The following is a 144,179-nucleotide window of genomic DNA, read 5'->3' as shown; positions in this document are numbered from 1 at the left end:
ATGCATACGATATATATGCATGTAAACAATAGTAATAAATGCGCGCATGCATGCATATGCACACCTATCCACCCCTCCCTAAAACTGGAGAATAAAGGTACTAGTGGCAAATGGCTATCTGCCTTAGCCTTGGAGTCAGGGTAGGGCTTGGTTTCCTGAGCCCTAGCTAAGCAGGTTGACCTACAGAGCAGCCCTCTGGTTACAGGCAGAGGGTCCCTCTCTAATGAGCAGACCACAGAAGTCAGGGGCTACTATGCTACAAAGTGCAATGCAAGCAGCAGCACAATTAGGTCTAGGAGTGTTTGTTTCTAGGTCCTTTCAGTATTTGCAGGTGAAATTCCACTGGGTGAGGGTCTAACTACTGTAGTTGGGTCCAGCTCTAAAGAGCATTGCTGTCCACTGAGTTCCACAGAGTTTGGACCTTCATTCCACACAGTTATGTCTGACTCTCTCCTCCAACAGTCACATTGGCTCTTGGCCACCCCAGATGATTAAGTTGCACGTTTCATCAGCCCAGGCAGGCGTGCAAAGCTGTTATTTGAGAAACTTTGCTAAGCTGCAGAAGAATATGAAGGCTATGTTGTCTGGCGCTCAAACAACTGGTCTATTCGTTCGAATAAAATGGGTCAATTCCTTTAAAGGAAACAAAGCCATTGAGAACGGTTGTTTGGCATGATAAAGACAAAACCCACTGGCTGAGAGAAGTCCTCATCTTTCACCAAGAGGCCCTACAATGTGCCATCTCAGCCTCCCTATAACTACATTTGGTCAATTTTTTCATTTCCCTTTTTATTTTTAATAATATAAACTTCTGGATTGGACAGCTCAGATTGCAGTTGGCTGGAAAGGATTTCCTTTTTTCTCTTGGCTCCTGCCACCTTCTTCTGTCATTGATATTGTGAATGATCCAGTGACCAGCTGCTGGGATGAGGCAGGGGTTGCTGATTGGGATGGAGAGGGGTTGCAGCCTGTCCTTGTTTCCAAGTCTAGGTCTGAGCCCCAGGCCAGCTGCAATGATGCCTCCAAGCCAAGAGGCTGTCCCTTTTTATTTCCCCATAGACCCAGGGAAAGGATTGCCTCAAGCACTAAACAACATGGAGTTGTTGGAAATGGGGCAGGTATTGGTACATGTCCTCCGTGTGAGATATGGAATCTCCTGAGGGTCTGGACAGTCCCCTCGTAGAGATCAACTTGGTGTAACCCAATTCCCGCAGCCCTCGGAGACTAAACCCAAATACTAAGTGACGGCTTCTTAATCATTTGGCTCCCTAAGTGATCCTCTTTTGGCAGACAGAAGATATCTCATTCTAGTATGGTGGCAGAGTGAGGGCCAGAAACTGGCTTTCCTGCCTCCCCATTAGGCTCCCTTTCAGTCCAGAGACAGAATACACAACTCCTAAGGGAGGTCTCAAGTGAACACCTAAGGAGGAAAATGTTGTGGTCAAAATTTCCCTTGAATGTCCCTCTGAAAGACTTCCTTGCTCTTGTCGGAGACTGATAGAATGCAGTCATTTTTCTCCCAACCTTGGACCAGATCACTACTGCTTCTTGGAGCCTCAGATGATGTAGCTGGCTCACACTTAGTAAAGTGTTTAAAGTGTGTCTTTAAACCCTAGAGTCACTTTCTGCATGCGGTGGTGATGATGTGTATGTGGCCATGGATGGACCATCAAAGAACATATTCAATCTGGCACTCACCTTGGAGTCCATGGTCAGAGGGAGGAAGGACAGGTGGGATCACGTATGCTGTTCACTTGTTTTTCCCTCTCTACTTGTTTTGATTGTTTATTTGAATATATCTAGTTCAATTCATGTAAGTTACATGTGGCTGTAGGTAAATCCACTGTATACCACGGTTAAAGGCAAGAGCTCTGGAGTTATGCTGATGTGAGTTCAAATATTGGCTCTGTCCCTGCCTTGTGATTTTGTGCTACTTACTTAATTCTATTCTTTTTTCCTCATCTGTAAAATGGGAATAGTAATACCTGCCTCATAGAATTCTTGAGAGATCTAGATGAGAAAACAAACATGTGTGACGTGTTAAGCACAGAACCTGGTTCAGATAAACACTCAGTTGCTACCAGATAAACACTCAATAGCTGCCAGCTCTGAGGTTGCATGTGAGGATGTGAGGATGATAATTTAATGGTTTTCCTGGGAAGTAGACGTTGTATATATATAGAACTTGCCTAATTTGGGATTTCATGGATTCTCTTTTCTCCCTCCTTCTTTATTTTGTCCCGATCTCTTTTAGTTTGTCTTGGTTTGATCTTCTATGAAACATTTTGACAATAAAAGCAAAAGCAAAATAACAGAATGTGAAAGTCATTGAGCTGTGCTGCAGTTCCCAGGTACAAGGTATACGTGTGCCTAAGTGAGGCTCTCCATGTGTCTGGATGTAAGATAGATCTTTTTAGTCTATGTCTCAAAGGAGAAGAAGCATGTTGGATGGAGTGTAACATTGATCTAATTAAAGACAGAATGGTTGTGTTGAGAATATTAACTATATAATAGTTAATAATTTAAACTAATTTTTTTATGCTTAACAAACATTTGGAGACATAAAACCCATTCCTGTGTCTGGTACATACTCACAATGTATTTTTGGTCAAGTCACTTCTCTCTGGGCCTCAGCTTCTCTCTGGGCCTCAGCTTTTCTCTTTGTACAATGAAGATGTTGACTTATTTTTACTAGTAAAAAGCAATTCTTCAAGCAAAATGGTACATACAGCTCCTGTATAGAAAAACAGGTCAAAGTGGAGCCATTCTAGTTGAAGAGCTTGCAAGTTGTCTAGAGCTTTTTAAATTTTGGGTCCTCTATGTCTTCCTAAAAAGCTTCTTATGGGCCTTCAAGATGCTCTCAGGCCCCAAGAAAATAAACTCTTTGTTCTAAATTGTCTTAATTCAATGGTGTTCACATCTTTAACAGTCTAGAATCCTCCAAATCCCAGCAAATAAGAGAGTAGATCTACAGTGAAATTCTGGAGTGACCGTAGGAGCAAATGTATTATCTATCATTTTTGGACTGCTTTCTTTGAGAGAAGCACTGTGCTTAGCTTCTTGAAAAGATCATCTCATTTAATCCCGACAACTTCTCTTGAAAGTAGCTACTATTATTATTTCCATTTTGGAGCTGAGGAAACTGAGACTCAGAGAGGTTAAGAGGCCCAAGGCGACAGAGCTAGGATTTGAACCACGTCTATCTGTCTCCAGAGCCCACATTCTTAACCATTTATCGAGCTTCCAGCTGCTGAGGTCAAGGAGAGAATTACTTAGCAGGCTTGAGGAAGCTGCTCTATTTTATTGTCTAGCTCACTACTTAAAACCACAGTCACTGCATTTGTTTAGAAGTGGTTGCCAGATGTAATTTTTGTTAATGGAGCCGTGTAAACTTGCATCCTACGAACATAAATAATTCACACCCTGAATGAGCTTGTTTGTTGGTGCACCCTCTTCATCAACAATGAGGCCCTGGAAGGATTGTTTCATGTGTACTCTTGGAGACAGATTGTCGATTGAGTTTCACAGATAATCCAGTCATCCTTGGGCTGGATGGGGAAGGTTGCTTTTGCTTTTGGCTGCTGTCTTAGCTGTCTTCCATCACTGGCCAAGTTAAGGAGCTCCTCCCAACTCAGTCGTCCAGTCAGCTTAGTAAGAGTCAAACTTCCGGCTGGCCATGCACCTGTTAATCAGGGTGACCCAAGCCAAGGGTAAACAGCCGTCTTGACATGTTAAATGATGCAGACAGCCTAAGAAACATGTTGGCTCTGCACTGTCCTTCTGACTCACCACCTTCTACGTGACTGGACTCTCCTGTTCTCCACTCCCCATTCTGGGGTGTCTTTCAGTTTGCAAAGCATTTTAAGTTCCATCGTTTCATTTGATTCTCCCAATAACCTCCGGGACTTAGATAATCTCAGTCCCTGTTTTCAGATGTAGAAACCAATACGCAGTGGGATTCATGACTTGCCCTAAATCTTGTGGCTACTAATTAGCAGAGCAATGATTCAAACTCAGGCTTTCTGTCTCCAAATGATACATCCCAACTGACTCAGGCTATGGGCTTTTAAATTCTCTACCTTTCTTTTCTCTCCTAGTTGGACTCTGACTTTATAAGCTCTGGTTTGTCCATTGTTGATTCCATTTCAGTGGCTGATAGTTTCTGCTTCAGATCCTAGTCAGTTTTCCTTATGGACAACACAGTGACTCCATTTGTCTTTCACTTTATTCCCTCATTTTGTCATTTGTCCACAAAGATTTATTAAGCACCTTCTGTGAACCAGGCACCGTGAACAAGAAGAACAAGAGACCATCCTGACCTCTCTGCCATGTTGGATGCCATCAACTGGGTTCCTTTCCTGTATTTCCTTCATTGGCTCCTTCTTCTTCATCAATGCCTTAAATGTTGGCCAAAAAGAAAAATAAAAAAACAAAGCAAAAAGCCCACATATACACACACAAACCAGGAGGTGGGCCCTAGCTGAGAAGTGCAGATGTAGTGCTCCAGTGGGGGTCAAGCTGGAGTGCAGATTGGGGAGTCACTGCTTATTCTTGGCATTTGAAAATCAGAGAGAGCGAGACTGCTCAGGGGAAGGGACAGAGCAGAGGTGCTTGCAGGCTGAAGCTGCACTCTGATGCTTGTGTTGAGCCTACACTAAATTTTGGAAAAAAGCAAACCAGTCACTGACATTTAAAAATCAGAGCAATTTACAAAAATCTAGGTTTCTGGCATTTCTTTAGTGATGAGAATATCTGGCAATACTGGGCCTGCATCACAAGGTGACAGGTGACTGCAACTGAGTGGCTGCCACCCCTTTGGAGAGGCGGGCATGCTCCGGGTCCCCACTTTCCCTAGACAGCTCCCTCCATTTCCATTCCTTGCCTAGCTGCTGAGGACTTCCACATTTGTGATCCTCATATAGAGTAAGCGGTGGGAAATACACCGAGGGCAGAACACTCACAGTCACTGGATAACTCCTAGGTAAACCTCTTTTTCTGGTTTCACCTCAAATTTTTCCATTTTGCCCAGATTCTAGTCAAAACACACGAATTCCATCTCCTAAAAGGAAGGAAGAACCTCTTCAGAGGTGGAGGAGTTTAATACATTGCTCATTGCAGCAGGTGCTGGACAGAGGTGGTTATTCATTCCTACTAATAGAATTAAGCCCACTGCCTGGTCTCTAGTGCACTTACAAGTAATCAATACCTAAAGTAAGTTGGAAATTAAAAGGCCCCCAGCCCTGCCTACTAACCAGAAAGAACTGGAGAGGGTTGGGAATTTATTGTTCCATTTTGAAGCCAGGAACCACTCAGACAGGGCTGGAGAGCAATTTGTTTTTTGCTCTCCAGTTGCCACTGGACTGACTTTACCCCCGCGATGTAATCTTGTTATGCTATGGTTACACTGGACCACATAAATTCATCCTTTGTCCTCCAATGAAACAAATGTTTTCTTGCCTGCCCTTTTTGCTTTTATGAAAAAAGGTCATCACAGTATTTTCTGTTTTAGCCTGAATATGCTTTTATGAAAAAAATTAGGAACCAAAAGGCGTATCTTACACATGCGCCAAATAAAACAGTATCCTGAGTTCTGAATTGTTTTTGTGCCTTGCCTGAATTCTTTGAAAACCCTGAAAATGATATTATTTCCTTTTTTTTTAAAAAAAAAAAAAAAAAAGAGAGAGTGAAGTGGCTCATTGTAGCTGAGGATTTCCATAATAATAGCTCCAGTACCAAGATGTCAAAGAAGTGATCACTCACTTCATGGGGTACCTTTTCATTTGTTCATTCTTAGAACATGATCAACTTAGTGACCTGAATACAGTGTGTTAGGTAAAACACTCAGCTGGGTTCTGAATTCTAGAATCACTTTGCTGCTAGCTTGCTGTGTGATCTTGGGGAAGTCACTTTCCCTCTCTGGGACTCAGGTTTTCATTTGCAAAATGAGTAAATTAGACTGGATCAGGCTTCCCAAAATTTAGTTATTTAAGTACCACTTATGATTTTTGCCACAATCTCATATTATCTGTTCTATTGTTAATACGCCTTTTTTGGGTGACTTTAAGTACATCTCTTACAAACATACTTTGTATTGCTATTAAAAATGAAAAACCAGTATCATGTTCCCCAAGCAGAAAATAACCCTAAAAATAAGTACAATGAGAACAAAGCAATTATATTCAATTCAGATACCGTCAGCTGCCACGTACTGGTTGCTCACATCAGCGGAGTGACAAACCTGTTTCCTGTGAAGCTACTCATTGAATCCCCATGGTAAATCTATGAAAGAAGGACTACTATTAACCCCATTTCACAGAGGAAGATGCTGAACCATCGAGAGGTTTATTAACGTCTCCAAGGCCACAGAGTGCCTGTGTGCTTTAGCAGGGATTTTTAACCCAGTCAAGCTGTGCTGTTTGCCTAATGGTGTGGGTCTGCTGTCCATTTGTTAACAAAGGGAGATTGTCTTGTGTCCAAGGGTGTTAAAGACACACTAACACAAAAAGAGATTTTCTTGCTGATGTCATCAGAGGTGGTGAAAGCGGATCGGAAGGGCGATTTGATGTCCTCTACCCCTTCACTCCTCCTGTGTGTCTGCTCTCTTCAGTGCCTACCTGACTGCACGAAGTTCTATTTTGTGATTCACTTGCTCTGTACTTAAATCCTTATCTTACTCATTTTCCATTGCTGAATATCACATTTTTCACCTAGTTATTTTTCTTAAATGAAATTTTAGAAGAGAGACACAAAATGGGATTTTTCACACGAGGCAGCTCCCCTCCATTAGGAACACAAAGGGAGTCTGAGATTAGCGGCAATCAGCTCAGTCCTCATAATGTTCCAATAATGACTTGGAGTATCTTTTAATAGCAGTTAACACATCCTGGAGGGCCAGCGTGGCAATTGTCATTCACATCACCCCACATCTCTTTCACCCTGGGTTCCTGGGGGATTCAAGGTGGTGGCTGGTGACAGCAGGTAGGAGTGGAAGAAGGAGGGGTGGGAGGCAGGCAGGGATGGAAACCACAGCCTCGGGACAATCTCTGGAGTGAGTGAGCTGGGACTGCAAGACTGATTCATAGCAGACCTGGGGCCAGAGTCATGAAAAGTTGATCCAAACATTTGTGCAAAGCACTTCCCTGATGTGCGATAAAGGGCCCCCATAAATGTGACACATTCTCCATTCTCTACAAGAAGGAGAGTCAAGTGCCTCTGGCAGGTGCAATAGCCTGGCACTTCCTGCCAGAGTGCGAATCACTCACGCTTGCCCAAGCCCTGAAACCCTGGCGGCTTTTCAAGGCATCCAGGGAGAGCGTCAGGTGGCTGGGGTGGTGGGCTGATTTCACATAACAGGGGCTACAGACCTACTCTTATTTTTACCTTAATAATCATACTAGAAACAGCTATAGAGCCTGTGCTGTGTATGCGACATTGGGCTAAGGGCTCAATATGCATGATTGCATTTAGTCCTCTTCAACACTGTGGAATCAGTACTATTCTTATCCCTACACTACAGATGAGAAAACTGAGCCTTGGAGCAGTTAAGTAACTAATGAGTGGTGAAGCCAAGATGGGAAGCCAGGCAGTCTGGCTTCAGAGCCAAAGCTTTAAAAACCCTGCGATATGCAAAAAGAAGAGGTTTATTAGATTCTAGGTGGCTCACAGAATGGAAGTGAGAGGAACGCTGGGTGGGACAGGAACCAAGGAAGATCTGGGACTGTTTCTTTAGGCCATTGCCATGGAATGACTCAGCCTTCAGGAGTATATGTTCAGCAGCTGATTTTCTGCTCTGTGGTTTGGACTGGGAGCTGATCACAGAATGTGCTGTGTTTTATTACCTTCTGCTCTGGGCTCAGCTCTGGAGTTGGAGGTAGAAGGACTGTGTGCTGTGTGACCTTGGGCAAATAATTTAACCTCTCTGGGCCTTAGTTTTTTTTTTAAATCTGTAAAATAGGGACAATAATAGTATCAATTAGATAGAGGTATTGCAGGGATTATACTAGCAAATATCTGCCAAGCATCTAGCATGGTGCTTGATACTTAGCAAGCACACAGAATGACAGTTAATAAAGGTGGGTGGGGGCAGCTTGTTGGGCCCCTACAGCTGTGGATCCTGAACACCTCTCCCCTTTGTCTACTCTGTCAGCTCACCCTGAGGAATATGACCACTTTTTCTATATGGTCCGCTAGAGAACCTTGCTACTCAAAGTGCAGTCCGTGGACCAGCAGCAGCAGTGAACTGCTCACCTGTGAGTTTGTTTGACATTCAGAGACCCAGGCCTCTCCCCAGACATCCTGAATCAGATGCATTTTACCAAGATCACCAGGTATTTTGTAGGCACAGTAGTTTAAGAAGCACAGCCTCAGAACTTTAAGAAGCAAATAAAAGAAGAAAAGAGGTCTAGAATCTCTTTATCATCATTAGAGATTCAGTATGAAGCATGTACTTTTGTTTTTCAAAGGTACAACCTTTAGGATAATAATAATTCCCATGATGGTAGCACTTCACAATGTGACTAAAAGGCCATCACACTCACTTTTTTGCTTGCTTTGCAGTACGACCTTGTATGGTTGGCAGAGCAGCCAATGTTTTCTTCCTTTTACAGATGTGAAAACTGAGGCAGAGTCTCAAGTGATTTTCCAATGTTACCCTGCTACCAAATGTCAGAGCCAGAAAGCAAGTCAGGTCTTTCAGCATCCTAATTCAGGGCATATGGCAGTTTCCATTCTGTTCATGAACAATGAGAGAATCAATGCTGGTTCTTCCTCCTTCTCAGTTACCAGGACATAGCCTGTCACCAAGTCCCATGACATTGTTCCATTAGGATGACTTGGATTCAGGCTTTTGTTATGATTTCCCTTATTCTACCTTCAGCTAAGCTCTGGTGATAATAACAACAATATAAGTGATTGCATATTGAAGACTTATTCTGCTAAGAGCCTTTCTCGTGTTAATTAACTCTTTTCATCCTCCCAGCCACTTTATGAGATAGGCGCTATTACTATTACCATCTTATTATAGATGGTACCACTGAGGCTGCAAGTGAGAAAGTTGTCCAAGATCAAATAATAGCAAGTAGTGGAGCTGGGGTTTGAATGTGAGGAACTGTTCACATCTCAATTCCTGCACTAGCTTCTGAGATGGTGTGTCTATTCACGGTCTGTAACATGGGTGGCTTCCTTCCCCTTCCTTCTCTCTTCCCCAGAAAGCCTTTTTTTTTCAATAGCATGTTCTGATTGAAGCCACCCTCTTTTTGCATTCCCCAACGTGCACTAATACCCATTAGACTTTATCATAAATTACTTGTTAATTTCTTATTGCACTCATAAGAGTATAACCTCCAGGAAGACAGGGGCTTCTTGGTCACAGCTGTTGTCCCATCACAGTGACTAGCACAGAGCAGGTGCTCAGTAAATGTTTTTTTAAAAAAATATATAGAATTGGGGTCTTACTATGTTGCCCAGGCTGGTCTCAAACTCCTGGGGTCAAGCAATCTTTCCGCCTCGGCCTCCCAAAGTGCTGGGGTTATAGGTGTGAGCCACCATGCCTGGCCTCAGTAAATGCTTATCGGATGAAGACATTCTTTGCATTAGTTTGGTTTCTTCACCTAGGCTGTAGTTACATGTGGAGAGTATCCAAAACTATGTCTGTATCCCCCACTGCACCTCAAATGGTTCCGGAATGCCATACAGTTGATATTTATTGATGCAAAAACATGTGTTCCCCTCAGTGCATTCATCGAGGGCCGACACAGCCATTGGTATTTAGTCCTCTGGGTTTCTTATCTCTAAAACAAGGTGAGGTGAGGCCCTCACAATTACCTTATTTATCACCACCAGGGTCCGGGTAGAGATTTCCGGCCAAGCAGGGCTTGTGGTAAGGAGACACCTGACTCCCGATAACACCGCAGACTGAGCTCGCGAGGTCCCATGTAATCAGTGGCTGCATTGACTACAGCCTGAGCCCTGGACCAGGTGCCAGGCAGGGGCCTGTGGGAGGTCAGAGTCTGTCCCCTCCCTGGCCCCTTGGCACAAACCAGTGCCGATGAACTAAAGGAGGAATTCCTGCCTTTGAGGTATGAGCCAGCTGGGCCGCTGCTACCGATCAGCTAAGAAAATAAGTCATCCCAGCTGCCTGCGGTTCCCCCAAGGGCTGGCGCCAGAGTGGGAGCTGGGAAGGTCTTCCTGGGAGGGCTGGGAGCTGCTGGAGATATCAGCTGGGCTCAGGTGAAAGCTTTGTGGATGGGGAGGTCCAGACTCCAGAGTGTAGGATTAACTCTTATTTTCAGGCTCTGGGCTCACAGTCTGCCTCTTGGCTTGTCTTCCAAGGGCTGAAGCCACAGCTTATGCATTTATGTGATTTGGGTAGGCAGGGACCCTCATCTGTGTCCCATGGGGTGGGAAGATCCTTCTGGTTGATTAGTTGGGGAGGAATGGGCCTGTGCTCCCTTCTACCTAGCAGTCTAATACTGGGAGTGTTAATTTCACCCACCGCTCACCACTCGCCCTTTGCAAGAGTCCTGCTATTGAGGCCTGCCATTCTCATCACCCCTTAGAAGAAATTCAGTTGAATTCCCACGGAAGTAAGTATAAACAGTTCTACCATCAAGGTCTCAGAAGAGTGCCTTAAAAGCAGTAAAGGCAGGGCAGGAGGCAGCTGTGACCATGAAGAGGGAGAAGGGTCTCCTAGTGAAGGCTTTGGGGACATGTCCTACTAGATGCCCCCCATCCTGCCTCTGAATCTTTTTAGTCCCCCTAAATCCCTCTTCAAGTTCGTGCCTTTCCTCTGGTCCTCATTCCCTCCCATTCCCTTGGAACCTTTTTGCACATGACAGTCGGCTCAGGCTCAGGCAGGAAGTGGGGGCGTAAAAGGCATCAGAATGACATGTGAGGCAATAGTTTGTGATTTATTGGAATATTAATGTGTTTTTGAGCTCCCTCCATTGCCTTCCTCCTCCCCATGTTAATCAGGTAGCTTGGGCTTCTTGCTTCGGGGACTCTTGTCAGCAGAAACAACCTGCAGCCCATGGTTCATCTGGATCTTGTGAAGAGATGCTCTTAGGTGTCCTTGGGGAAGGAGAAAGGGGAGGCAAGGAGCAATTCTCTGGAATGGGAAGGAAAGAGAGGTCTGAGGCAGGGGCAGCCTGGGGTAGAGACCAGGGGATGCATCTCCTAGGCACATTCTCAAAGAGTGGCACTTTTTGCTCTCTGTGGACGTCTCTCTGGCTGTGGGAAGCTGTGAGCCTTCTGTGGCAGCTGCCTAAGGAGATAAAGAGACCCAATGGGGATGGCAGCTGGTGCCCCTAGGAAGGGGGGACCCTGGGGCTGGGGACCTGGGTCTCAGTGGAGTTCTGTCTCCCATGCAGGACATCAAAAGAGAGTAGGTCTTCCATGCAAGGGATCACCGTAGAGGTGGACCTAGAAGAGTCAGGGGTTTCATGATAGGCTGGAGGTTACAGACAACTGTCTTGTTTCCAGACCATCACACAATTATACTGTGTTCTTATTTGCAGCTCGGAGAGGGAGGGAATGGGGTGCTCCAATAAGGACTTTATCCCTCAATCTCCATTGTTCAGGAATAAATTGATTTTAAATAATAAAGAAGGTGATATTCTTCTCAAACTTCAGTTGGAGGCCTGCAATTTGTACTTGCCCACTTGATTCCAGGGTGCAGACTAATTCAGGGAAAGGGGATTCTTTTCCTGTGGCAATATTTCCTATACCACTTGCACACATTGCTTTGGCACTTCCATTTATTCATTTATTTTATAAATATTAATTGAGGATTTACTATATGTTAGGTACTGGGTTAAGTGTGGAGGATACAATGATGCATGAAGCCACCTGCCATTCCCTAGAGATCTCATAGTCTCACAGGGAAGACATGTGTTCATCAAATAATCCTACAAATGTGTATATATACATGCATATACTGGGATAAAGCCTTAAAGAAAAATAACTGTTGCTACAAGAGTGAGTAGTGTCAGGTCTGGTGAAGTCTGGAGTTGGATGGGAAGTGGAGGGGTTCAGGAAAAGCCGTAAGTTCTGTTTGAGCTGAGGTTTGAAGACCCATATATGTGTGGGTGCATGTGTAAATGAGAGCATGCACACAGGTATATATGTGCATACATGTGCATGTATGTGCATGCATGCAAGAAGGGTATTTTAATGAGAGGGAAGAACATTCCAGGAGGCCTTGAGGTGGAGGAAGAAGCCAGGTTCCTTTAAAGAACTGAAAGAAACCCTGGTGGCTGCACAGAGGTGAGGCCCGGGAGGGGGCAGTGAAAAGTAAGGTCACCTAAGGCCTGAGACATCGGGTTGGGTGGTTTGGCCTTTATCATAGGAGTAATGGGAAACCATTGAAGGTTTTTAAGCCTGGAGGTAATAGAATCTGATTTACATTTTAAAAAGATTATTCCGACTGCTGTGCTCAGCACGGATGATGGGAAGACAAGAGCCAAAATAGAGAGACCAAAATTTTGCAAGGATATAGGTTTATCTGTAACCACGGGGAAGATGTTCAAACATTATTAAGTGAAAAACAAAACAAAAACAAGTTGCGGAACCATAAGGATGATGTCATTTGTTTTTTTCAAAGCATGCGCACATTTATGCATGTCCATTCACATCATAGCAGCTTGTGCATGCATGGCTTCTTTCCAGCCCTTTGCTATCACTGGCACTTCATTGCAGAATGGAAAACATCTTAGATTTGGGGGTCCCAAGAGCTTGGGATATTGTCACTCTTTACTGACTTAAGGCATGTCATTTAGCCTCTCAGTGCCTCAGTTTTCTCATCTGCAAAATGAGGGTATTGGACCAGATGAGCTTTAAACATGAATTCCTTCAACCTTTGGATTCTTGTGACTCTGGGCAGGAAGAAGGTGTGAATAAGAGAGGTTGCATACATTATGCAGGCAAATTGCCTACCCCAGCTCTGTTTTAACACTGCAGGGTTAGGGTGACATTCTAGAAGAGCAGCAGCAGAACTTCGGAGAGTGAGAACATCTCCCAGGGCAGCCTGACAGCAGGAGGAGTGGGCAGCTGTCTCTGCACTGTGATTTACCACCTGCCTGGATCAAAATAGGCCCATCTCTTGGCCTGCTCCAGGAAGCTCCTTCCTGGGAAACAAGGGATTAACTTATCCAGAGCTAGTGCTGGATCTACATCAAGCTATTCCCCTCCAGGATCCCATAAACCCAGATGAAGTAATTTTACTGGTAGAAATGAAAGAAGGGGACCAGAGAAAGGGGGAATCAAGGTCTAAGCAATTTTGAGAGACAGTGTCTTGGTGGCATCCTTCTTATGACTGGCCTGATTGGGGTGAAGGGGTAAGTATCACTGGGAGTAGAACTGGGGTATTGTTTCCATATGGCTGTACTTGGAACACAAGTTCTGCAGGATGTAAGGTGTTATTCAAAATAGGGATTCCACAGTCAAATAAGTTGGTGAGATACTTACTGGCTTAAATAAAGTTGAGCAGGTTTTTCTACCGTAGGACTTCTTAGAGCTTTACTAAACTAACTTCATCATGAATTCTTGAGAAAGGAGAAAATAATATACAGTGCACCCACCTGTTTACAAGCAACACTTTCTGGGATAGGTCTTCCACAGGTCACACGGTAAAAATGACAGACTAGGCTATAGGTTTGTGGGGAGAGAGGCTGGGTCTTATTTCCACCTGAGCACCCAGTACCTATGAGAGTGATGAGTCCATGGTGGGTACATGGACTGATGGCAAGTGAACTAAAAACTTCCAAATGAACTTTGCCAATTTTAAGATGTGGCTGGTACACCTGGATGTCTAAATTCTCATATAATACATCTTAGTTCTTATCTTAGAAGTCTCCTGTTAATATCAGTAGGGTGACCATAGTAACCTCATTAAAATGGCTGCCTCATTATCTTTAAGAGCTTTATCCTTTATTCCTGGTAACATTTTCATGTTCATTCATTGCAAGGTAAGTGGATGGCCTGAATATTAGGAGACCTGAATTCAAGTTCTACTGATAACTATGAAATCTACTGATAACTACTGATAATTATGCTAACAAGTTAATCATCTAAAGTTTTAGGGCTTTGATTTCCTTATGTTTGAAGGTCAAGGATGGACTATATATTAGTTTTGCAGTGACAACAAATGATCCCCAATCTCAGTGACTGATGGTCTATTTCTTTCTCATGTTAGCTTTGAACTGGGTCAGCTGCCTCTCTGCACTGATGACTGGGAATCTTCATTGTGGGCCCAGGTAGAAAGTGCAGCTCTGATGGAGGCATGCTGAGTTGTGCAATGGCTCTTAAAGCTTCTGCTTGGACAGAACCTACTTCACATATGTTCATATCTCTCTGTCCAAAGCAAGCCACATGGCTGAGCCTAGCATTAACAGGGTAGGGAAGTACCATTGTCCCTCAGTATCCTCAGGGGATTGGTTCCAGAACCCTGTGTGTATACCAAGATCCAAGGATGCTCAAATTCCTGATTTAAAATAATGTAGTATTTGCCTATAACCTATGCACATCCTCCTGTATACTTTAAATCATCTCTAGATTACTTATAATACTATATATAGTCAATTATTGCTTAACGATGGAAATGTATTCTAAGAAATGCATCACTAGGTGATGTTTTCATTGTGTGAACATTATAGAGTATATTACACAAACCTAGATGGTACAGCCTCATACACACCTAGGCTATATGGGATAGCCTATTGCAGCTAGTCTACAAACCTGTGTGGCATGTTACTGTACTAGATACTGTTGGTATTTGTAACACAATGGTAAATATTTGTTTATCTAAACATAGCTGAACATAGAAAATAAACAGTACCAATATGGTGTTATGATCTTATGGACCACCCTTATATATGTGGTCTGTCATTGACCAAAATGTCTTTATGGGTGTTGCATGGTTGTACTATGTAAATTCTAGGTGACTAGTCATTATATTGTATTTTAAAATTTATTTTTTATTGTTGTATTGATTTTATTGTTTTTGTGATCTACAGCTGGTTTTTTTATGCAGACCATAAATATAGAGGGGTGACTGTGTGTATACCCCTCCCACAGGAGGGCACTGACAGTCACAAGACAGCAGTGAGGATGTCTGCTTTTTTGACTGGGAATTATCGGTGACATGGACACAATCTATCATGGACTAGATGATAGTTACCGTCCTTCAGCCCCAGCTTTAGTATTTCTGGTGTTCTCCTAGAATGAATCCAACCCTGATGCACAGTATTGGGAAAATAATTTTTAGTGGACCTTAATGAAAGAGAGAAAGAACAGCTTTTCACTTGCTGGCATCTGGCAGCAAAATTCTGGAATGGGTTTTTGCATAGAATGTGATGAGCAATTGGATTAAGGAGTAGTTTGTGCACTTCAGTTTCGTTTCTAAGAGTCATGCCAGAAAGAACTCATTGGTCTTAGAGGGGTCGTGAGACTGGTGCTCTGGGGAGTGACATGCACAGTGAGTCTGGGTTTCAGTAGAACTTTGGCAACATCTCCTTTGGATATATGACTAGGACGATTTTTTTTTTTTTTTTGAAGTTACCAAATGTATCTGGCAAGTAAGAATGAAGAGGTGGATGGGTTGCCTCAGGGCTTTGCACTCAGGCTTTCCTCATTTGGGCCATACTTTTAGCAACACTGGGTTGAACTCTAGTTCATCAGATCCATCCCGGGCACTAACCTGGGAAGGGTAAAAATACACAGTGTGATGAAATTGGTATTCTTAATTGATCATCACAGGTAAGAATCATGGGTAAGATCAGCAGGATGAAATTGAACAGAAGTAAATATTAAGACACCATATTTAAATTTCAATAATTGATTATATAAATAGAGTATTAGGGAGACCTGACTTGATAATTGGCCTTCTGCTACAAGATTATAAACCCTAGAAGTCTGGTTGAGAATAAGTTTAATATAAGCTAATATAAAGCAACTGCCATATAAAATACAATGTGGATAATTATATATATATTTGCCCAGACAGTTCTCAAACTCCCAGTCTCAAGAGATCCTCCCACCTTGGACTCCTGAAGTGCTGGGATTATAGGCGTGAGCCACTGTGCCAGGCCAGATAATGATTTTAGATTTTATCAATAGCGGTATAATCAAGTCTTATTTCTAGTCCATTGGCTTGGATGGGACAGCTGGATTAGAGAGGGACGGATAGAGAGAGAGATATATATTGAGAAAGGGAGAATTTAGCTTGCCCTACCACTCAGTGAGTGTATGCCCTAGGTTGAATGAAAGCTGGGATTTGTTAATCTGCTATTCCCTTTGCTAGTTTCATTTCCTTTATGCCTCTCCGAGTATGTATACTTCTCTGTGTTGAGTCTGATTCTGCTGTAGTTAGATACATATTTTAATGCCAAGTTTACAGTGCAAGTGGCTTCCTAAATGCAAGCAATTGATCATGTGATCCACTAAAGAGAGTGATCTAGCACTGGAGAAATCTGAAGATGTTGGATTTCTTGAGAGGTAATAATACTGTTTTACAAAGTGGCACCCCTTTCAAGGGCAATTTAGGTAATACTGTTTTTGCCTGGTGTGCTAACTTTACATTCCACTTTTTATGTGAGATATGACTCTACACTGTCAAGATCTATGGATGTAATGGTTCTGCTCTAGTTTGAGAGGATGTTAACAAGTCAGAGCTCATAAAAAGAAGCGTGAAATGTCACTAGAACACTTGAAGGAATTAGAATGTTTTGCCTATAGAATGAAAGCTTGAGAGAATTCTGAAAACTGCCTTTGAATATCTAAAGGGCTGTCATGTATCTGAATACATTCCTGTATTGTTCTGAGAACAGAGTCAGTGATAGTTCATGCAAGTTTTGCATGACCTGAGGTAAGGAAGATTTTTCTAACAATTTATGATAAAAGATGGAGTAAATGGCTTTCATAAGGTAGTGAGTTCCCTGTTCCTTGCAGTGAACTAGCAGAAGTTGATTGACCGTGTCTCTGAGACGTTCATAGGGAGATCTCATCTTTTATTTCGTCAGCTTTCATCCACCCCGTCAGAATTCTGTTGGTTATTACACCTGATTTTCCTCTTAGAACTCTTGTTAAGAACTCCAATTGCAATTCATATGTCTCAGATGAAGTGATGTTGACTTCACCTTTGGCTTCAGGAATCAGGCTATGAGGTTCAGGTCTGGCATGACATTCTTGGCTACAGTAATTATTAGTGATGGACATGGGACCTGATTCTGGCCAAAGAGAACTGCTGAGCAAGGAGCATGACTCTCTTTCCCTCTGGGTTTGAAGCAGGAAGGATGTAAGTCAGGGAGAGGGTAGCCCTCTTGACATCATGAAGAGCTTGAGAATGGAGAAATCATAGAGAGGGGAGAGTCAAGAGATGGAGGGGGGCCAGGCCTTGATGACCATCAAATCACACCTAAAATTAGCGCCCCTGCAGGGTCACCTGGTCATGTGAGTCAGCACACTCCATTCTGTGGTAAGACAGTTTGAGGAGAGCTCTCCATAACTGGGAAACAAGAGTCCATGATAGTTTCAAGATGTGCCATGAGGTTAGAGACTATAATTTTCCAGGTGGTGAGTTACAATGTTGTTCACCTAGTTATCTCTCAGATGTGTCTGTGGAGGAACTAAATGCCATCATGAGTTTCATGAGCAAGAAACACATTGCAAGTGGCAGAAAACTGAGCACAGAGTTGGAGTGATTTCTCTTAAGTGCTTCTGGAAGCCTCTCCTCTTATGCTAGAGGTGGAAGCCTAAGTTGAAAAAGAGCAGAGCATTTGATTTTAACATTTTTGGGTGCTGCCAAAGTCATTTAAAAGTCTTAGTTCATACTTACTAATTTTGCCAGAAGTGACCTATGTAAGTGCATATGGTGGTGAGGATGGGGGTAGGAGAAGCAACTGTGATGTGGGAGTTTGCAATTGCAATGAAGCAATTTAATGAGCTCAGATATGACAAGAGCAGGGGGCAAAAAGATTATGAAGTCATCTAAGCCCACAGGTGTAAAAAACATCCTTGTGAATTCCAGGCATACGTGACTTGTAGTGTGGGTTTAGTACACTAGAGGCTCTGGGGTGCCCTTAGTCACTTCTAATTTCTTCTTCTTCTTCTTTTCTTTCTTGAGATGGAGTCTTGCTCTGTCACCCAGGCTGGAGTACAATGGCATGATCTCGGCTCACTGCAACCTCCGCCTCCTGGGTTCAAGCAATTCTCCTGCCTCAGCCTTCTGAGTAGCTGGGATTACAGGCACCTGCCACCACGCCCAGCTGATTGTTGTATTTTTAGTAGAGATAGGGTTTCACCAAGTTGGCCAGGCAGGTTTTGAACTCCTGACCTCAAGATACACCTACCTCGGCCTCCCAAAGTTCTGGGATTACAGGCGTGAGCCACCGTGCCTGGCCTGTCACTTCTAATTTCAAGCTCCAATTTCTTCTTGTCTTTCATCATTGAAAAAAACCCGACCAACTTGGAGTGTTTGTTTATTCATTCAATAAATATTCTAGATGTTGCCTGAGCATGTTTCAGGTGCTGGAAATGCTTCAAAGAACACCCTAAGTCCCTGCCCCTCATGGAGTTTGCATTCTTTGGAGGAAAGGATATTAAGCAAAAATATGAAATATTAATAGAGCATCAGTTAGTGTGTTAGTTTCCTGCTGTTAACATCACAAGTCACCACAAACAGAGTGGCTTAAGACAACACAGATGTATTAGCCTGCAGTTCTGGATGTTAGCAGTCTGACATGTGTCACACTGAGTTGAAATCAAGGTGATGGCAGAGGGATGTTCCTTCTGGAGTTTCTCGGGGAGAACCCCTTTCTTGCCTTTTTCAGCTTATAGAAGCGGCCCGTGTTCCTTGGCTCATCCCTTCCTCACGTCACTTGAACCTCTGCTTTTATCCTCACATCTCCTCCTCTGACTCTGACCTTCCTGCCTCCCTCTTATAAAGACCCCTGTGCTTATATCAGGCTCATGTGGCTAATCCAGGATAATCTCTCTTTCCCAAGATCCCTAACTTAATCACCCCTGCAAAGCTTCTTTTTCCAGGTAAGGTAACATTCACAGGCTCCAGGGTTTAGGATGTGGACATCTTTGGGGGTTGTTATTCAGCCTACTAGAGGTAGTTTTAAGTGTTATGAAGAAAAAGAAAGCAAGGTGAAGGAAGAGAGAATGAGGTGGGAAGGAGAAGGCCCTCTGTGGTGGTGACGTTTGTTTTGAGACATGAAGTGCAGGCAGGAGCCATGGGAAAGCTGAAGGGAATGTCTTCCAGGTAGAATGGAGGCACAGGCATGGAGGTGAGGCTCAGCTTGGGGTGTTTGACGGACAGCAAGAAGAGCTGGGTCGAGTGAGTGAGGAGAACAGTGGTGGACGATGGGGTTGTCAGGCAGGCTGAACCTAGAGTGGGAGTTTGCTGTTCCTGATAAAGGCTTTTGACTTGATTCCAAGTGTGACAAGAAGGTGTTGGTCAAGGAAATGACATGATGTGACTCAATGATGGAGGAGGCCCCTCTGGCATTGTGTGAACAGACCATGGAAGCAGAAACAGGGAGAGGAGTTGAGAAACTCCTGGAGTTGTCTAGTGGAAGGATGATGGGCCACAGTGTTGGGTGGAGGTGGTGAAAAGTGGTCAGATTTAAGATGCATTGTGATGTTGGAGCTTGGAATTGCACAGGAAGTGCTGTGAGATTGGAGGTAAAGTGTGAGGGAAAGAGATGTGTTAAGGATGATACAGTTTTAGCCTGAAACTCTGGGTGAATCAGGTGCCATTTGCTACAAAGGAAAGCACTGAGGGAGGAGCATATACTTTTAAAAATGGGAGTGAGAAAGGGAAATCGAGAGTTTGATTTGGTTTGCATATACTAAGTTTGAGATGCCTGAAAAGATGTTCAAAGGGCAATGTTGAGTGAGAAGTTAGATAATCCAAGTCTGCAATTTAGAGGAAATGTCAGGGCAGAAGATATAAATTTGGGGTGAGGATATAGATGGTATTTAAAGCCACAGGGCTGGATGAGGTCATCAAGACAGTAAGGATAGAATTTGGAGAGAAGACCCAGGGCAGAGCTCAGGGGCCCTCCTATATCAACAGGTCAGGAAGATCTGGTAGCAAAAAAAAAAAAAAAAAAAAAAAAAGACAAGAAAGTCCAAAGAGTTGATAGAGAAACCAGGACAGGGGTCCTAGATGTCTAGTGATAAAAGCGTTACAACAAAGTGGGGTGTGATTGACTGTGCCATATGCTGCTAGCAGCACAGGTAAGAATTATGGGGGCAAAGCACTGGTGACCCATTGGATTGGTGACAAGAATTGGTTTGGTACTTTAAGAGGAGATCTTTCAGTAGAGTAGAGAATTGGAAGCCTTGCTGAAGAAGATGGCAAAGACAATGAGTGGGGGAGGGATTGAAGCTGGCAAGAAGAGACAATTTTTTTTCAAGGAAGTTTGCACTAAGGGATGCAGAGGAAAGAGTGTGTTAGCTGGAGGGGGATGTGGGTGTGAAGGTGATGGGAAATATTACTGTGAGTCTCTATAGGCCTAAGGAATGACCCAGCAAAGAGTGAAAGGCTGTTCATATAGGAGAGAATGGGGAGAAATATATCAGCAAAGTCCCCAAGTAGGAGAGAAGCAATGGGGTCCCCCAGCATGGAGGGAGTCATTGGCTTTAGTCCAAGGATCAGCGGGGATTTGAAATTTGTGGCCTGAAAGTTAAAGTGAGACTACTCAGCTGTGTCTGTCGTCTTTTGTAGCCACAGTGTGAGCTGCTAGGGGTTCTGGGAAGTGGAATTTATTCAGGGTTGGGGTTTTGCCAGCAGACAACAGAGTGGGAGCCGGCAAGGAGTTGTTGAGGGTGTCTGGATGGAGCCCAGTATGAATGCAGCTCGGGGCTGTGCAGACCCGATGAGTCTCTATTCCTCTAGTCTTCCTCTGGCCTTGTTTTCCACTCCCCAAACCCAGATGGGGCAGTGTTTCTCAGTGATCGCAGAAACACCTGGTGCTTGTTAAAAGGGCAGATTCCTGGGTCCTATCCCCAGCTTACTGAACCTAGATCTTTGGGATGGACCCAGTGTCTCTATTTGAAACTTTGAAGCCAGGGTCCCAGTGGGCTTAGCCTCCCTGGGGTTGACAGCCAATGCGTTGGGAGCATCAACTTGCTTTTATAAGGAATCTTTGCTTAATTTTCTGTTCTAGGTGATATTTGCAACTAGGTTTAGATAAATGCCAGAAATTTAGATTCTTCCATCATTCTTCCTTATCATCAGCATTACAACTTTCCCCTTTTTAAAAAATTGTACCGCCCTTTCATCCTGACATGCTACCACTGACCACTGCCTTTTCAGTGGAAAGATGCTAATATTTGGTATCTGAAGGTTCCTGGGGTGTGGTGTGTTTGGCTAAGAAAGCAGAGCTTTGTGGACTTATATGAATAAACTCAAAGGACATATTCTTCTCTCCTTGAAGTTTATTTCCCAACAAGAAAAACCATCTGTTTTTCCACCACCACTTCCCTCAACGCCACAGTATATGAAAGCTTGTCTGCCCCTTCCTTTTGGCCATGATTACATTCCATTTGGTCTCACAGAGGTATCCATTATACTCAGAAAGTTACTTCACATGAGATGTAAATGTTTAAAATGAAGTCTAGCAAGATACATGTTCAAATGAACTTGTCCCTTGTCAATGGGTCATGCCAGTTCCTATGAGAATGATGATCTCTGCTCCACTGATGCCCCAGCTACCCTGTTCTACTTTCAGTTTCTTTTTCTGACCAGGCCCTTCCTGCCCCAGGGCCTTTGCATGTGCCATACTTCTATATGCAAAGCTCCTCCTTCCACTCCCATTTCACATGGCTGATTCCTTTCCTTCTTCAGGCCTCTGTTTAACTATCACCTCCTCAGAGAAGCTTCTCTGACTACTGTAGCTACCGTAGGTTTTCTGATCACTACTACCTCCCCTATTATCTCAGTACCACATGTGTTTCCTTTATTGTTCTTGGTACAGTTTGTAATTGTTTGTTTAATTAATAATCACCTATACCCTACAATATATTGTAAGTAATAAGAGGGCAGGATATAATCTGCATTGTCTCTTATTTTGTCCCCAGTGCCTGGCATCTTATGGGTCCTCAATTTGTTGACTGAATAATTTGAGTGTGTCTAACATGGCACTGGAGTGGTGTGATTAAAGCACATTCTGGTTTGTATTCCTTCTCTTCCGGTTAGGATTAGGTTCAGCAGCAGGTGACCCAAAACTAAGAATAGAGGCTTGAGCAAGATAGGGCTTTATTTCCTTTTCTAATATGGGGTGGTTCCATGGCAATCAGGGATTCAGGTTTCTGGCAGCTTTTAGCTCTCTTTGGCCAAGAATGTGGCCATTGTACTCAGTGTTCAAGATGGCAGCTAGTGCTCCAGTCATCACATCCACATTCCAGGCAGAAGTTTAGAGGAAGAGGTTAAACATGATGGAAAAAAGAGCCAATGCCAGCTGCCTTTTCAGAGTTTCTCAAAAGCTGCCACCACAACACTTTTGCTTTTATCTCATGGTCCAGTACTCGGTTGCATGGCCATATCTACCTGCAAGGGAGCCTGGGAAATGTTGTCCTTTTTGGGGGGCACATTTATGCTCTAAATAAAACTGGAGGTTTTGTAAATAAAGATGATGGGGAATATATATACTTGGGTAGGCAACTATCAATCTCCGTCACATATTTCCTGCTCAAAAACCTTCTATGATTCCCCAGTATTTATGTCAGGGGTTATTACTACACAAATAATGAAGTTATTTGTGTATTTGAAACACTTTGGAAACTTTTTCAAAGGCATACGCTTGGGGTTCAACCCATGAAATTGGGTAGATCTGGGGAGGGGTTTGTTGTTGGTGCTTCAGGGCCAACCACAGCTTTTTTTTTTTTTAGACAGAGTCTCGCTCTGTCACCCAGGCTGGAGTGCAGTGGCGCGATCTTGGCTCACTGCAAACTCCACCTCCTGGGTTCCTGCCATTCTCCTGCCTTAGCCTCCCAAGGAGCTGGGACTACAGGTACCTGCCACCACGCCTGGCTAACTTTTTGTATTTTTTAGTAGAGACAGGATTTCACTGTGTTAGCCAGGATGGTCTTGATCTCCTGACCTTGTGATCTGCCTGCCTTGGGCTCCCAAAATGTTGGGATTACAGGTGTGAGCCACTGTGCCCAGTTGCCAACCATCGCTTTCACCACCATTGCAAGCCTGAGTTCTGAATCACTTGAGGAAACCACTTGAGGCAAGTGAGGAACAAAAGTTCACCTTCATTCTTTATTAGGCTGCTTGGAGAATGCAGCTTTTAGGTGTACTGGCTAATCGGGCTTTTTAATAAAGCCACCCCTGAATTAGATTTACCTGGTTGCAGAGTGAGGCCACTATGCACTTTGCTGTGGGGAAGACCTTTGCCTTTGATGCCATGGCAGGGTTAGCTCAGAGCACAAATGCTCTGCAGTAGGCAGGTCCCCAGAGACTGAGTCAGCCACACTCTTTCCTCCTCCCAAACCCATCGGTCAGATGAGTTGTACCAATTTTCCATTTCCTTCCTGAGGCAAGGCATGAGTAAGGAGTGGGGCAAGCAGCTAGGAGGGTCATCCTGGGAAAGCTGAGAATCAAGGAACAATGTGAAAATCTCTAACCTGTATCATAAAGCCCAAGTTACTTTGCAAAGCATCTGAGCACCTTCATGACCTGCCTGGGATCTGTAGTTCTGCTTTATGTCCTTCTTCATATTCTCTTTGCTCCAACATCTTCCTTCCTCAGTGCCTTTGCTCTTGCTGTCTTCCTGCCTGGAGGATACTTCCTTTTTTTATTATTATTATTATACTTTAAATTCTAGGGTACATGTGTACAATGTGCATGTTTGTTACTTATGTATACATGTGCCATGTTGGTGTGCTGCACCCATTAACTCATCATTTCCATTAGGTGTATCTCCTAATGCTATCCCTCCCCGCTCCCCCAACCCCACGTCAGGCCCCTGTGTGGACACTTCCTTTTTAACTATGCACATTAGACCCCAACCCCCTCTTAAAGTCCAGAGCCAATGTCTTATTCTCCATCAATCCCATTATACCAAATCCATTTCTCTTCGCTCTTGTTCCCATGGCACCTCATTTATGCCACTCACGCTATCTTCTCATTCTTTATGTATGCTTCCACGTAGACAGACACGACACGTTGCTTAGCAGGGAAAACAATAGGAAGGAGGCTTGAATGAAAGGACGTAGGGCAGTTGGAAGGCAGGGAATGGAGGGAGGGAGAAATGTGGGGATGCAAAGTGACTGTCCCCTCCAGACCAGACCTGTGCTCTCTGCTCACCACACCCTGCCACATACCCTAACTACATCACCTGCCTGGACTTTGTAGGTGTTGGTCTTGCGACTGGTGTTCTACAGCCTCCCCTGGAGGTGGCTGAGGCCATTTTGCCTGCTCCAGAGACTGAGAAATGCTCTTGTATGGATCAGTTCATTGTCTTGCAAACAACGCCCTTAGTCTTCCTGTAACCTGCACTCCAGGGCCCCTGTCCTGTCTCTTGGGTATTGCACAGATTATACTGACTGCCTCTTGCATGTGACAGTCCCTTTGACATTTAAAGTTTGATGTGTTACCATTGTTTCCATCTCCTCTCAAAAGTCAATATATCATAACTATTGGTTTTTTTTTTTTTTTTTTTTTGAGACAGAGTCTCACTCTATCGCCCAGACTGGAGTACAGTGGCCCGATCTTGGCTCACTGCAAGCTCCGCCTCCCAGGTTCACGCCATTCTCCTGTCTCAGCCTCCCGAGTAGCCGGGACTACAGGCACCCGCCACCATGCCTGGCTAATTTTTTGCAGTTTTAGTAGAGACGGGGTGTCACCGTGTTAGCCAGGATGGTCTCGATCTCCTGACCTTGTGATCTGCCTGCCTCGGCCTCCCAAAGTGCTGGGATTACAAGTGTCAGCAACCGCACCCGGCAGTTGTTTTTATAAGTGATGTTAATAAATGATGTTTTGACTGATTGTTAAATGCCAGCCATAAGCTTTTAGCAAGTGAAGTAGGCAGCGCAGCAGAGGCAAATCAGAATGTCAGAATTTTATGGGCATTTTAGAAATCTTTAGGCTAGGGATTATAGACAGCCTTATGTGCCCATTTTGATAAATGGAGAGTGGCTGCTCAGAGCACAGTGTTGCTTCTAGGACCACATCTGGGTTCACTTGGAAAGGTGCTGGGATGGATCAGTGATGCTGCCAGGAGGAGGAAGGAAAGGGTGGTGGAGGGAGGTCAGTCATTCGCCATCCTTGATTTAACCCAATTTTGAAGGCTCAGGGACGTAGACAAAGTCCCACTGGAGGAAGGAACAGAATGGGATCTAGAATTCCTGAGTTCTATTCTTAAGTTTTCTTCCTTCTTATCAAACTGCCTCATTGTTGTTGGTGTCTTCCAGGGAAATTCAGATTATCAAGAATTTAGATTGTTGTTGTTTTTCTCTCGTTTTCTTACCTCCTAGCTGTCTCAACTACCTCCTCCAGAGGCCGACTTTTACGGTAATCTGCCTGTGCATCTCCTTCCTCAGTTAAATAAAAAATAATCATCCTGCTTCTTCCACTGCCGTTCTTTTTGGAAAGCACAATAATCAGTCTTTAATGAGCTTGTGACTCTGAACCGAGGTATAATAGTTCCAGTGACTCTGCAGCTTCCGCGGATGGAAATATATTTATTTTAGAAGCTGATGACCTGTGGGAAAAGGCTATTATTCTAAATACCATGATGAGGTCATGGGAGTTGGTGGAGGGCTTGGGGAGAGGGAAAGAGAGGGAAGAGGACCAGTGAAATTAGAATTGCTTATGAATGAAAATAGACTGCTTTCTATTCTGAGCAAGAGATCCTAGTTTCGTGATTTTTTTAGGGATATTGAAGCAAAATGTACAGAGATGGGAGAAGTTTCTTGAGCCTGGCTCAACCCTTTGCCTAGAGTTCCATTCGGTGACATGAAAGATGGTAGGTGAGGTCAGCCTTAGGTCCTAGGACGGAAGACTAGAGGGTGCTAGGAGCAGGAAATGGGATAGTTGGTGAACATGCTTCACATTGTATCTTAGACTTTGTTCCTATATTGAAATTTTACATAAAATACTATACTTTTTAATTATGTAAAAGGTAGAGAAACAAAAACAAACAAAAATGCTTGTTATCCATAATCCCACCCCAGTCATTACCACTGAGCAGATACAGTATGTGTACACACACACACATACATACACACACATATGTGTGTATATATTATACATATACATATATGTGTACATGCATATACATACATTTTGTAAGATGGGAATCTTCATAGACATACTCCTCTTCTTTAGCTTTTCAGTGTATAGTACATTGTGATTATCTTTGGTGGTCAAGAAATACAGATCTGTGATGTTGTATTGGACTTTCATTGCTTGTTCTCTGAACAACTATTCCAACTTTGTCATTTCTTAACAGAACACAGAATTTCCAAACCATATAGTTTGCATAAGTCATCCCATCCTAGCTCCAGGGTGCACTTTGATTAGCTTTGCCAATCAGCTTATCTTATTACCTATACCTTGGCAATTGGTTCAGGATGGACACTTGACTCATTTTGGATCAAAGAGGAAACATTTGCTGAGGACTTCTGAGATAGAAAGTTTCTCTCTCTTGGCCGGGCATGGTGGCTCACGCCTGTAATCCCAGCACTTTGGGAGACCGAGGTGGGCAGATCACAAGGTCAGGAGATCAAGACCATCCTGGCTAACATAGTGAAACCCCGTCTTTACTAAAAATACAAAAAATTAGCCAGGTGTGGTGGCGGGTACCTGTAGTCCCAGCTACATGGGAGGCTGAGGCAGGAGAATGGCATGAACCCAGGAGGCGGAGCTGGCAGTGAGCCGAGATAGCACACTGCACTCCAGGTGGGGTGACAGAGTGAGATTCCATCTCAAAAAAAAAAAAAAAAGTTTCTGTCTCTTTCATGGAAGCTTCTGGAATGGGTGCTTTCTCTTGCTTTGAGTGGTACGCCATAAGCAGGTGGGATAGGAAGTTCAGTGGTTATTGTTACTAACAGAAAAAGGAATAGTTGAGGCTGAAGCAACACAGAGCAGAGTTGCAGAGTTGAAAGTATGGCGGAAAACATGATTCAGAGCCCACACTCCCTCAGGAACCTCTGGGTCAAACCATGCCTGAGATCTGGACCACTTCTAGGCATTTCAGTTAAATGAGCCAATCTTTTTAAGGATATTTGAATTAGATTTTCTGTTACTGGCAACCCAAAGCAACCAAAGTAATACAACCATTCAAATAATGGAATAGTATTCTTTCATATATGTGTGCTGTAAGTATTTTCATGTGTACCATCCTATTTGGTATTTAAGTAGTCTTATAAGTTAAATAAGTATCTGTTTGGCAAGTGCAGAACTAATGCCCAGAGAGACCGATGGACCTTTCCAAGGTCCCTGACCTGTCTAGCATCATGTAGCCAGTTAGTGGCAGAACTAGGTTTTCTGATTTTTGAGCAGAATGGCTTCTAATCAAGCAGAGAGATTAGGGTCCAGTGAATAGAATGGTTCTGAAGGACGAGACCACATTATTAGGTTAACAGTAAGGGTGTAAAAGGGACTTGTCATGTGAATCAGTTGCAATCTAAGATGTAAGACATGAAAAGGTTTAGAGATTAGGCCAGCAGTTCTCAAAATGTAGACTGCAGAGGTCTTTCCAGGAGGTGTGTAAGGTCAAACTCTTTTCATAATAATGTTAAAATGATATTTTACATTTCATTGTCAATCTTCACAAGTGTACAGTGGAGTGTTCCAGAGGTCACATGTTATGAGACACACAACAGACTAAATGCAGAAGGAAATGTGAGAACCCAGCTGTCTTCCAAAAAGCCAGACACTAAAGGGATTTGCAGAAATTTCAAACAATGCCACTGTCTCACTATAGACAGATCCAACTCAAAATCTGTTTGAATCTTTAATATTTTTAAGGTGTTTTGAGCCTAAAAAGTTTGAGAATCACTGGATTAAAGAATAAATATGATTTTCAATTAAATTTATCTCAGAAGATTCATTCAAGAAAGTCTAGTTTTCCTGTTGGCTTCTAACACCCGGACTCAAGGCACAAAATATAATGTGAATTGGAAATTAGGAAATTGTGAGGTAATAGAATCAATATGGTTTAAACCAATTTGTACCACTTTGGCCAACAGTTCACTTTGGGATCTAATGAATTTGGTGTTTATGTTAATGAAATTGATCAGAAACTGGCCAACTCTTTTCATTGCTTTGTAGTTTGTAGACATGCAAAGCCACTAGAGTTCTGTGTAGTGCGAGGTTTCTCTCTCTCTCACTGATACAGCACATGCCTGTCAGGTTTTCTGGGAGCAAGCAACAGAAGCTGACTCTGGCTGATTGGGCAGGGAAGGAATTTATTGAAAGGATATTGAGAGGTCTCAGAATCGTCAGGAGAGATGGAGAGCAAGGTCTGAAGGTAAACTTAAGGAACAATGAAAACACCGCTCCATAGAACTAGACTGACGGAGGGACCATTACCCCTGCTGTTGTCCCACTAAGCCCCAGAAGCAACCACCCCTGTTGTTGTGCCAAGATCTCATCCTTGCAAACATTGTCACCCCAAAAGCCAGACCTCTTGCTGCCATCCTTGCCAGCACAATGAATCTCTGGGAAGTCTCTTTCCTTGAGTTGCTCTCTTAGAATCAAGGTCTTATAGGAATGTGTCTGATTGTCCAAGCCTTGGACACCCTTCCATCAAATCTGCAAGGGAGACTCAGATTTGACTGGAATCTTCTGGGTTTTGCTTTGGAGTAGTAGGATCCACAGGGCTAAAACTATTCCAAACATAGCAAAGGCATTTAACAGGAGCCGAGAGGTCAGAAAATAGGACTGATGTTTGCTGCATATGGTGTATGAAGTCACAGAGTTACAGTTATGCAGAAAGTTTCAGAGTCAGGCAGAATTGGAAGTCAGTTTCAGACTGGCTCGATGGCCGCTAGCAGCTGTGAAATCTGAGGCAAGTCAAACTCTCAAAGCCTTAACGGTATCACCTGCTTCCTTGGGTAGACGTGAGGGTTAATTTCTTGGATCCAATAATATGTAACATAATATTATGTGTACATAGTAGGAACCCAATAAATGGTAGCCATGAATATGATCAATTTTCAGACTCTGCCATAGACACTTGCTCTCTAAAGGAGTAAGGAGGAATCGGGCACAGGGAGACCAAGGGGCTTGCCTATAATTTAAGCAACAACTCATGTCGGGATATGCTTCTGAACTCACTGATTCTGGGTTCAACTCCTATCTCAGTTCCTGAGCCTCATTACCTCTTGGTGTAATCAAAAGTTGGCAGAAGTGACTGGGCATAGTGGCTCACACCTGTAATCCCAGCACTTTAGGAGGCTGAGGTGGGTGGATCACTTGAGGCCAGAATTTCAAGACCAGCCTGGCCAACATGGCAAAACCCCATCTCTACTAAAAATACAAAAATTAGCCATGTGTGGTGGTGTGTGCCTGTAATCCCAGCTACTTGGGAGGTTGAGGCATGAGAATCACTTCAGCTTGGGAGGCGGAGGTTGGAGTGAGTGGAGATTGCGCCACTGTACTCCAGCCTGGGCAACAGAGTGAGCCCCTGTCTCAAGAAAAAAAAAAAAAAGTGGCAGAAATAATAGAGTAATAAAGAAGTAACCCACATCAGCTGGTTAATTTAGGGTAGGAAGATTTAAGGTGAGTTTTACTTATCTCCCTTATTCTTTTCTGTGTTGTTTGAAAATTTACTGAGTACATAGTATTATATATAATGTCAAAAATTTAAAATTAGCAGTAAAGCTGTTTTTATCCCAGGAACAACCATCTGTCTCAATTTGGGTTTTCCTCAAAGCTGAGCCTAAGACAGGGATTTGGGAGCAGGTAAAAGGTGATCTAAGTCTAAACCCTGGTTCTCTAATGTGCACTAAAGGGGTTAACCTATGTGAGCATTTTCCAAATGTAGATCAGTGATCAAGAGATTGCTACCAGGGAGTACCCAAATAACAGTGTCCATAGTGAAATGACTCTGGGAGATGCAGGGACAAACATCTATGGACACCCAAATAACAGTGTTCATAGTGAAATGAGTCTGGGAGATGCAGGGACAAACAGTAAAGAAAGACTTCTTTACTGTGCAACTTCTCAGGACCTTCCCTCTGCTAATGCACATTGAGAGTCTCAGAGAGGGACTCACACATCCAGCCCTCCTTTTTATCCCAAGGGGACTTTGTAGGATTAATATTCTGGTGAGCACACTCTGGGAAATGTTGGATGATCTCAGAGGCCACTTCAGGCTATAAATTTGGTGATTTCTATGATCTCATTTAATCTTTTCCCCAAGTAAGCAAGAGGAGAAACTGTGGTCAAAATCACTCATCGAAACCAAGCAGCCAGTTATTGGCAGAACTGGGGCTCAAACTCAAATCTTTTGAGCTCCCATTTTTTCCCCACTAAACACAGTGTGAAGAAGGCAGGTATTATGCGTTGAATTGTGTCCCCCCAAAAAGGTACGTTGATGTCCTTATCCCCAGTACCTCAGAATGTGACCTTATTTAGAAATAGGACCTTCATAGAGGTAATCAAGTTAAAATGAGATCATTAGGGTGGGCTCGGATCCAAAATGGCTGGTGTCCTTATAAGAAGGGCAGGTACAGTGGCTCACGCCCATAATCCCAGCACTTTGGGAGGCTGAGGCGGGCGGATCACTTGAGCTCAGGAGTTCGAGACCAGCCTGGGCAACATGGTGGAACTCTGTCACTATGAAAACTACAAAAAATTAACCAGGTATGGTGGTGTGTGCCTGTGGTTCCAGCTACTCGGGAGGCTGAGATGGGAGGATCGCTTGAGTCTGGGAGGTGGAGGTTGCAGTGAGCTGAGATTGCACCACTGCATTCCAACCAACCTGGGTGACAGAGTGAGACCCTGTCTCAAACAAAACAAAACAAAAACAAACACTGTGGGGGAAATTTGGATACAGAGGTAGACATGCATGGAGGTAAAGCAGGGAGAATGCCAAGCCGAAAGTGCAGAGCCTGGAGTGATCCTGTCTCACAACACCTGGTGCTACCGGAAGCTGGAAGGGGCAAGGAAGGATGTTTTCCCTACAGGTTTCCGAAGGAGCATGACCCCACCAACACTTTGGTCTTGGACTTCCAGCCTCCAGAACTGTGAGACAACACATTGCTGTTGTTCTAAGTCACCAGTCTGTGGTACTTCATTATGGCAGCCCTAGGAAACTAACCTAGCAAATATGACATGGGCTTCTATGCTCCTTTTAAGCCAGACCCAAGTCTGAAGTCTGAGCACAGTGGTTCGTAGTCTGCCCGTTGGGAAAGCCGCTGGCCTCCACCCTGAGGAGACAGTGCTTCTGTTCCAGAGCTGGGAACACGGAGAGTCTCCACCCTCCCTTTAGACCTGGTGTCCCTGCTCTTCTCTCCTCTGCCTTGGAGGCTCATAAGCCTTTTAAAAACAAGCAGAACCCCTAATGTCCACTATTTCTTGTGTGTGGGCGGGGCTGTTTCCTTGTGCTGGGCTGCTGGGCCATGGAATGTGACCTCTCTCTGTGGAAAGAGCCAAGAGAGAGGATTGCCAGCAGAGTTGGCAGGTACCGAGCTACCCAGGGTGCAGACACCTGTTGCTTGAATCTATTTGTGGAAACCTGCTGAGTGCTCACCGCCTACAGGAAGGGCTTGGGCAGCTCGACCACGTGAGTCACTTCTGCATTGTCATAAGAAGACTTTACAGTTATGTGCCCATCCCAGGTTCCTGGGGCCTCAGGGGCACACCAACTGATTTAGTGCCTGGACTGACTCTATAAGATAGACTGGGCACCCCCATTTTACTGATGAAGAAACTGAGGCCCAGGCGAATGAAGGGACTTTCCCAGGGTAATAAAATTAATTAATGACAGAACTGAGACAAAGCAGCTACATATCGGAAGAACTGGATGCTTACATGATAAAATCTAGGTGCAGGGGGCTGGGTACCTGAGGGGGCAGTAGGAGAGGCAGCTCCCCAAGGGAAGCACTGGGAAATGGGAGACTGGAGGGCCAAGAGGCCTCAGCTTTAGAATCAGAGCCAGGTTTGCATCCAGGTTCTGCCACATACTAGCTGTGCAACTGGGTGAGCTGCTCTGCATGCCTCAGTTTATCTGATAAATAGTTATGCCTCCTTTGTGGGTTGTTCTGACCATTAGATGAGAGGATACATGTATTTAACTTGGTGTCTCGTATCTGTGAATCATTCCCTAACTCACTAGTAGTATTATCATGGTGGTGATTCGCAGCCTCGAATTACCCTGTGCCTTTGCCTGGAGCTGACCTGCGGCTGTGGCCTCCTCTGTGGTAGGAGGGGCCTGACAGGGGCAGGGAGTGGTTGGTCAGGGAAATGGGCCAGGCGAGGCCCTCCACAGCTGTTGAGAACTGGAGAGCCGTCAGGAACCAAACCCTCAGAGGTGATTTCTGTTGCTAACTTTAAGGGCCTGTGAACAAAACAAATAAAACCTGGTAGGAAGTTTTTCAAAATGTTCTCAGGTGCTGCCAAGCCTCAATATGTTTTCTGAGCCACACCAAGGCAGCCTCATTCCTCACTCCCTGTAGAGGCAAGGGACTGTGACCCTTTCAGGGTAAGAATGCATCTGAGCAATGTAGCAACTTGGGCAGTACTTGTTCTTCATCCCCCAAGGAGGCCCCTGGCTCTCACTTGTGCACTCTTCATGCTGAACTGCACCCAGTGGCAAAGAAACAGGGCTAGGGTAAAGTGAAGTCCGGGAGGTCAGCTCTGCAGAAGGTGAATATTAACTGTGGAGCCCCTCAGGTGTTAAATAAGAGGGCAAAGTTCCAGATGCTTCACTCTTTTCACATAGAAGCATCTATTCCCTGCCTATCCCCCAGCATAGATCTGACAGTGACTCTTTCCTGCTGAAATCTTCCATTGCTCCCTATTGTCCATACCCTATAGGATGAAGTTGAAATTTCTTACCCTGGCATTCAAGGGCTTTGAGGATCTGGCCTCAGTCTACTTCTGAAGCCTGTCCCTTGTTGGGTTCCACATGAACCCAGACTCCAGCCATACCCAGGACTTGCAGTTCTCCAAATACACCCAGAAATTCTACCCCACTGTGTCTTTGCTTGTGACTGCGGGATAGACTGGTGTAATGGAGACATGGTAGGCACTCAATACATTTTGCTGAATTGGTCATACTTTATTTTATCATCTTGTCATGTTTAAAGAACAATTCCTGACAAAACTGTGAGCAAAATAAAATGGCTATTTTAAGCCACTACATTTTAAGGTAATTTGTTGCACGGTAACAGGGAATCAGAGCATCAGATTAATTTAGTATTTAAAAAATAATCTAAGTATTAGTCATCCAGTATTAAAGACAGGAGACAAGTCTTGATTTTAAAAATGAGAAAAGCTTCATCATCGAGCTTTTTGATGACAGAATGCTCAATTCACAGGGAGAGTACATTCAATATCAGCTTTGACAGGGAGAGAAAAGTGAGAGCAGGCGACTGCAGTAATGGTGGCGTTTAATCTGCTATGCTCTGCCTTTGTCTTGAGGTGTTGGGCTGGGACTTCTCAGTCTCTCTACGCCGGAGCTGCTGGCTATTTTCATTTCCTGCAGGAGATGCCATGATGAAAACAAGATACTTAGAAATAAATGAAATGAATTAGCTCAGGAAGTCTTTTCTAGCACAGGACCAAAAAGTCTGTCTTGGGATGGAGAACCATACTAATTATTCTAGAAACAAGAAAAGTGCTTTCTTTCTCTCTTTCTTTCTTTCTCTCTTTCTCTCTCTCTCTTTCTTTCTGTCTGTCTGTCTTTCTTTCTTTCTCTTTCTTCTTTCTCTTTCTTTCTTTTTCTTCTTTCTTTTTTCTCTCTCCCTCTCTCTCTTTCTTCTCTTTCTCTCTTTCTCTCTCTCTCTCCAACCTCCACCTCCTGGGTTCAAGAGATTCTTGGGCCTCAGCCTCCCAAGTAGCTGGCATTACAGTCATGTGCCACCACACTGGCTAATTTTGGTATATTTAGTAGAGATGGGGGTCTCACCGTGTTGGCCACGATGGTCTCAAACTCCTGGCCTCAAATGATCTGCCTGCCTTGCTCCCCCAAACTGTGGGGATTATAGGTGTGAGCCACTGTGCCTGGCCTCCTATTTTTCAGTGATTAAAAGTATCTAAGTGGCAACGCAGGCTATAAACATGACCCTGTGAGGCCAGAGTCCCCTCACCAGGGTAAAGTCTGTTTCATCGTTCTGTTCTTTCAGATCCCTGGGATGAGTTTTGCTAGGATACCCATTAGCTCTTCATTAGGATCTGCTAAAGATCAAATTATTCCCTATCCCCTTCCCCACACCCAAATATTTTCAAGTTCTAACCTGAAATATGATTGTATTAGGAGATGGGGCTTTTAGGAGGTAATTACCTTAATTAAGGTTGAATGAGGGCTTAAAGGTGAGGTCCTAATCCAATAGCATTGGTGGCTTTATAAGAAGTGAGAGAGAGGAGAGAGATCCCTCTCTCCCTCTGCATGAGCACACTGAGGATAGTCTGTGTGAGGACCCGGTGAGAAGGCAGCCTTCTGAAGGCCAGGAAGAGAGCCCTCACTAGGAACCTTGATCCTGGGCTTCTAGCCACCAGAACTGAGAGAAATCATTTCCACTGTTTAAGCCACCTAGTCTACGCTATTTTGTTGTAGCAGCCTGAGCAGGGTAACATGGCCTCCCATTTCCATTTGGCCTTTTGGTAGTCCATTCCTTATACAATAGCCAGAGGGTATTTTAAAATTATAAAGTCAGCTTCTATCCATTGGCTTCCCACAGCAAAAGGAATTACATTTGGATTCCTTACTCTGACCTATGAGACCCCAAATGATCTGGCCCTTGTTCACCTCTCAACCTCATCTCCGAATTTCTTTCACCAAAATTCCCTGTCCTGCAGCCATATTGCTAATTTTTTTTGTTTGTTTCTGCCTCAGAACCTTTGTACTTGCTGTTCCTTCCTGAAATTATTTTCTCAAGAGTATCTCATGACCCAGCTCAACTGGAGCCTGCCCAGAGAGGGCTTCCCTGTCCATCTAATAGTCACTATCTATGATAATCACCTCATTTAATAGTCTTCATAGCATTTAACAGTATCTGAAATTATCTTAGGTATTTGTGTACTTGTCTGTGTTCCCTACTGGAAGCTAGGTGGCATGAAGGCAGGACACCTGGCTGTCTCATTAATGCCTATATCCCAATGCCTAGGGTGACGGCGGGCAGTAGGAAGCTTTCATCTTTGGTGGATGAATGAATGGCTGAAGCCCTTGTTCCTTACCACTTATCCCCATCTGTTCAGTGCCTATCCATCCTTCACTACCTGTCTAAATCCCACCTCCTTAGATCTATGTAAGTCCTTCCTTTTTTGACTCCTCCTAGCAAGTACTTCATAGCTCTGATAGACCTTTTTTTTTTTTCCTTTAAATGGAAACAGTTTGTTTACTGAAATATGCTATGTATACATGTTTGAGCCCCAAGTTCTCTACCAGGTTCAGTTTGTGGATCCAGACATGGTCAAGAGCAGTAACATGTTGCTGCTTTTGCAGCTTTGCTCTGCTGCTTTTGCTTTTTGTTCTGATTTTCCCACAAGCTTTTGCCTCCCTGGATATAAAAGTTTCTTGTCTAAAGCCGGGAGTGGTGGCGGGCACCTGTGGTCCCAGCTACCCGAGAGGCTGAGCTGGGAGGATCACTTGAGTCTAGGAGTTCAAGGCTACAGTGAGAGCCATGATGCTCTGATAGACTTTTATCTTAATCTGTCATATGTTTGAATTTTATGAGTTTTGTGTGTCCCTCCCTGCCCTACTATAATCTTTTTGAGGACAAGGACTGGGCTTTACTAATGGTTATATTTCATGGTTCCCCTCTGCCAAAACCCTGCCATCCAGACTGCGTAGAATTAGGGAGCTTTATTCTCCTCCAGCATCTTCAGGGTAGAGATGCAGGCTTTGGGAAAGTAGATTTCACACCTAGTGAATTCTCAAACAGACAAGCGATTGTTAAGGCAAGAGACTGTTGAGTCAGGTTATTGTTTGAGCTCCTGTAAGTGTATGTTCTCAGCAGAACCAAAGAAATTATGAAAGAATCAGGAGAGAGCTGCAAATGTTGCAAATTTCCATGCTATCAACGGAATGTAGTTTCTGATCTTCGCACAGTTGCTCTTCTAAGCTAGGTCTGAACAATGTTCTGAGACTCTCTTTTACTAGAATAATTCCACCTAAGAATAGTAAGCATTAAACTCAAGAGTTAGAGCTAGACGGGATATAATCCAGCCTGACTCTCCTTAAGAAGAGAAGAGGAATCTGAAGCTTCAAAGAAGTCATATTCAACATCAAACAGAGATCAGGGGCGAATGTGGGACACCCACAAGAGGAATCTGAGGCTTCAAAGGAATAATATTCAACATCAAACAGAGATCAGGGGCGAATGTGGGATGCCCACAGAGGCCTCCTGACCCTGCACCAGGGCTCCTACCATCCAGCATTAGTCCCTTTGTGCTAGCCACACTCCTGATGCTGTCACATAACACTTTTCTACCTGTAAACTTCAAGTTTCAATTCTTTATGCATCCTCGCTGATGGAATGGGGACTTGCCTCCATGGCCTGATTTCAAGGACATCAGAAAATTTCTCCTCCTCCTGTCCACCCTAGTCTTCTACCCTGGCCTGTACCTGAAATTGCACCATTAGAGTCAAGTCATTCTATGTTTTTCTTTAGACCAAAGGTTGCAACCCAAATGTTTATAAGGCTCAAGCAGATAATATAAATGGTGAGTTTGCACAGGTGGGACTGTGGGGTACCGAGGGGCACAGGCCCATGTCTCCAGGGCCTAAAGGGGCAGCTACCGCTCCACCTCGGCCCAAAGGGACTGTGTCTTCTGTGTTTTCAAGGGGAGCCAGAAATGTGTGTGTGTGTCTTTTAAAATTTGAACTCTTCTCTGAATTTTAAACATCGTCAATACATTTTCAAAAATTAAAGTATTATCTGGCCAAAACCAAACCAAACCAAACCAAAACCTCTGCAAGCTGGATTTGATCTTTCACATATGTGTGTAAAGCCATGTATAGATTCTTTCCAATAGCAGTTTGGGACATGAGGTGAGAGACATCAAAGAAATAAAGTATTTTCCCAGGGATCTGCATGGAAAGCTGGGTTTAAGTGGTATGCCCAGGGCCCTCTGCAGGGTAAGGGGAGTGAGATGCCATGGGTGCAAAATGTAAGGTGCTTGCTTTCAGGATGGACCCTGAACTTTCATGACCCAGAGGGTGAGCACCTCCTTAAATTTTGTGCCTGTCGTGGTGGCTCACTCCTGTAATCTTAGCACTTTGGGAGACCGAGGCAGGCAGATCACTTGAGCTCAGGAGTTTGAGACCAGCCTGGGCAACATAATGAGACCCCTGTCTCTACTAAAAATGCAAAATAAAAGACAATTAGCTGGTCATGGGCACCACCTGTAATCCCAACCCCCATGGGAGGCTGAGGCAGGAGAATCGCTTGAACCGAGGAGGTAGAGATTGCAGTGAGCTGAGATCGAGCCATTGCACTCCAGCCTGGGTAACAGAGGGATACTCTGTCTCAAAAAAAAAAAAAAAAAAGAAAGAAAGATAGAAAGAAAGAAAAAAATTGTGCTTCACTGGCCTCACCCTACTCCCAGCCCTGATTGTGGAGGGGGAGGATGGGAGAGGGGAGGGCCAGGTGAGTTGGGAGAACCATACCTAGAGGTCAGATTGAGTGCTGTATGAAGCAGTGTGAAGATGAAGTGGTGTGAAGGCCAGTTTTGCAGGGTGCATGCTTCTGCTGTGACCTCCCTGTGGTGGAGGAAGCTGGACACAGTGCGTTCTGTGCTCACAGCTTCACTGTTTGCTTCCCTGTTATTTCCACACCCTCTGGAAGTCTTGACTCAGTCGTGCCCCAAGTGACCTCGGTGGAAAGTGTGAGAAAGTAAGGAGCAGCAGTTGTTTTTATCCCCAAACCAAGCAAGGAAAACAGTTGTTGACATAATGCCTGACTATCAGCTCTCTGCTCTCCTGACTGTCCAGGGCCCTGGAGCTGCTGGAGACCACTCGTGGCACACGGAGCAGTGGGTGTTAGTTGACCCAGAGGCCTTAGGAGTGCAGCCTCTGCCTCTGCCTCCTGTGAACCACCCCCCACCTCCCACCCCTAGGAGGAACGCAGCCTTGTGACCTTGGTGGTGCTGTCCTGGTTAATTCTGAGGATGGGGAGGCTGGGCCTTTGAGGAGCACCGGCCTCCCTGCCTCTGGAGTGGAGCTTGGCAGAAAGTTGGAGGGGCAAGATTCTGAGCAGTTCCTCCTGCTGCCTCTTTGGCTCTGCAGCCAAACGCCTGTGGTTTCAGCCTAGTGTTGGGGACAGCTGGGTTTGTTTTGGTGTCCAAACCAGGGCGTAGGGGGAACATGGTTTTAACGTCGAAAAAATAAATGTTTTTAAGAGAGACAGCGGCTTCCAGTGGGAGCTCCCGAAGGCCTCTAACCCCGCCTGCTCCCCCTGATGTCAGAGAATAAACGCCTGACAGGAGCCAGCAGTTAGCAAGCAGCCCTGCAGATATTATAAGCAATGTTGTGGGAGTGGGACCGATTACCTCTAAGATGTTGGGAGGGTCCACATAGCCTGGGCGCAGGGATCCTGGGGACTCCCTCATTTACCCCGATCCTTGCTGTAAGTTGCTTGCTGTTATTGATACCTGCAGCAGGTGTCTGGGCCTGCAGATCCTGGGGGTGCTGTTGCTGGGGCCAGCGGGGAGGACAGAAATGTGACAGCTGTCTGCAAATGTTGGATGTTGGAGAAGCTGTCATTGGAAAGGGAGCAATAGGCATCTCTGGGGTCCCAGAATATGTAATTAGGACTGGGAGCAGACCTAAAGGAGACCACTTTCCTATTATTTAAAGAAAAAAAAAAGAAAGTGTAAAGATTAGGGTGTCTGCCATTGTGTCTCAGGTCTCAGTCACCTCCTCAGAGTGAGCTTCCGTTGAAGCTCTCTCTTTCTCCAGCGAAAGTTGATCCTCTTCCCAGTGATTCTGTCTCATCAATCTGTTTCGTTCTTGCAAATTACTTATCAAAGTCTATACATATCATGCTTCTTGCCTGCCTCCTTGTTCATTTTCTACACACCGTCTGGGTGATGAGCCTCCTGGGGGCACAGGGCTTTGTGCCTTGCTCATTACTGCTTCCTCAGTGCCTAGCACAGTGACTGGCACATAGTAGGAGCTCAATAAATATGTGTGGCTTGACCAAATGAAGAATGAGAATGAGTTAATACTGCAGGAGGAAATAAAGTCCCCACCACTGGAGGATTTAAGCAGAGGCTGAGTGGCCAAAAGTCAGAAAGTCCGCCAGCCCCTGGTTTGGTTAAAGTTATGCTTGATGCTGGGACTAATGGACTATATGATGGTTCAATTGTGAAAGAGAGTTAGTTTTGCTCATGTAAAGTCCTAGATGGGTGTTTCTGATGGGTAGGCAGCTCTCCTCCAGGAGATGGCTCAGAAACTCTGGCATCTTTCATCCTGTGGCTCCATCATTTTCTGTCTGTGGCTTTTTTGGTCACCATGCTGAATTGTATCAAACAGTTTAGAAAAAAGGTAGTGATTACAGACCAAACCTAGAAGAGGTGCACATCCCTTCCACTCACACGCCATGGGCTAGAACTCTGTCATATCTAACTACAAGGTTTGGGTCATGGCCCAGATGGAAGTGGAGACCAGTTTGGTTCATAACCTGCCAGGCTCTGTCCCAGGCTCTGACATGCCTGCACTGGGCAGGAGGTGGAACCAGACGGCTTCTGGGAGCCTCTTTAGCATTTGCGTTGAAAGGTTTTGTGTTTCCCTTCTGCAACGACTTAGCCTTAGTACTTGCAAGTACTAGGGAGAAGTAAGGTACTTGTCACCCCTCTTCCTTTTCTAGTTTTGCAGTTTTTTGTTTTTTTGTTTTTTTTGGGATGGGGTCTCACTCTGTCACCCAGACTAGAGTGCAGTGGTGCGATCTGAACTCATTGCAACCTCCACCTCCCAAGCTCAAAGAATCCTGCCACCTCAGCCTTCTGAGTAGCTGGGACCACAGGCACGTGCCACCATGCCCGGCTGATCTTGGTATTTTTAGTAGAGACTGGGTTTTGTCATGTGGCCAGGCAGGTCTCGAACTCTTGAGCTCAAGCGATCTGCCCATCTTGGCCTCCCAAAGTGCTGGGATTACAGGTATGAGCCACTGCACCTGGTCAAGCAATTCTTTTTTCTTTTGCTCAGGAATTTCCTTAGGTGTTTCTGGTATGTCATTATGGACAGTGAGAATATCTACTTAGGCAACCACAAAAATATCCAAGTCAGACAGACCTGTCTAGGAATCCCAGTTGTATCATTCCCTAGGTATGTGGCATTGGGCAAGTTACTGACCCTTTCTGGCTCTCAGCTTTTTCCTCTGGAAATGAGGATAATAGCTATAATAGTACCTACTCTGTAACACTATGAGGCTTGAAAGAGCAGAGGTGTGTACCATTTATGATGCATTTACTCTAGATTGTTGTCCTTAGCTTTATTTCCATCATTTTAAAAAGTTTTCACAGCAACTCTATGGAGTAGGTCTGTTTTTAGCCCTAGTTTCATAGAGGAGAATGCAGAATTGCTGAGAGATTAAGCAGCTTGCTTAAAGCCATGCAGCTAATAGGTTGGGAATCAGGACTTGAATGAAGTCATCCAACTCTGCTGCCCACAAGCTGCATAATAGATAGTAACAGTTATGAGGATGAAAAGGACGATTTTGTTGTTGTTACTGTTATTTGCTTTAGAGGCTGAGCCGGTCCTAGGCTTACTTATATATAAGCAATGATTTGCAAAACATTTCACAGTCCACAAAGTGTCTCTATGGCTCATAGCTTGATGGTTTGTACAATAATTTTGAGGTAGTTTTACTATTGTGCCCTCTTTATAGGGGATAAAAATGAACCCCATTTTGGGAGGCAGAGGCGGGTGGATCACAAGGTCAGGCGACTGAGCCCATCCTGGCCAACATGGTGAAACCCCGTCACTACTAAAAATACAAAAATTAGCCGGATGTGGTGGCATGCGCCTGTAGTCCCAGCTACTCAGGAGGCTGAGGCAGGAGAATTGGTTGAACCTGGGAGGAGGAGGTTGCAGTAAGCCCAGATCCTGCCACTGTACTGTAGCCTGGGCAATAGAGCAAGACTCTGTCTCAAAAAAAAAAAAAAAAAAAAAAAAGTGAGCCCCAGAAGGCATGAATCACTGGCTGGGATCACACAGCCAGAAACTGGTGAAGTTGACTTTCAGATTCTGACTTTGGACAATGCCATTTCTCTAGTTAAATTCAAGTTAATATTTGTTAAACACTTAGAAGGGTGTCTGGCACATAGTAAGCATGATATGAATGTTTATTTAAAAACTAAATTGAATAAATAGCATACTTCACTTCCCTCTTCAACAACTATTTCTCTAGTACCTGCTAACACCTGTAAAGTTAGGGTGGCTATGACTGGAGCCTGGGTCTCCTCTCACTCCCACCTTGTGCCCAGCCTTCTCAGATTACCCCTCAGGTTGGCTGGGCTGGTCTGCTCACCTTCTCCTTTCACTCTAGTTGGCTCTTTTTGGCTGGTCCCTAAGATCTGGGCTTCTCCCCGTAATAAAACAAATATGGCTACTTATTGTTCCTGCTTTTCAGGCCCCTGCTTGCTGGTTTCATGGAATCATCTTGTAGAAAGGTGTTGTTAACTAATAGAGATCTTATGTGTCATAGTGCCCTCTCCAATAGCTTATTTACCTTCCAACGGGGGAGCTTCAATTAACCCAAAGGAATCATTAGTGGCAGAATTTCAGGCCAATGGGGGCGACATTTTTGGAGGAGAGGGCTTGAAATCACATCACAGAACTCATGAAGGAGGGAGGGCTGAGCCTGCTCTGGGTTTGCATGAAGTCCATTCTGCCCGCTAGAAGACTGACAAGGCTTCTCTTTTACTCTGCCCCCTTTCATAAAAGCTTTCCTTTAAGTTGTTTTAGAAAATTCCTAACATTCTTTGTCAAATTGGGCTCACAGTTATTTCTACCTCATGTTTTTAATGGAACAGACCCAGAAACTCCCAAACAATGAGGAAAACAAATTGGGAAGCATGTAGACACTTATTCAACAAGTTTCATTGAGCCTTTGTTGTATGTCAGGGACCATTTCAGGTGCTGAAGGCAAGGATGAGCAAGCTGGCCAAGGCCACTTATCTGAGGCCATTTGGGCTGTATTAATAAAAATGTCCTAAACTGGTGGTTTATAAACAGTAAACATTAATTTCTCACAGTTCTGGAGGCTGGGAAGTCCAAGATCAAGGTGCCTGGTGAGGGCCCATTCCTCATAAATGGCACCTTTTAGCTGTGTCGTCACTTGGTGGAAGGGGAATATGAACTTCCTTGGGCCTATTTTTTATAAGAGGACTAATCCCATTCCTATGATGCAATCACCTCGCAAATGGCCCCACATCCCAATACCATCATCTTGGAGGTTTGGTTTCAACATATGAAGTTTTTGGAGGACACAAACATTCACACCATAGCATTTTCCCCTGGCCTTCCGAAATTCATGTCCTTCTCACATAAAAAATACTTTCATTTCATCCTAATAGTCCCCAAAGTCTTAACTGGCTGCAGCATCAAGTTTTAATGTCTAAGTCCAAAATCTTATCTAAATCTCATCTAAATCAGAATTGATGAGACTTAAGATATGATTCATCCCAAGGCAAATTTTTCTCCAGCTGTGAACTATGAAAACAAACAAGTTCTGTGCTTCCAAAATACAATGGCAGGACAGGCACAGGATAGACATTTCCATTCCAAAGTGAGAAATAGGAAAGAAGGAAGGGGTAAATAGATTTCAAGCAGGTCCAAAACCTTAAGTCTCAAGACTAATCTTTGAGTCCAGGCTCTGCCCTCCAGGCAGGAATTGGGCCCCCAAGACTCTGGGAAGCCATGCCTCCATGACCTCGGGCTTCCCTGTTCCCCCACGGCTCTCACGTGTTGGAGTCAAGTGCCTGCAGCTCTCCCAGGCTGGAATCTCATGCCTCTGGCTTTACTGGTCTGGGATCTCCGGGGCATCCCCATCCCTAAACCTCCAACAGACTTTGCCCTAATGAGGTCTCTCTGCAGTGGTCGTGCCCCTGTGATTGTTCTCTGCCTGCCTGTGGCTCTATGGGTCATCCTTTTAAATCTAAGTGAAGACATCCACACCCCCTTGGCTCATGAGCCAGCAGACAGTATCTTACATATATCAAGATTTACTGCCTGTACCCTGAATGTGGAGGAGCAGTCACCATGGCTCATGAACAACTGGGTCTGCTGGAGCCAAACCTGGGGCAGCCCAGTAGCACAGCCACCTGCTGGAGCAAAACTTTGAAATTCTTCTGCCCCACAGGCCTTGGCACTCTTGGTCTGTTATAGAAATGCCAGCCTTGTGATCTCTAAAAATGCCTTTGGGATCGTTTTTTCATTGTCTTGATGAGCAGCACCTGGCTTTCATTGACAAGACCCATCCATATTAAATCTCCTTGTCAAAAAGTCACTTGGTCACAATGGGCTTTCTCATTTTATCCAATATGAATAGGCTGAGAATCCAAATTTTTATGTTCTATTTTCTTTTTGATTAAGAATTCTGTCTTTAAGTCATTTCTCTCTTCCTGCATTTTGCTATAAGCACTCAAGGGAAGCCATTTTGCATCCTCAGCACTTTGCTAACAAATAGCTTCGCTAAATATCCGATTTCATTGCTCATAAGTCCTACCATTATATAATGAGGATTGCCTTTCCTCCACTGTCCAATAACATGTTCCTTGTTTCCATTTGAAACCTCATCAGAATGGTCTTTACCATCCCTATTTCTACTAACAATCTATTCATGACTATTTAGATAATCTCTAAGAAACCTGAAGCTTTCTCTATAGCTCTCCTCTTTTTTTGGTTTCTCAGTGCATATGAGTTATGTTTACACTATACTGTAGTTTATTAACTGTGCAACAGTATTACGTCTAAAAAACAGTGTACATACTTTACTTAAAAAATACTTCATTACAGCCGGGCATAGTGGCTCATGCCTGTAATCCCAGCACTTTGGGAGGCCGAGGCGGGCGGATCATGAGGTCAGGAGATCGAGACCATCCTGGCTAACATGGTGAAACCCTGTCTCTACTAAAAATACAAAAATTAGCTGGGCGTGGTGGCAGGCGCCTGTAGTCCTAGCTACTCAGGAGGCTGATGTAGGAAAATGGCGTGAACCCAGGAGGCAGAGCTTGCAGTGAGCTGAGATGGCACCACTGCACTCCAGCCTGGGTGACAGAGCGAGACTCCGTTTCAAAAAAAAAAAAAAAATCCTTCATTGCTAAAAAATGCTAATGATAATCTGAGCCTTCAGTAAGTCGTAATCTTTTTGCTAGTGGAGGGTCTTGCCTCGATGTTGAAGACTGTTGACTGATAAGGGGTGGTGGTCACTGAAGCTTAGAGTGACTGTGACCATTTTCAAAAATGAGACAACAATGAAACTTGCTGCATCAATTGACTCTTCTTTCCATGCAAGATTTCTCTGTATCATACAATGCTGTTTGATAGCACTTTACTCACACTAGAACTTCTTTCAAAATTTGAAGTCAAACCTCTGAAATCCTGCCACTGCTTTTCAACTAAGTTTATGCAACATTCTAAATTCTTTCTTGCCATTTTAACGATGTTTAAAGCAGTGGTGTCCAAACTTTTGTCTTCCCTAGGCCACATTGGAAGAATTGTCTTGGACTACACATAAAATACATTATCACTAATGATAGCTGATGAGCTAAAAAAAATTGCAAAAAAATCTCATGATATTTTAAGAAAGTTTACGAATTTGAGTTGGGCCACATTCAAAGCCATCTTGCAGCCCCTGGGCCATGGGCCATGGGTTGGACAAGCTTGGTTTACAGCATCTTTACCAGGAGAACATTCCATCTCAAGAAACTACTTTCTTTGCTCATCCATAAGAAGGAACTCTTCATTGACTCAAGTTTGACTGAGATTGCAGCAATTCAATCATATCTTTAGGCCTTACTTCATTTTTGTTTTTTTTGTTTTCTTTTTTCTTTTTATTTTATTTATTTTTATTATTATACTTTAAGTTCTAGGGTACATGTGCACAACATGTAGGTTTGATACATAGGTATACATGTTCCATGTTGGTTTGCTGCACCCATTAACTCATCAGTTACATTAAGTATTTGTCCTAATGCTATCCATTCCCCTGCCCCCACCTCATGACAGGCCCCCATGTATGATATTCCTCACCCTGTGTTCAAGTGTTCTCATTGTTCAATTCCCACCTATGAGTGAGAACATGCAGTGTTTGGTTTTCTGTCCTCGTGATAGTTTTTCAGAATTATGGCTTCCAGCTTCATCCATGTCCCTGCAAAGGACATGAACTCATGCTTTTTTATGGCTGCATAGTATTCCATGGTATATGTGTGCCACATTTTCTTAATACAGTCTATATCATTGATGGACATTTGGTGTGGTTCCAAGTTTTTGCTATTGTGAATAGTGCCGCAATAAACATACATGTGCATGTGTCTTTATAGTAGAATGATTTATAATTATTTGGGTATATACCCAGTAGTGGGATTGCTGGGTCAAATGGTATTTCTAGTTCTAGTCCTTGAGGAATTGTCACACTGTCTTCCACCATAGTTGAACTAGTTTATACTCCCACCAACAGTGTAAAGACCATGTTTTCCATTCCTTTATGCAGCTGGGGGTAGCTATGTGACTAAATTCCGACCAATGATATGTGAGCAGAAACGTGTGCAACTTCTGGTCATTATCTTAAAGGGACAGGACACGCCCTTTCCACATTTCCTCTTCTTACTGGACAGAGTGAGGATTTGGTGACCAGCCAGGGTGGCCATAGGGATAAGGGCAATCTCCTGGGGACAGTGGATCAACAAGATAGAAAGAGAGATGTAAACAGCTTTTTTTGCTTGTTTGTTCAAGCTTCTGATATTTGGGGTCTCCATTATAACACCCAATTCATTTTATCAATTAGTGAGAAAGTGGAGTTACAATTTCCTATGATTTATCGATTTATTCTTTTGATTCTGTCAACTTTTGTTTTATGTTGCTTGAAGCTTGTTATTAGCATTTACATATTTATAATTACCACATCTTCTTGATGAAATGACCCTTGGTTATTTTGAAATGTCTCTCTGTTTATCTCCGGTATTACTTTTTTTGGTCTCCAAATATGTTTAATTTTAATTTAATATATTAAATTAAAAACTAGTGGCTACTCTAGTCTTATGTTTATTGTGTGCATGGTATACCCATACACACTATGGGTACGTATGGGACATCTTTGTTTTCAATCTTTATGTGTCTATATGTCTAAAGTATGTCTCCTACAGAGAGTATATAGTCCAGTCTTGCTTTTATATCGATTCTGTTAATTTCTGGCTTTTGATTGGTGTGTTTAGTCCACTACCTCTCTAAAAATAGACTGTATATTTTATAACAGTTTTAGATTTGCAGGAAAATTGCAAAGATACTTTGGAGAGTTGCCATATATCCCATATCCAACTTCACCTATTATTAACATCTTAAGCTACTAGTCCATTACCTTTTAATATGATCATTGACATGGTTGGATTTATGCCTATCATTTCAATATCTGATTTCTGTTTTCCCCTGTGTTTTTGTCTTCTTCCGGATTTTTGAATATATTTTAGAATTTTCACTTAATTTCTCTATTGGCTTTTTAGCTATGACTCTTTGTATTATATTTTTAGTAGTTAGGGGACAGCAAGATAACTTTTTAAAAAAATTCTTAGAGTTTAATTAGAGCTAATATTGTGCCACATCACATAAACTATATAACACTTGCAGGAATATAGTTCCATTTAGTTCTGCCCTCCTACTCTGCATTATTTATGCTATAGTTGTTATAGGTTGTCTATCTACTTACAGTATAAACCCAGCAAGTTAATACTGTAATTTTTCCTTAAAACTGTCAAATGTATTTTAAGGAATTTAAGAGTAAAAGTAGCTTTTATATTTATCCAGATATTTACCATTTCTGATGCTCTTTCTGGTTATTTGGTTTCCCACTGTATCATTTTCATTAGGTTTGACAAACTTCTTTTATCATTTCTTGTAGTACAAGTGTGCTACTGAAAAGTTGTCTTCATTTTCTTTTGTATGAAAATGTTATTTCAGCCTCCTTTTTGAAGTGGTTGGATATAGAATTATGCCCCAGAATACAGCATGATAGATTGATAGAGTTTTGCTTGTAGCACTGTAAAGATGTTGCTCCACTATCTTCTGACCACCCTGATTTTTGGTGAGAATTTTGTGGTCATCTCAGTCATTGGTCCCCTATATGTAATGTGCTGTTTTTTCTGTCTTCTTTCAAAATTTTCTCTTTAGGTTTGCTTTACAGCAATTTAACTACAATGTGTTAGACATATTTTTTTCCTCTGTTTGGGTTCTGATGAGTATTTTGAATCTGTACATTTATTTATCTCAACCAAACTTGGATAGTTTTCTGTTGTTATTTCTCTACATATTTTTTTTATTCTATTATTTTTTCCTTCTTTTTCTAAGAAACTACTTATCCATGTTTTAAAGAAACTACTTATACAGTTCTCTGAGGTGATGTGTTGTTCATTTAAAAAATTTTTTTTTTCTTTTTCAGATTACATAGTCTTCATTGCTCTGTCTTTAGTTTACTGATGCTTTTCTGTCATTTCCCTTCTGCTATTAAACTCATCCAGCACTTTTTATTTAAAAAATCAGATATATTTTTCAGTCCCAGTTTTCCTCACTTTCATTTATCTCTCTTTCATTTATCTGACTTCCAAAGTATTTCATTATTATTAAAAATATTCGTTTTTAATATTTTAATTTAAAAATATTAAAATATTTTTCAGTTATCTATTTAGGTTTCCTATTTTTAATTTATTACAAGTTTTTTTCCTCTTATCTTATTTAGCAAGGTTTTACTGCTTTGAAGTCCTTGACTGATAATTCCAACATCTGGGTCATTTTAGAGCTTGGTCATCCCTAGAAAATGATTCACATTTTTTTTGGTTCTTCATTTATTGAGTAATTTTGAATTGTATACTAGATATTGCAAATGATACATATGCAATGATATCATAAAAACTGAATTCTTCTTTCTAATTATACTTTAAGTTCTGAGGTACATATGCAGAATGTGCAGGTTTGTCACATAGGTATACACGTGCCATGGAGGTTTGCTGCACCCATCAACCCATCATCTACATTAGGTATTTCTCCTAATGCTATCCCTCCCCTAGTCCCCCATCCCCCAGCAGGCCCCGGTGTGTGATGTTCGCCTTCCTGTGTCCCTGTGTTCTCATTGTTCAACTTCTACTTATGAGTGAGAACATGCAGTGTTTGGTTTTCTGTTCTTGTGTTAGTTTGCTGAGAATGATGGTTTCCAGTTTCATCCATGTCCTTGCAAAGGACATGAACTCATCTTTTTTTATGGCTGCACAGTATTCCATGGTGTATATGTGCCACATTTTATTTATCCAGTCTATCACTGATGGTCATTTGGATTGGTTCCAAGTCTTTGCTATTGTGAACAGTGCTGCAATAAACATACGTGTACATGTATAAAGACTGAATTCTATTATATTTCTTGCAGGAGGTTTGATGTTTTTGTTTTAGCTGACAATTAACTTGGTTTGACTCTAAGTGTAAACTTTTGCCTGTGATGGCTGGCAGCTTAAATCTTGGTTTGGTTTTAGCTGCCATAGGGTACACCCAGAGACTTGGACAGGGTTTTAAATAGAATTGGGGGCACCCTTTTCTGGACCTCTCTTTTCCGGGATTTTTCTCTTACTGACCAGTGGCTATGCTTGCCCAGTCTCTTGTATTCTGGTTCTTCTGGTTAGAAAAATGATGAATTTTCTTTGGAGTTTTAGCTGCTTCATGTTGTGCTACTATTGTGGTCTCACATAAGGCTAAAACTACACAAATCGGAAACTCACTCTGTACTGGTCCCTTCCTTCAAGTTTTAATTTTCCTCTGAAATACGTCTGCTTTTGTTCATTTTCCGTGGCCTTCTGATAGTTTTTTTTCCCTTCACATGTTCTCCAGAGTTTGTAGTTATTTACAGAAGGGTCAGTCTGTTAGCAGTTTAGTTTACCATACCAGAAATGTATTAACTCTTTATACATATCTCAAACTGTTTGAAAGAATCTGAAACTCCTGAATTTATGTTATGGGACTTCAACTTTATAGCATATTATGCAGTCATTAAAAACAATTTAGACCAAATAGCAACCAAGAAACATACTTATGATTAAGTAACATTTGTATGATAGCAAATCATATATTCACTTTCATTGTAGCTGTGTAAAAATTTGTGAGTATATGTAAACAAGAATTGGAAGGAAACTTGGAAAAGAGTAAAAGTATTTTTTATTTTAAACATAGTTCCTATTTTTCATCTTTTAAAAAAAGCAGTTCTGTTATTTGTGCAATAAATTTCAATGCATTAAAAATAATTAACCAAGAAATAGATTCTCCCAGCTCACAGATTGCCTTTTTATTTTGTTGATTGTTTCTTTGCTGCTCAGAGCTTTTTTTGCTTGATGTAGTCTCACTTGTTTATTTTTGCTTTTGTTCCCTGAACTTTTGGTGTCATATCCAAAAAATCATGGTGAAGGTCAATGTCAAGAAGTTTTCCCCTTTGTTTTCTTCTAGGAATTTTATGGTTTCAATTCTTACTTTTAAGTCTTTAATCCATTTTGAATTGATTTTTGGTAGGTGTAAGATAAGGGTTCAATTTTATTCTTTTGTATGTTGGTATTCAGTTCTCCCAACATCATTAATTAAAGAGGCTATACTTTCCCCTTTGGGTATTCTTAGTGCCCTTGTTGAAAATTAGTTGACTTTGTATATTTGGGTTATATCTCTTTCATTGGTCTATGTGTCTGTCTTTATTTCAGTACCATACAGTTTTGATTATCATAGGTTTATAATTATTCTTTATAATGCTATTGTAAATGGGATTATTTTCTAGATTTTCCTTTTTGGGTAGGTAGTGGTTGATGTAAGGAAATGCTACTAATTTTCGTACGATGATCTTTGTATCCTGCTATTTTACTGAATTCATTTATTAGTTCTAACAGTTTTTATTTTTTAATTTTTTGGTGTAGAGTCTTTAAAGCTTTCTACATATAGAATCATGTCATCTTTAAACAAGGATTTTGCTTCTTCCTTTCTGATTTGGATATCTTTCTTTTATTTTTCTTCTCTGATTGCTCTTAAAATTAGATTCAAATACTATAATGAACTTTGAACAGAAAAGGGAGATAAATTCCAGTCTGGGTGTTGAGAGAAATGACACTGTGCTGAGGCTTGCAGGAGAGGGGTGGAGAAGCAGACACCAGCCAGGTTTGGAAACCACATGCTCTTTGTGGCTTGGGACTTGGAACACACCCCCTTTCCTCTGAGGCCAAGTCCTCTGCCCTTATGAAAAAAATCTAACTTCCTATTTTAAAGACAAGTAGCTCACAGCAACTCCAAAAGTCATAGACTTTAAATGGCCTCTGAAAACATGGTGGTAAGTTTGGGAAGTGAATCAGAAACATATGAATTAAATTTTGCCTGAAATTACATAGAGATTTTAACAGAGAGAGAAGAACATTCTTAAGAGAACGAGCATGTTTTGGCATTTCTTACACAAATCCCAAACATTTGAGAGATGCCTTTGAATAATTTCGTTAAGAGTAAAAGCAAAACAAACAAAACAACCCCCTTGAGACTCAGAACTTAAAAAGTAGGCTGAATTATAAATGTCTTTTCCATAGCTTATCTCCAACCATGTTTTCCATATAGCAGAGTATGTTCCTGGTATAATACCACCTCAGCAGAGATCAAAGGAAAAATCAGGGCCTGCATTCAAGATCTGTCCTCTGCCACTTGTCACCTCTGGGAATAAGGGAAGTTGTTTTAGTTGCATGAGTTTAGTTTTCTCATGTCTAAAATGGGCTATTATATCTTTGCAGAGTTTTAAATAAGAGATAAAACCCACAATATCACTGTATAAAATTTCTGATTCATAGTTAACCCTTGATAAGGCCCTGGAAATTGTTATTATTACATTGTTAAATAAATCTGCTTATCCAACATGGGATTTTTCTTTTTAACATGTAGTAGTTATAAAACTTAAATTACTATTTAATTTATTGTTTGCATTAGAAGAAGAGAGAAGTTTAGGATTCAGCTACAGAATTGGCTAAATATGCTATTTTAAAATACTCAAAACTGGGTTCAAATTCTGCCTCTACTACATATTGACTATATGACATTGTCAAAGGAATTAACTTCTCTGAGCCTTATTTTTTTTCATTTGTAAAATGGAAGCAGTAGCAGCATTTACCTCTTAGCTTAGCTATGAAGAGGAAATGAAACAATGGATATAAATTCCTTGGCATGGCACTTTCATGTACTAACTGCTCATAAATGATAACTATCATTATTATCATCATCAATTGTATATTAGAGGCAAATATTCTCTCATTTCATTACTCCTTCCTACCTTATATCCCAATCCACTTAAATACCAAAAATCGCCATCTAAAATGAAACACTATGTGCAAATATCCTGGATATGTAGCTTTTTTCTTTATTCTCTTCTGGGGTCAACTCTACTTCATGTTACTCTTCAAATTTGCCCCCAGGAAGCATTTGCAGCTACATTTTTGCTGGAGAGACAGTGTCTAGCCATAGATTCATTGCAATTAAATTAATTACTATCCTGGAATTGCAGAGTTTTGATGTCATAGTGAATGATCACTGAATGAACCAATTTTGTGCTTCTTAACTTGAAATCTGGGATTCTTGGGCCATGATTCTACAAAAGAAACAGATGACTCTAGTTCCAAATTTACATTCTGTATCTCCTTAAGGAGAAGTCTGTTGGAAGTAATTACAGTGTGTAAGTCCTGGAAGACACTTTGGAGGCAATCTTTTGACAGGCGTTTATCTATCACCTGCTCTGAGCCCAGTGTTGTGCTAAATGCAAGGAATAAAAAGAAAAATGTCTAAAGTACGATTAGGGAGGTCACAATGACCGTAGGGAGCTCACAATGCAATTAGAGTATTAAAGGCTACTAAAATGCAAAATTTTCCCAAAGGAGTAATATCTTAAGGAGATATTGATTAACTTGCCCGAAGGAACACAGAAGAGAAAGATCTAGTAGTGTTTTACATGAATTATTTAATTTAGTTTTTACAATATCTTGTGACACATGCACTTTATTATCTTAATTTAACAGATAAAGAAACTGAGACCCAGAAAGCCTATATAATCTCTTCCACTAAAAAAGTCAGACCCAGGCAGAAATGATCCTTCTATTTTACAGAAAAAAAAAGCAGAACAAGCTTTTCCACTTTGTCTATCTGTAAAATGGGTTCATAACTACTATCAAGCAAGGAACAAAAGAGACAAAGTAAGATCCTCTATAAGAAATATATTTCTGGCTGGGAGCGGTGGCTCATGCCTGGAATCCCAGCACTTTGGGAGGTCAAGGTGGGTGAATCACGAGGTCAGGAGTTCGAGACCAGTCTGGTCAACATGGTGAAACCCTGTCTCTTCTAAAAATACAAAAATCAGCCTGGTGCAGTGCTGGGTGCCGGTAATCCCAGCTACTTGGGAGGCTGAGGTAGGAGAATTGCTTGAACCCAGGAGGCAGAGGTTGCAGTGAGCCGAGATCACGCCACTGCACTCCAGCCAGAGCAACAGAGCAAGACTCCATCTAAGAAAAAAAAAAAAAGAAATACTTTTTTTCTGTGACTGAAATCCTAAAAAATATTACAGTTTATACTCGGTTCTAATTGCTAAGCTCTTTCCTCTTCCTGCAACAACTTCCCTAAATCAAGTTGGCTTGTAAAAGAGTACTCGAAATGTAGTAAAACATCATCTCACTTCACATAAAACACCAGCCAGGCTACGTGCAGATCATTTTTCCAATAATGTTTTAGTGACAAAAATCAACAAGTTTCTTGTTGGAACATCTTGGTCATTAAAAATACATTAACAGCTCATTATTCAAGACTCTGTACTAATTCTACTCATTTCCTGTTGAAGCTTATTAAATACTAAGAGCCTAATCAACCAGAAGTAGGGTTCAGTGGCCACAAAGAGTATGCTCCATTATAGGAAAAAAAAGACTTATGGCCAAAATAGTAATTATAATACATCGTATTTATCTGGCACTGAGCTCCTCTAACAGGTTGAGTAGCTTTGAAATTCATACAGAAAAAGGTTGAGGATGCAATTCATTGAATAGTAAGATTAAAGAAGGGTGTGTGAATGTGTTTACAGAGACAAGCAATGAGGTCTTAAGGGCTTTTCAGAATTCTTCAGAAAAGAAAGCCTGCGAAAAGTACTTGTGCAATGGATTTTTAAAATCTATTTTACTATCTACATATCTAGATTATAAGAACCAATTCTGAGCCACCTCATAACCAGATTTCTCCACTCTACTAATTAACTGCACATTCTTAACATTTTGTTTGACCTCTAAGTTTGACTATCAGGTTTGAAGTGTCATTCTCTGGTATTCAGTAAAATCATATTAAAATAAATATATCATACTTTGCATGGGTTGTACTAAGACTTAAGATTAATGTATATGGAATATAGGCACATAGTAGACACTCCATAAATGTTAGTATTGCTGTTTTTACTCTGCTAAGGGAGGATTTTTAAGGGCGGGGGTTGGATCATATACAACTTTGCATCCGTAGCACTAGCACTGTGTTTGACATGCAGTGGATATTCAGGATTTGTTTGTTGCACTTAAACTAAAGTCTCAAATCTGGATCTTTAAGATTTCTCTAAGCATCATAGCATCTTGTTCTCTGTGGATGCCCAATAAATATTTGCTTTTGACTAATCAATAAGAATATATTGATTATTAGTTAGATATTGAGTTCTGTTTTCATGAATGAGCTTATACTTGATTTGGGAAAAGCAAGGTTTATACATATGAAGTAATGGGAGAACAATGCTTACTATAGATTTTCATTTTTTTCCCCCACTCAACATCCATTTCCTCTTTTTCTGACAACAGACTGTGGTTTTCCTTGGTGGAATCACCACTCCCACACTCCATGCTCTTAGGAGCTCTTCAGTGTTTTCCAGAAGAAACGTACTATTAAAAAAAGCCAACACTATAATCGTTTCCGCCTTGTGGCCATGTGCAGTGGCCCAGGTAGTCATGTGAACCAGCCCTGAGCAACTGGAACATCCCATATCTGTGGCTACAGTGATTGGTTCACAGATGAGGACGATGTCATCAGAAACTTGTCAAAAATGCATTTTCTGAACTTCACTCTTACGGAAGTTACACATTACTCTGATAAGCTCAAAGGATATATTATCGGCAGACTATAGCAGGAGACAACAGGCTATGGGATGTTCAGAGACTTCAACTTTTTGAGGGGCTCCAATTCCTCTTGGAAGATGCTCTTGGGTTGGTGGTGATGAAATTGTCCCTGTAAGGCAAAAGCTGCTATCAGGTTTCAGGAAGCTCCCTGTGAGACATCATACTATAAAACTTCAGCATTGGCCGGGCGCGGTGGCTCAAGCCTGTAATCCCAGCACTTTGGGAGGCCGAGACGGGCGGATCACGAGGTCAGGAGATCGAGACCATCCTGGCTGACACGGTGAAACCCCGTCTCTACTAAAAAATACAGAAAACTAGCCGGGCGAGGTGGCGGGCGCCTGTAGTCCCAGCTACTCGGGAAGCTGAGGCAGGAGAATGGCATGAACCCGGGAGGTGGAGCTTGCAGTGAGCTGAGATCCGGCCACTGCACTCCAGCCTGGGCGGCAGAGCGAGACTCCGTCTCAAAAAAAAAAAAAAAAAAAAAAAAAAAAAAAAAACTTCAGCATTATGGTTGCAAAAACTGACTTTAGCAAGTCTTCTCAGTGTCTCAGTTTGCCATTAACACCATCATGCTGCATTATCCACAAGTCATAAATAATAACCAAGTGTCCTTATACTGGCACTTTAACCATTGGATGATGACAGTTATCTCCCAGGTCCAGGAGGAGGTGAGCATAGTGGGCTAACAGACACATGACCCAGTTTGAGCCAATGAGACTCTTCCTATGTGGGAATTCTGTAGAACTGCTGGGAAAGAGAGAATCTGCTTCCAGCTGGAGCTGTTAAGATGACAAAATTCTACGTGGAGCTTCCTGAAGCCATCTTGCTCTCCCAAGGTGGAGACCCTGCCTAAGAAACAGAGAGGTGGAAAAAATAGTGAGGCTGTCGTCCTAGCTCCAGGATCCTGTCATGCCTGAAGTGAGATCCACCCCTGGACTTTTCAATTTTGCAACTAACAAAAGATTCCTTTTTCTTATTGCTTAAGACAATTTAAATTGTAAATTGTCACTTGCAAGATATAACACAAACAAGTGCATGACTCAGATTACAAATGTGGTGATTTGGGTGAACAAAGCAGAAATTATGCCTAGAGTAACTGGGGTAACTTCTTCAAAAAGCACATGGACTAGAGAATGGTCTTTGAAAGTGAGGGAGCATTTGCGTAAGTACAAAAGGGAGGACCCCACGTGCAGGACAAATTAATAAAACCAACATGGAAAAGGATAAGTGAAGAAAGGGAATATGGAAGTGGTCTGGTGTGATGGAAAGGGTGCTGTTCAGATAGTCAGAGTTCTAGTCCTTGTTCTGCCACCAACCACATGACCGTGTGTGGAAAGACGGCTCTTCCGTTTTGCAACTCAGTTTCTCCTCATGCCCATGCACAGAATTAGACTTGTACTTTCTCTAAGACTTTCTTCAACTCTACCTTCGGTGAGCCTATGGAATCTTGAAAGGCTGCTCGTAGTCCTGTATGTTTAAACATCTCCAGAGTTACTTGTCACCTTTGGAATATAGATTCTCTTTGATTTTCTGCCTTCCCTTCTATACCCCATTTCTTATTCACTTGGCAAAGAGTAATCTTTTCTCCTCATGTTCTGAATGGAATGGAAATGGACAAGCTACATTCACTGAAAACCTGTGACTTTAAAGCTGTGAAAGCACTTGATTGTGCCCTGAGAAGACTCATTCTGAGTGAGAGTGATGAAAGCGGTGGGAAGGGACTGCCTGGTTAATTACGTTGTCTGTGGAGATGAAAGAGCAAACGAGGAACTTTCAGGCACTTTGCTGTTTCTGAGCCATCTTTCACTGCCTTATTACCTTTCAGTGGAAAAGGCTTTGGCACCCAGGTCTAAATTAAGAACGAAGATGCACTGTATGCAAATCAGGTACTGAACTAGGGCTGTCACTGTGCAGCCTGTAGCATTTGCTGCAGTAGTGTCAAGTGTCCCCAAAAGAAATATTTTTATGTTTGCAATCCAATGAAGACCAGACACCAAATCTCATCTGGGTTCATGTCCTCAGTTAGAATGTGTCTTGGGTTAAAACCATTGCAGAAAAACTTGTAAAACTGATTTGAAATCTTCAGATTGGGCTTAAATGGGAGACTTACTCAGACATATATCCCCAAATTCTGAATTCCCACATCATCATCTAATACAACTATGAAAATATATTCATCTATTTGCTGTTTGTCACCACCTTGAAGGCAGAGACTTTATCGTATTTACCACAGTATACACAAGCCTGGCATAGAGTAATTGATCAATAAATGTTTATTGAATGAGTGAATGAACAAATGTGAAATAATAAGAGATTGATGTGAGCTCTTTTATTGAACCAGGAACATAAATAGGTGTCTATCAGAGTTTTTGATCAGCGTGAGAAAACCACAGATACTACACAGAACTGATATAATTTTAAACCCCAAACAGACATCTAACATTGTATATACCTTCACTGAAAATAAATGTGCAGAATTTATCTCACTTTTGGAAATACTGACAACAGTTCATGATCCTACGGGTTTATAAAACCCAGTTTCGGTATCTTTGATCCTTTTAACCTCTATATTTTGGATGTAAGGTATAGAAAAAGATTTGTTTTCTTAGCCAATGCCTGAGGCTACCATTTAGAGAGAGTGCTGTGTGTTGAGACAATGTTTGTTTGGAAAAGCCTGCTTGGGCAGGTGAGTCTTTGTAGTTCATGAATGTTGACCAACCTTAAGGCCTCTGAAAAGGGGCCAATGCTGCTGCTCTGAAGACATTTTTGGGGACTTGGGAGAAGGAGGGAGAAGGGAGAAGAGTTGAGAGAGTCAGGCAGATGGGGTGGGGTGAGGATGAGGTTGAACCGTGTGCTGCGATTCCTCCTGTGAATTCTTGAATTGTTTTCAAAGTCACTAACCCCATAGACTCCTTGTTGCACTTTTCCTTTTTCTTTTTCAGATGCATAGGCCTGAGTTTCTTATCTGGGAATGCTGCTGTGGAATGGATAGGGACAGTTCTGTACTTGCAGATCCAAAGTCAAAGACACCCAGGATAAAGCACATCCTTGAAGATTTAGAGAAATTATGGTCTGTCACAGGAAGTGGATGAGATGATGTCTGAGTTAAGGTTATTTAGATATCTGAGGGATGGGAGGCTTCAGCTGACACTAGGGTTGCATGCTGATGAGGAAGCTACGGCAACAGGACATTGGTAAAAACAAATAAAAACAAATACAATACAACAAAACAAAAAAGATTTAGGTTCTAGGCCAAATGCCCCGTAATTGAGATTGAATTTCAGCTGTTCTATCAGTTCCATGGCCCTATGCAAAAGCCCCCAAGCCTCCATTTCCTCAGTCCCCATTCTCACACAGGAGGATATTTGTGAGCTCTTAACACAGAGCTCAGCAAGTATTATCATTATTTTGAACTTCTTTGCCCAAAGCCCCTAGACCAGAGAGTGCCAAAGCCAGGACTAGAACCTGACCCACCTGCCACCCCGTTGGCTGCCCTTTCCCCAGATGCTGAAACTCCATCACTCTTTTCCAGGTAACAACATAGATAGAGGCGCCAGCTTTGGGTTTTGTAAAAGCCCAGCTGCTACTTGATAAAAAACATCCTGCCCAATGTGGAGTTATAAAAGCCAGGACTTGATGACTATTTTAAATAATAGTGAATTATGACTTCCTTTGTACTTATTAGGACAACACTATAAATGAGAAATTGTTGTGATGTCCTTGGGAAGATGCAGAATTTAATTCCTTGGGAATCCCATTGTATCCTCCCATTAGGGCTCCTTTGCTGAGGAGGAATCAATCGCATTTATCATCTGACATCTAACATGACATTTATAGTTTTGTTGAAGCTGTTTGCAGTGTTGATAGGTTGCAGGCTAGAGTTGTCTGAGCCTGGAGCTTTAGCAAGGCAGTGAAGCAGGGACTCTGGCTGCACAGGGAGCCCAGTTATTTGGGTTCAAGAACCAACCGAATTTTTTAAATGGTCATAGAAGGGCCATTTCCCATCTTGGGGCCTCTAAGTTCATAAAAGCAAAGAGTTTAAAGGTTGGGCTTAGACAAATTTCAAAGGTCCTTCCAGCTGCAGCATTACATTATTCTAATAATTGAAGCCTATTTTATAGGTGATGAAAAGGGAAGTAGGACCTTCGCTGACATGTGCTTTGCATGCTTTCTGTGTAGGACTTCCTTATGTCTGCATGCTGACTGCACAGTAGGCAGCTTTCCATTTTCCAGGTGAAATTTGAGTCAGTTGAGCTCTCAGTTAACAATTTAAAATTGTCAGCTTTGTCTGGTCACTCAGGATTCTCCTCCTCATTCTGTCCTCCACCCCTGAGAGCTGCCTGGGCCTGACCAACCAGATTCAGACTTACATGGAATTCACATTAGGTCTTCTTTGAAAATGATAGACTTTTTGGGGTCTCAATGAGGAAAATGCTGGACATCATGTACAAAAACTTGTACATGTTCTAGATGATGTCATCCTTCTCCCAAGAAGACTTTATTTAATTCCGGCCTGTAGTTAGAGTGGGGACAGATCAAGCTTACCCAACCAGTGACTGAGATGGTTCTAAGCTGGGAGTTAGTGAGGATTGGTCTGTTTCCAGTTTCTCCTTATTCTTGGTCTTAACTGGAAGTTTGGCATGTTTACCAGGGCCCCTCCTTCGTAGCATCTGTGAACTCCCTCCAAATTTTGTCTCTCCTGCTCTGTGAGAGTTTTTTTTAGCCCCTATGCAGATGCCCTCCACTTGGTTTCTTGGCCTCTCATTCTCACCCAGTTTAAGATTCAGCAAATGCCTTAAGGCAGAAAGTGGACCTAAATGCCAGGCTCGCTTCTCTCTGAATCTCTTTTCTCTGAGATCTTGTGTCTTCAAGTCCTGGCTACCTTGGTTGTTCTCTGATGTTGTTAAACAGACTTTTTTTTGGTATTTTACTTTAATCTAGCATTTATACTTGTTTTCAGTAGGATGATGGTCTGAATTAAGCTACTTCATCCTAATCAGAAACAAAAGTTATGGAATGGTTTAATTTAAATTACGGCCTTCAAGAGGTGATTCCTGTATGTTATGGTAGAAGAACCTCAGACATATGAAACCTAGCTTGAATACTGGCACTGACTTTCATGAATTTATTCAACAAATATGTATTGCATGTCAGCAATATTCTAAGCACTGTGTACTCAGCACTGGGGATGCAATGGAGACCCACACATGAGGTCCTCCTTCTCATAAAGTCTCCTCGGGAAGTAGTATAGAACACCCTTGACATAAATGACACCATCTTAGAAAAAGACTCGATTTTTACATTTCAAAGGGCATTATGCCAACAGGGACAAGATGTTCACTTAATCAATAGAGACAACATCCAACCAGATAAGGGTATAACCCTTTACTATCAGTCCTCACCAGAGGACTCAAGGGCCTTAAAATTAGCAGGACTTCGCCAGCTCAAGATGGTTGTCTTGACTAGCCCCATGTGGCTGTCACTCACAATTGGCACCTGGAATTTGCTGCGGAAGGCTCTGGCCAAATCAAGGACTCTTCCTTGCAATACACTGATGACTGTCAGGATCAAGCCAGGACACTCTCCTTGTCCATGTCACTTTCCTTGGACTGCTTCCTAATCCCCCTATTTTTACTATTTCTGTTTTCTCTTCATGTTAAATATCACTCTGTTTGGTGTGAAATTTTAATCTCCAACATTTATATATTGATTAGTTATACTACTACGTATGGTTTGCAATACAGATTGACCTGTGGAATGGTTTGAGCCTGTGTGCCCATGGCTCTAATAGCAAATGAAGTGGTAGCGCTGAGGAGAATTGCCTCCTTGGGAATTCTATGTAGCTTGTGGTTTTTATGATTGAGATAGCATCAATTGAGATAGCATCAGTAAAAGTCTGACCTTGGCCAGGCGTGGTGGCTCACACCTGTAATCCCAGCACTTTCGGAGGCAGAGGCAGGTAGATCACTTGAGGCCAGGAGTTCAAGACCAGCTTGGCCAACATGGTGAAACCCCATCTTTACAAAAATACAAAAATTACCCGGGCATAATGGCGGGTGCCTGTAATCCCAGCTACTTGGGAGGCTGAGGCAGGAGAATCGCTTGAACCTGGGAGGCGTAGGTTGTGGTGAGCCAAGATCGTGCCACTGCACTCCAGCCTGGTGACAGAATGAGATTCTGTCTCAAAACAAACAAACGAACAAGCAAACAAAACCACACAAAGTCTGACCTTGTGGAAAGACACAAATATGTATGGACCTGGTTATGTCTGACCTTGTGCCACTCATGACAGAAGTCTTTACGTTAAATAATGTGTTGATATCAAACTGTCATCAGGTCTTTGAAGAAAAAAGAACATGGTGCCCAGTCAGAGAATAACAATGTGGAAATCACTTAGAGGGTGGTTGTGGCCAGGAAAGGTCTCTTTGAGGAACATTGAGGTTGAGAGTTGAAGGCTACATTGGAGTTAGCTGAAGGGAAAATATGGGTGGAAGGTGGATGGAGAAGCATTCCAAGCATAAGAGTCAGCATGCATAAAGACCATGAGGTAGCTAGGAGCTTGATCCATCCAGCCTGAATAACCAAAAGTAACTGAGTGTGGATGAAGCACATAAGTTAGAGGTAAAATTAGGTAGGATTGGCATAGAGACTAGGATTGCTGGCCTTGGCAAAGAGTTTCGGTTTTATCCCAAGAGGACAGGGGAGCCTTTGGAAGGTTTTTAAGCAGGGGAGTAATGCGATCTGATTTATTTGATGAAGATTACCCTGACGTTTGTAAGAGAATGGATCTACATTGGGCTAGGCCAAGAGTCAGGGAAGCCTGATTCAATGTGTTTGTGCTGACCCAGCTGAGAGATGATGGGAGCTTGGACCATGATGGTGGCAATGGAGATGGAAAGAGGTGACGTATTTGAGACATACCAAGAAGGAAAAGCATCAGTGGGATTTTGCCATGGATTGGATTGAGGAATAAGAGAGAGAACAAGGAATCAAAAATAACTCCTAGGTGTCTGGCTTGAATAACTGAGTGGCTATGTGTGTGTCCACAGTTATTGCATTAGTTTGCTAGGGCTGCCATAACAAAGTACCACATACTGGTGGCTTAAACCACAGAACCTTATTATCTCCCAGTTCTGGAGGCTGGATCAAGGTGCTGGCAGAGTTGGCTCCCTCTGAGGGCTGTGTTGAAGAATCTGTTCCAGGTCTCTCCCTAGCTTCTAGTGGTTTGCTGGCAATCCTGATGTTCCTTGGCTTGTAGTCACATCACCCCCAATGTCTGTCTTCATCTTCACATAGCATTCTCCCTTGGGCACCCCCCTGTGTCCAAATTTCCTCTTTTCATAATGACAACAGTTATAATGGATCAGGGCCTACACTCATTACTTCATATTACTTAACCCAATCATGCCTGCAATGATCCTGTTTACAACTCAGGTCACATTCTGTCGTTCTCGGGGGTTAAGACTTCAACAGATGGGCTTCAGAAGATACAATGCAACCCTGAATAGCCTCAGTTTTTTCACCTGCAGATTGGGAACAAAAATACTTACTTCACAGGGAGTAAGGAAGAATAAACATGGAGATGAATATATTTAACATGCCAAGGACAGTATTTGGTACATAAGAGAATTCAGGAATTGTTCGTCCCCTTTCTGCCCTGTTGCCTAACCTAGAGAGAATGGAGAACTTCAGATTAGAAGGGAGAGGAGAACCCATTAGGGAAACCTGTGGGGGCACCTGTGGTCCCAGGGCGTCCCTGAGATCACCCAGCTCTAAAGGAGCATGATGCTGCAGGGGTGGGCTTGCCCAAAAGTTGGAGGAATGATTAAATTGCACCAGCCAGGGAAATAATACTGGCCTGGGAGTCGGGACCCCTGCATTCTAATAACTGGATGAGTAACTCTGGGCAAATGCCTTCCCTCTCTGGATCTGAGATTTCCATTACAAGCATCAAGTCATTCATTTGGCTAAACACTTTTTGAATGGCTAAATTGTAGAACCTCTAATGGGTGCCAGGCCCTGTGCTGCAAGGTGTATATCCACAGTTTAATTTAATTCTGTCATTAGTCCTATGAAATTTCATAGGCGGGGAGACTGGGCTTTAGAGAGGATTCAGTCATTTGTCTAAGACCACACAGGAAGTGGTGGATTAATAGCAGGTCTATTCTCCCTTACAATCTGGGTTCTAAACTATGATTCAGCCCAACTTCCCTCTTCCCTGGCTTCAGTATTCTAGTGCCCCAAACATCTCCTGGGACATGCTCACAGCTCCTTCTTGGCCTCTAGTGCTCCATTGTTGAGTGTCGGTGCTGGCACAGCACAGTCACTCGAGGGAGAACCCCACACCTGGCTGCTGCACTGGGGCCCGCTCGATTTCCCAGTCTTACCGGGGAAGCCCATTCCGCGTGAAAGGAGCAATTAGAAGCTGCAATCAGCGGCATATGAATCAGAGATTCTTTCCTTTTAAATATTTTGACTCACTTGCCATTTATTTGAGCTCTAATCTATACTTATGTCTCTGTCTTTCTGAAAGGGATTTCAGAAGGAATGGGAAGTGGGAGGGGAGATGGAAGCTTTTCTTTTCTGGACAATTAACAAGGACTGTTTCCTAGAGGTTGATTTTACCGTTGGGTAATTGTGCAGCCCCCGCCCCGGCCCCGCCTTCTTGTTGTTGCCCCTAATAACATTAATTATGATTTTAGCTGCCGATATTTGGGCAGCCCCCGTAACAATGAGGAATTGTGTGATGATTCTGAGGCAGCAACTGTGGCAGTACAGTTTGAATATTAGAACCTGAAAGTCGCTTGCATGGGGTCCCCAGTATGGAATGTGACTTTCATGGGTGTGGAACCCTCATTGTGCCACTTTCCAACAGTGGGAAGGGAACCATAAATGTAACAGGTAGGGAGAAAAGGTACAAAGGACAGCAGGAAAGGGGTAAACGCTTGGGTCTGAGCTAGGGAGAATACACCCACAGTCTCAGAACTGCCTTCTTAAAATCAATCATCACAATGTTTTGAGTTTGCTGTAAGGTAAGTACTGTCATCATCCCATTTCATAGATTAAAAAAATGAGGCTCAGTGACATTACATAATATGTCCCAACTCACTCCTTGGTAGATAGCAGATTTGGGGTTCAATTTCAAGCTGTCTACAGCTAATCTTAAGCTCTATAGCCAGAGCTCATATACACTTGATCACTAGATTTACAAGCTCAGGTTTGCAGAGGAAAGTCTGCTCAGGCCACAGAAAAGCTGATTGGCATCTTGGGTAAACAGCCCTGCCCCTGCCTTGATAATCCTAATCACAGCCACAGCCGTGTATCTAGGGCTTACGATGAACCACCTCTGTATTCAATAAATACTTCAATACATTCTTTCATTTAATTCCCACTATGTTCCTAATGAAGTAGGTACTATTTTACAGGTGAAAACATTTAGATTCAGAAATAAGATGTGCTTGGGCCATGCTGTTAGTAAGTGGTAAGGCCAGGATTCAAAGATGTATTTTATTTCATTTTTATTATTGCACTCAACATCAGTGACTTGGAAATTTCTTTGTCAGCTGGAGATTTAAGTTGAGGGCATTTTCACAAATCTCAAAGCAACATTCCTGTTAGTAAAGCTTTTGCAGTCTTCTTTGTAGGAATATGTTTCAAGGAGTGGGTTTCTCTTTAGTATCTTAAATCCCTATAGCCCTGATAATCCTATACTTCCTGTCAGGTGCAGCGCTTTTGCTAACTCTAATTTTCTTCCTTTCTGGGTTCAGCTCACACCATTCTCACATCTTCAGATCCTACAAAGGATGGTTAATCCAGCATGGCTTAAATGGAGCCCTTTGCTGCGTCCTCTTCTGCTCCTCTGACCTGGGCCCTTGCTTCTTTTAAACAACCCTCTTTACACACTAAACTGTCATCTGGATCCCCTTCCGCCTTCCTTCTCCAACTCTCACTTATGCTGTCCACACCAATAACCCTAGTGTCCACTTTTACCCCCTGACTTTAGTGGTGCTTCAAAAAGAAGCTCATGGTCCCTTGAAATCATAGTTGGATTATTTCATTCATGCCTGGAAAGGGTCTCTCATTCCCCTCCAAAGGAGCAGAACAATGTAGAAAAGAAAAATGGCTGAACACCCTGTGTGATTATGGATAAAGGGAAAAGTCGGTAAAATCCTTTCCTGATGTACATGGTAAAACCTGGAGTAAAAGAAAGCAGCAGAGTGTGGGATTCGGGGTAATGGAATTTTCTGGATAATTAAGAATTAATCTTTCTACAGTGTACGAGTCCTCTTTCTTGCATCTGTAAGAGTAGCACTACAGCCATAATGACTGTTTTTTGATTGAAGGTTTTGCATAGTTTCAAGGTCATCGTTCTGGGCAGGCATGGGCTTTCACGGTGACGGAGGCAGACCCAAGGCTGGGATTTGCCTCCCCTCTGAGATGTGTCACATCCAAAAGTTTTCTCCTCTTTTTTCATTGCTGGCACTTGAAGGTTCACTCTTGATTTTTCAATAAGGCCAACACATTTTCTTAAAAATTAAAAATAATATCAGTCTGACATTTCTAAGGTTGAAAGTGCAGGGCTTCCTGCCTCAGTTCACACTGCCCTCTTGACTAGATGTGGCTCCTGTGTCTCCAGCTAGTGTTCAGCCATCAGGGTGTTAATAAAGGTGGAGGGCTCTCCTATTTTAGAGAATTTGTCCAATACCCATTTACCTGAAGTGAGCAAGAAGAAGTAACATGGGTGATATGTATACAATGGAATACTATGCAGCCATAAAAAGGAATGAATTAACAGCATTTGCAGTGACCTAGATAAGACTGGAGATATTATTCTAAGTGAAGTAACTCAGGAATGGAAAACCAAACATTGTATGTTCTCATTTATATGTGGGAGCTAAGATAAGAGGACACAAAGGCATAAGAATAATGTAATGGACTTTGGGGACTCGGGGGGAAGAATGGGAGGGGGGCGAGGGATAGGAGACTACAAATATGGTGCAGTGTATACTGCTTGGGTGATGGGTACACCAAAATCTCACAAATCACCACTAAATAACTTCCTCATGTAACCAAATACCACCTCTACCCCAAAAACTTATGGAAAAATAATAAAAAAAAATCCTCATTAAAAAAAAGAAGGTAGGTGCTTAACTTATTAAGTGCTTAGTACTTATATCTTGTAATCCTGATAACAAACCTGAAATATGGGCATTTGTTTTCCACATCTTAGAGCCTGGGGAAACTGAGGCTTACAGAGGTTCCCGAAGTAAGTTGTTCAAAGTCAACAAGGTAGTAACTAAGGACTTAGGATTCTTTACTTCCTATATATCTGCTCTTCCCACTAGCCCACATTGGCTAGGATGCAGTTCAAATCTGGAAAACTCATCCCTCCAACTTGTAGCAGTCACTCTTTTTTCGGGTGGTGGCCTTGAGCAAGTGTGGGCCATTGGGTGCCTGGCAAAGACACATTTTGGAGGCCTCATCCTCTTTCAAGGTCTAATGGCACCAACACTGTCATTGGCCCTAATCTAGTGCATCACTCCATTTCTTGAGCTCTTCCACCTGCCCACCTTCCTCCCCAGCAAACAGACTTTCCTGTAGTAAGGTCAACCTGGGAGCAGTTTTCTTATCATCTCAGATGGGAGATCACTTCCCAAACCACAGTGTCTGGTTATTCAACTTAGCCAAATCTGCTAACATTTCTGAACTTAATTTACCTATCTGTATATAGAGATTAATAATTCCTCACTTTAGTTGACAGTGTCCAAGCATGTCACCATTACTATGTTTTATTTTTTTCTCCAGGAAGTTAAATTAATTTTTAAAAAAGAGCTTACAGTTATTGAGCACTTTTTTATGTGCCAAGAACAAAATATCTTTATATTCATGTTGTGATTTACCCTCACAACATCTTTATGGAGTAGGTATGTCATTATTCCCATTTTAAGGATGAGGAAACCACGATGAAGTAACTCATCCAAGAAGTAAAGGGACCTGTCTGAATGAAGAGCTCAAATCCACCACTTCTACCCTCTAATATAGGGGAATAAAATATTCCTTCCATTGTTCAGGGACAAGGACTAAGGCAGGGGGGCCCAGAGACATGGCCAAGTTAACACATCAGCAGAATAAGGATAAGAACCAGGGTGGGGCTTTTATGATACAATCTTAATCTCTGTTAAAACTTATAAGGATGTGGAGACTCAGAAATGCAGTTCTAGGTGACTCCATGAGACAAACTATGTTGGGATGACACCCCACTCCCCAGCGAGGTCTGGAGGCTGCCCGAGGTCTTTCTTCAAGCAGTCCTTTCTCCTGTTGTCCCTGCTCCTTAGGTGAGTCTGCTGGCTCTGTGCCCACACCCAGGCCTGGGGTTTATAGCCTGGGCTGCCCTCACACCCCTGGGGTGACCTCCTGTAGCCTCCTGACCCTGGGCTGTGGCCTGAGGCTCCATGGACCTGTCTTTTTATGGAGGCAGTGCTCCTTGCCAAGAAGGTGCCTGCTTGGGGCAGGAGGGGAATGAGTAGAGAGACAACTTGATTCTGTGTCCTGATCTTGGTTAGGAGAGGTCTTCAGGGGAGTTTGAGTCCCAGTGACCAGCACCAGAAGCTTTCAGGCATTTTAGATTCTTGACTTGGCCCCAAATAACCCCTTGCTGGATCTGCTGGTGTCTCCACTGCCAAAAAGCCTAAGGAGGACATGGAAGCCTCCCCCATAGAGACCTCCCACCCTCAGCCCTCTTGGATGTGCACACTGGAGCCTCCTCGCAGGGACATGACCTTCAGACGGCGTGCCTCACTCGGGAAGGTCGACTGAGGCTGGAAGGGCAGCTCGGGGAAAACAACATCAAACTCTCAAGAGTTGATGGTTCTGTTTTATACTTCAACTTTCACCCCCTTTCCTTCCTTCGACTCCTTAGTTCTTTCCTTTTCTCTCTCATGAAAGAACCAGTAAATTCTGGGTTCAAATACCAGCTCCCTAATCATCTTTGTGACTGTTGGAAAACTGCATAACCTCCCCCTGCCTTGGCATTTTTAAACCTGTAAATTAAGGATGATAAAATCTTTGCAGTTTTTAAGAACCACAAATAGAGTATACTAAATGCCAAATATTTAATAAATAGCAACAATGATAATAATACTTTAGTATACTACCATATGGTCTGGTAAAAAACAATTAGCTAAAGGGATTTTATTTTATCTCTAAGAATGCTGTGGACCAAGACATTTAGGAATGGGTCCTTAATCAAGGTTCAAGAGACTTAAGAATTAAAAATATAGGCATCTCAGCTATAGAAACATGTTGCAGAGGTTGTGTAAGAATCAATGCCACAGTCATGTCTCTGAGTGTCAAGATCTCTCTGTTACTCTGATCTTTCTGTCTCTCTAGGTCCCCATATACATGTCCTTGTCTCCTTTTACCTGTCACTGGACAGCATACACACACTCAGAGCCTATTCCCGCCTTGGGCCCTTCAACCCCGAACAGAACAGAAAAATGGATTGTGAGTTGATTGGCCAAACCCATGGGAAAGCAAGGAATCTGCTACGATGATGGCTGGGCTTGGGGTCCCTGTCAGCAGAAGACTCTATTGGCTGATGAAGCTGACGGCAGGGCCGTGTTGGAGGTACACCAGTTCCTAGGGAAGGCTGATAGCAACAGTTCCTGGTGGGTATTTTACTGTCCCAGATTAGAGCCTATCCACATGGCACTAGGCCTCCCACTCTCCCACTAAGTGATTCTCTGTGAGTCACATGCTAGCAATAGATGACCAGATCCTAAAACAGGGACATCAGAAGCTTAGCTCTGCAAACTGAGGGCCTTTACGAGGTCAGAGAGGAGGGTGATAACACATCAAATATCCAGTGCAGGAGACGACAAATAGGCTGCATGCTCCACACGTTCAAGGCTAATTATTTGAGCATGCTGCTAGATTGGGAATGGAGGTAAAAAAAAAAAAAAGAGTTATCAACCTACAAAAAAAAAAAAAAGGCAAGCTTCTTATCTGAAATTGCAATCCTACCCCTGAAGAAGCACACATCTGGAATTCATTCCCTGCGGCAGTGAGCCATGGACCAGCTCTGTACCAGGACCCGGCCCAGCCACCACGTGCTGGTGACTGAGCGCAGGCTGTGCTTTGCAAGCGGATGATAGAATTTTTCTTGGATAAATATTCCTGCCAAAGTTAGTTTTTGAGCCATGGCTCGTAAATATACAGTATTCCAGGGAAAAAGTACAGAATGTCCTCCTGGGGTTGACAAGCAAATAGTTTCATAAATAACCCTCTTGACACGTGTAAGATGTTAACATTTCTGAGGTTTTGGGCAGGGGCAGATGTGGATTTAATTGCTCAATTCAGTCTGGAGCCACAACTGGACTTGGATGTTACTTCTTGGGGGCCCATGGAAATTTTTTTTTTTTTTTTTTGGCTTGCAAGCCCTTGTCCTGCTTGTCAGCCCTGAGGACAAAGGCTTCCTCTTGGAAGATTCTGGGCCAGTACAGGGTACTGTGCAGGTGAATCTGACCAGACCAGCAATCAAGGAGACCGGCAAGGGACATCTGATACATACAATCCTTACTCAACAGGAGGGCAGGACTGAGCCACAATATTGACTGTTTGAGAGGCACCAACAGTGCTCAGTCTGGGGACTGTTTTCATAAGAGGCAGAAAGTTCCTAAGAAACCTCCTATTTTGACAGTTTTTTTTTTTTTTTTTTTCTTAATGGCAAATTTTGGACAGATCCTGAATGGGCTAGATCAAATACTATGTCTATAGGGATTTTAGTCAAAAGCCCAACTGGATCTTTAATCAGTTACTGGGACAGATTGGGGTTAGTCAAAAATGTGTTTCACATTGACCCTATCATATTTCTAGAATTCTACTTTTGAAAAGGATTGAGGTTCAACCTATTCACATGCAGAATATTATCTGGGCAAAAGAGATGAAGACATTACACTCTTGAGATCCTTGATGATCATTTATATGGTGCTTTAAAGTTTTCCTGAACCCTCCCACATCTACAACTGCAATTGAACCCTAGAATAACACTGTGACACCTGATCAATAGGACAGCTGCCAGCATTCCCATTTTATAGATGGGAAGCAGAAGTCAGGTGAGAGGAAGATAATTGGCTAAGGCTTCCTGGTAGTAAATGGAAGAACAAGGATTTGAATTTGAGCCCCTGGCCTTCTGAAGCTATGTCAATAAATGACTTGGTTTATCAGACAGGCTAGGAAAGCAGAGAGCAGGACCTGAGGAAAGGAGCTCTGGGATAAGATTTTGAGGCAGGAACAATGAGAATAGGGCTCTGAGCATTTTGGGGACCCTGTTCCACGCCAACAGCATCTGATTTTTATTATGCCTTAATCAGGCATTGGGAAGATAACCAGCCACACCTATCCTCGCATGCTACCTTCCTGGGGCTGGAGCTGGTGCCAGACACAATGTCACCATGATATTCCCAGGTGTGAGAAGAGCTCTTGCAGGTCTCAGTTACAATACATTGACAGACTGCACGGCAACCTGATTCTGAAGATGGTTCCAAATTCACCTGCGAAGACAGGAACGTAAAAAAATTTTAAAACAGGGTAAGAAGTCTCTCTACTCTCTCATTTACTAGGTATATTGTATTTCTGTAGATTTACTTAAAAGGTCTAAATCCGCCTTCAGTGAAAGTTAAGATAAAAATAATGGTAATAACTGCTGTCATCTGACTGCTGAGCCATGTACTGGTCCCAGAGTTAAGCCCTTGATATGTGGAACCAGTTTATTGAGTGGACTGAACACAACAGGGACACAGACAGGAAATGGATTTCTCTTTCCCTCCAAATGCTGCACTTCCAAACACTCTGCTAACTCCCTCCAGCCCCTTGATGACATATTGGGCAGATTCATACTTTGATTTCTCATCAGTTTAGGTTAACAAGTACTGTTTTTGTTAGGAACCAAACTTGGGTCTGCTTGCCTGGCTTAGTAAAACCAGGTATCTACCCCAAGGTTTGTAGTGATGGAACAAAAGGCTTTTATTGTAGGGTACAAAGCGAGGGGGATGAAACAGTTGAATGTTTAAATCCTGACCTTCCTGATGGCTTGTAGCAAGGATTTTTAAGGCAGGGGTAAACTACAGGTAAGTGAAAGTCACAGTATGAATCATAAATTAATACATGAAGGTTACACATTGGTTTAGACCTAAAAGGGTGAGATATGTTGAAGTGGAGCTGACAAGTCATAAGTGGATTTAGACTTTATGATTTGTAATTGGTTAGGGAAGAAAAACTTTGTTTAAAAATTCGGAGTCAGTGGAAGACTGTTAATTGGCTAGGGGGTGTGATTTTTTCTAAGCTCCCCCAGGAAGAAACTTAGAATAAAGAATGATGGTTAAAGTTTAGTCATTATTTTCTCCTTATCTGAGATCTACATGTCACTGGATCTGTTCAGTGGGGGTTGAGTTTCTGAAAGGCAACTCAAGGACACATGTTAAGACATTATCTTGAGGTTCTATAGGGAAAGGAAACATCTCTTGGACAGTAATTTTCTTAGCTATTGTTTTAGGCTACTACTACTTTTTTGCTTAAGAAATTATTTACTTCTGGGACTAGCTAGGTACCTGGGATTTCCCCTGAAGGAAATCAGGATTTGGGATCTGCAGGCTCTTAAAAAAGAGGGTCCCTATTCTGTCTTACTTTTGTCATTTATACTCAATTTCAGATGCTAAATGGCCCCTCAGACCATACCAAACCTCAATCTCCCATCCTATTCAACGTCCCCCCAACCCCAACCCAGGCTATAGGGATCTTTTTTCACTTGTGCTGAACTTTCTTTCATGTTTCTGTGGCTGGCTCCATCAGAGTCAGGGTAGGATGGGGATTAAGGAAGAAGGGAGTCCCTTGCAAAGATGCTGGAATCAGCCATCAGTGCTACTTTGGGGCAGTTGTCCATTTGCTGGCACTCCAGGATATACTCACAGATTCTCAAAAGCCTTGAATGAATATTCAGGGACACCTCCTGGGACACTCTTCAAATCTGCACCCCATTATTTTTTTTCTAATCATTGTCATTGATTAGCTTAAAAAACAATATCCCAAAGCCTTGATTTGGGTGTGTGTCAGTGGTGGGGGTGGGGCCAGAGCAGCTGACTTAATTCACATCTTGTGAAAACCCAATCATGCCAGCCTAACTGACAAGCACAAATGGCTCTGGCGAAGGTGAGGGAGCCAAATGCAAATGACAATGCCATCAGAGTTGACAACAGAAGTGTGATTAAAGAGCGTGCTAACCAGCGTTCCCTGCATGAGGTCAGTCCTCTCACTGATCTGCTTGTAGTCAGATTAATAAATGTACTCTACCTGCAAACACAGATTTTCCATTTCAAAATGCATTCACATCTGTGATCGCTTTTATTCGGCCCCCTCAATAAGGCAGTCGCAGCAGGATCTGTATTACTGGCCCATTTCACATCAGAAAACCGAGCCCTGTGGAGATGAAGGCATTCCTGAGTTCCCCCAGCAGGTGAATGGCAGAGTAAGAAATGGAAATCCCATCTCCTCCCTCAGAGTCCTTAGCTCGAGTGAGACTCCTCAACAGTATATTCAAAGACACATCAAAAAAGACCAACTGTCCTTGGTTGACTATGAAGCTTGGGTTCCTGCTGGGCTGCTTCTACAGGCAGAGAGAAGAGCTCTTTCCACGGCCTGAGTCTTGCTTTTGTCCAGGCTTCCTGTGTGCATACTCAGTGCATGTGTTCATTTCCTTGCATATTTCTTTTCTTTCTTTAAGGAGAAGGTAGAAGACAAACCGAGAGGGTTTCAAACAGATAGGGACAATCTTGGTCCTGTCCTTCTATCTCTACAGCACCTGAAGGCACCATCTTCCACATTCCCTTCCCCTCTTTCTATGAGAAGCACTAGGAGAAACAATGATTTCAGTAGTAACATCTATTTGTTAAGCACTTACAATGTGCTAAGTATGGTAGTAGGTGTTTTTCATGCATTTTTTCCCCTCACTCCTTCCAACTACTGGAGAAAGAGACATTTTAGGTACATTTTTTTTTCTCCAAAACCACTGAGGTCAAATGTGTTTCAGAATTCAGGATTTATTTTAGTTTTTAGGAAGGTAACATGGGGTAGGTACTGTACGTAGTTTCACATCCTCAACAGAATCTGCAGCAGCATCTTGCTATCAAACACATTCACTTTTCTGTGGTAAAACATAGAAATAATCACAAAAGAAGGAAAAAAGTCACAAATGGCTTCAGGTTAATGCAGGTTGACTTTTGCACCCAAGTCAATGCATACCAACTTAATAAAGAAACGTCTTTTTAAAAGATCTTTGGACTAGGGAATTGCAGATGAGGGATAGTGGGTCTGTATTATCACGCTCATTTTACAGATGTTGATACAGAGGTTCAGACAGTTTCTCATCCAAGTCACATGGCTGCTAAGTGACAAGGCATGGAGATAACCCAGGACTCTTGACTTCAGCACCTGCTCCCTTAACTACGAGGGTTCCCTGGAACATTCATCTCTGGACGCATCAGACATGAACATCTCTACTAACAAGCAGTTGTAACTTTCATTCTTTGAGGGTGGGGGCAGCAGAACTATTGGAATCTCTTGATCCAGTTTTAAGAATACATATAATGGACCATGTCTGGGCGCTGCTTACTCTAAATCCTTGCTACTAAAGGGTGGTTCACGGACCAGCAATATTGGCATTACCTAGGAGCTTGTTAGAAATGCAGGATCTCAGGCCCTACCTATGACTTGCTGAATCAGAAATGCATGTTAACAAGCTCCTCAAGTGGCTCACTGTTGCAGCCCAGTTTGAGCATCTCTGGCCTAAAGCTCTTCCCTTGTGTGATCTCACTTAGCAATCCTCACAACAACCCCATGAGACAGGCACTAAAACGAGGTCCAGAGAGAGTAAATGTAGTTTCCCGATACAGGCAGAAACTGAATCCAGAAATACCCTCAGGGGCTCTGGATGGGCCTGCTCCTCTTGATGGGTAAGGAGAGAGATGAAACTCAAGTTGCAAATTAGTGGCTCAAAAGGGGCTTTCCCTCCACTGTCTGCCGTGCATCCTCCCTCAGCTCCTTTATCTGACTATAGTAGCCATGGAGCTGTTTGCACCAATTTTCATTCTCCTCCTTCTAGGCACGTGACGTGATTTCACTTTCTTATTCCACTTAAACACAAGCAAGGTCATGTGACACACATCAGCCATTGGCCAATGATGTGGGGGTGGAAGTGACATGCATCACTTTTGAGCATTTAATTGCCAGTGCTGGATGTGTAGCACCCACTGTCCCCTGCCACAGAGGTCCTAGAAGCACGTGTGGAAATGAGGCCTCTGCCAGCCTGGTCTCTGAGTGATGACAAGCAGCAGAGCCCCCTCCAGCCCACACTGGATGTGTAACACAAGGGAGAAATAAACTTGTGCTTTTAAGCCACTGAAATTTGAGGGGTTGTTTGTTACCCTGGCGTAACCTATCCTATCCTGGCTGATTCTCTGACTCATCTTCCTTCCTTCTGGAGGGACTGATTTACTCTGTGGGAATGCCAGCCAGCAGCTCTGTGGGTGGGAAAAATGTACCTGCTTTTATGTGCCTAAGCTAATAGGTTCTTTCTCTCTACTGCCTGTGAGAGCTCATCTTTCTCCCCGTTTCTTTCTCAGTACCAGATTTATTTCTGATTTGTTTTTCTTGTTGAACCTCTACAACTCCTTATTTTCCAAGGCTATTTTTAGTGGCTCCATTCTACCCTGAAGGAAATAGTTCACATCTTGGTGCCCAGGGCTTTTTTAGCTCCTTTTAATGGGAGAGGATAGCACATATCAACAATTCTTTAAGCCAGCATGTCATTTCCCCCAGAGTCTCAGTGAAGAACAAAATGTCTCCATCAAACGAGTTTTCGATGTTAGTCTCCAACCTTCTCATTGTGCATGATCCTCTCTGGTGCAAATAGAGTGATCTTAACTTTCCATTGCTTTCTTCCTTTTGTAGGTTAAGCCTGTTTCTTAAGCCTGGTGATTTCATAGGCCTCCTGAATCAGTCTTTGGGAATGGTGTTCAAAAGCTATGTTTTTCACAAGTTCCTCGAGTGATTTATCTACGGACTACTTGAGAACAGGTGTTTGGGAAGTCTTGGCTATATATTCTACATACTGAACTGCATGTTTGTCATAACTAATCCCTGCTCATTAACATGTCATCATCGATAAGAACTATAATTTAAAAGTACATTCCTCATGGATGTTTATAGCAACTTTATTCATAATTGCCAAAACTTGGAAGCAACCAAGATGTCCTTCAGTAGGTGGACAGATAAATAAACTATGGTACATCCAGACTATGAAATATTATTCAGTGCCATGAAAAGACATGGAGGGAACTGAAAGAAGCCAATCTGAAAGGGTTATGTACTGTGTGATTCCAACGATATGATATTCTGGGAAAAGTAACATTATGAAGACGGTAAAAGGATCAGTGGTTTCCAGGGGTTTGTGGGGAGGGAGGAATGAGTAGATCGAGCACAGGGGATTTTTAGGACAGTGAAACTATTCTTCTGTATGACTTAATAATGTTGAATATATGTCATTATATATTTTCCCAACCCCATAGATAGAATGTACAACACCAAGAGTGAATCCTTATGTAAACTATGGACTTTTTGTGATAATGATGCGTCAATGTAGGTTCAATATTTGTAATAAACATACCACTCTCTTGGAAAGTGTTGGGAGTAGGGAAGGCTGTGCAGCATGTGGGTAGGAGGTATATGGGAACTCGCTACCATTCCACTCAATTTTGCTGTGCCAGCCTGGGCAACATGACAAAACCCCATCTCTATCCCCCCCACCCCCCAAAAATACAAAAATTAGCTGGGCATAGTGGCTGTGGTCCCAGCTACTCAGGAGGCTGAGGCAGGGGGATGGCTTCAGCTCAGGAGGTCGAGGCTGCGATGAGCCAAGATCAGGTCACTGCACTCCAGCCTGGGCAACAGAGCCAAACCCTGTCTCAAAAAAATAATCATTAAATAAATTGAAGTGAACCTAAAAGTGTTCTAAAAAATAAAGTCTATTTAGAAAAAGAAAACAAACAAACAACATTCTCTTCCACGCTTCTGGAGGAAATGATGTCTCCCTGTAAGCAATGGTGAAGGGAGGAGTTGAGTATTCCAGATCCTCTATGGACTTTCCATTTACCATTCAATGTCTTCCTCCTTACTGGGAGGGCCAATCAAGACAAAAGGAGGATCCAAATGGAGTTGTCATCACATGGCTCAGGCCATGGACTGGAATAACCAGGATGATCAAGGCCTTGTTTGCAGCAGGTTGTGATCCATTTCCTGTCTCGCAGTTTGCAGCCAGACTTCTACACTCTCTCATCCCGAGGGAATGTCTGGGAAGCGAAAGTTTTGTATTCTTTGTATTTCTTATGCAGGAGCTACAATCACTATAGCTTGTGGAGATCAGGAAGGAAGCTAGGCCTCGGGAAATCAGACAAAAGGGGTAGCATGTACCTCAGAAGCATTTGGATGGGAAAAGATCCAAACAGACTGGGCAAAGAGTCAAGCAATACACAGAATTAGAAGGTAGCAGATCAGAAGTCACATGAATAGACTGGGCCATGGAGAGGAGGCAGGAGCACCTGATCGGTGGAACAGCCTCTTAGCAACTTTCTTCTGTGGGGGAGCAGGTGTGAGATGAAGACAGCCATCCTAGGGTCTGGCTTCAGGAGTGAAGACCCAAGTGGGTCTTCCAGGGTAACCTGGCTGTGATGGGAAGGAAGTGCTCACAGTTAAGGATGCTACTGGTGCATCAGGTGAACACATAAGAGAGTTTAACCAGTTTCCACAAAGTCCTCTAGGATGTCAGCTGCTGAACTGAGGATTTCCCATCCCTGGGAAGGAGAAAAAACTGTTAAAAGACAGTCAAGGAAGTAAGTGGCTTCTTTAGACCACAACACTTATTTGTGCTTATAATTCACACACTCATGTGCTTATAACCCCAAAGAAATCCTTTCCTCTTAGTCCCAATTCTATTTAAATTTACTGGCCATCTAAACCTTTCCCTTTGGTACAGCTTGTGAATATTTTAAGAGAACATCTGTTGACACTTAAAATGAATGAAAACCAAAGGATCAGCTTGGTTTGTGGATAGCTGTGAAAACATAATTGACAGTCAAGCTTACATTTCACGAAAGAAGCTGAAATTTGTTGGACATTTGTTGAACTGGTGTTCATACAGCAGAAATAATACTAATGGTAATAGTAGGAGTGGTAGTTTTAATAGTAGAAATAGTAATGATACAAATATATAACTGTTGAGCTTCTCTACTAAGGTCAAAGATTTGCTGCTGGGCAGGGTTAGCAAACCTGGATTCTCCTGTGGGTTTCCCAGTTTTCTTTTCTATTTATTATAACCCACTTTCAGCATAGGATCTGGTATAATTTATACTGTAGTGTAAAAAAATTTCAAGGTCAATGTGATGACTGTTTTAGAGGAGGTACTCTCTGTATCTTATTTTTCTTTCTTTTTTGTTTGAGATGGAGTCTCGCTTTGTCACCCAGGCTGGCGTGCAGTGGTGCAATCTTGGCTCACTGAAACCTCTGCCTCCTGGGTTCAAGCAATTCTTATGCCTCAGCCTCCCAAGTAGCTGGGATTACAGGCCTGTGCCACCGCCCCCAGTTAAGTTTTGTACCTTTAGTAGAGACGGGTTTCACCATGTTGGTCAGGCTGGTCTCGAACTCCTGACCTCAAGTGATCCTTCCACCTCGGCCTTCCAAAGTGCTGGGATTACAAGCGTGAGCCACTGTGCCCTGCCTCTCTGGATCTTATTTTAATGATAGAATTAATGTTTAAATCTTCTGATGTTGGACTTTAAGGTTGAGGGTGCAAGTTGCGGGGGTTGGGGGTGTTAATTTGGGGTTGGGGTAATATTTGGGAGGGTGCAACCTGGATGATGCTGGGGCTTGTTAGTGGCTCTTCCAAAAGTCCTTGAAATCATACAAGTGAAAACTTCTGCAAACTGTAAAAGGTCATTAGATACCAAAATAGATTATTTTTCTTATTACAGGTGACCAAGAGCAGATGCTGATGCCAGGGGAGGACAAGAGGGAGCTGGAGAAGTGAAGGCAAAAAGATGAATTATTAATACTTTCTAAGTGTATGAAGCATTAGGGTACAGAAGTTGAGAAACAGCTGTTCTTTATAGCAACCAAAGCCAGAAAATAAGCATTAATGACAGCAGGAAGAGATAAAAGATATAGAGTGATATTAACTGCAGAAGAGGGTGGGAAATAGCATTTATTCATGCAGTCATTCAACAAACATTTATTGAGCACCCACCATGCAGCAAGCACTGTGCTAGGTGCTGGGAGGGTAAAGATCAAAGCCAAATCCTGTGCCCCCAAGTGGCTCACAGAGTCATGCATCTGTCGGACTGTAAGCCCCTCCAGCGCAGGGGCGCATGAGCCATGCCACTACATACCCAGATATGTGCCTTCCTCCTAGTAGATGCCTAATATAGATTTGTTGCATAAATGATTGAATTAAGGTTGAACCAGAAGGAAAGACAAAGATGCCATCTGGTAATCACAGATCCTTTTATGTAGCCTGAGGCTGATTTATTTCTGCCTGGTGGCAGGAGAGGGGTTGACAGAGATCTCTATTCCCTTGAAAACTATGTGTCTTTAGTCTTCCTTGGTGTGCTGTATTTTGGAGAAAGTTGCCTGGTCTTTGGAGAAGGCCAAATTTCACAAGTCAAATCTGAAAGTCCACCAACCCTCCAAGTCAAGTTCTTGGCCTGAGAGTTTATATTTAATTAAATGTTGTCACCAGTCATCTGCTGTTCCAAGAACACAGACCACTGCTTCCAAAGCAGATACCTTTTTTGGACCTCCACTTCCCAAATCTTGTCCATTGGAGTCAAAAGAGCTCCTGGCAGTGTAACTGACAACTGCACATCTGCGAATGGCACAAATCACTCAGCTCCCGGAAAGAACTGGAAGGTTTTCATTTCCCTGCCTGCCCTTGGTGGAAAGAGATGGATGAGGTGAGGTTGTCACAAAGCCCCTTATACACTGTTTGCATATGGCTGGGTGTCCACTGGGTAGAGACGGCTCTGTCTGTGCGAATCCCAAACTCCTTTGTGCTCATCCAAAGCTGTACCCTATTCCCTTGAAGCCCAGTGGATGACGCCCACACAAAGACCTGTCTGCTCCGAGGAGCTCCTCCCTGTTGCTTTCCTTCACATCTCAATAAACCCTTCTCATCTTATATTTATCAAATGCAATCACAAAGGGACCACTTAATTAACAAGCTGCCATTGTATGGAGGATGATTTGGAAGCTGAAAGCCATTTAAGAAACCTCACACTGTTCCAGATGACAAAAACAGTGGGATGCACCATCTGGGAGGGTGCTTCCTCCGAAACAGATGCCAGTGTTTCTGTGATAAAGAACCTAATATTATAACATCATAGTATGTTGTGCCATTTGGTGAGGAGAGGCAGTCCTCCTCTGAGCGAATGTTCTCAGGTTTCGCCAAATCATTCAGCACCAAAATATTTGCTCTGGCAAGGGGCGCTGGTTTATTCTTCTCTTGGGTCTGTTTCCCCTATGGAGCCCTTGCAGGGCTGGACACATTGAAGGAGCTCAAATAAAATTTGTGGAGGAATCTGTTGGCTGGGAGGGTGGCATATGGTCAGAGTGTAGTCACTACATGCTATGAAGGAAACAGCAGGTGAATTCAGTTCCAAGGGCTTATTTCAAGACTAATTGATTTTTGACACATAGGCTTGAACTTTGCTTCAAAACAAAATGCTGGATTTGGCCTTCTATCGTTCTGCCTTGCCTAACCCTTATCTCCAACTACTTCATTGTTTAGTTTACTTTTTTTGAGCAACTTCCTATGTGCCAGGCATCGTGCTGAGCTCTGTAGGAGGATGAAAAAATAAATACAATATAGATACTGCCTGCAAGGACTTAAAAAGCTTACATGATCCCTTTTATATGTAACTGCTATTATTTCCCCTATTTACATAAGGAACATCCACCCATTATAGAAAATTTAGAAAGCATAGACAAGCAAAAAGAAAAAAGAATAAAGTTAGCCAGGTGCAGTAGCTCACACCTGTAATCCCAAGCACTTTGGGAGGCCGAGATGGATGGATCACCTGAGGTCAGGAGTTCGAGACCAGCCTGGCCAACATGGAGAAACCTTGTCTCTACTAAAAATATAAAAATTAGCCAGGCGTGGTGGAGCATGCCTGTAGTCCCAGCTACTCTGGAGGCCGAGGCAGGAGAATTGCTTGAACCTGGGAGGCAGAGGTTGCAGTGAGCCAAGATCATGTCATTGTACTCCATGCTGGGCAACAAGAGCGAAACTGTGTCTCAAAAAAGAAAAGAAAAAGTTACGCACAATCCTCAGATACAAGCCACTGAGAGAAATCTCTTTAATTCCTTTAGTCTTTTCTTCTATGTAGGTAGCTTCTGTATTGCTTCTCTCAATGTAGTCTCGTCCCTACATTGCTGATGATATCTTGCCCTTCTGGGAAAGACCTCTTCACCTCCCATCTGGCTATCCATATCCCACTTTCTATTAACTTCTGGGTCGACCTTCTTCTGGGAGGCTGATCTCATCCCCAGTAAAAAGATCATGGGTTACGGAGACTGTGGTTTGGATCTTGGTTTCTTCAACTTAACTAGCTGTGGACATGGGCAAGTCACTTAATTTCTCAGAGTGTCAGGTTTCATCTCATTAAGATGGAGGTTAGAATCCTGCAGGGTTGCTTTTTTTTTTTTTTTTTTTTTTTTTTGAGACAGAGTCTCCTCTGTCACCCAAGCTGGAGTACAGTGGCACAATCTCGGCTCACTGCAACCTCCACCTCCCGGGTTCAAGCAGTTCTCCTCCCTCGGCGTCCTCAGTAGCTGGGATTACAGGTGCCCACCACCGTGGCCGGCTAACTTTTGCATTTTTAGTAGAGACAGGGTTTTGCCATGTTGGCCAGGCTGGTCTCGAACTCCTGACCTCAGGTGATCCACCCACCTCAGCCTTCCAAAGTGTTGGGATTATAGGCATGAGCCCCCGTGCCCGGCTGCAGAGTTATTGCTAAACGGAAATGAGGTGCAAGGAATAAAGAGCAAGGCTCTCTGGTCCTCACCGGTTCTCTGCATCCCCATGGCACTTGCCCAGCTTACAGGCAGGATGACCATCCCATCGTTCCTAGGATAGTCTTATTTTGTTCCCAACCCTCTCCCCATTCTTTATTCCAGTCACACTGACCTTTCCCTGAGGGCTTTGCCTGCCCTGTCCCCTCTGCCTGAAGCACTGCCCCTCCCACCCATGTTTTGTTACTTTCTTCTCATCCTTTAGATCCTGCGCAAACGTCACATCATTAAAGCATCTTGTCCATGCCCTTCAGAATACAGCAGTCCTCACCTGCCTTCTCATAGGACCACTTACCTGTGTCTTGGGGGCACTTTCATGGTGGGAATTTCACAGTTATTTGTGTGTTTTTAAAAATTAACCTATTCCCTTCCAGAACTGATCTCCATGAGAGTGGCACCATATCTGTTATTGCCCTCCAATGAATTTCTAGTGCCTATCACAGCACCTGGCACACAGTCAATACTCAGTACATACTGTAGAATAATTACATGAATTTTGTTTTTCAGTTGCCAGCACCAATGGATAGAAGCTTCTTTAAAGACCAGGGCTGTGCCTCCTTTTCACATGGAGCTCATTGTAGGCCAGTTTGCCCATACCCCAGACCCTAGAAGAAGCTTACTGCATTAGCCCTAGTCTTGCAAATGGCTCTCTGGCCTTTCAAGAGGGTCCATGAAGAGCCTGGGTGAGGCGCTATGGCATCCATGCCACTTCCTAGTTCTTCCCCTTTCCTCTTCTGCAGAAAGTCTATCAACCAGGTACAGCCTGAATGCCTCCTTCACCAGGAAGCTCTCCCTGATCTCCCTTTCCCACCAGTACGGAATTCATTCTGCCTCTTTGGTACCAATATAACTGATTTCCCTGTCCTTGTAAATGCAGCTGGCTACTGTCTGAGCTGTTAGCTCGTTTGCCCTCTGGCTAAGTCCCTAGTCCTCAAACAGGTGCGTGGGGTGACCCCTGCTCCCAGCTTCCTGTTTTCCACTTTTCCTCCTTTGCCCCCATTGCTGCAGGTATACTGAATGCTTTTCAGTTCTTCAAACCCGTCATGATCTCTGGCACTTCTGGACTTAGGTACACGCTGTTCTCCCTGAGTGAAACTCTCTTCCCGAAACTCCTCTCCATATGCTTAACTTCTAATTAGCTTCCCAGCCTTGGCTTCAAAGTTACTGCCACCTGGAAACCTTCTCTGATGGCCTACGTTAGGCTGGGTGTTCCTTCACTGTGTTGTGTGTGCCTCCAGCCCCTAAGGTAGCGTTTCTCACACCTTGTTTACCCGTCTTCACTGCTAGAACGTGCGCTCCATGAAAACTGGGACAGGTCAGCGTTACCTTGCTCACCTGGCGCATCATAGGTGCTTACTAACTACTTGGTGAATGCACAAAAATTAAATTAAAGCTGCCTTAGTCACCTTTGTAACCCTCTATATGTCTCCTCTGCCACTGTTCTCTGCACACAGCAGAGCTCGAAAATATTTGTTGGGTGGCAAGGGATGGAACTGAGTCCCCCCAGGTAAATGCTTCTGGACATAGAAAGAGTGCTGTACAGTGAGCTCCACGGAGCGGGACCACTCTCGTCCATCTCTGTATCACCAGCACAGGCCTGGGCACACGGCAGGGATTCCACAGTGCTGCCACATTACTATTTTATTGGGTATATTGAGAGCTCTGCTACCCCTGGCAAGCCCCTTTCCCTCTCTGGCCTTAGTATCCCCATCGCAAAGCAGGGATAATCACGTGACCTGCTTTCAGGGCTGTTTTGAGGGTTATGACCTTAGTACATGTAGGACAGCGATGAGTATGAGCTATTGCTCTCCCCTTTGTCACCTGCCAAATCACATCTTTTTTTGTTTTTTCTTTTTTTTTTTTTCCGATGAAGGGCTGGCTTTGAGCTCCAAGCTGTGGAAGCCAGGCCAGGTAGCCAAGGCGCAGGCCCCAGGTCTCTCCAGCTCCCACCCGACCCCGCGCCACGGTCCTGGCGTTTTGCTTTCGAGACACACCTGGCCGCTGCCCGGCGCCCCGGGCGCAGCCGCCCTTGGCCTGGCGCCCCCGCCTTTGTGCGGCCGGCGCTCGTGGAAGTTTCCGCGGCAGGTGGTGAGTCACTGCCCTTTTTTTAGCAGCCGCGGTGGATGTGCATCATAATTCACCCAGGCTCCCGAGAGCCCGGCCGCTGCCGCCGCCGCAGACGTCAATGCAGACGAGCCCGGCGCTTGGCCCGGTACGAGGGAGGAGACCCCGGCCCGCGCCGCTAGGCCGCTGCCCCGCTGAGCAGCTGCGTGACGCCCTCGCCGTGAGCTGGGGGCGGAGGGCGCTGCAGAGCGCGCCCAGGAAGCTCACCCCTCGGGGGCGCCTTGGAGCCGAGGAAGGGCAGGCTGTGAAGACAGAGGGGGAGAAAAGCCAGGAAGCGGGCATCTGGCTGTCGGTCCACCCCTCGTTCAGTCGCCTGCTCTACCATTAGCCATTCAGGCTCTCACACTAAGTCACTTAAGACCTTCTCTTCCATCCATCCACCCATCCACCCATCCATCCGTTCGATCATTCATCCACCCGTCCACTCTTCTGCCAACCACCTACCTACCTTCCCATTCAGGCATTTGACATACTAAGTTACTTAAGGCCTCCTCTATCCACCTGTCCATAGCACACATTTATTTACATCCCATCTCTCTACCTGTCTCAGTTCATCCATCCATCCATTAATCTATCTATCCATCCATCCATCCACCCACCCACCCACACCCTCACTCGTTTAAATTAGCATCTGTTATGCTGGATGCTGGGAGCACAAAGATGATTAGGGCAGCATCTCCACCTGACTCTATCAGAATTAAAGAAATAGGAGTAATAGAATTCTATTATAGTACGATAAGAACTGTAGTAATAGTAATTAGAGTAATATAAAAATAGTAATAATGTAGGCTAATGATAGTAACCCTATTACAGTAGGATAACAATAGTAGTAGTAGCTAATATTTATTGAGCATGATTTGCTAAGCAGTGTCCTTAGCTTTCCGTATGTATATCTCATTGGAGACTTACACCAACCCTGGGAAGTATGTACCATTATGATACTCAATTTTGAGATGAAAGAAACAGAGGTTCACAGAAGTTAAAAAAAGTCCAGTGCTTACATAGCTATTAGATGACCAAAATGATTAGAAGTCAGTGCTTCCTGCTACGGTCCTGGCTGGCATTTGTTACCTGGGGAGGTTAGCGTGTTAAAAGGAGTTTAGTTGGATCAGTTATGCCATCTCTCTGAGCCTTGCTTTTCTGTAAAAATAGGGACACATTTTAGAGATAAATGTGTACTGTATATTTAGCCTTGCATCTATTTGCAAGGACTGATGTGTCTGAAAAACTTATTACCCACCAAGATTAGAGAATAAGAATAGGGTATGGAGAAAATGAGATGTGCCTGTTATTATTATCTGTGCTTATTCTTGAACAATTAAAAATAATCAAAAAGAAAATCTCTTTGATTCCATTATCTAGAAATAACAACTTCTATGTTACGTTTCTGTTCTTTAAAATGTTTATTATTGATCTATATGCATATATGTGTACATTATTTTTTCTTTGCAAAAATTGATTATATTATATATTTAAAAAAATAAAAAAATTTAAAAATGTAGTATGACATTAACATAGTTATATGGATTTAACATACTTTAAATAAATCTATAAATAGAAAATAAGCCGTCACCTTGGTTGCTGCTTCCATTTTTTTTTTTTTCCCCCAAGGCGGAGTCTTGCTCTGTCTCCCAGTCTGGAGTGCAGTGATACGATCTTGGCTCACTGCAACCTCCGCCTCCCAGGTTCAAGCAATTCTCCTGCTTCAGCCTCCAAGTCCCTGGGATTACAGGGATGCACCACCATGGTAGTGCAATTAGGAATGCTAATTTTTGTATTTTTAGTAGAGATGGAGTTTCACCATGTTGGCCAGGCTGGTCTCGAACTCCTGAGCTCAGGTGATCTGCCCGCCTTGGCCTCCCAAAGTGCTGGGATTACAGGAGTGAGCCACTGCGCCTGGCCAGTTGCTTCCCCTTTCACTTATTTCCCTCCTCCCCTCCTCTTCTCATTCTTCCTTTTCTCCTCCTCCATAATGGTTAGAGGTCCTAAATACAGACAACAGAATCCATTCTAGTTCGTAAAGTAGGAAGGAATTTATTTTATTTTATTTTATTTTATTTATTTATTTTTTTTTGAGACGGAGTCTCACTCTGTCGCCCAGGCTGGAGTGCAGTGGCCGGATCTCAGCTCATGCAAGCTCCACCTCCTGGGTTTACGCCATTCTCCTGCCTCAGCCTCCCGAGTAGCTGGGACTACAGGCGCCCGCCACCTCGCCCGGCTAAGATTTTGTATTTTTTAGTACAGACGGGGTTTCACCGTGTCAGCCAGGATGGTCTTGATCTCCTGACCTCGTGATCTGCCCGTCTCGGCCTCCCAAAGTGCTGGGATTACAGGCTTGAGCCACTGCGCCCGGCCTAGGAAGGAATTTATTAATAAATAGATTGAAATGTTGATTATTATTTTTGTTGCTATTGTTAGAGTATTATTACTAAATACTTCATATAATTGTTGGGTGGGCTGAATAAACAATCTCTAGGGCAAGCTTCCTGAAAGACAACGTTGCAAACCATGACATAGAACTGGGCCACCAAAGGAGCTGCAGGATGAGGAAACTGCTGTCACAGCAAAATAAAAACAAAACAAAACCCCAAAAGCAAAGCTTCTCTGCATGTGAAGCTGTTAACACCCCATTGGCCAAAGAAAGTCACATGAGAAAATTGTGGGCAGTAGGGAAATAGATTCTCCTTTATGTTTTTTGTTTTTGTTTGTTTGTTTGTTTGAGTTAGAGTCTTGCTCTGTCTCCCAGGCTGAAGCGCAGTGGTGTGATCTCGGCTCACTGCAGCCTCCGCCTCCTGGGTTCAAGCCATTCTTGTGCCTCAGCCTCCTGAGTAGCTGGGATTACTGGTATATGCTACCAAGCCCCGCTAACTTTTGTATTTTTAGTAGAGACAGGGTTTCTCCATGTTGGCCAGGCTGGTCTTGAACTCTTGACCTCAAGTGCGCCACCTGCCTCAGCCTCCCAAAGTGCTGGGATTACAGGCATGAGTTACCTTGCCCTGCCCTGATTCTCCTTCCTAATGGGATGAGCTGTTAAGCTATCCTGCAAAGGGTGAGGATGTAGAAAGGGGCGAAGTATTCAGGTCAGTAGTGCCATCTGCAACATCAGGGAAGACTTTTTGAAGGAGGTGGTAACTGAACTAGTTTTGAAGGATGAATTGAGGTTGGCTAGGTGAAGAGTGACAGGTGTGTTGCAGAAAAGGTAATTTAGAGTGGATGAGGCAGCAAGTGCAAAAGTCCACAGCCCCATCTGGGAATTGCTGGTGGTTCCATGTGGTTAAAGGCTAAGAGTGCAAGAGGAGAGTAGCAGGAGATGATTTTGGAGAGGTAAATAGGGAGCCAGGTCTTGAAGGGCCTTGAAGTTATTACACATTAGTAAAAGGGATAAACTGCTTTTCTCTATACTCAGAGAACATGTAGGCAACCACATGAGTGAGTTCCCTCCTTACATTAAGCAATATTCCAGCTCTCTGGTCATCAACTGGGTGCCCTATTATTTAATTATGACACTAACTCCCTGGTGTTGTACAGACCCCAGAAGTGAAGGGCTCAGTCCTACAGCACCGAAGCCCACTTCAGACAATAGTCACAAGTCCAAGGTTATGATCCATATTCTCTGACTGGCTATAAATTGGGGGTTCCCAGGACACCCAAGGAGGTTCCCAGGTCACCCTCCTTGGGTGTGACAGTCTGATAGAGTGGCTCATAGAACTCAGGAAAGTGCTTAATTTACTATTACCAGTTTATTACAAAGGATACAACTCAGGAACAGTCAAATGGAAGAGATGCACAGGGCAAGGTATGGGGATGCGGGGCTGTCTGGAGCTTCATACCCTGTCTGAGCTTATCCGCCTTCCTAGCACCTTCATGTATTCACCAGTCTGAATGCTCTCTGAACCCCTAGTTTATGTTTTTTTTAATGGAAGCTATATTACATAGGCATGGCTGATTAAATCATTGGCCATTGGGGATTGAACTCAATCTCCAGCCCTTCTCCCTTCTAAGGAGGTCTGGGCCTGGGTTAAAAGTTCCAATCCTCTAATCACATGGTCGGTTTCTCTGGCAACCATCCTGCATCTTCCAGGAGTCACCTCATTAGGCTTATTGTGAATAACAAAAGACGCTCATCTTGCCCCTAAGACTCAGGAAATTCCAAGGGTTTTAGGAGCTCTGTGCCAGGAGCCCAGGATGAAGACTAAATATGTATTTTTATCGTATCAAAATATTATAATTAAGGAGCCTTTCCTATCCTGGTAATGGTGGTGGTGGTGGTAGTAGTTGGAGGAACTTTAACATCTGTGTTTTCTAAAGAACACTCTGTGGACAGCATTCAGAATGGAGGAAAGGGTCAAGATCAGAGGCAAGAACAGCAGAAAAAAGCATGTGGCAGTATCTCTGATGAGAAACGGTGGTGGCTCAAATCAAGACACCAGTAGCAGGGGTGGAGAGATGAGATGTGACTCTCTTGGCCAGATATTAAGAATTGATAGGATTTGCTCATTGATTGGATATAGGGATGTGAGAAAAGGAGTCAGGATAATGCCATGTTTGTTTCTAGCTGACTCAACAGGACGGATAGTCATAGTTCATCTTGGTGGGAAGAAAGATTTCAGATTCAGACATGAACTGAGTTTTAGGGGGATGGCAGGCTGAATAAATGCTGCTCCAAAATGTCCACATTCTAATTCCAGGACCTGTGAAGGAGGCCCTCCCTGTCAACCACAATAGAGCCATTGAATAAGGTGGCTCTGTGTGCCTGTTGGATTGGACCAACAAGTGTATAATCTCGATGAGAGCAATTTCAGAGGCCAACCAGGAGTGGAACAAGCCTGGATTGCAGGGGCAAGAGTGGGAGGTGAGGAAGTGGAGACACAAGTGAAGACAACTCAGGCTGTTGGCTTTGATGGGGAGCAAGAGATAAGACAGGAGCTGGAAAAGGATAAGGGATTAAGGGAGGGCTTATTTTTAAGATGAGAGAGGGGGAGAGATGAAAAAGTTTACTTCTGTGAAGGAGCCAGCCAGAGAGTTGAGGGCAACTGAAGATGGACAGAGAAAGAGTTTATGGATAAGGTCAGATACCTGAGCAGTATGTACCAAAACAAAGATCAGGTGGCAAGATTAGTCTTAAATTCTTAGATTAGAGGAGGCTGATCCTTCAACCAGGCCTGAAGGAAAGGAGGCAAAGATGGGCGAGGGGTGTTACAGTGTGCAAATAGGACAGAGGTGGGGGACAGTTTTCCATGTGCTGGTTAAAATGCTCAGACATTTTAGGACGATTCCTTTCTGACTTGCTGTAGTAAATTGCTACCAATCTGCACTACTTAGATTAAGAACATAGAATGTAGAGGGAATAGAGGCAGTCAGTGCATCATCACAGAAACAAAAATCTCAGCTGAAAAAAATTTTTTCCCTTAGGAATCATAACAACATAAAATATAGGAATTGCCATACTGGGACAGACACAAGTCCACACAGGCTGATATTGTGCTGCCAACAGAGGTCCCATGGGATGGGCACCCAGAGGGCACAGTCATGCTGTACCCTCCCTTAGTCTCGGTTAGTAGGCACAGAAGCCATTTCCCCCATGACGTCAACCATAAAGGTTAGGTATATCCCAGCACCCATTTATGGCTCTGTCATGCATAAATATACTCAAACTCTCTGACTGCTTGCACTATTCCCCTTGGGGTTATGTATTTCATTAGTTTATTTTCAACTGGGTGATACAAAATTTTAAAAACTCTATTTCCAGCTTATTTTGAGGTTCAAAGACTGATCATCTATCCCAGTAGGCATCAAACTTAAAAATGCAAATGAAATACATCTAGCACATGATAAAACCCGACACATCATAAATGATTCATAAGGGATAGTGATGACGATGATGATGACGATGATGATAACAATGATGTTTCAGTCCTCAGTAATCCTGCTTGCTCTAAGGCAAGCTTGTCCAACTGGAGGCCTGCAGGTGGCATGTGACCCAGGACAGCTTTGAATGAGGCCGAACACGTATTTGTAAACTTTCTTAAAACATTATGAGATTTTTTTGTGATTTTTTTTTTTTTCTTATCAGCTATTGTTAGTGTCAGTGCATTTTCTTTATGGCCCAAGACAATTCTTCTTCCAATATGGCCCAAGGAAGCCAAAAGGTTGGACACCCCTGCCTAAGTCCTTGGTCAATTACTCTAAATCACATTATCTTTCCCATTTTACAGAACGGCAAACGAAGGAGGGTCCATCAGAGTTACATAACTTGATAAAAGAAATCAGAGAAGAAAAAAATGGAAGGTCAGAGAGAAGTTCACCGAAAAGTTAAAGCTTACGGTACGAGCTAGAGGCTTAAGGAGTGGCTTTGAGACATGCTGCCCTTATCCCTTGTAACCCCCCTACCCAGTCCAGCCCTGGGGCTGAATTTGCTGGTCAGCTTACTTTGCCACAGTGGAGATCTAAACTCAACTCAGAAAGCCCCGGGGCCAACTAGCCTGACACAAATCCTTCAAGTCTAGTGTGCGAAAGGATCCGTTTTATTTATTCTACCCTCATGATGGAAATAGCCCAAAACATGCCCTTGTGCTTACTAAGCTACTTCCCAGCCAAAGCCAGCCAGAGAATGTTAATTATCTCATCCTTTTTCCCTCTCCACGATGAATTATTGACGTCCAGAGCATGCTATCTTTAATTGTGAGGTATTCCAGAATAAGCAGGTTATCAAAAATGTGCAAAGGAGGAGAGTTTTGGTTCAGCCCTGGGAGGATGATGTGGGAAAATTTATCCTTATTTATTTACATGGTAATAGGATGAGATTTTGCCAGCTTGCTAATAGGTTCTTAAAGAGAAACAGGCTTCCTGTGGCCTAATTAGAACGATTGGTTGCCCTGCTGCCACATAAAACACTAAACCAAGAAGGTCATGGTTTCCTCTTTCTAGATTCTTCTTCTCTTTGGGGGACCATCTGCGTTATTTGCATGGGGGAGGCAGGATAGTAGAGTGGACACAGCTTTCTCTAGTTTCAAGATAGCTACTCTCAATAGCTATTTGGCCTGAGATGGTGCATTTAGTCTCCCCTAAGCCTCAGTTTTCCTATCAATCAAATGGGGATGGTTATGCTCCTCCCCTAAACCAACTTAGCAAGTTTGTTTAGATGACAAGATTAAAACATTGGTTTTAAAAGTGCAATGATCGGATTTTGTATCTCTGAAGAGCACACGTGATTTTCCGGAAAGCAAGAGACAGGTCGTAATCATATTTAAAAATAAACCTTAGCATTTTCTAAGTGCTTGGCCAATTACTCCAAATAACATTCATTCCAGAGGCTGCTGGGGGGGTGAGTCACATGATGAATGTATTAGATTGTGGAGCAGCCAGAGACAGGCTGCAGCGTCTCATTCCAAAATCAGGCAGGAAACAGGCCGGGCCACAGATAACCCCAAATCTCTCTCGCAGCAACCATTGGTTTCCCTTTCTTACAGATGCCTGGAAACCTCTCTGAGGCCTTCCTACTTTGTCTTTACCCTTTTGGTCTTCTCAGTTACTCAGTACATGTTTATTGTGTGCCTCCTATGTGCCAGGCACTGGTCTGGGTGCTGGGTAGAGACACAATCCAGGGCAGGAGAGAGAAGAAAAGCGAACACACAAATAAACATATAATTACAAAGGAAAGTGGAACTGGAGGCCTTGAGAAGGTACAACAAGGCACAGCCAAATTATATGAGAGGGTCGGGAAAGGCTATTACATTTGAACCAAGGCCTGAAAGATGCACCCATCAGATCAAGAGTAGGGGAAGGGCACTCCAACCAAAGGGAACAGCACGAGGGAAGACACTGAGCAGGGAGGAGCTGGGGGTGTTGGAGGACTGAAAACAGTAGGGTAAGATGTGAGTGCGCATGCAAGTGTATGCACACGTGCACACACACACAAGAATGAATCATGAAGAGAGGGGAGGATGGGGTCAGGTGAAGTAGCAGGGGCCATGGAGGCCTGGGTTTAGACCCTGGCTCTGCTACCTGTTATCTGTATGCTCCTGGGTAAGCCACATCGCCTGGCAGAGCTTCAGTCCCCTTGTAAAGGGAAATGAATGACAGGTAGCTTGTGAGTCAACCAGAGGCTCAGCGTTCACTACAATAGCTTACAAGGCCTCTCTGATCTGACCCATGTTAGTTCTTTGACTTTCTCTCCCTCCCCTCCTTAACTCCAGCCAGCTGGCCTCATGCACATGGGACATGTTCTACCTGGAGGCCTTTGCACTCATGGTTCCTCTGCTGTCAATGCTCTTCACCTGCAAGTATCATTCCCTCACTGCCCTCGGGTCTTCACTCAGATACCATGTTCTCAGCGAGTTCTTTCCTGACCACTTTGTTCCATTCTATTCCAAACATTCATCCCTGCTCTCTGCTTAATTTTTCTTCATTGCACTTAGCATCATTCAGCACACTCTGTATTTTACTTATTTTGTGCATTGCCTGCTCTCCCCATGACTATGGGGGCTCTATGAGGCCATAGAGCATTTTGTTAACTGCAGTGTCCCTAGCATCTAAGCCAGAGTGTCTGGAATATAATAGGTGCTTAATAAATAATGTTAAAAGTTTGCAAAAACTTTCAATAAACTAAGTAGAACAGTACTTCCCACATAGTAGGTGTTGCATTCCTTTTAGCTGCTTTTTCTTCCTGCTCAGAAAGTTCTGTCCCATTTGAGCCCCCTGAAGCCTGAGTTCCTCTGTTCCCTTGGAATAACTCCCAGCTTTGTTAGCTCTGTGCCCTTCCCAACAATTCCTTTCTTCAAGGTCTTGTGTAAGTTCCATCTCCTCCACATTTTTTTCTTTCTGACTTCCTTCTGCAGGCCTAAAAGATCTCTCCCTCTTCTGATCACTTCTAACACATTCAGTCCTTACCTCTCATATTATTATTCTTTTTTTTTTTCCTTCGAGACAGAGTCTCGCTCTGTTGCCCAGGCTGGAGTGCAGTGGCATGATTTCAGCTCACTGCAACCTCTGCCTCCCATGTTCAATCGATACTTGTGTCTCAGCCTCTCGAGTAGCTGAACTACAGGTGTGTGTCACCACACCTGGCTAATTTTTTTTGTATTTTTAGTAGAGACGGGGTTTTGCCATATTGGCCAGGCTGGTCTTGAACTTCTGACCTCAGGTGATCCACCTGCCTTGGCCTTCCAAAGTGCTGGTACCACAGGCATGAGCCACCGTGCCCAGCCCTGTGATTTTTAATATTGACTCTTTGTGACAACCCCAGGCCTGTCTTTTAACCTTTTTATCTTCTAACTAAGACTTTGAATCATAGATTCTTAGGATTTTAGAGTGAGGAAGGGTCTTAGCAATATTTTCTTCACTTTTGCATAGTTGAAGACTTTCTATAAGCTTCTTGAGGCACAGGATTTTATGTTCAATTTCTTTAAATTTCCTTATTATTTTATTCAAAAACAATTTATTGAATGCTATTATGTGCCAAGTCACGGATTAGGGATATGATGGTGAACCTGACATAGTTAGAACTTTTAAATTTTAACATCTTAAATTCTGACATGTTGGTGCTTTGCAACAGTAGATGATGAATAAATTTGTGCCAAAGGGGTGAATCCATGAACATTCATAACCGATTTGAAGTTGATTGTGGTAAATTGACTTAAAAACAATGAAGTTGCCTTTATAAATACAGGATTTCCGTCTTTCTTGGAAGGGTAGTAAATACTATTCCATGAAGAGTGGGGATGAGAAGAGGTGTGGCGAATATTTCTGAGTGAAATGGGGAGGTTGAATTAAGATTCAGGCCCAGAATTAACCTCCCTGTGGGAGACCCATGAAAGTGTGGAGGAGGAGCAAGGGTAGGTTGAGTGGTGGTTACTATTGGATTAGAGGCAAATCAGCTCTTGATGTCAGTAGGCTGGATACGGGAGGCTACACCCTGGCATTTAAGATCTCCTGGGAAGACTGAGACCCACCAGGGAGGTTCTGACCTCTCACTGGGGACCCCTTCTCTAGAGGACAGAATTCTCTTACTGTCTTGCATACGATTGCTTATGGGAAATAGTTTTATGTTTGGTGACAGCTCACACTGTCAAATACATTTATTTTGCTTCCAATGTGCTCCCTCAGGGGGATATTGTATTGCCAAGTGGCTCCGTCTACGTGCCAGGCTCTAGTGGCTTCCAGAACCTGGGGGTCTGATTTAGAATGATGCTGCACTCCATCACTCAGCCTGAGTGCAATTTTTTTTTTTTTTTAAAGACAGAGTCTTGCTCTGTTGCCCAGGCTGGAGTGCAGTGGCATGATCTCTGCTCACTGCAACCTCTGCCTCCTGGGTTCAAGTGATTCTCCTGCCTCAGCTTCCTGAGTAGCTGGGATTACAGACACCCGCCACCACATCTGGCTAATTTTTTTGTATTTTTAGTAGAGATGGGGTTTCACCGTGTTTGTCAGGCTGCTCTTGAACTCCTGACTTTGTGATCTACCTGCGTGGACTCCCAAAGTGCTGGGATTACAGGCATGAGCCACTGCGCCCGACCAGCTTGAGTACATTTTAATTCAGCACAAGGTGTCACTGCGAGGGTGAAGGCTGCTGAGGGCAATGACTTGTCAGTGGTGGTCACTGCTAGTTACAAATGTGATCAGTCTCTGGGTCTTGGTTCCTCAGAGCCTGCTGCTCATTTGAAGTGCTCTTCATTCTGAGGCTGTGTTGTCATTGTCGTCATCATCATCATCATCATCACCATCACAAGGCACCAATTATCCTTTAATAGGGGTAATTTTCTGGCTGAAGAAGCCCTAATCAACAAACTCTCCTTGGTCCTGCAGCAACCTTTAGAAGGTTTTTCAACAGAAGAGATGTTTCTATTCTACTCAAATCAGACTAGGAATCACGGTTCTCAGAATGATGCTACAAATGAGCAAGTGCAGAAATGAAATGTGGGGGAAAATTTGGAAGTGGGGGTAAAATTTAGTACCAGCGCTAAGAATCAAGAGACCTGGGCTCTAGTCCAGGCATTTTTTGTTTTTAACCTGGGGACTCCCATTCGGAGCATCAGTAATTCAGCCCCTTTTGGTTAAGGTCAATGCTTCTATCAACTGGGACCAATGATGCTTGTCCAATCTTATTTTTACTTCAGAAAATTGTGGGGGGAATCTAGTCAGTTATGGATGAACAAGTTTTGGGAGAATAGTAGAAGGGTGTAGGGTGAGATGTTATATGTAAAGTGTGTTAGATGATATATTCAAGATGTTCTATTGAAATGAGACTAAGGACTATAAGGGCTCTTAGTTATAAATGGTAGAAACTCAACCCACACTGGATTAAGCAAGAAAAAGGACTTATTGGTGCATGTAATTGAAAAGTCCAAGATTGGATCTTGCTTCAGGATAAAGTGACACCAGATTTTGATGAGCCTTGAATATCATATTAAGTGGTTAGAATTTGTCCTATGAACAATCACATTATTAAGTAGGAGAGAGGTAAAGAACTTAGATCACTTTGGCTGTAGTGCAGAGTATGGCCAGGAGGGTTGTAAGACTAGCGAACAGGAGATGGGCAGGAAGGTCACAACGAGGACCTGAACCAGGACAGTAGCCATGGTGTAGATAGGAGAGAACAGAATAAAGACAGACATTAAGTTCATGAGATGCTTAAAGGACAAGGTGGGAATCAATGACATCTTTGAGATTTTTGGGCTTGATGATGCTTTTAATTGAGGAAGAGAACATAGGAGGAGGAACGTATTTCCAGGAAGGACCTAGTATAGTTTAAAGAATGTCGAGGTCAAGATTTTCATGCAGGCACCCAAGAGGATATGTTCAGTTAATTACTAGGTATGTTGATGTAATGTTCAAAAGGCGAGACAGTAAATAGAATTGGCCGTGAATATTTGGAAGTCAGCATTAATGAGATGAAATCATAACAGTGGTTTCATCCATAACTGATCCAGAACCGTGGATCAGTTTTCCTAGAGTGAGAAGGGCACTGAATACATAACCCGGGGAACACCAACTTTTCTGGCCTAGGTAAAAACAGAAGAACTCTTGTGGAGATAGAAAAAGAGTGGTCACAAAGGTAGGAAGAGAAATATCACTGTACTCTGAGAGAGAAGATTTCAAGGAAGAAAAACTTGCTTTTGAGATCAGATTGGAAGAGAAGCAAGTTGATAGGACTGTCAGATTTTGTAAGTAAAAAATATAGAACAGCAAAACTGGTGAGGGAATTGATTTGGTGTCAAAAGAAAGTGAGAACTAAAAAAGTAACCTGGGAAGAAGAGAAAATTAGAGATGTTTCTTGCTTTGTTTTAGAAAAATAGGGAAACTTATGTGCTTGTAGGGTGACAGAAAAAGGAAGTGGAGAGAGAGAGACGAAGGAATGAAACAAGAAAAAGAGATAATTGCTGGAGTGAGATTCGGGAGGATGAAGAGAACAGTTGGGAGATCAACCTCAAACAGGAGATAGAACAGCTTTTCTGTGTAGGTGAGAGGTGAGGAGGAAGAATAGGCAGTGGTATCGATACATCCAGAAATGCAAGAGGGAAGCTGAAGGAGTTTATGCATGACAGCCCCTCTTTTCCTTTGTGGGCTAAGGTGGTTCATCATTTTGTGAGAGCTGGTAGGGGGGCACTTGTGTGAGTAAGATATTGAGCCTAAGGAAAATGGTCAAGGAAAATGTCTTGGATGCTAGAGAGGGGAATTTAAAGGTATGGGTCTGAGAAAGCAGTATTTGCTACTGAGGCTAAAGCATACTGGAGTGGACAGGAAGGAATGTTTTGTGGTGAAAAGGGTATTGCATTTGGAGGCAGATAGGTCTGGGTATAGATCCCGGCTCTGTCCACTTGCGTTCATTACCTTTCACTAGGCCATGCTGTGTAACAAATAGCTTCCAACTTTCAATGGCTTACAAAATATTTCTTTCTTTCTCATATTACATTGTGTTGGCTACAGGTCAGTTGTAGCAACAGGCATTGTTGGGTTCAGATTCATTTCTTACTGCAAGACCCAAGTTAATGGAGAAGCAGCTTTTGGGACATGACTTCTCATAACAGAGGGCACAGGAGCAATAAACCAAGTTGAATCATGCAATCATATTACAAATGTTTTCTTGGTTGGATGTGACCTATGCTGTGTTTTTTCATGTTCCATTGGTCAAAGCAAGTCAAATTGCCAAGGCCAACATCTATGTGGTAGGGATAAATACCAACATGGGGAGAAGGAGGTGAAAATGGAAAATAATAATGCAAGCTACCACACTGTCTAAAGATTTTGAAACTCTGGATTTCAGTTATCCCTTGTGCAATATAGTGATATCAGCATTTGTTTTCTAAAATTGTTGGGAGGAAGAAATAAAATTAATTTGTGTATAAAACTTACTCTAGTGCCTAGCATAAAATAATATTTTATGCACATGAGATTACCTTGCCATGGTACTCAGAATAGTGCATAGCTCCAATGTCATGGGGAATTAAACTTTCTGCTCCACATTTTTCTTCTGCCAAATGACTGGATGATCTGTAAGAGCTTTTCTTACTCTAAAGTCCTCTATTTCTACAAATCTTTTACTAAAGAATCAAACAGTCCCTTACCCTAAAAGTACCCTCTGGCTAAACAGGAAACTTTAAGTTTGTCAGAAGTTTTATTTGGCTTGCCTTTCCTCGACCCAGCCAACTACCAGAGGCAGAGAAAAGACTTGTTCAAATAAACCTGAGAAATCTATAGGAACCAAAGTGCACGGTAGATCACCTCATCATCCATTAGCAACACTGTTTGAGCTTACAAAAAGAGTGATGCTTCACAGAGAAAGGTCAGGATATTCTCACTCCACCTGGAGGAGTTTAGCCACCTTGAATAATAAGCTTTGCTGCTGAGATGTGAGATCTGACAGCGAGTGAGGAAATTGTTGAAGAGGAGGCATTGAAAATGCCCGGAGACTTCCCAGGTGTCACCTGCTGCCTTGTAAATGTGTGAAATCCTTGGAAGGGTGTCTGGCAGAGCCCTCAAACCCACCCACCATATGTCATTGACTGTTTCACAGAGTGGAAGAAGGTATAGGCGTGTCTGAACAATGTTCAAATGATCAATTATATCAATTAGGATTGTGAGTGGCTGCAAGGTACAGAGACCAGAGGAGAATGTCTTATACAAGACAGGATTTATCAGGTAATCATACATCTGCAAGTAGGCAGCCACTGCTTCACACTGGTCTCAATGGCATGGGCATTTCCATTGTGAATCAGTCTAGAGGAAGGTTGGTAGGCAAAGATTTAGTAGGTGGCAAATTGAAATGTAAACTTAGACCCAAAGACTTCAAAGGTGCATTCCAAATTTAACTTATAGTTTGGGGGAGGGGGTGGTTTACCAGATGCCTAATCTAAATACATAGAAATTTAAAATTAAACAGAGTTGGCTGGGCGCATTGGCTCACGCATGCAATCCCAACACTTTGGGAAGCCCAGGCCGACAGATCACTTGAGGTCAGGAGTTCGAGACAGGCCTGGCCAACATGGTGAAACCCTATCTCTACTAAAAATACGAAAATTAGCCAGGTGTGGTGGCAGGCACCTATAATCCCAGTTACTCAGGAGGCTGAGGCACAAGAATCACTTGAACCCGGGAGGCGGAGGTTGCAGTGAGCCAAGATCGTGCCACTGCACTCCAGCCTGGACGATAGAGTGAGACTCAGTCTCGAAAATAATAATAATAATAATAATTAATTAATTAATTAAACAGAGTTAATTGGTCACATATCTAAGTACCTGTCTTGGTTCTAGTCTAGCTTGGGTTTGTAAGTAATAGAACAAAATACAAGACACAGTCCAAGCTTAAAAGTAAATGAACTTAATATACATAGAAAGGAGATTACTACATGTAGGGAAAAGCTGGTTAAAAAAAATGACAATCTTTCTTCCATCTTTGTACAAATCTCTAGCATTTCTACAGAAATAGCCATCACCCTCCTGCATCCCTGTAGTTATTCTAGTCTCCACACAGCAGTCAAAGGGATTTTTAATAAATATTAAGATATGCCTCTTATGCCTAAAACCCTCCAATACTTACATTGCATTTAGTGCAAAATCCAAACTCCTTCCTCTGGTGTACTTGATAGGCCCACCCTTCCCCTTCAACCCTATCTTGCACCACTGTCCCCTTACCTCTCTGCTCTAGTCACGCAGGCCTTCTTTCTCTCACAGCAGGCTAGTTTCTGCCCCACAGCGTTTGCACTTATCATATACTTCACCTGGGCCACTCTTCCCTCAGAGGAAAGGCAGAGTCCTTTCAATGCAAATGTCACTTTCCCAGAGTTCTTTTCCTTGATCACCCTATCTGAAGTAACCCTCCTCATCCTCCTATTTATTACATTCCATTATATTGTGTTTAAAATAATCACTGTCACCACCTGAATGTATCATATTTATTTGTGGTTTTTCATCTATGGTAGACTGTAAGCTCTCTGAGGGTACAGCCTGGCACATGTATACACCCAGTAAATACAGATGCTACTCAACTTACTATGGGGTTATGGTCTGATAAACCCATTGTCAGTTGAAAATATTGTTAGTCAAAAATACACTTAAAGGGAGCACTTTTACACTGCTGGTGGGAATGTAAACTAGTACAACCATTATGGAAAACAGTGTGGAGATTTGTTAAAGAACTAAAAGTAGAACTACCATTTGATCCAGCAATCCCACTACTGGGTATCTATCCAGAGGAAAAGAAGTCATTATACAAAAAAAGATACTCGCACATGCATATTTATAGTAATACAATTCACAATTGTGAAAATATGGAACCAGCCCAAATGCCCATCAATCAACGAGTAGATAAAGAAACTGTGCTATATATATATGATGGAATACTACTCAGCCATAAAAAGGAACGAATTGATGGCATTCACAGTAACCTGAATGGAATTAGAGACTATTATTCTAAGTAAAGTAACTCAGGAATGAAAAACCAAACATCACATGTTCTCATTCATGAATGGGAGCTAAGTTATGAGGATGCAAAGGCATAAGAATGATACAATGAACTTTGGGGACTCAGGGGATAGGGTGGGAGGGGGTGAGGGATAAAAGACTACAAATTGGGTTCAGTGTATACCGTTCTGGTGATAGGTGCACCAAAATCCTACAAGTCACCACTGAAGAACTTACTCTTGTAACCAAAAACCACTTGTTCCCCCAAAACTTATGGAAATAAATTAAAAAAAAATACATTTAATAAACCAAACCTATCCAATGAATACCATAGCTTAGACTTGACAACCTTAAACATACACAGAACACTTACATGAGCCTAGAGTTGGGCAATATCATCTAACACAAAGCCTATTTCATAATAAAGTGTCAACTATCTTAGGTAATTTATCGGATACAGCACACTGAAGCATATCAGTTGTTTACCCTTCTGATGGTACAGCTGACTGAGAGCTGTGGCTCACTGCTGCCCAGCATCATGAGAGAGTATTATCCTGCATATTGCTAGCCTGGGAAAAGATCAAAATTCAAAATTCAAAGTACGGTTTGTACTGCATGTGTAGTGCTTTTACACCGTCGTAAAGTCAAAAAATTATAAGTTGAATCATCATTCATTTAGTAGATACAGACAGTCTGTATCTACTAAATGATGTAGATACATTTAGTCTGTATCTACTAAATAAATAGACAATCGAGTGTTTTAGGTTTTCTAATCATTCAGAAAAGAGGGATATTATTATAAATTCATGAGTCAGGGAGTTCATCTTGGCAGAGAGGGGGATGGGCTGGGCTTAGGAGAAAGAGCAGGATTTGGATTGGGGGGTACCCAGGGGAAGCCATGGGTGTAGTTAGGGTTGGAGAGGCAGGGTCTTCATGGTGATTCTGCTTCTTAACTGACAGAAAAGAGTGCCCACCTCTCTGTCCCTGGCAGATCACAGAGAGACCAGCCTTTCTTAAGGAAATAGGACCAAGGGCATGGAAGCAAAATACCCAGATGACTTCATCAAAAGAAAACATGTGACTCTTGCATAGACCAAAATAAACTCCCCAGACTGAGGGGGTGGGGCCAAGGGACAGTTCTTGAGTTGAAGAGAAACTCCAGGACCTTCCAAGGCATTCTTTGAAAAATGCTCTTTGGATAAAACTGCAACTTAAAAATAACTTCTGTTGGGTGTGGAGAGGAGAACAACTCAAATATTGGGGCCAGAAACCCAGAGTAAGGGCCAAATTTGGGCTAAGAAAATGCTAGATTCTCGAGATCTTTGGAAAGCAACTTCTTCCCTTATTTATTTACAACGAATAAAGTTTCTTAGAAACAAATACAAGAAAACCAACAATTTGTAATTTTAAAGTATCAAACAAGTATGCTAATCAATAAATAGATTATCATTCAGTATGAGAGAAAATAAAATCTAATAAAGGTCTAGGATCTAAGATAAACAAATATGACATCACTGGAGAAAAAGATGGTATTTAGAGAAAGGTCAAGTAAGGTGAAGTAAGTAGGTAACTTACTTCACTTCTCTTACCCTCAGTTTCTTCATCTTTAAAATGGGAAAATTCATACATGCCTGTCAAGGATACTGTGGAGATTAAATGAAGTACTGCAGAAAAACTACCTCATAGAGTACCTGAATGTTAGAAAGCTTTAAATAATATTGGAATTCCACTTCTCTCATATCACTTTAGAGGGTTGGAGAAATTGAAGAACTTCAGAATTTGACACCTTATAAAAGCTGAGAGTCCTTAACATACTTCCATTAGCAAATATTTATTAACTTTTGTTTGTAAGATGCAGTGATGGATAAGATGTAACACAAAATTCTTGGTCTCATTATCTGGGAGTGAAATAGTTATTGATGACCACAACAGGATGCCAAAAACAAAACAAAACAAAAACCAAGGAAAAACTTAAGGAATTAAAACGGTGGGCATTTATTTAGCTTACAAATCTGGAAGTTGGAAGTTTAGGCTGGGCTCAGCTGGGCAATTCTTCTGGTTTAGGCTCTTATGTCTGGGAGTTGACTGACTATTCGTTGGTCTAGGATGACCTCAGTTGGCATGACTGCCTGGTCAACATGGCTTTTGTTCTATGTGTTTCATCCTCCAGCAGATTGGCCTAGGCCTGTTCTCATGGAAAAGGTATAGGAGCAAGAGTAAGCAAGATTTTTACTGATTGCAGTAAAAAGCATTTACCGATTCTAAAGAACCTTCCCTCAAAACCTTCTGGCTTAATTATCCTCTATGATAAGGGAACAGCCATCACCGTTTCCATTTTACAGATAAGGAAAGTCAGAAGGACAGTAAGGAGTAAAGCCTGGACTTGAACTTCTGATTACAAGCTTCCCCTTTGCCTCACAGCCTCTTAGACCAACAGCCAAATGAGTAAAACACACAAAAAAGAGACAGTTATCACCATAAGCTTGTATGGCCAAGAAGCCTTTGTAGTGACTGAACTTACCTTGGATGTAAATACATGTACAGCAATAAGTTTCAACTTTTTTAAGGTGCCAAATCCATCTTTTTTTTTTTTTTTTTTGACAGATCTTATGTAGAACCTCCAAGTATTTAAATGGATAAAAAGCTATTTTATATCTCAACTTTATTTTTAGATTCAAATGCATAATGTTTACCTACTATGCCATCAATATATAAGAACAATGAGGCCATTCTGGGGAACTCAGGTGTTTGAAATCAAAGACTGATATCAAATGGGGACAGTGCAGTCTTGGGGTCCAGTGTGCTCCTGTAATTTGTTTAGCCTGCCCAGTAGAGTGGACTGCTGTTGTGGACCTAGTCTCTGTTGTCTACTTTCCACACCTCTCCCCACCCCCAATTCTGGTCATGTCATTCTGGAGTAGTTGGTCCCACTCCCAGGTAGAGAGGTGGATCTGGGAGGCGGGGTTCGGGAGCACCAGGAAACAGAAGCTCTTCCTGCTGCCTTGAAGCTAGAAGAGCATCAGTCTGGAGTTGCTGGGGGTCATCTCAGCACTACATAAAGGAAGAAACCAACCAAGATGAAAGCACTACCCAGATGAGCAGGGGCTCAGGACTGCACAGGACACCACCGAAGTGTCTGGATCTAGCTGGAACTTAACCCAGTGTTACCCCTAGACTTTTCTGTTACACAAACCAGTAATATCCCTTTTGTCTTTTAGGTCAGTTTGATTTGGATTTCTATCTTGTGCAACCAAAACATATCTAATACATCCAGTATTAAGAAAATCTGACTCAAACAGATTAGTTGTAATAATAATATGGTTTTAAAAGCAGTTTATCTTGTAATGTCAGGAAATTCTTTAATAAAAAGATAGCAGAAGATTTATTCCAAGATTTGTATATACTTTCACACAAAAGTGTGAGATACATTAATGTATATGTTAGACTCAAAGCAATAAAATTGATATATGGCACATTTGAAGGTATGTTTGTTTATTGCCAGTTTTAAAGTGGTTTATATGTATTTAAAAATGAAATTTGAAGAATATTTTTTAGGATCCCTGAGATGTCCTTCAGATCTTTTGGGTCCTCAGGATGTGGTTGAAAAAGTAGTAATAGAACAAAACAGGAAGGGGTCTAAAAGAATGTTCTAGGCCTCTAAAACACATCTTTTATCACCAGAACAAAACATGACATACACAGTGACTCTGGGACACATTATAGGCACCTAATTGGCATCCTCAGGTGAGATCCATCAGATTATTCTTTTCTTCTGGAAAAGGATGGAAAGGGAAGGGCCGAGAGAGAGAGGCTAACATCTTCTCCTTTCTTCCTCCTCCAAAATCAGAATTCTAAAAAGCTTTGAATATTTTTGCAAAATATAACTGGTGAGAGGTGTTCAGCAAAATCCTAAAACTCTTTGTTGTACTTAAGTTTTATTTTTCTATAAATGGGAAGATTCATTGATAAGCCATTAATGCTGATGATCATATAAGAATTTTCCTCCTTGTGCCAAATATTATTTCATGGTTCCTTAAAAGTGTGAGGTAAATATAAAAACCAGCAATTTATACTGTTGACTCAGACCATGAGTTCATGAAAAGCAGGAGCAATGCTAACTTCTTTGGATAGTGTCTCATTCAGTTAAGTAAAAATGGGAACTTCTCTTATAAAACCACTTACATACCTATGATGATGAAAACGGGAGAAGAGGATTCCAGTCTTGTTCTGGTGACCTTTGGAAATCTCATATTCAAAGGCTTAGAGGCCTAATCCGCAGAGACTTTTACCATTTTCTCAGGATAAGATTAATTACAGGAAGCTGAGGATGTTCGGTGGGTCCTTCCTAAACTGTCAGAGACCCCAAGATACTAGAGATGGAAGGGATCTTAAATTTCCAGTCCAGCTGCCTCCTACTACAGGATCTTTGATCTCTTCTCTGCCTGGTAGCTTCTTTCATGGCTAAATTGAATTGAAAATCTGTTGTGTTGGAATACGAACCTCTCTTGCTAGAACACAATTTTTCCATCATCACTGAATAGAAAGCAGAGTTTAGTGGATCATGAGGCAGGTCCTTGTAGGGTAACTTTGGTGGTCTTCCATGCACACAAGGAGAAGCAAGATCTGAACAGGATCCTGTGATCAAAGAAGAATCAAAAGTTCTAGGAGACTTTGGTAGATGAGAGCGTTGGTAGTATCCTATTTCAGTTTACCTGATATCCACATAAAAACAAAGAAAATACATAACAAAATTTTAAAAAAAAATGGCAAGATATTTCCATGAATCCTAGATACAGACTGTGGGGATAAAGCAGCAACTTCCCCAATACTCACACAGTGTTGGTGTCTGTGCATGCAGACAGAAGGGAAGCAATGGGTATCTGGTAGACCTGAGAACAGGAGAAACTCAAAACAGGAACAAGAACTTACTGCAGAATGCATGAAGCAATTCGAGAGTGGCAGCTAAAACTAGGAGGCATTTTGCCTGAGCCATCAGCTGGGGAGCATAAGGGATCTGAGAAAAAGGTAGAGGATCTGGAGCAATTTAGCCCCTATGAACTCCCTAAACTGACACCTTGGTCTCCCTTCTAGGACGTGGGCTCACACAGGGAAAACTGCTGGGAGTAGAATAAAAACTGAGCAGGATACAGACAACAGAGATGAAGAAAAAGAAGTCCAGTTACAAGTAGAGGGGTGGGGAGGAAGAGTGAGAAAATCCCAGAAAGCAAGTCAGGTAAATTGTAAGAAAAGAAAGAACTGGCTGGGTGGGGTGGCTCATGTTTGTAATACCAGCAGATTGGGAGGCTAAGGCAGGTGGATCACTTGAGGTCAGGCATTTGAGACCAGCCTGGCCAACTTGGTGAAACACCATCTCTACTAAAAATACAAAAATTAGCTTGGTGTGGTGGGGCACGTCTGTAATCCCAGCTACTTGGGTGGCTGAGGCACAAGAATTGCTTGAACCAGGGAGGTGGAGGTTGCAGTGAGCTGAGATCATGCCACTGCACTCTGGCCTGGGCGACAGAGTGAGATTGTGTCTCAAAAAAGAAAGGAAGAAAGAAAGAAGGAACGAAAGAAAGGAAGAAAGAAAGAAGGAATGAAAGAAAGAGAGAGAAAGAAAGAATGAACTGGGGGAGGGGTTGAGGTGGAGATGGATGTCTGTAAATTAAAAGACATACAAGACATATACCAAAAAATAAACTATAGTGTCTAGGGACACACACTGGGTGATGAAATGAAAGGGAAGTCCAACAAAGTTATTCCCACAAAAGTTAAGACTGTGGTTACTTTTGGTTGATGGCTATGATTTGATGGGGCCCATGGTGGGCTTTGGGATGGCTTGGAAAGTTCTATTTCTTGACCTGGTGGTGGCTAAAATGGTGTGTGTCATATAACAACTCATTGAGCCAGACAGCAGTTTTTGTAAGGGTTTCTATATCTGTGTTTTATTTTACTGTAAACAAGTAATAAAAGGAGTGAGGTTAAGGGGACCTCAGATCCAAACTACTACTGAATACTAACACTAAAGCCAATGTAACTCTAGCTAAAACCTACTGAACATGTACTATGTGCAAGGTGCTATGCTAAGTCCTTTACCATGGCAGTAAAGTTCTCTGAGTACTAGAGTCAAGCGTCTTGTTTAGTTTCCTTTACTACTGTGTGAATTTGGGCAAGTAACTAATTCTCTTTGAGCCTCTGTATTCTTATCTCTAGGGGCAACAGTCTGTCTTTCATAAGAATATTGGGATGAGATTTGTATGTGAACTTTTTAGCTCAGTGCCTGACACATAGTATATGCTTAGTAAATGGTAGCCACTGTTGTATCCATGTGAGGTGCTGTTATTACTCTCACATTATAAGTGAAAAAAATTAAGGCTCAGAAAGCCTAAGTCATGGAAATATTCAGTGCTGAACCCAGGCCCTCAACCTTTCTCTATGCTTCCCCAAGTCGCTAATTTTTTTTTTGAAAGAAAAATTGTGCAATGGCAGTGGCCTGGCCTGGTTCCACAGCTCTGTTTTGAAGGTTATCTGGGGTCTTGCTCCCTCACTTGCCCCAACACATGATGTTGCAATTTCACTCCAAGAAAGAGACTTCAGTAGTGCTGTCCGCAGCGTGGCTGCCTGGAGCAATCTTGGAAGACACAGAGCAGGCAGGAAGGATGCAGGCAGTGCAGCCTCTTCAGCAGGGGCATACACAAGTCCCCACTCCCAGAGGGGCCAGGAGCCCAACGCGGCAGCTGGCTGGATGCGTCACACATACTGTGCTGAGAGAGAAAATAAGTGGTATTCCTCTGTGCTGAATTTTAAGTGTAAACAAGCAGATTCATGATAATTACCAAATATTAGAAATGTATTATTCCTTCCCCACTCCCAAGATACTTCTAGGATCTCCAGCTGTGCTAGTAACACTAGGTGCACCACTCCCAGGGCCACAAGTATTGTTCTAAGACAAAGGCTCTTCATCTGTGTTTGTTCTTGTTTTCCATCAACACTTGAAACCTAGTTCACCTATGTTCTATTGAGGTTTCCTGCTTTGTTTGCAAGCAAGGAGGAATAAAAAACAGCATTTGAAATTAAGGACTTAGGTAAGGTCTCAATTCTCTGATCCTCATCTCTCAAAGGAGGAAGTCATATTTACTTCATGAAAGGAGTGGTGTAAAGATAACTGAAGGAACATATGCAAAGAACCTCATGTAGAGGTTGGCACACAGTAGACACCATAAATGAAGGTGCCTCCATAGCTGCCACTGCCAGTATACCTTCAACAGAGAACCAAGACGGCAGACAGGCAGCACACATGCTTCTTTCCCCTGTGGTATTAGTGGTAGATATAATTAACCAATGATGATATTCTTTGCTACTTGGATTAATTTTCTATTGCTGCTATAACAAATTACCACAAACTTGGTGGATTATAATAACACAGATTTATTATCTTACGGATTTATAGGTCTGAAGTCCAATACAGGTTTCACTGGGCTAAAATAAAGCAGGGTTGCCTTTCTTTCTAGAACTTCCAAAAAGATTCTATTTTCCTTGCCTTTTTTTTTTTTTTTTTTTCTTTTTAGCTTCCAGAGGCCTCTGTTTGGTCCATGCACATAGCCCCTTAAGTCTCAGAGCCAGCAACAGCTTGCCACACCGTTCCCACACTGCTCTCTCTCTCTGACCACAGCCAGAAAGTGTCCTTTGCTTTTAGGGACTACTGAATAATCCAGTATTGCCTACCCATCTCCAGATCCCTAACTTTAATCACATCTATAGAGTCCCTTTTGCCCTCCAGGGTTTAGGATATGGTCATCTTTGGGGGCCATTATTCTGTCTACACTGCTCAATGCAGTGGTATAGGCAGCCACTATTATGGATCAGAGTTTGATCGGAGACATTAAATCCATTTGGTCTGTGAAGTCAGAGCTATTCATGCTTTGGAGATTCATCAGGAAAGATACAAAACAAAGCCAGTCAGAGAACTGGAAGCAAAAGAAAGCAATTACCACGTGCTGAACACGTTTTAAAAAATCAAAACAGCATTATTGAGATATGGTCGACATGTAACAAACTACATGTTCAAAGTGTACAATCTGATAAACTTTGACTTATGTATACACTTATGCAACTATTATGACAAGCATCATTATGAACATATCCATTCCCACCAAGAGCCTGCTTGTCCTTTATAATCCCTCTGTCCACTCCATCCTATCTCCTGCTATTCCCAGATAACCACTGACCTGCTATTAATATAGATTAGTTTCCATTTTGTAGAATTTCAAATAAATGAAGTCATACAATAAATCCCGTTTTTGTCTGTCTTTATCAGTCAGTGTAATGATTTTGAGATTCATCCATGTTACTGTGTATATTGGTAGTTCATTGCTTTTTTGTTGAGTAGCATTTCAATGTAAAACACAATTTTCTTTATTTTTTTCATCTGATGATGAAAATTTGGGTTGCTTCCAGGTTTGGACTATTACAAATAAATCTGCTATACACATTCATGCACAAGGTTTTTGTGGGGTTTTTATTTGTTTGTTTGTTTGTTTTTGGTTGTCGTTGTTTGAGACTGAGTCTCAATCTGTCGCCCAGGCTAGAGTGCAGTGGTGTGATCTGGCTCACTGCAACCTCCATTTCCTGGGTCCACGCGATTCTCCTGCCTCAGCCTCCCAAGTAGCTAGGACTACAGGCATGTGCCACCATGCCCAGCTAATTTTTTTATTTTTTATTTTTTCAGTAGAGGTGGGATTTCGTCATGTTGGCCAGGCTGGTCTCAAACTTCTGATCTCAGGTGATCCACCCACCTCGGCCTTCCAAAGTGCTAGGGTTACAGGTGTGAGCCACTGCACCTGGCCCATGCACAAGTCTTTGTATGGACCTATGCTTTCATATCTCTTGTGTAAATACCTAGGGGTACAATGGCTGGGACATGGGGTAGGCATATGTTTAACTATTTAAGAAACTGCCAAACAGGTTTTCCAATGTACTTGGGCCATTTGACCAGCAGTGTAGCTTCAGTTGCTTTCTGTCTTTGGCAATACTTACTATGATTAGTCTTTTTAACTGCAGTCATTCTAACAGGGGTAGAGTGGTATCTTATTGTCTTATTTACATTTACTTAGTGATGTTGAACATTTTTGTATTGTGCTTATTTGTCATCCATGTATCTTTTTTTGTAAAATGTCAGTTCAAACCTTTTATATACTTTTTTATAAATGCAAAAGGTTTCTTTATTTTGTTGAGTTTTTTTTTTTATTATTACTGGGTTTGAGAGTTCTGTATATATTCTGAATACAATTGTTTGTCAGATATATAATTTACAAATATTTTCTCTCATTCTGTGCCTTGTTTTTTCATTTGTTTAACCATGTAATTCAAAGAGCAAAAGTCTTTAATTTCAACGTAATACAATGAATCAATTTTTTCTTTCATGAATTGTGCTTTTGGTGTTGCACCTAAAAAACTCTTGGCCTAATCTAGGGTCACAAAAATTCCCTCCTATGTTTTCCTCTAGGAGTTTCATAGTTTTAGGTTTTTCATTTAGACCTATGACTCATTTTGAGTGAACTTTCGTATATGGTTCAAGAGATGGATGAAGTTCTGTCTTTGTTTTTTCCATACAGATACTCAACTGTTCCACCATGATTTGTTAAAAAGACTATCATTTCTTCACTGAATTGCCTTTGCACCTTTACCAAAAATCGGTTGCCCATATGTCTGTTGAGTCTATTTTTGTACTATTTTTTGTTTGATTTATCTGTCTTGACACTAACATCACATTGACTTGATTACTGTATATTTATAAGTTTTCAAATCAGATAGTGTTAACCCTCCAACTTTGTTTTTTTAAGTTATTTTAGCTATCCTAGGTCTTTTGTATTTTGATATGTATTTTATAACTAGCTTGTAAATTTGTACAGTAAACTCTGCAAGGATGTTTATTGGGATTACACTAAAACTGTTGATTAATTTGGGGGAGAATTGACATCTTAAAAATATTGCATCATCTTCATTGATCCATGAACATTGTATATATTTCCATTTATAGGTCTTTAATTTCTTTTAACAGTGTTTTGCAGTTTTCAGTGTACATCTTACACATATTTTGGCAAATATAATTCCTATTTCATATTTTTTATTCTACTATAAGTGACATAGTTTCTTAATTTTAGTTTACTGCCATGATATATAAATGTAATCTTTTATATTGATTTTCTATCCTGAAACCACGTTCATATTTACAACTTCTAGTAACTTTTTGGTAGGTTTATAGGATTTTCTATGTAGATGATTATATCACCTGAGAGCAAAGACAGCTTTCTTTTTCCTTTCTATTCTATATGCTGTTTATTTCTTCTTATTATTTTATTAGCTAAAACATCAGTACAATGTTGAATAGAACTAGTAAGAATGGACATGTTTTTCTTGTTTCTGGTTATAGAGGGGAAAGCATTCAAACTTTCACTTAATTTTATTATTGTTGCATACAAAATAGGTGTTTTATGGGCCTTTTATCGAGTTGAGGAATTTTCCTGAACAAATTTCCTGAGCAAATTTCTAGTTTGCTAAGACATTTTTTTCTTTCATAAATATACATTATTTTTTGTTAAGTGTTTTTCTACATTTTTGGTGGTTTTGTGTGTGTGTGTGTGTGTGTGTGTGTATTTTTCGTTTGTTGATATGGTGAATTACATTGATTGATTTTTCAAATGTTAAATCAATTTTTCATATCTTGGATAAACTCCAGAATAATGTAATTTACTTGAGGTACGAATTATTAAGAAATTATTTTAGGCAGATAGAAAAGAAAAACGGAGTCCTTGGAAGATTTTTGACAGCTCTTGTCTAGTATGAAAGTCCTGGCTCTTAGACCCAGGCAGGCAACCTTTGATATGCAAATGCCAATCTTTAGAAACTGGGTCTACCCAACATGGCTATTTCCACCTTTGTCTTCTTGCCCTTGCCCCCATATGTGCCTAGCAGCATGGCCGCCCCACATATCCTCGTATGTATGGAACATCATGGTGCCCTGCATTTGCATATTAAAAGGCTAGGGTGGGAGGGCCAGTTTTTTCCGCGGGCTACATGAATGACATGCCTGGTCTAACCAATCCCCTGAGCCTTATGGAAATCAAACACCGCCTCCTCCCGCCATCGAATGTAGCTGGCTGATACTACCTGAAAGTGGAGTTCCATCTCTCAACTTTGGCGCCCCTCTGCCTCTGTCTCTGTACAGGGGAGCTTCTTTCCTTCTTACACCTTCTTTCTTGCCTATTAAACTCCTTGCTCCTTAAAACTACTCAACATGTGTCCGTGTCATTTTTTTCTAATTCCACTAGAGACGAAGAACCTGGTATTCTCCACTCATCAGAGCCGTATCAATAATATATTATCCCTTTTATATTCATTGAAATTTGATTTACTGTTTTAGTTAAGATTTTTTGCTCTATAATCTTCAAGAATATTGGTCTATAATTTTCTTATCTTATAATATCATTTTTAATGGTAGGCTCATAGAATAAGTTGGTACGTATTCTTTTCAACTTCCTAGAAGAGTTTGTGTATTTTTTATTATATTTTCGATAGGATTCCAAGGAAGTTATCTATGCCTGGAATTTGGTGGGTTTTTTGTTTGTTTGTTTTGTGCATTTTTGTGGGAAGGTTGTTAACTACAAATTCAGGCTATTTATCATTGAGTTATCTTTGATAGATTATATCTTTCAATAAATTTGTCCATTTCATTTTTTGTCAAATTTATAAGAATATATCATTTATTTTACAGGCATAGTGTTCAAAATATTCTCTTATTATTCTTTTAATATCTGTAGAATCTGTAATTCTGTCACTTTTCTCATTTCTGATCTTTTATAATTAATGTCTTCTTGTTCCTATTCAGTTTAGTTAGTGGTTTATCAATTTTATTGATCTCGAAGAACTAGTTTTTTATTTCAGTGATTTTCCTGTATTGTTTTTCTATTTCATTGACATGTTCACTGATTTTTATTGTGTCTTTTTTTCTGCTTCTTTGGCCTTAACATACTCTTTTTTTTTGTTTGTTCTTTTTTTTTTTCAGGTGGACTCTCAGGTCATTGATCTGAGAACTTTCTTATTTTCTTTTTTTTTTTTTTAACTTTTGTTTTAGGTTCTGGGGCACATGTGAAGGTTTGTTACATAGGTAAACTCATGGCATGGGGGTTTGTTGTACAAATTATTTCATCACCCAGAAATTAAGCCCAGTACCCAATAGTTATCTTTTCTGTTCCTCTACCTCCTCCCACCCTGCACCCTCAAGTAGACCCCAGTGTCTATTATTTCTTTCTTTGTGTTCATAAGTTCTCATTGTTTAGCTCCCACTTTGCAGTATTTGGTTTTCTGTTCCTTTCCTGTGTTAGTTTGCTGAGGATAATAGCCATTAACTCCATCCACGTTCCTACAAAAGACATAATCTCGTTCTTTTTTATGTCTGCATAGTATTCCATGCTGTATATGTATCACGTTTTCTGTATCCAGTCTACCATTGATGGACATTTAGGTTGATTCCATGTCTTTGCTATTGTGAATAGTGCTGCAATGAACATACGCATGCATGTGTCTTTATGGTAGAATGATTTGTATTCCTCTGGGTATATACCCAGTAATGGGATTGCTGGGTAGAATGGTAGTTCTGTTTTTAGCTCTTTAAGGAATTGTCATACTGCTTTCCACAATGGTTGCACTAATCTACACTCCCGCCAAAAGTGTATAGGCGTTTCTTTTTCTTCATAACCTCACCTGCATCTGTTATTTTTTGACTTTTTAGTAATAGCCATTCTGACTGGTGTGAGATGGTGTCTCATTGTTGTTTTTATTTTCTAGTACAGGCACTTAGTGCTATAAATTTTCTCCTAAATACTGCTTTAGCAGCATCTCATAAATTCATGCCTTATTTTCATTTTCATTCAGTTCAAAATACTTCCTTAATTTCTTTCTGATGTCCTCTGTAATCCAAGGATTATTAAGCTGTGTTTTATACACTTTTCAAATAATTGGGGGATTTTACAGATATCTTTGTGTTATTGATCTCTAATTTAATTCTGTTTTGGTCAGAAAACATGTTGTATCATTGGTATCCTTTTAAATGTATTAAGACTTGTTTTATGTTCCAGAACATAGTGTAACTTCATAGATGTTCCATATAACTAAGCACCTTAAATGCTATTTTTTATATTTAATCTTTATAAGAATGCTACTATCATTTCCATTTTAATAAAGAACCAAGAGATGATACCGTGCTCCTAATTATAAAAAGAAAAGGATAAGAATCAATCACCTTAAATAATGTATTCAATGCCAGACAGCTATTAAATAGGAGAACTGGAATATGCTCTCATCTGACACCAAAACCAAGTTAAAAACCAGTCTTTCATGATTACCCCACTCACATCCATTCCTCATAAGCTGGGTAGGACCACTCATTCTAAAGAGGCTGAGTTCAGAGGCTAATTTTCTCTCAAAGTCTTGAAATCTACTCCTAAATTGCTCCTTTCTAGCATAAACACAATTGCATCAGTTGCTAATACAGATGTAAAGGTGAGTTCTGTCTGATGGTTAGAAATGCACAAAGCCCAACCGCTGATTCAAGTCAGAAACTTGCTACTGAGCCCTGCTGCTGACTGATGCTCAATCTCCAGATCATTCTAAAAACACCCAAGAACAAAGACTGACATTAGGTGTTTTTGCCTCTTTGTAGTAGGGAATGACTGATTGTCCCTTAAAGCCCAATGATGCTTAGAGAGCCTCTGGATTAGTAGGTTTTATTTATATGTCTGTGGAATTTGCATAATAGCCTTTAAGTCAACCTGCCTTGAAATGGCTCTTTCCTTTCTCTTCTTTTGAATTTAATGGTCAGATATTAGAAGCACTACCTTATTGCTAGTATATGTAGTAGTACTCCTTGTTCACTAGGACTGATGCTGCTCAGGAGCCTATTAGTCCAATTCAACAAAAGAGTTTTTGATCATCTGGCAGCTTCAATTATATAAGTTATCCAGCCCCTTTCTCACTCCTGTTACTACAGTAATTTGACAAGCCTGCTAAAGATCTTTCTGGCTGCATCCACGACTGTGCACAATGGGTTATTTGAATAAATGTCTTCCAGTGGCATGTTCCTGTTACATACAAAGTCAATTTAACTTGTAGAGTTATTTGCAGGAGCCCACATTGTCCATGACTGACTACTTCCTAATGCCACTTAGGCTGAAATCTCAAAGGGAGGGAGTGTGCTCCCTGAGTGAGCACTTCTTTCTGAGTGCCATTTCTCCACCACTTGAAATACTAAATGGCCAGCACCAAAGAAGGGAAAAGAACTCCTGGGAATGTTCTTTAGCACCTAAATCTCCAACCTTTCTCTGAAATAGACTGGTTTACACATGCTAATTATTATCCTACAGTTTACTAAGGAGTTAATATTCAAGGGAAAGCATATACAGCTTCTACAATTTAATTTATGCCATACAACATCTGATTTTTGAATTTCTTCTGAGAAGTGATGCTACAGGTATAAAATGAACTCGTTCTGTACAAACTTTAAAGCCTGAAGAAGCCAACATTCAATATGACCAAGAAAACTGCTTATGTTTCTGGCTTCTCCAAAATGGAAGCTACATGGTTGAAAAAAAAATTGTCTGTCCTTAAGACCCTACAAACTTTTGAGAAGCCATTAATCAGGAATGAAAAATCAGTTTTGGTTTATGTGTCACTATTCATTGACTGGCATTAGATCCTTGGAATTCCATGCTGAAAAATGATTCTGAGGACATACCCCCCATCAGTGGGAAAAAGCATGGTGATTGATTAGTGATGTCTGCTATGAACATAGTAAAGAGGTATGGTGGAATTCCCAGAGTGCTAGATGGAGTGCCAGAATGCCAGAGTGCTGGGCACTGGGAATGTAGCACTGAACAGGACAGATTCAGCTGATGAACTCATAAATCTTACAGAGTCATAATGATTGTTAGGGTCATTTCTTGCTTTGTTATCCTAAAATTTAGTGGTTCTTGTTCTGCCCACCAATCACTGTTAATGGATTATTGCAAAATATCAGCAACATCCATTAGGACCACTCAGTCCAGTTCTCTAGCAGAAAAACCCATAAGTCTTCCATGTAGACACCTTTCATGTCTATGTAGACAAAAGGTGTCTGCATAGTAAGACTTGTCTTTCAGTCATCGTAACTTTTTCTCTTAAAGAGCACACTGGCCAAGAAAAACTTCACCTTGCACATTTCTCCATAGTCATAGACAGTGGTAATCTTGGCCAGGGTCAACTCTAGTTTACAGAGAATGGAAAGCAATGAACAAGAGAAAGCCGGGCATGGAGGTGGGATTGGGTAAGAAGTTACTGTCTTCTTTAGGGCCCCATGAGAAGTCTATTCTTGAGACAGACTAATCACACCAGGACAATGTATGTTCACCTTCTTGCTAACTGGCTAGCAGCTGTTTCCAGATGTCCCCCCATTTGGTTATGTAAACCAGGCTCATTCACATGCAAAGCCCTTCTCTATGAAGCTCAGCAGATGCCATCAACTTCTCTTCATTCTGATGGGATCAGTCTCTGTTTGCGAGGGCCTTGGAACTGCAGCTCTGCAATGCTGGCACCAAAGTCAAGGCACAGAGCTGTCTGCAAAGGCCACCCTTTGTCCACAGATGATGCAATGGGTCAGTGTCTTTCTCACCATGGGGACAGCAGTTGACATGGAAACGGTTGTTCTTGCTTCTACACATAACCATTATGCCTCACCCAGGCTTACCAAATGTTGAAAATATTTGTCTGCCCAGCATCCATTTTTTCTACCTCTAGGAACTGCATCAAGATTATCTTTTGGGAAATCATCCTTGCTGAACTACCAAACCTGTTGCTTTAGATAGTATGTGTTCTACCCCAGCCCTAAGCTGAGCATGTGATTTATATCTGGTCAAACTAAGTCACAGGAAGTTTTCAGTTATAGACATGTGACCCATTCTGCATTCATGAGTGTCAGCTCTGGGATTCTGCTGAAGTGATTAGGAAAGTGACAGGATTTTGCTGGCTGTTGTCAAGCTGATGAAATATGAGCCTGGAGCCATTGGTGTCTTACCTTTCCCACAAGCAGCGTAGAACATGCTAGAAAATACAGTTCAGAAGAAAAGCAGAGTTGAGGAACTGAGAGAAACACATTTACACTGTATGATTTGAGCATCTGGATTCAGCCTTACCTGGATTTAACTTTTCGGTTATATGAAACAATTTATGCCTTTTTTGCTGAGGGAAGTTTCAATTAGGTTTCTGTCACCTGCACCCCAAAAAGTTCTGATGAATGTACAGAAAAGTCCTGATGAAATGTTCTCCATTCACAGAGATTTTCACAGGAATTGGGCAGAATTAAATATAACTCTGAAAGTACCAGCTTTGAGCAACCAATACCTTTCTAAAAGTGCTGTTAGGTATCAGTACAACCGCACATGACAATCAAGAGCTTAGCTGCCAAGCACTGTGCTGTGTACCCATGATGGGGAACAGGGTCGCAACTAGGATCCCTGTTCTCATTGAGTGTGCAGTCTAGCCAGGAAGGCTGGACTAACATAGGTTAATACTTTAAGCAGAAGTTCTTGCCTTCATGGCCACGGCACATTGGTGAGTCACAATATATTATGAGTTGTACCACAAAGAATTTGTGACTCATGAAGCTAAAGTACCAATATTGACAGATGATTTAAAAAACAAACATGAATTAGAGTGGATTCAAGGTTATCGCAATAAAAACGTCATGTTCATTCACTTGGTTCTCTAGAATGTTTTCCTGAGTGGGAGAGAAAGAGTGGGCATAACAGCTATGGCCCACGCACCCCTGTCTCCCAGAGTGTGTTGTTCCCAAGGATGTCATCTACCATATGTGTTTAGGACATCATAATAATATCAGTGTGAAGCAGAAGGAGGAGCAACAGCAGAAGTGTCAATGTTTATTGTGCACTGATGAGGCAGCAGGTACTATGCTGAGTGCATTACAAGGATTGTTTCATTTAACGTACATGAGAAACCTCTATGTACTTATTCTCCTGTTTTGTAGTTGAAAGAACAACTAGCTGCTGAACAGAGTGAGTCTGTCTCAAGCACTTCTGGAGTTCAGAGAAGGGAGAGCTCAGTATAGGCTAGAGTTGTTGGGAAAGGTCTCAAGGAGGACGTGTGACTTAAGCAGGGAGAAGTAGAATCTGTACAAACAGAGGAGCCAAGGAGGACATTGCAGGCTTTGGTATAAATGAGACAAGTACAGTACATAGGGTGCCAATCTCACCCTTTGGACACCTTTAGTGTTGGTACCAGGATACTGCACTGGTGTTCAGCAATTGTATTTGTATTGATGTGGCTATTCCACACATCCCATCCTGCCTCCAGGACTTTGTCCAAGCTGTTGCTTTTATCCTTGCCCCTGTGACTGAGTAGCTCCTGAGTGATACTCTGGACCCTCTGAGGTTCTTTCTACCCTCCCTCAAGAAGAGAAGCTGCTTCCTCTAAGAGAAGCAAAGAAACTATTCTCTCCTTGACTGCCTGTTCCCAGGACTCTCCACTGTGGTATCCCTCCTGGGCCCAATTTGTCCCATGCTTCTCCTTGGGACAAATTGGGCCAAGGAGGGATACCACAGTTACAGATTTGTCGCATGCTTCTCCTTGGCTGTTCCCAAAATCTAGATCAGCCTCTCCCACATGCCAAAACAATTAGGTTGGTGCAAAAGTAATTGCAGTTTTTTCCATGACTTTTGATGGCAAAACCTCAATTACTTTGCACCAACCTACTTGTTTTGGCATGCAGGTTTATGGCATGTGGTTTTTGCCATTACTTTCAATGGCATCCTGAGACAAGACTTGATCTTATCACTTCCCATGTCAGAACCTTTAAAGTTAAAAACGAGCATTTAGTAAATGCTTAATGTGTGGCCAACCCTGTGCAAGCATTTGTGTGCATTGCTTTATTGAATCTTCACCAAGAGTATGTAAAATAACACTAGGATCATCTACCTTTTATAGATGAGGAGACTGTGGCTCAGAGACATTAAGTAAATGATGTTATTTTGGAAGCAAGGGCAGCTGCATGGTGCCAGACAGACCACATTCTTAAGCACGATGCTCCCCTCCCTCTCACACATCAGTTGTTGTCTTCAGGATAAAATCCCACAGCCTTGACCCGATAGTCCAGACCCTCCACCATCAAGACTTGATTTAATTCTCTAGTCTCCACTTCCCACCTTGCCTGACAACACATTTCAACTGCTGGACCAGACAAGATGGCATGCTGGTCCCCACCTCCGTGCCCTCACTTGTGCCTGGTTCTCCACCAGGAATGCCATCTTCACTTGTTGATCCACCCTTTAAAATCTACCTTTTCCAGGAGTATTTTCAATTCTTTCTCTTACTTTATTGTTGCCAAAATTAAACTCTGCCTCTGCCATGTATGTCCTTCATATCGCTTTAGAAATGCATTGCGTGTTCAGTCTTGCTTTTCTGTTATTTGCATGCAGTTACTTTATCATAAACCCCTAACAAGAAGGAAGTGGGTTTTACTTTTCATAAGTTTTACATGGGCACTTAGATCAGAGTCCTGCCCTCATGGGTAGGTTCTGTTCCCCCTCTGCCAAAAAGCAAAGGTCCTTCCCAGAACTTCTCTCTGCCTTCCTTCATCCAATGCAGAGTCTTGTTTTTCATTTGTTTGTAAATAAAGTGGATGGGCTTAAGACCGAAGACGGCCATGGATACAACAGGTATATAGCAGTGAAAAAGGCAAACACTGTTTCTAAGCTAAAGTTTTCTCACTGATATTCCCCAAAGTCCTATCTTATTTATGATCCCTGGCAACTGCCAGCTTCACATCATGGTGAACATCTTCTTATGCAAACTCAAGGTGAATTGTCCTCATGAGCTAAGGATCCTTAAAGCTAAGGTTCTGTAATGATATTGCATTTTAAATTGATTTTATTTCCCAAAATGATAAAATAAAATTGATTTTATTTCCCAAAATGATATCACAGGACAGCTTTTGGTAGCAGAGAAGGTAGGAGCTTCAGGGGGAAAGGTGGGAGGTCTTTTCACCCCTGGAATTGTACCATAGAGGGGGGTGCCCACCCTGCTTGTGAGAAACTCTGGTTTTGCCCAGAGCACCCTACTCCCCTTTGGTCTGTCTGAGCATCTAAGAAGATCATTTGAACATGATGGTGACAATGGTCAGGGAACGTCTTGACCGACCTTCTCAGTTCACACATGAAGAAAATGCGCCCAACTCCCAAAGAGGAGTCCCTTTCTAAGCTGACAAGCACGAACTGGCCCGAATCCCAGTATCTCCCCATATGTACCATCATGCTACACTCAGTACATCACTACATCACTCGGTCTTTCTGGATGCCCCTGAAATGCCCCTAAAAAGTCAAAGAAAAGGATTGCCCCATGAAAAAGGAAAGGAAAGTAGGACCATCCAGGGACTTTCCTGGGACTTGCCCACTTACGATCCTGTCAAAGTGACTGATTGTGGACTTGGCTCTGGAGTCCAGGAATTAGAATGAGAGAAGAAAGGGAGGGTGGGGAAGAAACAGCTTGATGCAGGGCAGGCAAAGACAGCAAAGGTGGTGTTGAGTGGAACAAGGACCTGAGAATTTATCATTGACTCAAGAGGCAGATAAAAGACTAGGCAGAGAGCTGCAGCACAGTCCTGCAAAGAATAGAGGGCCCTATCAGGGCAGGCCCTTCCTACTGCACTAGGTGCTGTCTGGAAGGTATACCTTAGCTTAAAGACAAAGCCAGGTGGTGCAGTTAGTCCAGGGCCACATTGTAGGAAGGGGAGGCCTTCTGAGTCATGGAGGTTCTAGAACCTTGTCTCTGCATCCCTATCTAGGGTGCAATAGTAGATGCTCAATCAATATTTATTGGGTTAATGAGTCCCTTGGGAAGGTAATATATTAATATATTATCTGCTGCTAATAGATTTGTGCAAATTAGCTTAAAATGAGGAAAAAAAAAACAACCTTTCTTTGGTTCTTTGTATCTTATTAATGTAATGCATGAAGAATCCCAGTTTGTTTACACAGTAATCTTGGGAAGAGTGTATTTGTGACCTTGAGTACATAATCTTTCTGTGCCTTGGTTTCCCCCTCTGTAAAATGGAAGCCATACTAGTTCCTACCTCATAGAATCGTTGTTGGAATTAAATGCCATGATACATGTAAAGCACTTAGAGTCCTCCCCTAGAGACTGTGCCTTCTGCACTATTGGGGCCTGTTTCTTCACTCTCAGAAGGTGGGCCAATAAGTAGTGCCTTAGGATGTGGAGACCAAGCTGTGGCTGTCACCATCCGGACTGTGACACCATTGCAAGTCACCATCTGGGATGGTGACCCAGCTGGCAGACAGTCTCCTCACAGGACAGGATGTGGGCTGGTAGATGCTTCTGGCCTCACAAGCTTAGTCCAGAATTTTGCTTTAGAAGGCATTAGAGATCCTTTTTCCTTGGTTGTTTACCTGTTCCCAAGGATGTGGAAAGCCCTCTGGAACCTTCAGACAGTGCTATCATAGAACTAGAGAACCAGCAAGGGAGAAGCTGGGAGGAAAATCAGAGAAGAGTACAGGATGGGGAGGGAGAGGGGTGCTGGCCACTCCTACGTTCTTGCCTTGATGTTTGTTCTCTATATTTTTGTTTTCTAAAAATTTTAATTTTATTTTTGAAGCCAGATACTTTTACTTTTTAGCAACATTTCGACATTATGCAACATTAATGAATGCATTCAGGGCATTTTTTTCTGGAGGCACTGGTATAAGCAATCAAGCTACCATATTTCATGGAAGAGGGGAAGTGGAAAAAAGTAAGGATGGAAGGCTTTATAGGGACATGACCATGAAGGATTCTTAAGATCTGTCAAAAAGTTTATGTTTATCATGAGAACAATGGAAAGTCATTACAAGATGTAGTAACGTGGCAAGAGCTGCATTTTAAAATGATCACTCTGGCTACAGTGCAAGATGATGGAGTCAAGTTTTGGAGAAAAGATGGAAGCAAGGAAATTGTTTCAGACATTCAGACAAGAGAGAGTGGTGGCTCTCAAGATCAACAGACAGATTTAGTATGGAGGCACTAACTTGAGAGCCAACATAGAGGTGAGTGTTGCAGCTACACGAGGGGTTGAGAGAGCAGAGGGAGTGTATGGGAGTGTATGGAGAGAACACGCTCAAGAACAGAACCAAGAGGAACATCAATCTTTAAGGGCCTGGCAGAAAACAGTACTGGTGAAGGAAACTAAAGAGTACCAGAAAACAGGTATACGAAGAGAGTGTGATATCACAGAATCTAGGTATTTTATTATTTATTTGTGTGTGTGTGTACAACTGTAATTAAATTTAATTTAATTTTTTCCAACTTTTATTCTAGATTCAGGGGGTACATGCGCAGGTTTGTTGCCTGGGTATTTTGGCTGACGGTGAGGTTTGGATTATGAATAATCCCATCACCCAGATACTAAGCACAGTACCCAATAGTTTTTCAACCCTCACTCACCTCCTTACCTCCTTCCCCTAGGAGTACCCAATTTCTATTGTTCCCGTAGTTATGTCCATGAGTATTTAATGTTTTGCTCCCATGTGTAAGTGAGAACATATGGCATTTGGTTTTCTGTTCCTGCATTAATTTGCTTAGGATAATGGCCTCCGGCTGCATCCATGTTGCTGCAAAGAACATAATTTCTTTCTTCTTTATGGCTGTGTAGTAGTCCATGGTGTATATGTACCACATTCTCCGTATCCAGTCCACCAGTGATGGGCACCTAGGCTGATTCCGTGTCTTTGTGCATAGTGCATAGTGCTGTGATGAGCATGTAAGTGCATGTGTCTTTTTGATAGAACGATTTGTTTTCTTTTGGACATATATACCAGTAATGGGGTTGTGGGGTTGAATGGCAGTTCTGTTTTAAATTATTTGAGAAATCCCCAAACTGCTTTCCACGGTGGTTAAACTAGTTTATATCACAGGTGAGCAGTGACTATCTGGGCCGGTAGCACAGGGGTAAAAGAAATTACCAAGACGGTTGTAGGTAAAGAAAGGCAACCTTATTAGAGAGTATGAAAATATGTTGCAAGGGGCAATGGGCAGAATCAGCAGAAGAGGGGCTGACTGCAAAGAAACAAAAGTTTGCTGGAGATTTAATAGAGCGGTGCTGTGCTGTGTGCTGAAGAGGGCTTGTGCAGTATCAATAACACCAAGATTGCAGTGAACTAACTCGCAATTTTTTGTATTAGCTAAAGGTCTGATGATAGCTGGGTGCAGGAAGATTGTGAGTAATTTGTGCAGGAGGGCTATGTGTCCTGGACCATGAAGAAAGGCAGACTTGGAGCTTATCTGGTTTTTCTTTGTGTTTTCCTCTGTTCCCATCAGCCTGACTTCTTTTCCCTAATTAGGACTCCGCAGTTTACATTCCCACCACCAGTATATAAGTGTTGCCTTTTCTCTGCAGCCTTGTCAGCATTTGTTTTTTTGTTTTTTGACTTTTTAACAATAGCCATTCTGACTGGTGTAAGATGGTATCTCATTGGTTTTGATTTGCATTTCTCTGACGATAAGTGATGTGGAGCATTTTTTCATATGTTTATTGGCCATTTATGTCCTCTTTTGAGAAGTATCTGTTAATGTCTTTTGCCCATTTTTTAATGAGGTTATTTGTTTTTTGCTTGTTCAGTTGTTTAAGTTCCTTATAGATTTTGGATATTAGATCTTTTTCAGACACATAGCTTATGAATATTTTCTCCCATTCTGTAGGTTGTCTGTTTACTCTGTTGATAGTGTCTTTTCATGTGCAGAAACTCCATAGTTTAATTAGGTCCTACTTGTCAATTTTTGTTTTTGTTACAGTTGCTTTTGAGGACTTAGTAATAAATTCTTTTCCAAGGTCTATATCCAGAATGATGTTCACAGGTTTTCCTCTAGGATTCTTAGTTTGAGGTCTTACAGTTAAATCATTGAGCCATCTTGAGTTAACTTTTGTATATGGTGAAAAGTAGGGGTCCAGTTTTGTTCTTCTGCATGTGGCTAGACAGCTATCCCAGCACTCTTTATTAAACAGGGAGTCCTTTCCTCACTGGTTATTTTTGTCACCTTTGCCAAAGATCAGATGGCTGTAGGTATGGAGCTTTATTTCTTGGTTCTCTCTTCTGTTCCATTGGCCTATGTGTCTGTTTTTATACCAGTACCACGCTGTTTTGGTTACTGTAGCCTATAGTTTGAAGTTGGGTAATGTGATGCCTCCAGTTTTATTCTTTTTGTTTAGGATTGCTTTGGATATTCAGGCTCTTTTTTGATTCCATATGAATTTTAGAATAGTTTAGAATTTTAGAATAGTTTTTTCTAGTTCTGAGAAAAATGATGCTGGTAGTTTGATAGGAATAGCATTGAATCTGTAGATTGCTTTGGGCAGTATGGCCATTTTAATGATATTGATTCTTCCAATCCATGAGCATGGAACGTTTTTCTATTTCTTTGTGTCATTTGTGATTTCTTTTAGCAGTGTCTTGTAGCTCTCCTTGTTGTTCTCTACATTTTTCTAAGATGGGTCTTTGAAAGGGCCCGGGGCTCTGGCCAAGCTAATTCTTTTCTCCCCATCTTTCCTACTCCACCCCACACCTCCCCAGCCTGGTAAATTGGTCCTAATGCTTCTAGCTCCACTTTGCTTCTCCTCTCCACTAACGCTGTGTTACTGATGTCTGAGCAAGCCTTGAAAGGGGATACGACTCTGAAAACATCGGAGGCAATGGAAGGAGAAGAGACACAGGGCGCAGAGAGAATGAAAGAGAGAAAGTAAAATTTTCTAAAAAGGAGTAGAGCTGGGGCACGAGGGGAAATGGGGGTAAGAAGGGAAGATGAGTACTCAGGAGGTGGAGTGAGTGAGCCATGGAGAGAGACTCTGAGCCAGGAATAATTAACACCAGGGGCTGCAAGTGGCAGCCTGTGGGCCGAATCCAGTCAAATACTAATCTGGGGGCTCACATAGGGTTTCAAAATTTGGAAAAATTCCCATAAAAACTCAGGTTTCCAGCTTGAAAGATCTGGTCATGCAAGGTTAACATTTTTTCATGGCAACATGGAATGGAGCCGGGTGGCAGTGCCTCCCTCTAGAGGAGGCACATGTCCTCTCAAGGTCGCCACAGTCCCCACCACCCTCTATTGTCACGTTCAGCCTGCTTCACTTGCTTAAATTATCTGCCCAGTCTCTATAGGTACCTGGGGTTGGGAGCCTTCACTTATTTGTGTCATTTTTAGTATCAGAAATATCTTCTTCTTTTTCAGCTACTCTCCAAATCTAGACCTGAGCACAGAGGCAGTAACTAAGAGATGGTTTTGAAGGGTGGAAAGGAAGAGGTAGAGATGAAAGGGGAAAGAAAATTTGAAAGCAGGAAGGGAAAAATCGAGGGCAAGGGAGTGGGAAGGTAGACAGGTGGAGAGAACAGGAAGAATTAGGATTTTCCTTTCCCACCTGGCCCAACTGGCCCCCCTCAATTTCCTTGAAGAAGACATGTCATCTTTGCGGGTGAGTAACTTTTCTCATTAGTGCAAGGCGGCATCAACACGTTCATCATCAAATAATGAACTTTCCATAGTGCTCCTCTGAGAATGAATCAGATGGAGATTCTTAAATAAATTAATCAATGACAACACACTGTTTATATTAGCTTTCCATGATGACGGATGTAATGTTTATTGAGCTTAGAATTTGCGCTACCATATAACGACACCATTACTGCTTTCTTCCAGCTCATATTAATTTCACAAAACAAAGCAATTGGTCCCAAGTGTTTCTAAGTTAAAGCTTTCATAAAGGGTGGTGGAGCTGTGTGGGTGGGGTAGGGAGAGAGAGAGAAAGGTGAGGTTTATTGTCGATTGTTTCATTAAAACATCAGTCAATCTTAACCACCCTTTAAACAGTTCCCGTCTCCTTGACTACACAATGTTTGCTGGTATGGCAGCTGATTTTCTGTAAAAATGCCAAATTGTACACTATTTCTGAATGAAAGAACTCGTACGCTGAAGAGGTTAAAAGGCTTTCTGTTTATTTATTTGGATCTATCAGCATTAGCTCTCGAATCAGCTTTTCCTAATCCACTCAAATTGGTGTGGAAACTGTACATATCACCCATTCAATTAATAATTCCTAAGCCCTCACTATGTGCCAGACCTTCTTCCAGGCACTGGAACATAACAGGAGAAACCACTTTGCTCAGGAAGCCCTCAGCCTAGAGGGCAGAGTCGGACATTAAAGAAACCCACACGGATCCAGGGTAATTTTCAACAAAAGTTGGAGCTGTGAAATAATTTAAACCAAACCAAGTAAAGTAGAGTGAGTATGAGAGGGCCCTCTTAGAAAAGTGCTCACTGAGGAACAAACCTGTCTTAGCTCTTGAGTGACAGGAAGAAACATACCCTGTGAAGATTTAGGGGGAGGTGCTCCTGGTGGGGGGAGGAGCAAGTGCAAAGGTTTGGAGGCAGGAAGGAGCTTACTCTGTGCAAGACAGCAAAGGAATGGCAGCATCGGAGTTGGGAGAGACAGGCTTGCTGGAACCACTGAGATCAATTATAATATAAAATGTTTGAAGGGGTATGCAGTTTTCTTACCTTTAAGCACGAATACTAATTGGAAGTAGGCTAATAAATAACTGTACTGTAGAAATCCTTAGGGAACCTATTTTGATGCATACAGAATGATAACTATTTGTAATTATCATAACAGAATTGTCTGTAAATAAATGCTTCTAAAAATGCCTAATTTGACATTTTAAAAACAATTTGTCCTCTTAAGCAGTTTAAACATACTCTTTCCAAAATGTTAACCTTCCATTTGCATTTTCAATCTTTCTTCTCTTCTGTCCCTCTTTCCCTCTAATAAGTTCTGAACCACTCTTATGAGCTTGAAGTTCTTCATAGATTTTGAAAAAGTTAACACCAGTCAAGTTCTTATCTGAATTATCATAAATTCTTAATTAATAAAATCTGAGTTTTTGCACACTCTTGGAATAATAATAGCTGATAATTATTATATTAGTTATATATATTATCCCATTTGTCAATTTATGATGGTTTGTTTTTCTTTTTTTCCTTTTTTTTTTTTTTTTAATTTGAGACAGAGTCTTGCTCTGTCACCCAGGCTGGAGTGCAGCGGCATGACCTTGGCTCACCGTAACCTCCGCCTCCCGGGTTCAAGTGATTCTTGTGACTCAGCCTCCCGAGTAGCTGAGATTACAGGTGTGCACCACCACGCCTGGCTAATTTTTGTATTTTTAATGGAAACAGGGTTTCTCCATGTTGGCCAGGCTGGTCTTGAACTCCTGGCCTCAAATGATCTGCCTGTCTTGGCCTCCCAAGGTGCTGGGATTACGGGTGTGAGCCATCACACCTGGCCAATGAGGGTATGTTATTAATCTTATTTTGTAAAAGAGGAAAATGAGGCTAAGAGAAGTTATGTAACTTGGCCAAATGTACACAGCAATGAAATGGAGGAGTCAAGATTTAAACCCAGGTCCCCTGGGCTACCTGGTTATAAGCATTACAAAAACGTTGTATTAGAAGCCAAGTAAACTTCTGGTCTAGCATTTACTAGCTGCATAACCTTGGGTTAAGTGCTTAAAGTCTCTAGGGCTTAGTTTTCTTCTTGGTAAAAATGCTGTTCATGATTCCTGCATAGTCGTGTCTCCTCCATGCCATGAAGAGTGCTGGGTGCTGCAGATACCATGGAAACAAGATGTAAGAATTAGCTTCATGGAGACTACTGTCTTGTGAAAGGAACGGACATGATTCAAATGACCCCACAAATAAACGTAGAATCCCAATGGAAGCAGGTGTTCTGAATTGCTACCCAGGTGGGCCTGACCTAGCTTAAAAGTTCAGGGAAGACAGCCTGAGTAACTGATCTTTGAACTAAGACCTGAGAGTTTGGTGGAGTTATCTAGATAAAGGGGAGGGGGGTAGCAGTGGGATGGGTGATGCTGAAGAGGTGAGGACAGCCCTGTGCAAAAGTCCTGTGGAAGGATGGAGTTTGGCTCTGAAATAAGGCCAGTGTGTTTGGGGCACAGGATGTTAGGATATGTGAAAGGAGAGGAAGCAGGAAAAGGACACAGATCAACCACGCAGGGGCTTAAAGGCCATTTTAGGTCCTTAGGGACCTAATGTTTACCAGATTTTATGACTTATTTTTGCTGACTCCAGTCTTTCTCCTTTCTCAAGAATCTGTTCTCTTAACCCTGCTGTCCTCTTCTCTTTCAAAAGAATGTGAAGACCTGCTCAAGGGGGCACTGTGTCAAGGGCATGGGCATTGTTCTGGTCAGCCTGCACTGCTGCTAGTCCACAGCCAGCACATACGGGGCTCTGACCTGGTGTTTGGGTCCCCTGCAACCTACTGCAGGCCAGTGAAACAGCGCATTCCTTTCCAAGACAAGAAAGCCCTTGACATTCGTTCCTTGGCAAAAGAACTAGACCTGCCAGGAAGGCGCAGTGGCCCAGGCCTCGAATGCTGGAAAGGAAATTAGTTTCGGCTAAAACACAGAGCTGAATGTCAGGCCTTTACACTCCCTGCCTCGGATGCTAATCTGGCTGGTGACAGTGGGCTATGAGAGACAAAAGGTTATGCAGGCACTTTGTATTGGATGCCCCCCTCCCTTTTTGTTTCTGATGCTGTGATGAAGGATTTGGGCTGCTGAGCTCCTGCATGAATCAGATTCATTCCATTTTGTTAGGGAGGGCTGTTTTCTGATGTCTCAGAGGAAATAAAGATGATGAATAGAGGGAAGTCTCATACTTTATTAGCGTGGATGGGCAGACAGATCCCAGTAGTAATTAATCCCAGGATGTTTACAAATTTTCTCTTCTTTGTCAACCTAGAGTCAGGGTTTGCTGTTGTTGGCAAAAAGAAAGACTGGAAGCTGAACAATGATGTTCTCCTCATAGAATTAGGGAGATGGCAAAATATTGATTAATCATCCAGTGATGCTTAATAGACAGTGGTGTCCTAAATGTCAAGACCCCCAAACTGTAATGAAAAGCAAGTTTCAGGTGTGCAGGACTCTCGTAGGAAAGCTTAGAAAATCCCATAGCTTAAGCTTGTGATAACGAAGACCCTTCTGATTGATACGGAAAAGTGGGGTACCTAGATTGTAAGGGCTCCCCCACACAATGCAAAACAGCTATAAATGCTTGGAGAAATTGAGTTGTTTCAGAATGTTAAGAGTATTTCAGAGTATTAAAAATATTAAGGGTCAAGCAGAAAATGCTTTTGTTCCAATCCTGGGATTACTCAACATCTTTCCAGAACATCCAGGTTCTCTTTCTGGCCTAGTAAGGACTGGAGGATGGCTAAAGGTCAGTTGTCCTGGTATGATTTGCACTGTTGTGAGGCTTCAGGAACACTGTTATGAGCTTTGATTCCTTTTATGCTCTGATTCAAGAACAGGAGATTTAAGCTTTGATTCTGCCTTCATAAATCATGAACCATGTGACCTTGGATGAGTCGCTTTACCTCACTTTTCTGAATTTCAGTTCACTCAACTGCAAATTCAAGGAACTGTAGCCATGCAGAGCTTGAAGTTCCTACACGGCTGAATTTAAAGGTCTGTGCAATTTTAGGATATTAGGCTGAGTGTATGATCAAACCAGGATAGACACCCCTCCTGCTTTATAAATACATTTTGGATGTGCGGGGTATATTTGTGGAGTGGTGGTGGTGGGAGAGGGTTTACCTATTAAAAACATTTTTTTAAACTTTAAAAATAAACAGCTAATAGCTAATGCATGTGAGGCTTAACACCTAGGTGATGGGTTGATAGGTGCAGCAAACCACCATGGCACACGTTTACCTATGTAACAAACCTACACGTCCTGCACATGTATCCTGGAACTTAAAATAAAATAAAACATTTCAAAAACCACCTATGAATTATTTGTAATTGTACGCTGAATATATAGGTGTTTCTGAAGAGTTCTACAGTGCTTAAAACAGTTTGTTCTCTTGGATATTTTCTACTCCCTAAAGTTTTTTGTTGTTGCTTTTTTGTACATATTCTCATTTTGTTTTCAGATACTTTATTCCTAAAACATGGAAAGGTCAGCATCAGCCAATAGATTAAGAATTTGCATTAGTCTCAGTTAAGGAAAGCATCTTGCATTTTCTGGAGCACTGAGCATCTCATCTTGAACCTTCTGGGTTCTGGGAAGCTCCAAATCCATTTGCTGAGGCAAGAAGGAAACACAATTCTTGGAGGGAATCCGAAAGAGAATGAGACTGCACTGCCAATGGTCTTCTGGTCAACCCCGGCCTGCGCGACTCCACATGGGTCCTGTCTATCACACTCTGCTCATGAGAAAATGCCCAAGAAACACCCACAAGTTTTAAGCAAACAAACTCTGCCTCACTGGGGATGTGCTGTTATTTGTGAGACCACCAGGCCAAGCTAATATTGCTGAACAAAAAGTAAGAAAAGGGACACTTTAAACAAAGCTTGTTTAAAGATGCAAGTTAGAAAAGACCATCATTTTCTCTCTTGGGACTCAACCTCCAAGGTGAACTAAAACCTGGAATTCACCACGCTAATTTTCTAAACCTATTGAACCAGATCAAAATCTCTGTATTTAAATATGCTGCCAGCTGAACCTGAATAGCAACAATATTTCATTTGGTTCAAATCCATGTTTGTTTTTTTTTTTTTTTTTCTGCTCACAGAATTACCTAAGTGATTTGGTAGCTGGCATTTTTTTACTCGAAAAGCCCTTAGAAATGTGTGTGTGTGTCTGTGTGTGTTGAAACATTGGTTAGAAGTGTGTGTGTGTGTGTGTGTGTGTGGATGAAACATTGGTGCTTTCTAAAAAATGAAATATCTATTTCTAAAGTTGTAGTTCAGGTCCCTTACATTTTTGGTATGAGAAAAAAAAAAAAAACAATTTTATGGATTTCAAGGTTGTCTTTTTAAATGTTTTCTTTTCTTTTCTTTTGTTTCTTTTCTTCCTCTTTTTTTTGGTTAGAGAAACCAACACAACTGCACAGACTTTCACATATAATAACTCAAGATAGTTCCTGTTTGCCCAGTTCCCAGATGAAAGAAAAACAAAACAAGTGTGGGGTGGTTTATCGTTTTTTGAAACAAGATACATTTTTCCCATGTTCGGATTTTCTGAAAATACTCAGCTGTAATTTAATCTACCTTTATTAGATTACCCAGTTATGTCCACAAAATTGTGGAAACCATCTTAAATTAGTAAGGTCAGGGAAGAAGCAGGCTGGATGTGAGAATTCCTGCTGCTCTCATCTGACATGTCTTCCAAACGAAGAGGCACGTCGTGGGTGAAGCACTTGGTTCACTAGGGACAGCAGAGCTCACCACCCCTCTGTGTCCCCAGTAGAGAGTCAACCTTCTGCTTCTTCCACGGTAACTTCTGAGCAACCCTAGTCCTCAAAGTATAGCTGTAGAACAGGCCAGGCTGGCAAAAGTTATCCTTTACTTGTCAAAAAATGCTTCAAGCTTATAAAGCCCTACATAGAATTGCCAGATAAAATATATCCAATTAAATTTCCATTTCAGATAAACAAAGAGTAGTTTTTTAGCATAAGTATGTCCAAAATATTGTATGAAATGCACTTATACTAAAAATTATTTATTGTTTATCTGAAATAGAGATTTAACTGGACATCCTATACATATTTGCTAAATTTGGCAACCAACATCAAGTCACCCAAAGAGGCCAGGATACTATTCATAGTAGCAAAAATAAAATGAGATAAATTAATTATCCATGTGGTAGGTATGAATCTTAGGCCATAAATACAGGTATATATGATGTATCATCTCCTTAATTTTTCAAAGGGAAACCTATTTTGCCTCTGAGTGTGCAACCCAGCAGGAAATTTAACCACAGCTATGATAGGGCCCTGTGCCATCCCAGGGTCCCATCTGAATCCAGGACTCTTAGATAGTGTCCAGAGGACAGGGATGCGGCTCCAAACCCCATGCTATCATGATGGCCAGAGATGTGCAAACAGCTTGGGGCTCAGTGGTCACTGTAGATATGAGGTCTCTAGTTTGAGTATTTTGAGTTCCCTATGGGGCTGAAGGATTTTTTTTTTTTTTGAAGATAAAGTAGCTCTGCACTTTGGAGCCATGTTTTAGCAGATGATCTCCCCATCCTAACACACAAAGAGATTTAAAATCTCTTTTTAAATTTTGCAAACTGCCTTCCTTTCTCCTCTGAGTAACTTCAAAGCCATTTTCTCATTTCTGGTTGACCTCAAAGGTACAGTTTTCTTCAATAATTTCTAAGCTTTTATGAAAGACAGAAAAAGTTGTTGCCTTCAGGTAATTTCAACTCCTCCTCTGCCTCTTCTACACAACATAGTCCCCAAGGAAGTAATTCCTTATGGGTCTGACTATCTGCTTGAAATGAAAGAAGGCAAAACCCGTACTGTAGTAGATTAGATTATCGTTCTGTAAATATGCTCTTCCTCTCCTCCCACCCCATATCCAGAAGAGGAGTCTTCTTCCCTCACCCACAGATGTTGAACTTGGCCATGTGACTTGCTTTGTTCAATGGGATATTAATGCACCTGACTGAACTAGGGCTTGAAATGTGCTTATGTAGTTGGGTGTGTCCTCTTCTACCTCTGCCATCGTCATTGCCACCTGTCCAAGGAGAATGAGACATGTGAAGCAGATGTGGACCAACTCACAGCTTGGAGCCAAACCTGAACAAGCCTGGTCTAGACACAAAGAACCCCAGCCATCCCCAGACACATGATTGAGAAATAGATATAGATTGTTGCATGCTAGTGAGTTTCAAGGTGGTTTGTTGTTGCAAAATAATTAACAGGTACTGGTACAAATGAAAGTTCCTATTTTGGTAGGTTAGTAAATTATTGACAGACTTAATACTCAGCTGTGATATTAGAGTTTTTGTTTTTGTTTTTGTTTTTTCTTGAGACAGAGTCTCACTCTGTCACCCAGGCTGGAGTGCAGTGGCAAGATCTCGGCTCACTGCAACCTCCACCTCCCGGGTTCAAGCAATTCTCCTGCCTTAGCCTCCTGAGGAGCTGGAATTACAGGTGCCCACCACCATACCTGCCTAATTTTTGTATTTTTAGTAGAGATAGGGTTTCACCATGTTGGCCAGGCTAGGCAGGTCTCAAACTCCTGACCTCAGGAGCCCACCTCAGCTTACCAAAGTGCTGGGATTACAGGCGTGAGCCACCACGTCTGGTCTAGATATTAAAGTATTTATTGCATTCAAAAATCACAAGGCATAAGGCTGTGATCCTGTGGTTAGCAGGCTTTCTCTCCATAATATCTGGCATCACTCTCTAAGTTATTTATTCTCTGTAATAGCTGATACTTATTTGATGTTTTGAAGTTGGCAAAGTGCCTTTATACTTATTATTCTATTAGATCTGTTTTATTCAATGGTGAGGTGAGGTTGATGGCAATAGCCCCATTTGATGAGGAAACGGAGTCTTAAAGAGATCAAGTTTTTCCAAAGAGAGCAAGCCAGTTTTGAGCTCCAGATCAGAGTTAGGACTCCCATCATGTCCTGCCACTCCTCTAATCACAGTATGGTTGCTCCCAGAGCATCCAACACAGGGCTGAGCCCTTTGTAATTCTCAGTAGACACCTGAGAAGTGATGAAGGGACCAAAACTTTTAACCAGAGTTATCAATGTAAAAGCCAAAGCTCCCAGGCAGCATTGCACTAGAGATTTCCTCCCCATAGCCTCTATTAGTGCTTCTCAAAGTGTATGTTAATAGGATTTGGGTTACGGGATGGGTCAGGAAGAGGGATGGAGATAGAGAAGATTAGAGGCTATTTTTCATGTATTTTAGAAATTCTGGTTTAAGGAAATTAAGTCTTTACTTCAGGGCTTTTAAGTGCATCTGAAAGGCTTGTTCATATGACTTTGTAGGTGAGGAATAGAGTGTACTTCATTTCTAAAACTTATTTGACCATGGGACCTTTTTATCAGAGATCATCTTGCTGAACTAGGGTTTGAGGAAACCACTTTGGAAAACACCAGCCTACGCCGCTGAACTGCTCTGGTTCTGCCTTTTGACATCTTTCTTTTGTGCCATCTGGAGCTGTTTATGCACTAGGCACCCTCTGGGCCCTTTGAACTTTTGTTCTAATTCCGAGAAGCTGTTAACTTAAGGGGATGGTAGCTTGGTGTATTAATTAAGGTTCTTTTAGCAAACAGAAAGAAACTGGCTAACTTACTTGAAGATATTAGGAAAGCTCGTAACATTGCCAACAATTAGGATTTGAAAAGAGCCAAAACCAGAGCAGTTTGGGGGATTTCAGCCCTGGGGGTCATTGGAAACGCCACTCAAATGACTTTGCTGCAGAGACGTCCCTCTGCACCTTTCTACTCAGGTTTTAGGGTTTCAGATTCCTAAGAGAGGAGCTGATTGTTCTGACTTGGATCAGATGTCTCTGTCCCAGGATTATTCAGCCACGAAGACGGGACAGAAGGTGCCACTGAGGCAACTGCTGTGATCTGGGCAGCCATCCCAATTCGTGTCTCCTGCATCTGCTGTGCAGGAGAGTCACATCTTTTTGGGGGTTGGTTTGACGTTGACTATATAGCTAAAACTACTCTTGAAAGTCCATTACATTTCCCTCCAGGATCAGAAGACATTGCTGTCTCTTCCCTTGATCACCAAAAAAGAAGTGTAGAGGCAAAAAATTTGAATTTCCGACACAGATTGACATTTGGCCTGGACAAGCACTTTTGCAATGAGAGTTTACCCTGAAACCAACCAGCAGTTGCTCAGGGACAAGAAAAATGGCAGGTGGCCTCGCCTGAACTTTCCCAGTCCTCTCTAGCTAGTTCTGTTTTGCCAAATGCACAAAGTCGAATTCATGGAGTTGAATGTGTATATGATGCAACTCCATTGTACACAGAGATAGATTAATGTAATAGCCCTAAACAAATCTGAGAAGTAAGAACCTTAACAGTCTCTGATTTTTACCAAGAAATGGATGAGGTCCTCAGAATGGTGTCCTGGAAAAAAAAAAAAAAAGGAACTTTAAGGGGCCATGCTTTGCACATTGATTCAAAGGCAATCTAAACTTCTACTTTTTTTTAAACAAGTCAAAACTGAGGATTTTTTCTGCTTCTGAAATTTCAAAATCAGACGCAAATGAGGCATTAAAAAAAATAAGCCCCCCAAGGGCACCATCACCTACTACTATGTTGTACTGTGGGGCTTTATTTGAATATATTTTGTTTTTATTACTTTGTTCTCTTTCCTTGCTGTGATTTACAAAGCAGTGTGGGAAAATGGTTAATACAGAATAAAAGTTAAAATTAAAACCACTTTTTCCACTATACTGCTGTCTCCTTCCCACTCCTTCATCCCTGGGGGCCTGTTCAGCTGAGCTTAGTAGCACAAAGGCTACTGAGTTCTAGAGCTAGATTCATAATCTACCTAAAATGGATTGATTTTCTAGCCCTGGGAACAGATAAATGATTAGTTGACTACGGTTGATAATTTGGAGAGAATTGACAATAATGGAATAACCTCATTTTAGTGTGCCTGGAGAACTCTGGAAATTTGTGACATTTATTAAACTATTCAGATTAGCTCAAATAACTTTATGCTTGAAAATGACACTGATTTGGGTCTCCTACACAGGCACAGGAGAACTGTGTCTTTCCACCCACCTGAGGGATGACACCTGAATCTTTTCACTTTGTCAGAAAAATACTTCCACCCAAACCAGTGACCCAGTCTAGGCTCTTACCATCACCCAAATCTTTGTTGAGTATTTACGATGTGTCAGGCACAGTGTTGGCTGCTTTTATAGTCACAATTTGTTTAATCTACACAACATTTTTTTTTTTTTTTTGCAAAACATATTAAAATCCCATTTTACATATGAGAATATTCAGATTCATGATGATTAAGAACCTTACCTTGGACAGACAATCATAATAATCATAATCCCAATCATAATCATCTTAACCATCATCACCCAAGTGGACAGGAAAAAAGTCTCTCAGAATAGGAGATAAATGTGGAAGACTGAACCAGCGCACATGAGATAAATTGGTAAGTACAATAATAACAGCATATTCAAGGCATGGTGCTATGCATCTTTAGGTACTATATTTACTTTAATCATCATAGTGATTATATGAAGTAGGTAGGAAAATGAGCCCTGTTTTAGAGGTGGGGAAATGGAGGTCTCAGGGAGCTTAAGGAAATCACTGGCAACTGAGCACTGGGCTTCAGCCCTCATGTAGGCACAGTTTATAGAACAAAGCAGGTATCAGTGACAAAGGGCATTGAGATAAGTCAAAACAGCTTCAGACTGCAAGTAATAACAAAAAAGACTCCAAGTGGGACAAAAGCTCTTTTACTTAACAAGTATGCAGGGCTGTAACACAATATTCAAGTGTTTGGGGACGTGAGTAGGAAGTTATCTCTGAACCATGACTCTAAGAAGTCGAGGACAAGAGGCTGAGTGGTTGCCATCAGTCAAAAGCTTTTCTAAGAAGAATGAGGTGTGTCTCTTCTCTGCCCCCATGCACAGGTACACTTGACTAGGGCTGTCTAGTGCCAACCAAACCTCAGTATTTTTATGGGAAAGTCAAGAATCCAAAGAGGATTTGAGAAGGAAGCTACCATTACATCTGAACTTCTTCTCCGCTATCTTCTGGCTAACAGAAGGATTCTATTTTTAAGTCAAACTGTGCATTAAGTATCTCTCTGAAACACAGCTGTGCTGAATTTTTAAAGGGAATCAAAGCCTTTCAATAAAGAAATGAACTTTAATGAAACACCAGATTGGCAGAAATTGAGAAAAGGGACAGGGATTTGGATAACGATGTTTCTTCAAGATGCTAGAAAGTACTGAGACAGATGATAGAATGTCCAGCAATTTCTTTAAAACATGTGGGAGTAGTAAAGCTAGCAGAAGACAATAAATAACAAGAATGAGAGCAAAATTGAAGGAGATCGAGACAAGAAAAATCATTCAAAAGATCAATGAATCTAGAGTTTGTTTTTTGAAAAAAATTAATAAGATGGATAGGCCACTAGCTAGAATAATGAGGAAAAGAGAGAAGGCCCAAATAAACACAATTAGAAATGATGAAGGGAATGTTACTACTGACCTCACAGAAATAAAAACAACCATCAGAAACTGCTATGAACACCTCTTATTTACACAAAGTAGAAAACTTAGAAGAGATAGATAAATTATTGGACATAAACACCCTCCCAAGACTGAACTAGGAAGAAATTGATTCCTTGAACAGACCAATAATGAGCTCTAAAATTGAATCAGCAATAAATAACCTATCAACCAAAAAAGGACCCACACCAGATGGATTCACAGCTGAATTCTACCAGATGACAAAGAAGAGCTGGTACCATTCCTATGGAAATTATTCTAAAAATTGAGGAGGAGGGACACCTCCTCAATTCATTCTATGAGGCCAACATCATCCTGATACCAAAACCTAGCTGAGACACAGTTAAAAAAGAAAATTTCAGACCAATATCCTTAATGAACCTTGATGCAAAAATCCTCAACAAAATACTTGCAAATGGAATCCAGGGGTACATCAAAAAGCTAATCCACCATGATCGAGTAGGCTTTATTCCTGGGATGCAAGGTTGGTACAGCGCACACAAATCAATAAATGTGATACATCACGTAAACATAATTAAAGACAAAACCCACATGATTATCTCAATAGACATAGAAAAGGCTTTCAATAAAATTTTAACATCTCTTCATATTAAAAGCTCTCAATAAACTGGGTATTGAAGGAACATACCTTAAAATAATAAGAGCCATCTATGACAAACCCACAGCCAACATCATACTAAATAAGCAAAGGCTGGAAGAATTCCCCTTGAAAACCAGCACAAGACAAGGATGTCCTCTCTTACCACTCCTATTCAACATAGTGTTAGAAGTCCTGGGCAGAGCAATCAGGTAAGAGAAAGAAATAAAAGGCATCCAAATAGGAAGAGAGGAAGTCAAACTATCCCTGTTCTCAGACGACATGATTCTATAGCTAGAAAACCCCATATTCTCGGCCCCAAAGCTCCTTCAGCTGATAAACAACTTCAGCAAAGTTTTAGGATACAAAATCAATGTACAAAAGTCACTAGCATTTATATACACCAACAATAGCCAAGCTGAGAGCCAAATCAGGAATGCAATCCTATTCACAATTGCCACAAAAAGAATAAAATACCTAGGAATACAGCTAAATAGAGAGGTAAAATATTTCTACAATGAGAATTACAAAACACTCCTCAAGGAAATCAGAGATGACACAAACAAATGGATAAACACTCCATGCTCATAGATAGAAATAATTGATATAACTAAAATGTCTATATTCATGAGGGATATTGGTCTGTAATTTTCTTTTTGTGTGGTATCTTTGTCTGGCTTTGGTATCAGAGTAATACTGGTCTCATAGAATGAGTTGAGAAGTGATATTTTTTCCAGTATTTTCTGCAAGAATTTGTAAAGAATTGCTCTTATTTCTTTAAAGGTTTGACAGAATTCACCAATGAGGCTATCCAGGCCTGAGGTTTTTTTTTGTTTTGTTTTGTTTTTGTGTGTGTGTGTGGAAAGATATTTTAATCACTAATTTGATTTCTTTATTTGTTACAGATCTATTCAGATTTTCTATTTCTTCTTGCGTCAGTTTTGGTAAGCAGTGTCTTTCTAGGAATTTGTTTATTTTATATAAAGTATGTATTTGTTGGTATAAAATTGTTTGTGGTATTTACTTTTTAATTTCTGTAGAGCTGGTGGTATCACCTTTTTCCTGATTTCTTTTTCTTGATTAGTCTCACTAAAGATTGACAATTTTGATGATCTTTTCAAAGAAATCAACTTATGATTTTATTAACTTTCTTACTTTTTTGTTTTATATTTCACTGATTTCCATTCTCATCTTTGCTGTTTCCTTTCTTCTCCTTACTTTGCATTTAGTTTGTTCTTCATTTTCTAGATTCCTAAGGTGAAAACTTTGGTTACTGACTTGTGATTTTTCTCCTTTTTAAAAACATAGTCATATAAAACTACACATTTCCCTCTAAGCACGATTTTAGCTTCACCCCATAAATTTTGATATGTTGTGTTTTCATTTTCATTCAGTTAGGATTTATCCTGCATTTTCAACTTTGACCCTTGGGTTATTTAGAAATGTGTTGCTTTATTTCAAAGTATTTGTGGCTTTTCCATAGTTATTTCTGCTGTAGATTTCTAATTTAATTCTGTTGTGTTTGAAGAATATATTTTATATGATTTCAATTTTTAAAAATGTTTTGAAACTTATTTTATGGGTTACCATGTGATCCATCCTGGAGAATATTTCATAAGTGCTTGAGAAGAGGGAAGGCACTGATGAATGTTAGCGTTACTGAAAGTGGGGCAACCAGAAATTATGTGCCCTGTGATGTGATGCAACAGGTGGTTCACAATACCACCTATATTAGATAAAATAGACTAGAATGTAGTGCAATGAAAATAACCTAAAATCTTAGGAACTATTTATCTACTAAGGGCCCAGGCTGATGGGAGTCTATCTTGACATGCCCTCTCATTTTTCTTCATGGCAGAGAGATAAAGGTGAGTCTTGTAAGAAAATATCCATATTTTAAAAAGATGCATGCTTAGGTATATAAAGGTAAAATTGTGTCTTTAATTTATAACATTTTAAAATTCTTAAGCAAATAAAAACGTGACAGATGAAGCAAATGTGGCAAAATCTAGGTAATTGTGGGATCTGAGTGGTATGAATATTAGAGCATGTTATGTTATGGTCTCTGTTTTTGTATATGTTTTAAATTTCCTTAATACAAATGTTTTAAAAATGTAATCTAATTATGTCATTTCTTTAAAACCTGTATGTTCCCTCCTCTTTTTCTGACAAAGTTCTACTTATCATTTGGATCTTAGACTGTTAGCATGATTAATGTCTTCTTCTTTGTTGATAACATTTTTATTGGGTATTTAGCATTTGCTAGGGACTGGGTTAAGCACTTTGCCTCTTTTATGTTTTTAATATCACAACTAGCAGAGTTATTTGTCATCTGCCTTTTGTAAATGAAAAAAACTGAAGTACAGAGAACAGCTTGTCCAGGATCCTGAGGCTAGTGGATTAGGAAACTAGGATTTGAGCCCAGGAAGGCTGACTCTTATCACTACACCATTACCCTCTTGGTTTCATGGCTGCTTAGTATTTCTCTCTCTTGTGTCTTTTGAAATTAGTATGGCGCCTAGTGCAAGATAAATGCGTAGGAATTTTTGTTAAATGGAGGTTGATAGCTGGGTTTCAGTAATTTTTTTCAGTTCCTTATCTGCTCATTGATTTGCTCATAAACAGTCACTGTCCCCTTGATATTCCAATTTTGTCATAATGATCCATACATACTTTCTGAAAAGGGGCATTCCAAACACAGAGAAAAAAAGACCAGCCACATCCTTTCCTAAGCACAGCCTTTCCTATGTGTTTACTTGGTGCTCCCGCTGACTATTGCTTTGAACACACTGTAATGTAGTACTTTGTTTATGTAAACGCCTCTTGTTTAGTCTGGCGATTAGAGAGTTTGGGACCCTGTCTTATGTATCTCCCAATCTTCAGTGCCTAACACGGTGATTGACATGCCTTGGGTGAGTTAGCATGTTTATTGAATGGGTAAGTGTACAAGAGCTAGTAATGAATTCCTCTTCACATTAAGCCTAGCCCTTTTAAATGTAGTCCAGATGTTGTTTCTGTAAAAAATTTCCTAGTGCCTTCCAAAGTTAATCATTCTCAACTTTGTGATATTGAACCTATGTACACATTCATAATTCCATTTATATTGTGCCGTACATTATTATTATTATTTTTGCCTGTTTGTCTCTCCAACTAGATGTGAGCTTTGCAAAGCCGGGACTGTGCTTTATCATTTCTGTCTTTCTGACACCTAGCAACATACCTGGCCCAGAGTAGAGGCTAAAACAATCACAAAACCATCAAAACTTTCAGAATCATCAAAGTGCAAGACTATCAATATATTCATCTATTGTCTTTAGTAGATATTACAATAAAGGGATGTGTTACCTTCTGGACCATATGAAAAGATTTCTGAGTGACTCCTGATGTAATTAGAAAGTGGAGGTTCTCCTTAGTAGAATAACACTACCACTGCCATTTCAAAGTCTTCCTGTCACTCTTTGTCAGTTGCCTTTGAGACATAAGCTAGTCATTGCCACTTTGTATTTATGTTGCATTTTCTCTGCTAAAACTGCAGTATTCCATAGGGCCAGTAATTTAGTTTTTATTTTTCCAAAATTTTCTAGATTTACCATAACTGGGGAAATAAAGTTGGGGGAAGAATAAAGCAAATGCCTACGGTATTGTGGAAAACCGGCGGTCTGTATTTCTCTCTATAACCTCAAAGCCATTTCCCTACTTCAGGAGTCAGTTTCCTCACCTATAAAATCAGGTCTTATCAAATAACGCATGAAGCCTCTCCTGTGTTCCAGAATTTGTGATATCTTTGGCCAGGGGATCATCCCCATAAGAGGAGGAACAAACAAAACCTGTTATCTGACTGGCTGAAGACCCAATGTTGCAATTTGTCTTCTTATTTAATGTAGGATGGAAAAAACTTGGAGCAAGGATTCACAGCCATCCTAACCACCAGGTTCACCACATAAAATGAAATACACAGTGGGATAAGTAGAAATACAGGGCCTGTCTAAGAAGAAGGACAGAGAGTACAAGTAACCTAAAATTTTACCTTCCCATCCCTATCCCTGCTATAACCACCTTGTTGGTCCAGAATTCAAGGTCAGCAAATACGTGGCAGACAGGCCTCCCATCCTAACCGTTGTCCATGGTGGAAACTGCTTATTGGTGATAGCACTATTTTCTTTTAAGGCTAGACTGGAAATCTTTCTCAATATAGTGCTTCTCCAAACAGCAATGATTGATTAGAGTTGGCATATAAGCTGAAGTCTATTTGCATCTTGGCCTCAAATTTCCTCCTGATTCAAGCAGAGAAAAGCAATAAAAAAAGGATTTGTGATTTAAAACAGATAAGGGACCTCAGGCAGGTTACCTACTTCGGGTGCTGATTTGTAAACAGAGAATTCCCGGGGCTCCTCCATTCAAGCATTCTGTGTTTCATGGATTCTAGATGTTCTTATCCCTTTTTGAAAAATGGGGCACATGTTATTACATATACTGTTATTACAAATCTCTGGCTTCATAACGTATCAGAATTCAGGTGACATTGAATGTGTCTGGACACATCAGACATGAAAAGCATTAGATGTTCGCACAACTGCAGGAGCTATGAGGTATCTTTTGTTAATCCTCTCCAACTTGCAGACAAGTTCTCTGGGGTTGGAACAATCGGATTAGGCTTGAGTGAAGCTTGGCTCGCAATGTCAAGGAAAACCTAACAGGGCTGGCATCTGTTAAGCAGTCATTGTTAGCATCTTTCTCTGGCAACTACTTTTTCTTGTCTTGTTTCAGGCTTCAATTGCTTTTATTTGCCTTGGATACCAGATCAATAATCTGAATCTCTTCTCTCTCTTTCTCTGTCAATTTTTCAGAAATAAAGTACTATTTTTTGTGGTGAAAGGAAAGTAAAGCAGGTAGAACTGCAGAGGGTGGAAAAGGAGGTAAGAATGTTAATAGAAGGAATAAAAGGTAATATTTATTGGGTACTTTCTGTGTGTCAAACACGGTGCTAACACATTTAATCATGACAAACTATGACAATCTCTTAATAATCTCTCTTTTATAGATGAGAAAATTTAGGCCTGGGGGATTAAATAATTTTTTCAGTGTCCTGCAGTGAATTTGTAGAAGTGGAAAATCTGTGAGTCACATCTCTTTCTTCTTCTACCACGCCACACTGCTTCTCTCAATCCAGCACTGCAGGGCTTTTCTCAAATCACCCCAAGGCATCACCCAAGTCTCTTTCAGTGTAATTAACAGAAGACTCACCATGAGCAAGCTATTCCTCTTCTCTAGTGCCTCTGCTTTCCACTTCACTCTCAGTCCCTTCCTCTATGGTGGCAAGACAGCTGCCATCAGCACCAGACTTTGCGCCAATCCCTTCAACAACTCCAATAGGAAAAGCAATTATTTTCCTCTATAGCCCTAGTAAAAACCCAAGAGTGTGTGTTTTTGGTTTGACTTGCATTAAGTGCCCAAGCCTGAGCTATCATTGTGGCTAATTAGAAAGAAGTGATTTGATTTTCTAGACCTGGGTCAGCCACCACTCCTGGAGCTGGTGGGAGAAAAACCCATCTAAACCACAGGGGCTGAAAGTTGAAGGAATAGTGCTATAAGCAAAAGTCAGGTCTGGTGCCTTGAAGAAAAGTAGATAGGTATCATTAGGCAGCAAAAACAATAGACATTCACTCATTAACTCATGTTAATGTAATATAGCCTTGTGGTCATGCTTTATATATCAATTAGAAACTTTGTCCTGGTTAAATTCCAGAAGTTTAGAATGCTCCCTGATTCTTGCACATGAGCCCAGGTCTAGTGTGTTAATATTGTTATCCTGGGCAGTCTCTCCATTGTCCATGCTTTTGTGTCTCAAGCCAACACTTTGCAAAGGCCCCACAGCCGTCACAGACAGAAGCAAGAGTGAGTTTTTCTCCTCATGTTGGAAAAGGTTGCACTTTTGCCCAAGACAGCTTTAAGTACTGCCTCCCTCATGACCTACCAGGTAAGGAATCAGGGAAGACCCTGACCTCCCTGGGGGTCTCTTGGATCTCAGATAAATGTAATTGTTCTTCGAATCCTATTTGTAATTCAAGGCCAGCGTCTATCCACCTTCTCCACGAAGCCTTTTCTAGTCCTTCCACTATAGTTCTGGCAAAGATTCTTTGTTAACCAAATATTAGTTTGCCTCCTGAACCTTCTAGACTCACTTGTGCACTTCCTTGTAAAATCCAGTTTTAGCAAGAACCCTGCTAAATCAGTTTAGCAAGAAATCCCTACCCTCTCTACTTGATCACTCTCAGTACTGATCAGGCTCCTCATCTTCCACCATTCCCCAGGTGATGTCTGATCATACAGGCCTGTCTTCAGCAAAGATCGTGTTAGAATGATTGAGCCAAAATCCCCATCACTCCTGATATTACTTCCCACTGATTTTCTGTCCACTGGTTTATTTCTTGGCTATAAATTCCCTCTTTCCTATGCTGTATTCACAGTTGAGCTCAATCTCTCTCTTTCATGGAAAAATTGCACTGCATTGGGATGGTCCCAAATAATATCTCCCTTATTGTGCTTTAACAAGTGTCATTGAATTTCTTTTCCTTAACAGAACATATCTACTATGTCTTGTGATGCTGGATTTTCTTTCTTTAAAAATATTTTTTTAAATTTCAAAATTATTGATACATAAAAAAGAGCATTTGTAATATATGTATAACTCATAAAGCATAATTATAAAACAAATGCCCATGAACCCACCACCTGATGTAAGAACTTTCCCTATTAAGGTTACATGTGTGTTATTTTCCAATTCCATTCTCCTCTTGTATTCCAGCAACTATTATGTCGAACTTTTTCTTTATATGATCTTTGTTTTAAAAAATACTTTATTATCCATGTTTATTTATCTAAATAATTCAGAGCGTACTTTTGATTTTGTTCATTTAAAAACATTATACTTTATGTAGTCTTCAAGAAATTGCCTTTTTTGCTCAAAACTATTTCTCAGATACTTTGTGTTGTGTGTTCATTCATTTTCACTGCTGCATACAGTTTCATGTGTGGATATACAATAATTCATCTATTCTCCTTGAACAGATATTGGGATTGTTTCTATGGTATTGTTACTACAAATACTGAAGCAATGAACATTCTTATACATGTCTCTTGGAGTGTATGTAAGAGTTTCTTCAGGAATTCTGTTTTAACTGATGTTTAGAAATGCAATTAATTTTTATGTATTACTCTTATTTTCAGCCACTTTCTTAATTACCTTTTATTCATTATAATAATGTTTCTGTACATTATTTTGAGTTTTTTAGGTAATCATATTATCTGTGAATAATGGCAATTCTTCTTTCTAATCCTTATAACTCTTGTGGTTTTTCTTGTCTTATTGCATTGGCAGTATTGACTTCCAGACAACACTGAATAGAAGTTGTGGTGGTGGGCATCTGTGTTGGCTGCTATTATATGCTGCCTAGATCCCTTTGGAAATGAAGAACTCATGCCTACAGCTACTGAGAGTGCTACCTGAAGACAACCGTCAGCTTTAAGCCCTTTTTGGGGATCACCTTGCTTGAAAAAAACTGTCTCACACAAGGTACGCAGTCTTCCAGGACCAACCAGCATCCAATGGCTGATTGATATGGGTATATAAAGGCCTAGCCTTCATTTCCCAATTGGGTACAATTCTAAAGGGCCAGATCCAGAACTCTCCATAAGATTGACTGAGGTCTTCATTGGAACTGTGTCCTAGCTCAACTTTTTCCTCTGCCCAAGCCAGCTTCCTTCCTTTTTCTTTCACATACATCAGTCCCAGGAGCACTCCTGAGTAAGCATTTTGTATCCCAGCCTCTAGCTCGATGTCTGCTTCCTGTGGAACACAGTCTATGATAGCACCTTATATGGAGCCTCATTTTCAAATGAGAATGCCTTTACTGTGTCAACATGGAGAATAAAGTTGCAGTAGGGTTTTTGATAGATATTCTTCATTTGGTTAAGGAAATTTTCTTCTCTCATGTGCTAATGTTTTTTTACAATTATAAATGGGTAATTTTCCTCTCCTTGCAACCCAACAGTTCTTTGATGAGGGTCTGCTAAAGGTAAACTGTCTCCATTTATCTGAAAGTGTTTTTCATTTTGTCCTTGCTCTTGAAAGATAGCCTTTATGGAGCACATAATTTTAGCTTGATAGTGAATTTATTTCCATGCTTTGAAGATATTTGATATTCCTTATTGATTGCTGAGAAATCAACATCTGCCTATGTGAGGGACATGCATTTTCTCTCTGGCTGCTTTTAAGATCTTTCCTTTGTCTTTGGTGTTCAGTTTCATTGCACTGTATCTAGACATGAGTTTCTTTTTATTGATCCTATCTAATATACATTCTGCCTTCTGTATCTATGGATTTGGGTTTCTTATCAGTTCTGGAAAATTCTAAACCATTATCTCTACAAATAATCATCTTCTCTATTCTCTTCTTTTGGGTCTCTACTAGGCAATGGAAGCAATTATACTTTCTCATTCTATTCTTCACACCTTTTAATCTGTTATATTTTCCATCTTCTTGTCTCTCTGTGTTACATTCCAGGTAATTTGTTTAGCTCCATCTTCCAGTTTACTGATTCTTGTTTAAACTATGCTTACTATGTTATTTAACCCTAACACTAGCTTAATGACAAAAATTACACTTATAATTTCTAAAATTTTCACTTTTCATA

Source organism: Papio anubis, chromosome 5 (genome assembly GCF_008728515.1).
Source record: "Papio anubis isolate 15944 chromosome 5, Panubis1.0, whole genome shotgun sequence".
Lineage (NCBI taxonomy): Eukaryota > Metazoa > Chordata > Mammalia > Primates > Cercopithecidae > Papio > Papio anubis.
This window is presented reverse-complemented; position numbering follows the sequence as displayed.